The sequence below is a fragment of the Onychomys torridus genome, chromosome 17, assembly GCF_903995425.1.
Source record: "Onychomys torridus chromosome 17, mOncTor1.1, whole genome shotgun sequence".
NCBI classification, from domain to species: domain Eukaryota; kingdom Metazoa; phylum Chordata; class Mammalia; order Rodentia; family Cricetidae; genus Onychomys; species Onychomys torridus.
In genome coordinates, this window is record NC_050459.1 from 2103518 (window position 1) to 2247696 (window position 144179).

Genomic DNA, 144179 nt, shown 5'->3' on the forward strand with positions numbered 1-144179 from the left:
CTTAGTCATAACTGAAAGTTACGCTTGGTCTTCGGTGAGATTCATGATCACCCCTCTACCTTGCAAAATTCCAAAGTTCTTTCAGACCAATGAAAATGCTAGGGAACCAGGTTACTGAATGTCATTGGATAATCCAGACCAGTGTCTTCTGTCTAGTGCAATGGGACACTCTTCTCCCAATACCCAGCTAAAAGTTCATGTTCTAGAAGCTGTGTCAGGTGTGGTAGAAATCTCGTCATTATCCTGAATCCCACAAACAAACGATATATTTTATAATGCGCTAATAGGAACTCGATTGTTTGTGGTTGTAGGACACCAAGAAGAAACTGCCTTCCGTGGTGGTTCCCACTGTTAGCTTGCAAACTCCAGGAGGATGGCAGAGGTAGGCAGATATCAAGGAGTAGAATATCTTGGTCCACATAAATATGCTAAATACACACGAAGGAATATCTTTTCCCAAATACGATTTTCTGGTAATTGGAAACCAAGACGAACTTGCCATTGCAGATATACTGTGTGTCCCTTCTGCACACAGAGTGTAAGATCAAACTTTATCATGCCAAGAGAACATTCATGACAAACTCAGAAACCCGAGCAACCAGGCAGGTAAGAACAGAAGTGATTAAAACGTGAATTTAGAGTGTAGCCAGGTGCTGGGTGGTGTACTCGCTCTTCCTTCCTTCCTTCCTTCCTTCCTTCCTTCCTTCCTTCCTTCCTTCCTTCCTTCCTTTCTTTCTTTCTTTCCTTCTTTCTTTCTTACTTTCTCTCTAACTCTTTCCTTCCTTCTTTCCTTCCTTCCTTCCTTCCTTCCTTCTTTTTTTTTTTAATTTCCTGTAACTTCTTCTGATCATGGTTTGCTTTTCCATAACTCCTTCCAAGTCCTCTCTACCCACCCAGTCAAATACACCTGAGGTCTGAGGTGTGTGTGGTTCATATACTCAGTAGTGAGATTCTGTTGCAGAGAAAAACAATATTTCCTTCTCCAGTGGTTGTGAGTTTGAATTTAAAAAAAAAAAATGTTATATAGCTAAAATGAAACAAATCATCTTTATTTAGTCTAATTTTAGAGAGAGAGAGAGAAAGAGAGAGAGAGAGGGAGAGAGAGAGAGAGAAACACATGAATAAATTTGAGCCAGGCATATCTCTGTGTGTTCAAGGCCAGCCTGGTCTACTGGTCTACAGAGCGAGAGCCAGGAATATTTGCTTGTTTGTTTGTTTTTTGGTTTTTCAGAGTGCTGGGATTAAAGGCGCACACCACCTCCCACCACTATCAGGAGAGAAACCCTGTCTTGAAAAACATATATATATGAAAGTCTCATCTTCTCTCTCATGACTTTGCCTGCTCTGCCGTCACAGGCTCCTCCTGCCTCCTATCACAGACAGCCCTCTTCCATTGGTCTTGCCAAGGTTTAGGCAGCCGTCAGACACAGTGATCTAGAAAATTAGGCACCTAAATCTTAGTTGTTTTTTTTTTAAAGTGGGAAGTTAGAGCTATAAGTGTACTCATAGGACTGATTTTATTGTGTGCCAGGGGTTGTGTACTGCTGTTTTCATTTTCTTAAGGGATTCTCTCTCTCTCTCTCTCTCTCTCTCTCTCTCTCTCTCCTCCCTCTCTCTCTCATTCCAGATTTCTGTTTTCTCCCATTCATTCCTCATGCCGTGATAAATGAGGGGTTGGTTGGATCTCCAACACCATGGGCCCTGATGTCCACATCCATCCTCTGGGGGCATCTGGCAGGAGTGTGATACACAGAATTTCTTTTGTTTTGTTTTTCAAGACATGTTTTCTCCATGTAATTTTGGTGTAGACCAGGCTGGCCTAAAGATGTGCTGGAATTTTAAAGGCATGGGCCACCAATGCCCTGCCTTGATGCACAGCCTTTACAGGCTAGAAAAGTTCAAGGTCTAACCTCTTGACCTTGTGCCAGAAACTTTAGGGAAGAAAGATTCAAGGGTGAGGCCACAGCTCCACTTGTCTACTTAGATATGCATATCTGTTGCCTTCCAGTTAAGCAACTTGTTAGAGTTGGGGAAAACCTTCATTGCTGATTTGAATTCTGTCATTTTCAGGTTTCTGATGGGGGAAAAAACAAAACAACTTTTTTTATATCATATTTTAACTTTCTTTCTTTTTTTTTTGAGACAGGGCCTCTCTGTGCTCCTGACAAATTATCCCACTGCATAGCCCAGGGCTTTTTCTGAGCACTGCCATAAAAGTAGTGAGCTACCCCAAATTATTTTAAATATGCTGCAGCTGCTGTGATTACATAGCACAAACAGGGAGACAAACACAAACATGCTGCTTTCTCAAAGATCAAAGGGGACTTCTCTGGTGGGGAGTGGGGGTGGGGGCACTTTATGAGTCTCTTGTGTAAGGCATGTTGGGCTCATTGTGCATTTTTAAAAAATTGTAGTTGGTTGTGAGACACTGTGTGGTTGTTGGGAATTGAACTCAAGAAAGACCTCTGGGAAAGCAGCCAGTGCTCTCAAGCCACCTCTCCAACAACTTACTGGATCTCTGAGTTAAAAAAAAAAAAGTGGCCTGAATGGCATGGAGTTTCCTGGAGCCTGGGTCTTACCCTTCCACTGATAAATCAGTTCCCCAGCACAGCTGTCTGTTGTTTGTTTCATCCCAAGTGAATTATATTTGTGGCTATGACTGTGTGTGTGTGTTGTGTGCATCTGTCTGTGTGTATGTCCATCTGTCCGTCTGGATACAGGATTACAATAAGTTCCTAAGTTGAGTTCCATCATCATGAAAGAAAAAGACAGGGGGGGCTGGAGAGATGGCTCAGAGGTTAAGAGCACCAACTCTTCTTCCAGAGGTCCTGAGTTCAATTCCCAGCACCCACATGGTGGCTCACAACAATCTGTAGTGAGATCTGGTGCCCTCTTCAGTATACATAATAAATAAATAAATCTTTTTAAAAAAAAAAGAAAGAAAAGAAAAAGACAGGACACCGAGGGCACATGAAATGAGCAGAGAATCATAATTAGCCATGGTTTGCAAGAGTCTAATAAAGAAAAAGTCCCACCCTCAGTGGTGGGAGTGAGGCTGATACCCATATTTCTAGCTCTCTATGGTCTCTGGACCTTCTTTTTCTTTATATCTTTCTCTCTCACTCTGTCTTTCTTTCTCTCTCTCACTCTTTCTTTCTTGTTTTGGTGTGTGTGTGTGTGTGTGTGTGTGTGTGTGTGTGTGTGTGTGTGTTATTGCAGTTGTTGTTGTTCTTACCCTCTCTGTAAGTACACATTTCTTGCCTGCTGGTGAGGTGGAGGGGAATGACTTTAATTCCAGCATTCATGAGGCAGAGGGGCTTTGTGACCTTATGTTTTACTTTTTTTTTGTTAAGTTCTGGCACTCTCCAGTCTATGAAAACACAGAACAAAAAAGGACCTTGAAAAAATATGTCACATGGTGGGTTCCATGTTGGTGAGATCAACAGCCGCGATAAGGACAATTCTTGAAAAGTTTAGAACTGTGATCCCCACCCACCCACCCCAGACAGTCATACAGGCTGGCATGCATGTGCATGAGCGCTCACGCGCGGGGGCGCACACACACACACACACACACACACACACACACACACACATAAATACATACTTTAGATTAAGTTAAACAAACAACAAAAACAACAAAACAAAAACAAAAGGGCCCGAATGGCATGGTTGCCTGGAGCATAGGGCTTCCTTTATTCTTTGTTTGTCCATTGCCCAAGCCTATACTATTTTTATGCTAATACTAAGCTGCTTTTATTTCAGAGATGTTGATGGCTCTGGAAGTCCCTTTATTATACAGAACTGTTTTAGCTATCCTGGGTTTCTTGTTTTCCCATATTATGTCTCTTTTGAGGTCTATGAAGAATCGTGTTGGGGTTTTGATGGTGATTGTATTGAATATGTAGATTGCTTTTGGTAAGATTGCTGTTTTAGTATGTTAAACCTACCTGTCTGTGAACATGGCAGATCTTTCCATTTTCTCATATTTTTTCAAACTTCTTTCTTTAAAGATACAAAATTCGTGACACTGTAAGGCACTGTGAGGTTGTTGGGAATTGAACTCGAAAGACTTCTGGGAAAGCAGCCAGTGATCTCAAGCTACCTCCCCAGCAACTTGCAGGATCTCTGAGTTTTGTTGTTGTTTTTTTTAAAGTGGCCTGAATGGCATAGGGTTTCCTGAGGCTGGGGCTTACCCTTCCCCTCATAAATCAGTTCCCCAGCACTACTGTATGTTGTTTATTTGAACCCAAGCAAATTATATTTGTGTTTATGTCTATTTATTTAATTTTAACTTTTTTTCTTGTTGTTGCTGTTTTTTGAGAGACAGGATCTATCTGTGACATCTTGATTCTCCTGGACGTGTGTGTGTGTGTGTGTGTGTGTGTGTGTGTGTGTGTGTGTTTGTAAACACCGTTCCAGTGACAGGGTACAGTGGTGAGAGATATTTTTCTTAATTTATTTGAAGTGGGAAGACACAATTCTATTCTGGGCCACAGGAATTCTTGGTCTCACTATCTCCACTCAGAGTGACCACACAGAATTGAGTCACACTAAATTAGTCACACTAAAGGGCAACTGTAACTTCCAGCCAGAACTCTCAGTGTGAGCCAGAAGCTCCTTCGACCACCTCACTCTTCTATTGGCACTTGTTCCTAGCCTGTGTCAACCTCTTCCTCTAGCACAAACACTGCCCGGCCCTCTGCTGTTTCCATCCTAGTCTAAACACAATCTGTACACTTTCTTTCAAGAGCAGTAAGCACAAGTCTATTCCCAGCACCTTTGCTGGCCTTTTCTTTGGTGCATCATTTCCCCTTCTGTGCTTTTTCCTGTAGGGCACACACATGGAGACAGGCTCTGAAGGAGGTACGTTCCAGGCACAAACCATGGGCCGCCCAGGCACCCAGATGACAGCTGAGACCTTCCCAAGCAAGCCTCCAAGGATATCACCCTGGGTGTGCTTCTAGTCAAAGAGATTATTAGTGCTCCCAAGACTACCTGGTCATTGCTTTCTTATATGTATCTTTTGCTCGTGAATGCTTGTGATTTGTTAACAGCAGTGTCTAGTGACAAGAGGGAAAATTGGCTGTGTTGATCAGTGTTTTGGATTTTTAGAAAGTCTCTAAATTCAAAACTGGATATACTTGAAATGGCATCTGTGGTCTGTCTTTTCTAAACCAGTTTCATGAAAGGGAAATATGAAATGAGTTAGCAGTAGTGAACATTAACTGAGCAGACATTTCTTTCCTTGGATGTGATTACTCCATGCCCAAATAGCCCTGATGGTTGATGTTTTTCCTGCTTGGTTTGTGCCTATTCTCTGTAAACCTCTCTTGATTCAGTCATGTTTTCAAGAGACCTGAGAGTAGAAGAACTAGAGATACATCACATTGTTTTAGAGGTTAAAAAAATCATGTTACCTATTGTCTAAATCTTGTGAAACAAATATCATCAAATGAAAAACAGCTGCTCCTGATTGGAGATAAGCAACTGTAGACAACCAGGGGTTTGGAAGTATGCCTGCCTCCTCCAGTGTGGTTAGGTCAGTCCCAAGTGACTTTGCTAAGGGTATGCTGTCCCCTGTGAAGATAAAGGGTGATAGTGTTGGTCAGAGGAGCAAGGGTATTGCTGGAGAGAAGCAGCAGGAGGAAAAATGCACAAGGAGTCAGTTCCCTGGAGAGAAAATGTCAAGAACTGCTTCTTAGGTTCAGAGAGGAAGAGGTAGGTCTCCCTCTGTTGGGAAAATTGCTTTTAAGTCTTGTCTTGGCCAGCATGGGTTCTCTTTAAAGCTAGTAAGCCTCAGTGAGAGGTCTGTGAAGTCTTTTGTTTCACTGAGTTCCAGTAAAATACTCATGCCTAGCAGTAGCACTTAGATTTAATGAAGCATTGGGATGTATACAGTCCTGCACCCTCCTCTGTATCCTTCTTGCAGCCCTCCAGGTAGCCAATTCATCTAGACATGGCTGATGATGTACAGTAAACCAGTGTTGGCAAAGGCAGAATTGAGAAAAGGCTCTCTTAGGGGAGGGAAGGGAATCTTTTGGATGACAGGAAATGAATTTCCTCTCATGGGGTTGAGGCAGTGGCATAGCAGCTGCTGTGGATGTATCCAACAGCAGGCTGCTTGTGCCCTGTTGGAGAGTGTGCCTTTGCAGGTCTGCGATTCTAGAGGGGACACAAGAATGGAGGATAAAGCTCTCTTCTGCCATGCAGATTTCAGAGCATATTGTGGACATGTTTCTTCCCAGTGATCGGTTTATTCTTATCAAGCTGTCCGTGGAATAGATCTGACTTCTGAGACTCTAGGTGAGTCAGACAGTCAATATGTGGAGGATGTGACCCTGTATGTCCTTAGATGGGTGAGAAACCAGACCTTGTTAAACTTGGCAGCTAAAGCAGTAGAGTCGTTTTGGCTAGTCTTTGCATCTCTCTGACTTGTTGTTTCTGCATGCTGGGGGTTAAACCTAGGCTTTGTGTTTGTTAGATAAGCCCCCCCTCAGACGCCACCCCCCTGCTAAGCTATTCCCTGGCCTCCACAGGAATTCTATAAACCTATTTTCAACTAAGACTATCTGAATTCTTGGTCTCTACAGGTGTGGTGGTTTGAGAATGGTCCAGGTAGGCTCATATATGTCAATGCTTGGTCCCTAGTTGTGCAACTCTTTGGGAAGGTATGACCTGTGGGAGAAGGTGTGTCATTGGGAGCAGGCTCTGAGGTGTCAAATGCCCATGTCATTCTCAGTCAGTTCTCTTTGCCTCCTGCTGTGAACCCAGTTGATACAAGATGTCAGCTGCTTCTCCAGCACATGGCTACCTGCAGCTTTGCTCATCACCATGATGGTCATGAAACCATGAGCCCAGAATTAAATGGTTTATGTTATAGCTCGTGTTGGTGCAGCAACAGAAAAATATTCCTGCCCCTGCTGATGAGTTTAATGTTGTGTCTTCCAGGTGAGGAAATGGGAAGGGAGTAGGATTCTTTTTTTCTTTTAAATGATTTATTTATTTATTATGTATACAGTGTTCTGTGTGCATGTACACCCACAGACCAGAAGAGGGCACCAGATCTCATTACAGATGGTTGTGAGCCACCATGTGGTTGCTGGGAATTGAACTCAGGACCTCTGGAAGAACAAAGGAGTGCTCTTAATCCCTGAGCCATCTCTCCAGCCCCCAAGGGGAGTAGGATTCTTGATGTAATTCCTTAAGCTTAGTGGATTATTTTGTCTACTAAGTGGATTATTTTGTCTACTAATGCCTGTGTGATCTGTTTTCCTTATCAAGTCCTGGAGGTGTACAGCAAACTGAGGGACCAGATGAAAAGCAAAAGGTGAGACTTCTTAACTGAACAGTTTTTACTATCTAAAATTTCTTTAATTTACAATAGTTAAAAAATATTTATTTACAGGCCTGTGTGTGTGTGTATGTGTGTCTGTGTCTGTGTGTCTGTGTGCGCGTGTGTTCGTGTCTGTGTGTGTATGTGTGTGTGTCTGTGTGTGTGTCTGTGTGTGTCTGTGTGTGTGTGTGTGTGTGTGTGTATCTGTGTGTGCATGTCTGTGTATGTGTATGTATGTCTATCTGCATACAGGAGTATAAGTCCCTAAGTTGAGTTCTGTCATCATGAAAGAAGGAGACAGGACACCGAGGGTTCATAAAATGAGCAGAGAATCATATTTAGCCACGGTTTGCAATAGTCTAATAAAGAAAAATTCCAACCATTAGTGGTGAGAGTGAGGCTGATCTCCATCTTTCCTTATGGAAATGGTTCTAAATTCTTTTAGAATCACTTGCTTTTTAAAAAATGGAACAGTTTTTCTCAAAAGCAGTTGTGTTTATTTTTAAACAGCGAAGTAACACTGTGACCTATTTTATTGTGTTCAGATTCTTTTATCCCCTGTTTTGTAGTGTTCCTCAAATTTTATGGCCGTGTAATAATTTTTTTCTAATTTCTCTTTTTCCCTTTTATTCAAAACAGGTTTTCCTCACATAATATGTTCTGTTTATGTTTTTCCCTTGCTCTACTACTCTCAATTCCTTCCTACCTCTCCTCCCTTCCTAATATACTCCCTCTGTTGGTCAGTAGAAAACAGTCTTTGGAGCGCCTCCGCCCTAGCGGGGAAATGGAGACGAGGAGATGATGACTCCTCCCTGGACTCCCGCGCCCCGGCCCTGTGTCTGCAGCATGCGGGCTGCGGAGCCTAGTGCTGCCCTCCTCCTGCTGTTAGCGGAGGCCACGGGTGGGCCAATGGGCCTCCTGGCAGGCGCTGGGCAGGTAGCCGGGCTTGACTGGGCTACCCAGGCATCGTGAGAAGGATGGAGCTGGAAGAGGAGCATTTATCCCTAGAATGCGAGCCCCTTGCCCGGCCGCAGCCCAGCTCCGCGCTCCTTGCCCGGAGCCCCTCAGAGTTGCCTGCATCAACGCAGCCCCCCAGCTGCGGGCGCCCTGCCACCGGCTGCACAGGGGTGGTGGTGGCCTGGGAGTAGCGGGAGCGAGAGGAGAGTCCGGCTGCGGTGCGGCGCGGCTTGTCACAGCAGGCTCCGCTGCCCGCGTTCCACCATGGCTGGCAAGGACAGTGGCCACCTGAAGAAGGTGAGACTGTGGCGGGATGCCGCCCTGTGCGCCAGGGAGCTGCGGTGCAACCTGCGCCAGCTCACGCTCGGCTGCCCCGGGGCCAGAGGAGGAGATTCACTCGAGTGCCCCACGCCCCCCTGCTGGTGCTGTGACCAACATCAGGGACATTGAGGTGCTGAACCTGGGGAACAATGGCCTGGAAGATGTGCCTGAAGGTCTGGGGACCTGGGGCGCGAGGGCGGGAGGGAGTGGTGGGTAGGGAAGCTGGTGAGCTTGCAGAGCTCAATGGCAGCTGCACAGAGGACTTGGGTGAGGTGGCAGCTGGGGGAGTCAGTCTCGAGAAACCACGGAGGCCAGGAGTGGAACTTGTAAAAGTTCCTGGTAGGACCTTTCTGTACTGTCTTTCTCTTTTGGGCCAATATCCAGCTCCCCAATTATGACCCAGAGACGACTTATTAGTTTAGAATGCTCTGCCCAGCCATAAACATATATAAGGTAATAATGATCCACGGCATGCATAATTAGTACATGCTAACAAAACATTTGAAAAACAAAGGTCAGTGGCTCATGATGAACAGCACCCAAATTTGACCTCTGGTCTACATACACATGAATAGGAACCTACAAAATTATGTACCCACATGTGCATACAACAAACACATGGAAATAAAACCTGTATGGTAAATGCCATGGCATATGCAAATAAGATTCAACAACCCAGGGCAGTGGAGCACAAACTTGCAGAGGTCCTGTCCTTCGGGGCAGCCACTGTCACACATGGTCTACTTTATTTTTGGCGCTGTCTCTGAGCCTAGGGCCTCAGCGACCTTGACCGATCTCTATACCCAGGATGTCTGACCCAGCAAAAGTTGTATGTTCACAGCTACACACTGAAAGGATACTAGCACAGTTGATTATGTGGCTGTGGCAGGTTTTGTCTTTCTTCTAAGTCCCACTGTTCATAGCCCTTGTTTATCTCAGATACTCCCTGCCTTATAAAAATAATTAGATTATATTATTGAATCTAGCCCCCAACTTCCATTCTCATATTTGGCCATTTTCTCTGTTCTAGGCTGTCTGTTAAGTACAGTAATCTAATTATTGAAATCCAGCAATCAAAAGTCTCCTTTTGCTCACCTAATTAATATTCCCAATTAAAATGAAATACCTCAATCCAAGGCAAGATTTAGGTTCAGGGTTAGGAATAGGGTGTTTGTTAGGATTAGGGTTCCTAAGGAGGTTAGGGTTAGTTTTAGGGTTAGGGTTGGGATTAGGGTTAGAGGGGGGGTTATACTAGGGTTATGGTTAGTGTTTTGTTTAGGTTTAGTGTTCTTCAGTGTTAGGGTTAGGGTTTCTTATGGTTATGGTTAGGTTTAGGGTTCGGGTGGATCCTCAGATTAAGGTTAGGGTAATGGTTAGGGTTAAGGTTAGTGTTAGGGTTGTGTTTATATGATTTTGGTTACTGCTTTAGGGTAGGGTTAGTGTTAGTGTTAGGGCTAGGCCGTCTTGCTAAATAAGAAACAGAGCCAGTTGCAGAGTTAAAAACCACGAGGTCAGAGCAAGAGCGGAAAACCTTACCCTTCATCACTTCTGCTGTCCTTGCTCTCCACAAGAGGCTTACTTCTGTGTGTCCTATCTTTTTTATAGACTTTCTGTTCTGTTTTCTCATTGGTTCTCAAACCAGACACATGACCTCCTCCTCACTGCCTGCTTATACAGACCTCCAGATCTTCTATGGTTGGTATTGAGATTAAAGGTGTGTGTCTGCCATGCTGGCTGTGTCCTTGAACACACAGAGATCTGCCTAGCTCTGCCTCCCAAGTGCTGGGATTAAAGGCATGCACCACTACCACCCAGCTTCTGCTCTGGCTTGCTCTGACCTCAAGGCAACTTTATTAACATACAAATAAAATCACATTTCAATACAAATAAAACATCACTATATTTCCCCTTTTCTATTTTAATAAAAAGAAAAAAAAGGAAAAAGTTCTAACTAATATCAGAAAAACTATATATAAAAGTAGAATAACTATATGTACCATATATACAAACAATAAATACCTAAGCAACATCTAATCAATCCATTTGCATTTGATAAATTCAGAGAAAATAATTCCATTATCTATCCTATTTTGGTAAGTCCAAAATGTACCTGACTCACTTTCTATCCTAACTTATTTTGCTAACGGAACTGTCTTATAACGTCTTTCAAATTTATACACTTACAGCTCTTAGTGAGTTTTTCTGAAATCCTTAACAAAGATAATTATAACTATAACTAACTGATCTTCAACTCCCTCAGAGACCCAAGAAGGAAATAATACTACCCAATAAAAAATAAAAACAGGAAGTGCGCATGGAAGCAGCTTCTAAAAAGAAAATGTGAGTTGACAGAAACAACCAGCTGCCTAGACAGTCACCCGAGGTTTCTCCGCAGTGTTGGAGCATCATCTTCAGCCTATAGGCTTAGCGTATCTGACAGACTCATTCATGAACTAGGATGTATACAAGGTCAACAGTTTGACCTCACATTTGGTGAGAGCAGTCCATGTACCAGTAACACCTGAATTCCACTAGTGTCATGTCATGATTCAGGATTTTAAATTCTGGAAATTATTGATTTTTTTTTTAATTCAGCTGTCCATTTTTCTTGGCTGTGTATATGTGGCTTCATCTCAGCATCCCGTTCTTCTCCACATCCCTCTATTAAATGCCAGTCTACTATTGAGAGGGGTGAGCTTAGTTATTCTTCAAGAATAACTGTTTCACCTGCTGTTCCATTGCATATCAGAAGCCATTGGCCCACTCCCTGTTCAGCTGCCTTTGAAGAAAATGGCACGGTACCTTTTACAGATTGCAAAGGCCACTCACTTCAGGGATGGTGCCTTATTGTCCTGGCTTCAGAAGATGCCTTTTGTTAAAGCCAGAAACACACTTGTTTGGGCAAGAATCGGTAGTCCTTGGTTTCATGTCCTGTCTGTCCTGTTTGTCAGCAGTTGATTTGAGGATACTTTGTTGTCCAGTGGCTAACTTTTGCCACAATGAAAGTTAACTCCACATGCAGTTTCTTCAATGCCCATATTTTCTCTGAAGAAGATTGGTACTGCCAGGAGCCGTCATGTCTCCTAGTCATAGCAAAAAAGAAAAATTCCTAAGTTATTAAAACATTTTAAATGCCATATTCTATAGATCTCTGAAGGATTTGAAGATGACCTGTCTATCTAAAATATATCTGTTTGATCTTGAAAACACACCTAATATGACTACTAGTTCAATTGTAATGTCTAACCACTAACTTTCATTTCTATATATCCTAATATTGGTAATACTTACATTCAAGGATTAGCAAATTGCATTACATTGTTAAATGAATGCTATAAATACAATATCTGGAGCAAGATTAGAAATATGTATATGGCATATCATTACAATCTCAGTCTCAATAGTAATAATAATTTGTATACATTATTAAACAATCCTATCCAATGTAAAGTATTTAAAACTAGTAATTGTCGTTTTCTTTTTTCTTTTCTTTTTTTTTTTAAGTAAGCACCTTTTGCCTATCCCTTTTCCTAACCCTTAACAACAACTTGTAACCAATCCTCATCAACAATGAGAACTATCCCAGACCCAATACCCATAAAAAGACCAAAAAACCACCCACACCACACCACCCCTTTGGGAATGTGGGCGTCGTATTCTTAAAATTGCTTCCTGCTGGGTATGGGCAAAGTTGTCTTTATTCTGAAAAGAAAAATTTTGGGTTAATTGAGAAATAGAGGAAAGGTAACTATATTGCTTGTTTTCCATAATGCCAAAGTTCAGGGTTTATCTCAAGTTGTCTTTGAAACTGAATCATGTCAGCTAGCCATCTCAGAATTGCTCTAAGCACTTTGTAGTCCAAAGCTGATCTGTAAATGATGTTTGTCAGCTTAGTGATATTATTTTCCACGTGGAATTGTCGTTGTGGGGCCCCATCATCTTCCTGGAGATTTCAGTTGATGTTAGACCTGGCCGTGATTTCCTGCAGAAAACTGAAAAGAGACTCGAACACAAAGACGTGTATAGGCAGCTAATCGAAGCCTTTTCTCTAGAATTAATTAGTACTCTATATGACCATTATTATCTTAACAAAGTTTAAAATTATATATATATAGTAAATTTTGATATAAAATTCATACTTTAAGAAAAGTTTAAAGAATCAGAATAGAATCAAAGAATTGAGATTAGTAATAGAATAGTCCCTCCATTAATTTGGTTTTTCTCCTGTCCCATGTCAGAAGATGGCTCTTTCTTCTGGTATGATACAAGGAGTTTTCATTTTCCTTTTAACAACATGCTTGAGTTTAAAGGAGGAGAGAGCCATTCTCCAACTCCAAAATCAGCTTGAAGCTTTAACTACAAGAAGACTAAGCGTATTAATTTTTTAGAGAAGAGCAGAAACAAACATTTAGAAAGATTTATGAAATTTTGTAGATGATATACCAATAGGCCATTTTACTCTTTTTCCTGGGACAGATGATTTGTCCTTTTTCTTCACTTGTCTCATTTGTTCCAGTGTTCTTCAGATTCCTTAGCCTTCATTCTCCTAAAAGACAAAAACAAAACTCTTCCCCAAGACTAATTTTGGGGAGTTCCCTTTTGGCAAATTATATCTGATTAAATGAAAAGGCATGTATTAATGGTACAAGTGAGTTTAAACTGGATGGTCATGTTGGTTAATGAACTATCACCTCCTCTAATTAAGAGGTCTCTCTTGTTCGAATCGAACCTTTATCAATTTTGATAGTACCCACAGCTTATCTTCTCCTGCAGAAACAAAATCAAAACCTTGTCCCCAACCTAACACATACCCTGGTTTCCATTCTGAGGTCAGCACATCCTTGAAGTATATAGGCTGATTTAATTCTGTAGTTTTTTTCTATTATCCAATGTCTTTCTGCAGCTGTTGGTCCTTTTTCGTTAGCAATGAGAAAATTCAAAGTTAATAGAGCATTGTGCAGTCTATTTCTGGGTTTTTTTGTTACCCCTGTCTGTTTATTTATCATGTCCTTTAGAGTTCTGTTGGATCTTTCTATAACTGCTTGGCCTTTAGGATTATGTGGTATACCTGTAATATGTTTTATATTATAATAAGCAAAAAACTGTTTCATTTTAATAGAGATATATGCTGGAGCATTGTCTGTTTTAATTTGTGCAGGTATACCCATGATGGCCATAACTTCTAGCAAATGAGGGGATTACAGAATTAGCTTTTTCAGAACTCAAAGCAGTCTCCCATTGAAATCCTGAATAAGTATCAATGGTATGGTGTACATATTTCAATTTTTCCAAATTCTGCAAAGTGAAACACATCCATCTGCCAGATTTCATTCCTCTGAGTACCCTTTGGGTTACATCCTTCTGGTAATGGCGTCTGATTGTAGAAGGAACATTTCTTTACAATTTCCTTGGCTTTTTGCCAGGTTATGGAAAAATCCTTTTTTAAACCTTTACTATTTGACATGGTGTTTTTTTTTTTTTAATGAAATTCTGAGGCCTCCAGCACATTTCCTATCAATAATTTATCAATCTCATCATTACCTTGTGCTAGAGGGCCTGACAGACCAGTAGTGGCGGTGCCTGCCTTTAATCCCAGCACTTGGGAGGCAGAGCTAGGTGGATCTCTGTGTGTTCAAGGATACAGCCAGCATGGCGACACATGCCTTTAATCTCAATACCAACCATAGAAGATCTGGAGGTCTGTACAGACAGGCAGTGACAAAGAGGTCATGTGGCTGGTTTACAACCAATGAGAAGGCAGAACAGAAAGTCTATAAAAAAGAAAAAACACACAGAAGTAGCGCTCGGGTGGAGAGGAAAGACAGCAGCAGTGAAGGGTAAGGTTTTCAGTTCTCAGCTATTGCTCTGACCCCCAAGGCAACTTTATTGACATACAAATAAAATCACATTTCAATACAAATAAAATATCACTATAGTTGTTTTATTAATAAGACCATTTAGCAATTCATGTTACAGCTGGATAGTTTATGCCTCCCAGGGCCAGTGGGACTGCAGTAGGGGCTGAGCCATACATCTAGCCACAGTGATTGGAGACAAAGATCTGGCTTATGGGCCCCAATATAAAGATAGCTGCTCTGACCATTGGGGGCTTCACTGGGTTTCATGCATTTCCTCTTCCTTGTGCCTCTTCTTGGGATTCCACATAATCTCTCTTGGCCCTATACCATTCTGTAGTGGATAGCCAACCCAGCATTGGCCTGGAAGTTCCAACCCCCATTGAGGCTTCAGTAATGATCTCGCCCTCAAGGCGGGGCAGAGGAGGGAGCCAAAGACTGAGGATCAGGAGGAGGTCGCTCTCTTGGTTCGGGGACGCTGGACACTGGAGGTAGATCGAGCAGAGTTCTCCAGAGAACACCGCCGGACTGTGCTATACCTTTGCCAGACCCTGCAACCTACCCCTTCATTTGTAAGTACCCTACAAAATAAACCTCCCTTTTAACTACGTGGAGTGGCCTTAATAATTTCACCAATACCATTCGGCTGTACAAATGCACTTGTGTTTGTCTACCTATAGGGACTACTGGGAAGGCTTCATCCACACCCTTCTTCCTCACTGAGCAGGAAGCAGCAGCTGAACAAGGTGGAAAAACTGATCCTTCAGCTAAAGATGATGATATATGAGAGGGATGAACTGTGTGTAATCCTGGCCAGTTATACCAACAATGATTTGAAAAATAGGTACTCATCATGCCCCATTTTCTGCCCAATACAATGAGGCAGGGAAGAGTTCCTCTTTCTTTGTGAGGCTAGCTATTTAAAGGCAAAAAACCGCAAGCCCTTCAGGGTGGTTGGGGGGGTTGGCTTGGGTGCTACTGGGATTGGTTTATTTTTATTTTTTTAAGGTCTCTGTTCTCTTTTAATTGGGTGAAGGTATGTAACCTTTGAATTTACTAGTTGGGAGTTACAATTATCATTTTGGGGGCAGTCCAGGACAAGTCCTAGGCTTTGTCCTTGAGATGCCATGGGTGCTGGCTGGCCTAGCATGTACTGACTGTCAGGGCTGGCTCAGTGGTCCAGGCTCTGTCCTTGAGCTGCCATTTACATAGTGAGGGGTCCCAGACAGTAAACACCTGGCTGAACTTTGAGCAGTCAGAGTACGTGCAGAAAGGGAGCTACTGCAGGGACTATGTCTTTTGTTCACGGCCCTCCCAGAGACTGCCTGCTCAAGTCTCAGGAAGCTGAAATTGAGGCCTGATCTCTGAGAGAAGACTGAGCAGCCTGTTATGGCATCTGCTTGGTCCTTTCATCCCCACAGAGCATGATCTCCAGCATCATTGATGCCTTGGTGGCTGTGGCTCACAGGGGCCATGCCTAGCCACCTATCAGAAGAAGCTGTGCTTCAAGGAGCAGAGTAATGACAGGGATGGCGGGGTGTGTGAGGCAGGGGGATGATAGTGATGGCAGGGATGACAGGATGTGAGGCAAGGGGATGATGGGGATGACTGGGTGTAAGGCAGGGGGATGACGACGATGACCATAAAGTGGTAACTTAAGGACTCCTGACCCCAGCCCCATGACACCATTCCTTGGAGGGGGAGGAGCTTTGGAGATGTCACTTTGGAAACATCACTGACAATGGAATTATGGGATGGAGCCACAATGGGTGGGACATTTCAGTTCCCAGCAGGAGGGGCTGTCAATCATGCCATTGTGGAGGGCCGGACTTCTTCTCTCTCGCATTTCCTGTCTTTCTCCTGTCCATTTCCTCTGGCCCTGCCCCTGACTTTTGCTGATGTCACGTCCGGGCTTCCCTCTCTCCTCTTCTAGGTCTTGCCACAGTGTAGGGACTCTGGCACTGTGATGTCCTGGGGCTGATCCCATCATGTTCAGAGATCCCCATGTGCCAGCCTCAGTTCTCACTGCCCTGAACTCCTATTCAGTCAGCAGAACCCTTTTCTATTACGTTTTTGTCTAGTAACCAGACTAACTTAGCCCAGACTAGCCTCAAACTTGCCGCAATGCCCCGCAGCAGCTCAGGCTAGCCTCATACACCAATCTCTCTATGCTAGTTTGGGCTACCCTAGTCGTTACAGCAATCTCCCTGCCTCAGCTCAGAATAGCGTCACACTAAAAGCAATCCCCTGCCTCACATCCCACTAGCCTCACACTGCAATCCCCCTTCCCTGCCACAGCTCTCCTCATCCATGCTGGGATGTCAGACATCACAATGACATTTTGTGTCCAATTACCTTATACCTTTCCACTCCCCATTTCCTCTGCCTCTGGGTGTCAATCATATGTAGGTGTCAATCATTGTCAGATGTCAGTCTCCACAACTGTCAATCATCATAGTCGTCAAAAATCCAAAAACCTTTAAACGTTGATTTGCCACTAAACTGAATTTTTTTATTTCAAACTTTTTGCTATTTTTAGAGAAGGGGGGTGTCTCTCCAGGTAATCTGCAGTTTGATGGCGGGTCAGTGCAGGGAGGAGCAAACTTGCTAGTTTAAACTAGGGTGTGAGGATTAAGTTGAAATGTGCCAAGTGCCTGAGGTCTCAGCTGCTGAGGCCCCACCCCTGACCCCCTGTGACCCCAGCATGACCCCACGTGGCCTTGTAACCTCTCCTGGCCTGTTTACCACTCCCTGCATCTGCACTGAAGTATTTATTCTAAAGTTTTGTTGAGGGGAGCACCAGAGTGCAGTGTATTCTGGGCTGCCAATGGACTCGCCCCCCAGAGTGGGGGAGGGGAGGGGCCAATGTCTTGTATCATAAACAAAACAGGAAGTTAAACAAAATTGATTCATGACACAGGGGGTGTCTGACCTGTCACTCATGGGTGGGCTGGATCAGATGTATGACTGACCCGAAAGGGCTGTGGGTGTTTCCTGAGGGATGACTGACACAGGAGGGTTGTGGCCCTGTCTATGGGGTGATTGACACAGGAAGGCTATGGGCATGTCCTGAGTGAGGAATGTTTGACCAGGGAGGGTATGTAGATGTGTCCTGAGGGATAATTGATGTTTATGTGAGTTGATTGACTGGTGGACAGGTTGGTTGTCAGGTAGATGACTGACATGTGCTTGGGTGATTGACAGGATTGCAGGTTGATTGGCAGGTGGGTGGATTGATGAAGGTTCCGCAGGTCTTTGGTGATCCTAAAGCTACTATCCACTGTGATGACGTCACGGGTCACGCTCCCTCCCAACCAACCGACCAGACCAGAAGGCGTGGAGGCTGGTGATGAGGGCAGCAGGGCTCAGGGTGCACAGTGGGGCCACAGCGATTTGCTTGGTGACCCGACACCCTCCGCAGCCAGACAATCCACGTTCGGGATCCTTGGACCAGTCACCCACGGGACTGGAGGAAAAAGGCTCCAGCCCTCGGGGAATCATGGGAGTTAACTGGTGACCTCATCCCAGTGATCCTCAGTCTAAGAATGCAAATGGAGCGGGGAACATGCCAAGAATACCTGTCACCCTGGAACTGGAACCTGAAGTGGTGGGAGGAGAGTGAGGGATCATCATAGGGACAACCATACCTCACTCAGTCTATGTTGCCAAAGCAACCGAGGTTTCCTAAGCCTACTATGATGAGGAGAATGCTTGGATGCCTGGGGATCACCAAGGTAGACCTAGAAGCTTCAAGAGGCAGCATCAGGACTGGAGCCAACATGGAGCCTGTGCAGATGGGAGAGATCACCAGGTCACCTGGCACTGATTTATGTCAAATTCCTTAATTTTAAATAATTTTAATTCAATTAATTTATTTACAATTGATGTATTTCAAATTAACTTATTTCAAATTGGTTTCTTTTAAATTGATTTACTTCCAATTAGTACCCTCCTTCCAAGAAATTTACAGTAAATTAATCTTTCTCGAATTAATTTATTATAAAATAATTTATCTCTAATTAATTTACTGCAAATTAGTGTCATTAATTTATTGTAAATATATTTGATTTCTAATTAATATTTTGTAAACTAGTTTACATTAAATACATTTATTTTAAATTAATTTTTGACTTTCAGCTAATTCATTTCAAATTTATTTCTTTAAAGTGAACTTAAAAAAAACTCGTTCATTTTATATCAACTTGTTTACCAGTCTTTTATTTTTATTTGCTCATTTTGGCTTTTAGAGACAGATTTTCTGTGTGTAGTCCTGGCTGTTATGAAATTTAATTTAAACGAGTTTATTTAAATTCTAATTAATTTATTTTAATGTATTTGTATTTTTTTATTAGCGGGGCTGTTAGTACCCACGGCGGCCGACAGAGGGCGTGGCGTCACGGGCTGCCCAGGCGAATTATACACTTCCTATGAGCGGCTTCAGGAACCGGAACAAACCGGAAATGGCCAGTCGGAGTTGATTTGGGTGGGAACAGAATCCGATCATAGTGGCCCTGGCGCAGGGGAAGATAGCGACCGCGGAGGTCGCCGGGAGCAGGGGGCAAGGTCTGCAGGGCGATGGGCAGGACCGGCAGGCGTGATTGACAGGACTAAGAGGGAAATTTAGACGGAGTAAGGAAGGGGCGGGACTCGGAGACATGATTGACGGGACCGGGAGGGGGTGGATCGGAAGGGAAGAGGAGGGGCGGGATAGGGAGGCGCGATTGACGGGGCCTGGAGGAAAACGGAAAGCTCCAAGACAGGGGAGGGGCGGGACCGGGAGACGTGATCGACAGGACAAGGAGGGGAAAGGAAAAGGAGTAAGGGAGGGGCGGGAACGGGAGACATAATTGACAGGACGAGGAGGGGAACGGAAAAGGAGTAAGGGAGGGGCGGGAACGGGAGACCTAATTGACAGGACTGGGCGCGGGGAGACCGAAGGCGACCGGACATGGAGGGGCTGGACCTGGAGACGTGATTGAAGGAGTCCCAGAGTTCCAGCGGAACCCGGGAGCATATTATGGGATGCGGTCAAACCATTAATGACAGGGTCACGGGCCAAGTGGAGGTTAAGGGGTGACCTGGTGGGGTTGCAGTGGCCCCAGACACTTTTTAGCTACAGGTTTGGCGGAGTGTGCGGATGCCTATTCCCCCCGCCCCCCCCCTGCCTCCCCTCTTCTCCCCCACCCGGGACCCACCTCCTCACTGCGACCCCGTGGGAAGTTATCTGGTTTAATACGGTTTATTCCGGTTAATCTGCCACCCCCACAGCCTCACCTCTAGGGTCTACTCAGTCGCAAACTGGTTCGACTTGGTTGGCAGAAAAATCTGTGAGAATCCGGATTAAGCCCCGCCAGGAGAACCCCAATATCTGCTCCTGTAATGGACTGTGGGGGTGGACAGTGTTATGATGGTGTATGCGTCAGGTCCTGGAGGGTAGAGCCAAGGTGTCCTGTGGCGGGTGAGAGACAGAGATGCCATGCAGACAGAGCTCAGTGAAGTTTTATCTGTTGGGGATTGGGGGAGAGAAAGAGGGAGAGAGAAAGCAGAAGAGAGAGAAGGATCGAGATTAGAATATTAACAGACATAGATCCATGGCACCCAGGCTTGGATCCTGTCTAAGGCAGGGGCATGATAACGAGAGAGAGGAAGAGAGGGGAGAAAGAAGGGCGGGGGGGATAATGGACATCAGGTTCTCCAATAGTTCTTTTTGTTATTCTATTGGTCAATTTAGTAACAGTTGGCCCATATGCAATACATTGTGGGCCGGAGCTTAGTCCCTGCACTGCTAAATTTCGGGTTTGGTACGTAGAGCTAAGTCCCACCACCAACACCAAAATAAAAGACTCCCTCTTATGGTCACCTCAAGCACTTCACCTGAGGTGGAGTCAAGTGGTTTCAATGAAGGTCAAGTGGGTATGACATCACACACAAGTTCCAAATATAGTTCAGCATGTTTGGTCTTGATCCAAAACATTCCAACTCTCTTTGGACTTGGAATCTGTCTGGGAATTTTTAATTTTATTTCTGTATTTTTTGGGGAAACTTGGATTTATATTTTGGGGTGAAAATTCCAGTTTTCCAACCCACCTCACCCCCAGTGTTTGTGTCCCATGAGGGAAGTCAGGCATGAATGTCACTCACAGTCACACCTGCACCCTGGGACTGCCCTGCACGAGCACCCCAATCTACAATGTGTTGTAGATCTGATGTGGGCTCATGTGGGTCCTTGGAAGGAAGACCCAGAGGCACCTTAAAGATGATTTTAACCTTCCCAGCTGCAGAGGGGCTTAGCCTCTCACAGACTGAGACCTTTCCCTTAGTCAGGGGCTTTTTTATTGTTATCCAATTTACACCTTTAGCAAGTTGATTTGCACATCCCAAAATATCTTATCTAAGTGTCTCAAATTCTCCATCAAGGAATGCCCCAGTTTGCCAGGTTTTCCCACCAAGTCTTGCACAGGCTTTGCATTCCTAGTAACCTGTGAGATAAGACTTCAAACAGAAGGCATGGGAGACAGGGAGCAATCGCAAAGGCAGATCAAAGCTGGCTGTTAACACTCAAACCTGGAGGAAGCCCAACAGCAATGCGTTGTTGCTATGGACATAATTCTGACAGTGATGGACAGGCAAAGCCCCACACCTCAGCCCTGCCTGGTGTCACATGAGCATCATTCCTATCAGTCACACCCCACCCCTGACCCTGGGGACCCAGTGGGTGTCATGTGGGTATCACTCTTCAAGGTCGCACCCACAAGTGGAACATCCTGCAACAGCACCCACAATGCATTGTGATGGCCTTAATATCCAATTCTGAAGGTAATGGACATGAGGGTGGAGCCTTGTGAGGGTGTCACATGGGTCACTCCTCAAGGTCACACCTGCACCAGTGGAACACACCCTGCATTAGCACCCACAATGCACCTCACCACAGGAACTCCCCAAACCCGGACCTACAATGCATTGCAATGGCTACAACTTCCAATTCTGAGGTTGCTGGAAGTGCGAAGCCCCGCCCCTTGGCTTCACGTGGGTGTCACATGGGTGTCAGTCCTCAAGGTCACACCCGCAGTGTGGGAACTCCCCGCAACACGGCTGCAGCCATGGGCGCCAGATGTTGTAGATGGAGCCCAGCTGCTGGTAGACCTGGCTCAGTGAGTGCCTTGCTGCCTCCTGCTGCAGTCTCCCCACCACTTCCTGGAACTCGGGCTCCGAGTCGGGCGACATCGGGTGGGTCTCTCCGGGGTCTGTAGAGAGGTCGAAGAGCAGAGGCGGGTCGTGCTCCGTCACGTCCCCGATGCACGGGCACACCTTGCTGCCGTAGCAGGCACCTGCCCCTTCTGGGTGGAAGTTCGGGGTCATGAAGTGAACCTTCCAGACTCTTCCTCCTGTCGGTTAAATGGATGATTGACAGCTGCCAATCACAGGGATGAATGGCAGTATGTCTACTCAGGGGGAGGGAAATAGTACACAGCCCCGATGAGTGACTTCATTGACTGATGGATGCCAAAAGGGGAGGAGCCTAACCCATGGCTATTCATAACCAGAAGTACTCCCTTCCTATGGGGAGGGTCTATGTGTGTACTCACGGTCACGCTGCACCCAGCGCGCGGCATGCAGGAACACCTCACAGTAGTGCAGCAGGAACTCATGGTCTGAGTGTGGGGTCTCCCCTTGCAGTAGGGGCATCAGATTCTTCCCATCAATCACCCTGGGGGGGGGTTGGTGACATATTGGCTGTCAATCAAACAGGTGCTCCACAATGCTAGGATGGAGGCCCTTAGTACCACCTATCATTCAAGTCCTTTGCTATTCCCCTCCCCTGTAACCCTTATTGTACCACGTGACATTACACCTGTCACTCAAGTCCTCTGCAGCCCTGCCGCTCCCATTGTACTATGTGACAGCCCCACCTGACATTCAAGCATATTTCCGGTGTGACGTCATTGCTCATCCACCCTTCTGCTCCACACCCACCATGTACCCACATAACAGCAGCAGTCACTGACATCTGGTGTGATGTCATTGCTCACTGGTTCCATGGTTTCCTTCTCCCACAGCCCATGTAACAGCAGCTGTCACTCAGGTTAACTTCCAGTGTGACATCATTGCTCACCTGTCCTTTGGCTCCGCCCCGCCCCCCAGGAGGACCACGGTGGGGAACACATCCATCATGCTCGTGGGCTCATCCACAACCCGCCCTGCAGGCAGCACACCGGGCCAGCGGAAGATGCCGGGAACGCGGATGCCGCCCTCCCAGCCGCCCATGCCTTTGCCACCTGCGAGGAGGGACCAGAATTCAGGCTGGGAACGGAAAGTCAGGCCGGTGCTGGACGTTGGTGGGAACCGGAAGTAGCAATGAATGGAGGAGGGGCAGGGCACAGGGAGGAATCATGGGAGAGACAAGGGCACAACCTCAGAATACCTGTCACCCCAGGAACTCAGAAGGATCATGGGAAGCAGGAGTGGGGCCAGCAGCCAAGGACACTGGTCACCCCAGGAACTGAAAGTGTGGGGAGAAAGTGAAGGGAGATCAGAGGGAAGGAGGTACGGAGCCACCAGCCCAGGACAGCCGTCACTCCAGGAACAGGAAGTGGAGGGAAGAGAATGAAGGATCATGGGATGGAGGGACAGGACCACCAGCCAATAAACCTGTCACCCTGGGGTACTTGGAGTAGAGGAGAGTGAAGGGGAGGGGTGACAGGGACAACATACAAGGGCACCTGTCACTCAGGGAACTGGAAGTGATGAGAGTGAAGGATCATGGGCAGATGGGCCGGGCCACCAGCCCAGCACACTTGTCACCCTGGGAACCAGAAGTAGGGAAGTGAAGAATCATGGGAGGGAGAGACGGGGCCACCAGCCAAGGAATGCATGGCCGAAAGAGGCCGTAGAGAGTGCTCCTGTTAAGTACCTGGGCGGAGTACCGAGCTCACCTCTGTACACCCCATTCCAGCCTCCAAGCTGCACGTGACCCACACGAGACTCGAGGGAGCCGCCATGGTCAGACGCAAAGTACACAAGCGTGTTGTCCGTCAGTCCTTCCTGGTCCAGCATGTCCAGGACCCGCCCTGTGAGGTCTGGTATGTGTGTCGGGGCCACGAGGGACCCTAGGAGGGCTCGAACCAGGCACTGCCACCCACGCCTCCCATCGCCCGTCACTCACCCACCATCCAGTCCAGCTCCTCCACATTGTCCCCATATGGGCCGTGCTTGCTTCGCCCCTGGAAGTCCGCAGTGGTCACGAGGGGTACATGCACGTGCAGAAAAGACATGAACAGCAGGAAGGGGTGGTGCTTGTGGCTGGGGGTGTGACGTCAGCGGCCGAAGAGAGGAGTACATGGTAAAACAGAAACTCCCTGCCAGTCCCTCCTATTTTCAGTGCTATCATTGCCTCTGACCAACTTCCTCCCTGATTTCCTGTAGTCCTGCCTCCTGGCCTCAGTCATTTCCGCCTGGAGCCTGACGACATTTGTACTGGTGTTTCCATCCCATCTTTCTATCAACTGTCTATCATCTACCAATCATCTGTCAATCAGTCTGTGCCAATATCTGTCAACCATGTATCTGTCAATCAATCTATACTTCTGTTAATTATGTTTCTTTCAATCTGTACCTATCATCTGTCAATCAATCTTTACCTATATGTGTGTCCATCAGTCTGTACCTATAACTGTTAATCATGTTTCTGTCAATCATTCTATACTTATATCTATCAATCTGTATCTATATTTGTCAATCAATCATATACCTGTAAAACAAAATCAATCTGTATCTGTCATCTATCAACCATCCTTTACAGACCTGTCAATTACGAATTTCTGTCTTGTGTGTGTATTGATCTATCATCTATTAGTCACTCTCTGATCAGGCCTGCAGCTACCTATCAGCTGTCAATCAATCCCTCAACGTCCATTATCTGTTACCCATCAATGACTTATCTGTCACTCATCCACTTACCTATCTCTGCTCCTAGTCTCCATCCATCAGTCAATCAACCAACCACTCAGTACCCATCACCCACCTCCTCATTTACTGATCACATAGACGTTGTTCTATGTCCAAGTTGTCGTCAATCCCGCCACCCCTCTGCCTCCACTTATTTTCTGGCAGTTGAGGGTTGGAGACACCTCACCAAAGGGGTTAGTGATTTTTTTTTCCTCACCCTGTTCCCATAAGTCTATTTCAGACTCGCGTGTACAGGGCAACTGGGCCCATGCCATGTGAATGACTCCTGTCCTGCCACCAGATGTCGACTGACAGCCAACTCCCCACAGGGCACCATGGGAGGGGGTGGGGAGATGGTCAGGAATTTCCTACCATGCACTGCGTTTTGACAGACACCTCGCAGGGCACCAAGGGAGGGAGGGAAGGGGATGGGGGTGGTCAGGGATTTCCCAACATGTCCTGCGCTACTCACCTGTGCAGGAAGGTCTCTGCCTCCCGGAGCATGAGGCCTGTAACCCGCTCGAGGCGCAAAGGCTGCTGGGTCACACTGTGGTTCCTCATGAGGAAGCAATCTGCGTAGATGATGAGGTCACCTATGTGACGCGATGCAGCAAAGAACATGGTGGCCACAGCGGCCAGGCCGAGGACCAGCATCCACCACCGTGTCCGGAGGAGCCCGGTGAGTCTCCCAGCAGCCAGGGTGAGCGCAGCCAGGACGAATACTTGGCAGCAAAGGTGCAGGCGGTGCTGTAGAGTCACGCGCTTCTCCGAAGGCTCTGCCCCTGTGCAGTCCCCCATCATGCCCAGCGGCATCCCCAGGAAGTGCTGGAACCCGTGACTCAGTGGGTGGTGGCAGTGGTCGGAGGAGGAGTGACAGTTCAGACCCAGGTGCCACTTTCCTGGAGGGGGGAGAAACCTCGTGGGCGGGTGCACGCTGGTGGCCCAGTGACATCACCACCAGATCCATGTGTGATGAGGACACAGCCAGCTCCAAGGCTGGTGACATCACTACCCATCCAGGTCAGGTGATGTCACCACCCCTACATCCCAAGGACATCAGAGAACTCACCAATGAGGCCTGTGGCGTAGCCTTGCTCCTTCAAGATTTTTGCGAACGTGATCTCCTCTGCAGGAAGGCCACCGGCGCCTGCGGCCCACTGGAGGACACGGTGGCCATTACCGGAAGTCATGCCTGCAGCGGAAGGAAGATGAATCTGGAGAGTGTACACACGGTAGGAGGTGGGCACATGGAAGATGCAGATACACAGTAGGACGTGGAGCACACAGTAGAATTAGGTCCTGCTTCCCACAGCTCCCAGAATAGAGAGAGGAAGTTACATCATCAGTGGTATATAGTGGGAGGGAGTGATGTCAGCAGTGGGGTCATACATGGATGGAATCATAGGTCGGTGGGAGGGACGTAGGAATGGGGCTTAATGAGAGGAAGTGACATCAGCAGTGGGGCCAGTAGAAGGAAGTGACATCAGCAGTAGGATTATCCATGGCTGGAGTCATAGGTCAGTGGGAGGGACTTAGGAATGGAGCCTAGTGGAAAGAACATGCCTATCTGGAGGAAGTTGTGTCATCATTGAGTTCTAGTGGAAGAAGTGACATCATCAGTCGTCCATGGAATCATTGCTCAGTGGGCCATTGTGGGGGACTTACAGGTGGGACTGAGCGGAGGAAGTGACTTCACCAGCGGTGGGGAAGTGATCTCAGGGGCATGTGGGCCTACCTACCTGTGCGGATGGGGTACCTCCCGGTGAGGAAGGCTGCCCGACTGGGCGTGCACACAGCTTCAGCCGCCAGGTGCTGTGTGAGTCTCACACCACCTTCTGCAAGTCGGTCGATGTTCGGGGTCCTGGTGGGGAGGGGCAGGGTTCATGGTGAAAGACCCCCCGGCACCCCTATAGTAATGCTATGTTTGCAAGGCTTATAAGGGAACAAAAGACAGTTCCAGGAAATAGAATGGCCCCACCGCAGCCCAGATAGCCGATAGATAAGCAGGATGTCAGGGGCAGACTGCCTGGCGTCAGTGTGGGAGGGCCAGAGCAGCTGGAATTCTAGATAGGGGTTGAGTCAACACACATATCTGGTTACCAAGGGAAAAACCCACAAACCGCCCTGAGCCTGAGTTCACGCCCCATTTGATTTATGCTCATATATTCGCGCCTCACTTTGACAGAGCTTTGTCCAATTAGAACCCTTTGACTATTCGCGCCTCACTTTGAATTGTCCAATCAGAGCTTTGTCCAATTAGAACCCTTTGACTATTCGCGCCTCACTTTGACAGAGCTTTGTCCAATTAGAACCCTTTGACTATTTGCGCCTCACTTTGAATTGTCCAATCAGAGCTTTGTCCAATTAGAACCCTTTGACTATTCGCGCCTCACTTTGACAGAGCTTTGTCCAATTAGAACCCTTTGACTATTCGCGCCTCACTTGAATTGTCCAATCAGAGCTTTGTAACCATTCGCGCCTTGTTTAAATTATCCAATCAGAACCCTTTGACTAATGCTTTCCCGCGCTTCTTGCTATAAAAACCCATCTTACCAACCCAGAGGCGCGCAAGTTTTCCGAGAGACTTGGTTGCCCCAGATACCTGTGTTTAAATAAACCTCGTGCTGTTGCATCTGATCCGTGGTCGCTGCGTGCTCCTTTGAGCCGGGGGTCTCTCCTGAGGGGAGACCTCTCCGGGGGTCTTTCAATGGCATGGGGGGGGCAACACACCCTCGTGACACTGGCACCCCCACGTGACCCCAATGTCAGCCTCTCTGGGCAAGGTTGGCCTGATGAGGCTCACTTCACTATCTGGCCCTAGGCATCATGGGAAATCTGAACTGACACCTTGGGTGAAACAGTGTCCAGCACTAGGCATCATGGGAAGGGCAGTTCCTGATATATTATGGGTCTCCTGGAGAGGAGCATTATGGGTACCCAGGGCCTTCCCCTGTGGTGATATTTTGTTTGTGCTTTAACAAATAAAGCTTGTCTGAAGATCAGAGGGTGGAGCTAGCCATTAGCTAATTGTAGAGGTCTGGAGGTCTTTACAGACAACAGACAGGAAGTGGTAAGGCGGGGCAGAGACTCACCCCTTCCAGTCTGCGGATTCAGCAGAGGTGGAAAGTCTGGTGTCTGGCTGCTCTTTTACCTCTCTGAACTTTTGGCGCTTACCCCTATCTGACTCCAGGTTTTAATTATTAAGACCAATTAGAATTCATGCTACACTCTCCTTCCTCACCTGATGGTGCTGTTGCCATAGCAGCCAACATCCCCGATGCCCAGGTCATCTGCCAGGAGCAGGAGGAAGTTGGGTCGAGACTGTGATGTGTCCAGGCACGTGACTGGCTCTAGGCTGAGGAAGACACCCAGTAGGGCAGCAAGGCAATTCCTGAAACACATGTGACATGTCATCCATCGATCCTGCTTCTTCTGTCCCTGTCTCTGAGGCAGGGAGCATGGACGTCATCACTGCAGTGCATGCTGGGTAGCTACATATGGGTCCAGGGATCCAGTGGAGACTTCCGGCCACCACGGGTGTGTACAGGATTAATTTACAAATAATTATAAACTGTCAATTAAGTTTCCACAACAAGGACTTCTGAGAGATTCTCTTACCAGTAATGTGGATGATGTGGCATGATGCTTCTGGCCTGAGGATTCCTATGAGAAGTAAACACGTGACAAGTGAGCATGTCACAAAAAGGACACCTGCATGGTCCCTGCCCCTCCATCTGCCTGGATGATGGTGCCGCCCACAGTGGAAATGCCCCCACTCTGTCAATCATACCTCAGGACACGCCCACAGCTCTCCCTTGTCAATCATGCCTTAGGACACGCCCACAGTCCTCACATGTCAATCATCCCTCAGGACACGCCTATAGTCCTCCCCTACCAATCATCATCCTTTAGGACACTTACAGTCCTCTTATGTCAATCATCCTAAAGGACACACCTACAGGCCAAACCCCTTACTGAGACACTTCCCAGGGAATTGTGGTTAAGGACAGTTGACAGGGCTGTCAATGACCTCTCTGCTGCCCACTTGCCCACGCCCCCCACATGGCCCTTAAAGGATCAAGTGTGGCTGGTCAGGAAACTCTTGTGGAGAGGACACTGCTGGAGACCTGGTAGCACAGGAAGCAGGAAATGGAGGGGCCTGGTGCTTGTGGGGAGAGACCCACCCTCGCGTCCATGTTTAACTTGGGCTGAAATTGAATTTAAAAATAAATTTCATCTTTTAGTTACCGACCCCTGAACACTCCATGTGTAAATATTTTGATTCCTGAGGATTTTCCCATCCTGGGCAAGGCTGGGATTCTGCCAGGGCCTGCGGGATGGGACGTGAGCTTGGTAGAGTCGTGATAAATTAAATACTTTTAAAAACCATTTTAAAAATCTTCAGTGTTCTAAAACTTCAAAAAACTTTCCATATCTGTCATAGGCTAAAAACTCAAGGAAATGAGGGTTTTGACAAGTCTCCCACTTTGTCTATTTACTTACTTATTTTTCATATGGGCCACGGTGGGACAGGCGCCACACAGCAGCACAAGTGTTTGTTTGTTTTATTTTAAATTTAATTTTTAAATTTTCTTTATAGTTTTACTTTAATTCAACTTAATTTTTACTTTTATTAAATTTCGACTAATTTTCAATTTTATTCCTAGTTTAATTTTCGCCTCAGTGTGCTTTCAAATTTCATTTCTATTTGGATTTCTTTTATTTTAAATCCCATTTCCATTTTTCTTATTCAACTTAATTTCTTAATTTAGCTTTTGATTCTCATCCATCTTAATTCAGTTTAGTTTTCCCACCTCTTCCTCGTCTTTCCTGCCTCCCTCCAAGCTCTTTTTCTGCAAAAATAACTTTTGTTTCGTTTTGTCAACCAACTTTTTTTCACCCAAGGTTTCCCAGACCTATACCAAGCCGCGGTGACGGACCCTCCCACGTGCACAGAAAGGAGCCTTTGATGGAGTTTGGTTTTCTCCCCAGGTGGGGGAGGGTGGGCGTCCTCTCCTGTCCTCCCTAGGCTGCTCCCCGCTCCTTTTCCCGCCGAATTCTCCGGCCGTGGATTCCCCTCGGAGACAAGGATCTGTCCTGGGATCCCGCGCAGCCCCCTCCCCTTGCCCTTCCCGCTCCTGCCCAGACTCACTGTCAATGCCGCCGAGCATCGGATCTGGTCGGTTACAGATGGTTCTGACCTAGCTCGCCACTGTCTCCTCGGTGTCCCCCAACCCCCACCCGGCAGGAACTGGTCTGTCTGGTTGGGCGGGGTCGACAGGGATCCCGCTGGAACCAGTTTTGAGCCTACATGGGCCTGGGCAGCCAAGATTCATGTTTAATCTGATTTAATTTTATTTGGGGAATTCCCGTCCCACCTCAGCCACCCCGATGTCAGATGCTGTAAGTTTCTGTAGAAATTGCTACAGGGGGAGGCTAGGCCAGCAGGAGCTGCAGGGACTACCTGACTCCCTTAGAGTGATCTGTACAAGCTAGCTTGCTGCCACTGGGACAGTAGCTGCAAATGTAGGAGCCTGAATGTGCATGGCCAGTGTGGAGAGTGCCCAGCAATGACCAAGGCTCTCCCAGCATGCACCAGGCTCCTCCCAAAATACAAAGACCCCTTCCAGCATGTTCCAGGCCACTACCATAATACACAGGCCCCTCCCATAAGACACAGGTCCCTTCTGTAATAACCTGCCCCTCCCAGCATGCACCAGGTTCCCCCCTTACCCCCCTGTAATACACAGGCCCATGATACACAGACCCTTCCCTTAACACACAGGTCTATACCATAATACACAGGCACATCCCATCATAAACAAGCCCCTCTCCATTTTTTCTTCATTAATTCCCACCCTAAATTCCCCATGGTGGTGATTGAAATGTGGGCAGCTGAAGTCCTGTGAGACCTGTTGCTTGACCTCTTCGTGACCGATGCTTCGTTTCTTCCAGGTTATCATTCAAACTCTGTATAAAGAGCTCGGATTTGGGGTGGTGGTGGTTGTAGTCCAGACTCCCTAATTAATATGTAATTATGGTAATGAGGACAGTGGGATACTTAATTATGCTAATGAGGCGGGGATACCAGGATATGCTAACGAAGCCTGACCATTGTACCAGCCTGACAGGAATGACTCTCCGCATGTAGGAGCCTCAGCAGGAGCTCAGGGTGAGTGTGATAGATTATTCAGTTTATTATCACAATACTGTGGGGGTCGATTGCTCTTCATGACCCCTGACCTTGGCAGGGGGAACCCCAGGGTTGATGGGAGCACTTGACAGGTGTTGAGGGAGTTTCTGGAGTGTTGTCTGCTTGGGGACAGGAACTGTCTGTCCCTCCATTTTTCTGTCATGATGAGAAATGGCTTGTGTTTGATTGACAGCTGTGACTGAGACAGGGTCATGGTGGGAAATGATATGTGTTTGATTGACAAGGGTGACTGGGTCAGGGTCATGGTGAGAAATGATATGTGTTTGAAGGCTGTGATTGGGGTACTGATAATAGGAAATGGTATGTGTTTGATTGACAGCTGAGACTGGGTCAGGGTCATGGTGGGAAATGTGTTTGATTGACAGGGGTGACTAGGTCTGGGTCATGGTGGGAAATATGTATTTGATTGACAGCTGAGACTAGGTCCGGGTCATGGTGGGAAATGATATGTGTTTGAAGGCTGTGATTGGGGTATCATGATCATGATAGGAAATGATATGTGTTTGTTGGGGTCAGGGACACGGTGAGAAATGAGCATTTGATTGACAGCAGTGACAGGAGTCTGGGTCATGATGGGTAATGGCGTACGTTTGATTGACAGAAGTACATGTTTGTCTGTACATTATCCCATGATGACTTGGGGGGAAAAAATCACAGAAGGTCACGTGGTTGTCCTGTGACGTCAGGCCATTCCAGCACACCCCCTGTTTTCTGTGATACCCTGTCTGACCCTGCCTGTCTGGCTAAGTAATTAAGGGTGCAGACAGTGATGAGAAAATTTAACAACTGCCCAAGTCCCCTTTGAACTTCACCCTTGACCCTGAGCGACTCCAGGTTCCCGCCCACATCACAGTTAGGATGTAATAGCTGGTTCTAGGGGATTGGGGTCACCCAAGGGTGACCCCGTGACATCAAAGACCCCGGAAGTATGATTACTGTTCACGACTCTGCCTCTCCCAAACCTGGAAGCGTTTGTAATGAAGCCATGGAGACTCTCCATCAGAGCTGCAGGAATTGAAGGGAGGGTGCTTGCACTCACCTGGGCCTTCAGGTGCATGGCATTCTGGGAGTTAATAAGGAATCAGTGGTTATAATGGTTTTTGCTCAGGATATCTCATATCCTTTGCCTGTGTGCACAGGGTCTTCTTCCCATCTCCCCACAGGCTCATGCTTTAGTGAGCATCTATGACCTGGGGTCAGGGATCGGGGCTGCTGCATAGGAGTCCGGGGGAGGGGTCAGAGTGGATGACATCAGGGATGTGTGCACATTTTTTCTCCACCATATAATTCCCTGCCATCCCAGCATGCCTTGCAACAGACTGGCCTGTGCTACTTACTCCCCATCCACTTGTATTTTTTGTTATAAATGTGAGCCATTTCTTTCTAAATGTCCCATGATGCTTACTGAAAGGAGGGAGGTATAAGTTGAGTTGGTGACCCAGAGCATCGTGGGAGCCTGTGAGACAGCAGGACATCATGGGAGCAGGGGGTGGAGCAGGGCATCATGGGAGCAGGGGGTGGAGCAGGGCATCATGGGAGCAGAGGGTGGAGCCGGGCATCATGAGAGCAGAGGGTGGAGCAGGGCATCATGGGAGCATGGGGTAGAGCAGAGCATCATGGGAGCTGCTGACATCACTGGACCAGAAGACGGCTTCCTGAGTCCCTTTGAAGGAAAAGCCCACAGTTACATAACTCCCTCCCTCTAGGCTCTGCCCCTTACAGGTGGCCCTGCCTCCGACTAGTCACTCAGTGATCTCAATAGAAAGCCATGTCATTTCCTGTAAACCTGAGAAATATTTCCCACCTGACGTTGAAATAAGGCCCGCCGTGCAGCCATGTTGTCCCAGTTGATCTAATCGTCTAGCAGAATGACATCAGCATGACGACATGGCCAGGTCACATGCAGGTGACATGTGATCAAAATTACATTTTTAAAATTTATTTTTGTGCTTTGCTTCCCCAAACAGAAGAAGATGCCACTGCAAGGAGCATGGTGAGAAGATACATCATTTCCTGTGGGGGGGCGTGTCTGAGGGATGATTGACATGGGAGGGCTGTGAGCATGTCTGAGGGATGATTGACACGGGAGGGCTGTGGGTACGTGGCCACCTCTCTCCAGGACCCTCCCTCTGTGGCTGTCCGTCTGCTTCACCTTTGTGGACACAGATGGCGAGTTTGTGACCTGGAACTCCCGCCCCAACATCGTGCTGCTCATGGCAGACGACCTCGGTGTGGGGGACCTAGGCTGCTATGGAAACACTTCTGTCAGGTAAAAGGAGTCACGCCCTCAGACAGCTTCCTTCCCGTGACATCACCCCCACAGCGGCCATCTTTCAGAAGCCCAAGTCTGCCCACAGAAATCACAGTAGCTCATGCTACTCTGATGTGGGCAGTGATACCGGCACGCCATCCTCTCCCCATCTCCCACTGCGGTCAAGTTTTGATTGACAACTGGGGGGAGTAACATGTTGACCCATGAAGCCACCACATGACCTCTCTGTGACCCCGCAGCACCCCAAACATTGACCGTCTTGCAAGCGAGGGTGTGATGCTCACACAGCACCTAGCAGCTGCGTCCATGTGCACACCAAGTCGTGCAGCCTTCCTCACCGGGCGCTACCCCGTGTGCTCAGGTAGGTGTTATGCATCAGCTGACATTGCGGGCAACTCCATAACCAGCATGCACTGCTATGTGAACTCAGTGTCCCTGATGTCACTGTGGGCAGCGTGCTACCCAGCATGCACTACCCAGAGTGCTCAGATATCATCACTGGCAGCTCCCTCCCAGCATGCACAGTGTGTCTCAGCAGAGACAATGTTGGTTGGCTTATTTCTCAGTAGTATATGCTAATTGGCATGCAAATAAATTTGCATATATGTACATATACTTCCATGTCACTCTTCCTTGTAGTGGGAAATCCTGGGGTGCTGACATCATGATGTCGTCCATTGTCCATGGGGCACAGACATCATGACAGAGTCCCAAGGGTGTTGAAGTCAGGATACTATACTGTGTGGTGACATCATGATATCTTCCTGAGAGTGCTGATCTTGTCCTATGGTGCTGATGTCATGATAGCATCCCAAGGGTGCTGAGGTCAGGTGGACGGGTTCAGATGGCAGCTCCCATGACCCCCTGACCTCCGCTACCCTAGGCATGGCATCGCCCAACAACATGTACCGTGATGTCATATGGCTGGGCGGGTCAGGTGGACTCCCAAGCAACGAGACGACATTCGCCAAGATGCTGCAGCACCGCGGATACCGAACAGGGATCATAGGTGAGGAGTGTGTGTGGGGGGGTCAGGGGTCAGAGAGAGGAGGGGGAGGGGAAGGAGGTCATAGGTGAGGGGTCAGGGATCACAGAGGGGAGGAGTGAGAAGTCATAGGTCAGAAAGGAGAAAGGTGAGGGAGCGGGGTGTAAGCATTGCAGCTGGGATGGAAAAGTATTCTGACAGTGGGGACCCAAGGAACACAAGTTACAGTAAGTGTGGCAGCTTGGAGCCCTGCTCCAGGGAAAGCTTCCGCAGTGGACCAGCTCCACTCGGCTGTGGAGGTTCCCTAGCACAGTTGTTCTGATTCCCGGAGTGGACCAGCTCCGCTCCGCTGTGGAGGTTCCCCAGCACAGTTGTTCTGTTGTGATTCCCCAGTGGACCAGCTCCACTTGGCTGTGGAGGTTCCCCAGCACAGTTGTTCTGTTGTGATTCACACCTGTTAGTTATCAACACCCACATGTCCCAACAGAAGCCTCCTCTTAGAGGGAAAGGTTCATTAGTGCTCAATCCTGGAGTCACAGCCCAGCACCGAGGGGAAGTTAAGGCAGGATCGGAAGTTTGCTGGTCATATGACATGTGCAGTCAGCTGCAGTGATGGGTTCCATGCTGGAGGTCTGGTATGGAGGAAGGTGCTGCCCAGAGTGGGTGAGGCTTTGGCTGTCCCTCACCCATTGGGACACTCACACAAGGCCCTTAGGCTGTGTTTTCCATTGAAGATGGTGCAGGCTGGGAATATCATACACTTGTGAAAAGGGGGCGTTTCCTGCCTAGGATGACACAAGGGCGTGACATCACTAACATGATGACACGTGCCAATGACCTCACCTCACTCCTCCCCATCCCTGATGCAGGGAAGTGGCACCTGGGCATGAGCTGTGCATCCCGTGGCGACCACTGTGCACACCCGCTCAACCATGGCTTCAACTTCTTCTATGGGATGCCGCTAGGGCTGCTGGGGGACTGCGGTGCCAGCTCCTGGCCAGAAGTGCACCGCAGGCTGCGCATCCAACTGTGGGTGACATCAGCAGCGCTGGCCACACTCCCCTTCTTGCTACTGGTACCCCGCCTGGCAGGCTGGTTTTCCGTCCCCTGGACACTTGTGGCCGCTTCCAGCTTCCTGGCTGCGCTCTTCTTCCTGTCCTGGTTCAGCAGCTATGGCTTCATGCGCAGGTGGAACTGCATCATCATGCGTGATCATGACATTATTCAGCAGCCAGCTGAGGAGGCCCGGGCATCTGGGCTGATGCTGAGGGAGGCACTGGCCTTTATCGACAGGTGATATCATGTCCTGTGCAGGGGCCTAGGGGCAGGTCCTGAGGGGTAATTGACTGGGCATGTCCTGAGGGGTCATGTGATCCCCCTGAATTCCCACCACAGGCATAAGAGAGGCCCATTCCTGCTGTTCCTGTCCTTTCTGCATGTGCACACACCCCTGCCTACACGCAGGAGTTTCATGGGTCGCAGCAAGTTTGGGGCATATGGGGACAATGTGGAGGAGCTGGACTGGATGGTGGGTGAGTGTCATGTGACTGAGTGTGGGAACTGCATATGTAAAGAGCACAGGAAGTAAATTAGGCAAATGTTTTCATGGTCGTTGGGTGACATTGTGGCATGTGTGATTTAGTAAGGAAGCATCTTGCGATCTGAGTGATGGCATCATATTGTCATTTAACATCATCAGAAATAACATATGAGCCCTAGGATGCTATTGTTAAATCATCACATATGACATCCCCCATGTGACCCCAGGACTCACCTGGCAGAGGGCACTCTTACCCCAAGCAGGCACTGAGGGTGCTCACCATTGTAGGCCTCACTCCCACCTGCCTTCTCATTGTGGGACCCACCCCTTACCTACATGCACAAGGTCTGCCAGGCTCTTGCCTCACGTGCTCACCTATGCCCTACCTTCATCACATGTGCTCATCTGAGTCCCCCACACCTGACCCACAAACTCCCTGCAAGCCCCCCCATCAGGTGTTATCATATGTCCTGCCCCTGACATGTTCACCCTAGGCCCCACCCCTACAAGCCCACCTTAGGCCGCACAACTGACCTCATGCTCTCTCTGGCTCTGCCACTAGGCACTCACCTTAAGCCTTGCCCACTGTCCATGTGCTCAACCTTGGCCCCTCCTGGGTGATGTCATTCTGTATGCTGTGAATATGTGTCGCTCTGATTGGTTGATAAATAAAGAGTTTGGCCAATGGTGAGGCAGAATAGGGTTAGGTGGGACATCTCAACTAGAGAGGAGGAAGGAGAAAGGCAGAACAGAGGAGAAACTGCCAGCTGCCACCATGAGAAGCAAGATGTAAAGATACTGGTATGAGCCATGTGGCAAAGTATAGATTCATAGAAATGGGTTAAGATGTAAGATCTAGCTAGTGAGAAGCCTGAGCCAGTAGGCCATACAGTTCGTAAATATATAAGCCTCAGACACAAGCCAGCACTGAAGGAACAACATGCCAGCTGACAAGCAAGCTGTGTGGCAATTTATAGATTAATAGAAATGGGTTAATTTAAGATGTAAGAGCTAGTCAATAAAAAGCCTGAGCTAATGGCCATACAATTCATAATTAATATTAAGCCTCTGTGTGTTGATTTGGGTCTGAGCAGCTGCAGGCCAGGTAGGACACAGAAAAACTTTCAGCTACACCCTCCCACTCTCCCCCCTCCCCTTCCAGGGAAGGTCCTCGCTGCCCTGGACCGGGAGCGCCTGACCAATCAGACCCTGGTTTACTTCACTTCAGACAATGGCGGCCGCCTGGAGGCCAAAGAGGGCAATGCTCATGCGGGAGGCTGGAATGGGGTCTACCGGGGTGAGTGAGGGCTCCCAGCATGTACTGCTTCTCGCCCCAGGCTCTGTGTGGAAGTCAAAAGTCACCTATACTGTGTTCCCCACTAGTCCCCAAAGGGGGACATGGTGCAGGATTCGAACCTTGGGACCTGGGGCTGGGCTGCAGTTGCCCACCCGTGCTCAGCCCTCTCACTGCCCCTGCTCTGCGATGGTCACATGACAGGAGGCAGTGGCACCGGTGGCTGGGAGGGCGGAGTGCGTGTGCCTGGCATCTTCCGGTGGCCCACGGTGCTGGAGGCAGGACGAGTAGTCGAGGAGCCCACCAGCCTCATGGACCTGCTCCCCACGCTGAGTCACGTGGGTGGGGGGATCCTTCCCCAGGACAGGTGCTGAGGGGGTGGGGCGGGGGGCGGGGCCTGAGGGATGACTGATATGCAGGGCTGGGGGCATGTCCTTAGGAATGATTGACACATTGTAGGTGGATTTTTAATGAAATTCCGCCTCCCTCCCTATGTACCCTTCCCACCCCGACCCCACCCCGTGCTTCCGGTTCTGTTTCTCTGCATGAAGAGTGATTGATGGCCGGAACCTGATGCCGCTGTTGGAGGGTCGCATGCAGCGCTCGGACCACGAGTTCCTGTTCCACTACTGCGGCGTTTTCCTGCACAGTGTCCGGTGGCACCAGAGGGACTGTGAGTGGGTACAGGGTTGGGCAGAAGCAAAAGGAAAACAGAGATGGGAAGAGGAAGTGGGAGGCAGAGGGGATGAGGAAACAGAGGGGAAGTAAAAAGAGGAAGGGAAGTGGAAGAAGAAGAGGGAGCAGGAGAAGAGGAAGCGGGGAATGAAAAGGAAATGGGAAGAGGAATAGGAAGTGGAAATGTAAGGGGAAGTAGGTGGGGAAGGGGAAGAGGAAGAAGGAGGAGTACCAGAAGTAGTGAGGACAGGAAGGAGAAGAGGAAGTTGGGAGGAAGAGGGAGGGTAAATAGAAGAGGAAGGGATGGGGAAACTGAATTGTGGGGAAGAGGGCGGGGAAATGAAGAGGACAGGATGAAGTGAGGGAGAGGAAGAGGAAGTGTGTGAAGAAGAAGCCTCTGAAAGTATCTCGAGATAACTGTCCTGTGACCTTTGCACGACCCCTTTCCATCAAGCATCCCTCATGCAGTTATGCTCAGCTCCTCACAATGAGGTCACCTGGTCTCGCCCCCTCCCCCACTGTGGGGCATGTTCCTGGGGTCCCACTCCATGAGGTCTTGGATTAACATGGAAGGAAGTCCATGGGGCCATGTTGTCATGGTTCTTCCCCTGTGCAGGCAACACGGTGTGGAAGGCCCATTACATCACCCCCAACGGCTCCCCAGAGGGCGCCTGCCATGGCAGTGGCGTGTGTGCGTGCTCCGGTGATGTCACCCACCATGATCCGCCACTGCTCTTTGACATCTCACGAGACCCCGCCGAGTCACGGCCACTGAACTCAGAGAATGAGGCGCTGTTTGACGCTGTGCTCAGCAAGATGACAGTGGCCGTGAGGGAGCATCGAGCCACCATCACCTCTGTGCCCCAGCAGCTCTCTGCCTTTAATGCACTCTGGAAGCCCTGGCTGCAGCCCTGCTGTGGTGGTGTTGCCTTCCCGTTCTGTGGCTGCTCAAGGGAAGACGCTTGAGCGTGGTGCTTCCCAAGGGCCAGATGCTCCCCAGGAGGTGCTCCATGATAGCAGGATGCTCCCCACGTGGTGCTCCCTAAGAATCTGCCCTCTCAACACAGTGCTCACTGACAACTAGATGCTCCCCACACAGTGCTTGCCAAGAGGCATTGTCCTCACCCAGTGCTCACTGAGAGTGTTGTGCTCCCCACATGATGCTCACTGACTGCAGGGGTGCTTGCCAGGCAATGCTCCCTGTTTGTTGCACCAATGATGACCTGGCTTTTCATACAGTGCTCCCTCAGTGGTAGTGCTCCTTAAAGAGTGCTCTGTGGTGATATATTGTGTACGCTAATATATTATGTACCCTAATAAACTTATCTGAAAATCAGAGAAAAGAACAAGTCATTAGTTTAGACACAGAGGCCAGACAGAGGTGGCACACACCCTTAATCCTATCACTGAGAGGCAGAGATCCATCCGGATCTCTATGAGTTCAAGGCCACAGTGGGAACAGAATCAGGTATGGTGGCACACACCTTCAATTCCAGCACTTGAGACCTCATGCCTTTGCTTGGAAGCACACAGGCCTTTAATCCCAGGACATGACATGGCTGGGTAGAGAATGGTATAAGGTGTGAGGAGACAGGAACTAAGCAGCAGTTCAGCTGAGACCCTCAGGGTGAGCATTTAGAGGCTTTTGGTCTGAGGATTCATGGAAACAGGATTGGCTGAGGAGTTGGTGAGGTGAGGAAGCTGTGGCTTGTTCTGTTTCTCTGATCTTTCAGCATTCACCCCAATACCTGGCTCTGGGTTGTTTATTAATAAGAGCATTTAAGATTCTTGTTACCATACTCACTGACTTGTGTTGAAAGGGAAAAATCAGTAGCCCTCTTGAGAGATGCTATCCCTCACCCCAAAGGTATTTGCTGACCCTACCCCTAACCCTGATTGAACTCATGAGAAAATAAGACTGGAACAATAAATCTGAATTTATATGTCCTGGGTTCAGCAAAAACAGGCTATAGGGAGTAAAAAAATTATGTCTCTGTAGATACCCTGCATCCTGTTAGCAATTAGTAACCTCATGCTTATAGTTCAGCCAGTAACTTCAAAGAACTACCTCACCCCTAGCCCCCTCATCCAATCACAAGAAGTAAGTGCTCAGGGCTGTCCTCCAGCACCTGCTGTGTTGAGTGTTGGACACGGACTAAGCCCGGGCTTGCTTTGTTATTAATAAATCCCTGTGTGCTTGAATAGGATATCAGCTCTGTGGTGGTCTTGCTGTGGGGAAGTGGGGCTTTTGACACTGGTACAACAGCACCAACCTCCTGGGTGCTCCTTCTGTGGTGCTCACTGACAGCAGGGTGCTCACACAGTCTTCCCTGAAAGTGGGATGCTCATCACATAGTACTTCCTGTCCATCATCCATCCCTCAAAAGGTGTGGGTTACATGTGACGTCCCAGGAGACCGGAGCCTCAGTTTCCCCAGTAGGTTCTCCCTGTTTTCCTAAAAATAGAGAGGACCCCAAAGATAGTTCTGTGTGTCAAGTATCATATTATAAAAAAATTAACATACATTGTCATAGATTAAAATAAATTATCATACATTGGGCTGGAGAGATGGCTCAGAGGTTAAGAGCACACTGGCTGCTCTTCCAGAGGTCCTGAGTTCAATTCCCAGCACCCATATGGTGGCTCACAACCATCTGTAATGAGATCTGGTGCCCTCTTCTGGCCTGAAGGGACACATGCAAGCAGAACACTATATATAATAAATTAATAAATCTTAAAAAATAAGTTATATATTATAAATGCTACCTGTGCTTCTGTTCTGACCCAAGCAGGGGAATTATGGATAGAGACGCAGATGATGGTAGACACACCTACAAACATGTCATGATGTCATCACGCCTCCAACACTGAGCAAAAGAACAGGGTCATGACGGCATCTACTCTCAGGCACTAATAACATTGTGATGTCACGCATCTGACAGGAAGCCAACAGACGTAATGACGTCATCAAGTGGCAGACAATAACACACTATCACCTGCCTTGTCCCTCCATCATCTGTCTGCAGGGGCCGGCGGTTCCGATTCCAAGCTCAGCACAATGAGTCCACATGCAGGATGCCCACATCCGTGGACACGCACCACAGCATTCGCCTAGTGGATAAAACGCTCCTTGCTCAGTCTGCCTCGCAGCTCTGGTTGGGCAGAACCCAGAACAGCGGCATGGGTGGCGGTGACCTCTGGGACCCTCACCCCTCAGCACTGCGGCCTGATGCTTTGTCCTGCTGTGTCTGGATGGCTTTGTGGGTGGCGGGACGGTCACACGGAATGGACGTGGACAGGTCCGTCACTGTCACTAGAACCCACAGCCCGGCCTCTCTGCCCTAGTTTCTGCGTGATGCACTCTGGACGTCCTGCGGATCTCCAGCGTTCAGTCCCAGTGGACAGACGTGCACGGCGGTGCAGGGAAGACCACGCACCCCAGGAACTCCCACAGCACACATGGCATCGGGATCACTTCAGCCTGGCATGGGATCAGCTTCTGGTCGCCTGATGTCACCCACAGAGGAGGAAGTTGTGGCAGTGGTTTTGGGGTTCCTGTGGATTCTGAGTTCATAGATGTTTAGGCTCAGCAGTGCTGTGGACCGGAAGTCATGTGCATTTGACAGCTGTGACTAGGTCCTGGTCATGGTGGGAAATGACCCTTGTTTGATTGACAGGGGTGACTGGGGTCCAGGTCATGATGAACTCTAACCTGTCCCTGACCCTTTAACCATGGCTCACCTCCACCACGACCCTGACCCTGTTCCTAAATTGCTCTTATCTTCCCTCCTCCACTTCCTACCACTTGTGCCTGCTTTCATTTGGCTTACTACTCTCAAAGTCAACATTCCATTTGCCTTGCCTCGCCTACTTGGCATCTCTTCTCCCCTTCAAGGCTGAGATCTTTGAGGTCTCTGAGGAGGAAGGGTTTGGGGCACTGTGCTTGTCCAGCATCCATCTGCTGCTGACTTGGTCTTCTGGTTACACACTCACAAGTCAGATATTTTCCTCCCTCACTGTCTCGGCAAGTGTTTTACGAACAAAAATAAAATGAGACAATGAAAGTGAAATGCACAGGCAGAAGTGTGAGCCTTTGTGCTTGTGGTTGAGATGAGCTCTCAACTTCATGTTCCTACTACCATGCCTGCAGATTGCTGACTTCTGCCAGCCACGATTGACTATCCATCTGGAACAGTAAACCCAAATAAACCTTTTCTATAAGTTGTATTGGCCGTATTTTATCATAGCAACCTTAATCCTGAACCCCTGACCCCAACTCTAACTCATAACTAAAACTACATTGAGATAATCTTACCCTAGTCAGAAAGGCTATAATTTTTTAAAAAAAAATTACATATATATATATACATACATATATACATATATACGTATGTGTATATATATATATATACACACACACACACACACACACATATATATATATATATATATATATATATATAATAAATGCTGGATTTAAGGCCCATTTGACAGGGACTAACATATTTGGTAGTGGGGAAAGACTATGGTATGAAGCAACTACTATTAATACACGTTATGTGTCTATGTAACTGCCATCTAAGTATTTGTTATTAAGCATACTTATTACTGCTGCTATCAATTTTGGTTATGGAGAAAAACTACTTACCTCAAAACTCATAACCAGTTAAATGCCAATATGTGATTGTTAATATGACAAGGGGCCCAATGCTCAAAACAGCATCATAAGCATATCACCCTGTCCAACACTGAAGGAGGACCAGGAAAAATGCTGACATGATGATCAGTAATCGGAGAGCAGAATGCAGAGATGACTAGTGCCATAGTTATGGCAATGTTAAGTCTAGGGTAATGGTAATGGTGCTATTAACACTCTTTAATACAAGAGGTGGAGTCAACCGACTCTTACCTAGGATTTTACAAACCTTTTCCTTCTGTCTCAGAGATCTTTGGGAAAGTGGTATTGCTAAAATATATAGGAGGTAGATGATTACCTGAAGGTGGAACTCCATGAAATAGCTTCCATTCACAATGGGGTGGGACTGTGCAGTGGTGTAGCTCTTTTGGATCACCTACACAACTCCAACTCCTTACCAACCTAGACTTGTGTGGAATCATTACTTTGGTCAATTGACAGTGCCCTATCTGGGGGTAGTAGAGATCTGTTCACATCTCCCCATGAAATATAAGCAAAAATTAACGACACACACAATCTTTTATATTAAATACAAAAACGACCAGAAGGCTGAGGATTTTGCTTGGTAGACTGCTTGCCCAGTACACACAAAGCCCTCAGTTTAATCTCCAGAATCACATGAAACAAGGAATAGTGCTCCAACTCAGTGGTCTTAGTGTCTGGGAGGCTGAGGACATTAATGACTACACAGTTTTAAACCAGCAGAGGTATAGAAGACAGTGATTTAAAAAGAAAAGGTTGGAGGGCGGAAGGAATCATAAAGAGGGGAAGAGAATGATTGGAATACTATAGCAAAAGAAAGATGCTTTCTTATTAATCATTTATATTCAATACTGGCTCTGAACACATTTCTGTTTCATACCCATAACCTGATATTTAGTTGTTTTGATGACAACACATTTCAATATAAAAATGTATCCCATCCAAGCTAGTTATGGTGGCATGTGTTTTTAATCCTAGCACTCAGGAGGCAGATGTAGGCAGATCAATATGAGTTGGAGGCCAGCATGGTCTACACATTGAGTTCCTGGACAGAAATGGCTACGTAGGGACCCTATCTCAAACAGACAAAGGAACACTGTACACATGACAGCTACTGCATGCTTGTTCTCACATCTTGCATCTCTTTCATTTTCAATGCTAAAGTGTATTTTCAGGATTAACATGGGAGGGTTGTGCATTTAAGACAGCATACTTTTCTAGATAAGAAATCTCCAGTAGTTTCATTTCTTTTGTGAGAAAGTTGATGAGTAATGCTGGGTATTGAACCTGGGGCCTGGGCACTGTGCATGTTAGACAAATACTCTACTAATGAGCTACATATAAAGTCATATTTTATGTTTTTGTGGTTTTCTTACAAAGGAGTGCCTTCTATCTAATACATGTAGATGGAAGTAAATACACATTTTACACAAGTTCAATCAAGTACATACTATATAATATACAGACATGAAGCAAACCACATAAGCAGCATGATTGTGAGGATATGTTCAAAGTACAATATTTTGTGAGCTACTGATATCATTGTAGCTAGTAAAGAAATGTGCCAAAACTCCCTTTGCCATTCCACTTAAACTGGTTTCCCATAATTTCAATAAACATCTCCTGTGACATTATGTTGTCATCAGCTTGTATGATCCCAAGTTTGCTCAATCGTTTCTTCATCTGGCCTTTTTGCATGGAAGTAGCAAGCAGTTCATTCACAATTTCACAGTTTCCCTTAGCTTGTTCAGAAAAGTCAGCTGTGGCATAAAGCTCCATTTTGCTAGCCACACACTGAAACATTTCTTCCAGATCTAATCCTTCAGTGGCACTCGCCTCTCTATTTTTCTGAATTGTATTGTCTGAGGAAACAAATTACAACGAAGTTAAATGTACAGTCTAAACCAACAAGGAGGTATTTCTAACAGTCTGTTATACTCAAGTATTTTCTGCCAAGAGTTTACAACAGGATTTTACTAATTCTTTACTATAAGAATCTCAATGAATCTTCTTGAAAAGTTTCATGACACTAATAGGGTCACCAATTTTAAATTTTGTTTATCTTCTTCACCCTAGAATCTTAGTCACTGGACAGACATTTTTCTGGACATTTACTATCTGCTAAGCTCTGCATTGGGAGATAGGATGCAAAGAATAATATAACAGTGCTACTTTTCTTAAATGAACTCTCTAATTGACTGCCGTCATGATTTTCATCCTCATGATTTTCATCCTCAAGAGGGTACTCACATGATTACTAAATGACAAAAAGATTTTGTATCATCAGCGAGCAATGCAATTAAGGCTATTTAGAAGTCCCCCCCCCCCCCCCCCAGCTGGTTGCTGAAGAGAACACAGAAATAGGAAGTAGATTCTTCCACCAGAGCTTTCAAGGTAAGATTCTATTCAACATATATCTCAATTTTATCCTGCTAAGTCCTGAGCAGGATGGAGCCTGAACTATGACAAGGCATATTCTTTAAACTGCCTCAAAATCTCCATTGGCACACCAATACTTTATACTTCTTTATATCTGATATTTAAAAGTGGCTGACATCAATGACTTGAAATTCACACATTTCCACTGTGTGCACTCATCTTTACTGACAGGAAAGCTGGTGACAGGGAGGCAGTTACTTTTAACCAAGAAAAAGCAAAGGTAAACTCCAATAAACTTCAGGCAAAAGCAACTTTCAACCTGGAAAATTCTTTTCCAGCTTTCATCCTTCACAAACACCTACAGAAGCTACTATATTTCACACACTGACAAGAAGCCAAAAAGGGACTTTCACTGAACCACACCAAAGCTCTGAATGAACAGATCAACAAGTCAAATTTTAAAGTTTCTTTCATGCTTAGATTCTACCAAGCTTCTCTCTATGACCAAGCATATTTAATGTTTGTTTGCTTGTTTTTTTGAAAAGTGTTCTCTGATTCTCTGTAGCTTCAATTCTCACTCCCAAGTGTTGGGACTGAACCTACAGTTTTGTGCATGTTAGGCAAACACTCTACAAGTTGAACTCTATCAACAGACCTCCAGCAACATTTTTGAGGAAGAAAAACTAAAGTTGTCACCAGAATTTACTACTGAAATACAGTAAATTAGATCTAGTTTTATATTCAATTAATAAGTACATTTACATATTTTAATTAAAATACTAAATATAGCATACCGCCAGTTTCATCTTGGACATTTTCCTGTAGATCACAGAAAATCGTAGGCTTCACCAAAACAACACCATAACCTTCATTGTTATGTATGATGTTATTTATCATAGAAATTTTAGGAATATCATAATGTTCATCAAGGAAGTCCTGTGACATTGAAAACAAGTATGTTAAGGAATTGTCATATTAAACAAGTTTCATAAATTTTCTGTCTTTCCCCACACTATTTCTAAAAATGAAAGTACAAAAGCTATGCTTATTAGTAAGTTGTAGCACTGAGTTCAAAGTAAGTGTTGCTGTTATTTCTGAGGATCTAAAGATAATGAAAGATTATTGGAAGACCTTTTTTTTTTCCCCCTTGGGTTTTCAAGACAGTTTCTCTGTGTAGCCCTGGCTATCCTGGAACTCACTTTGTAGAACAGGTTGACCTCAAACTCAGAGATCTGGCTGCCTCTGCCTCCCAAATGCTGGGGTTAAAGGTATGTGTCACCACCACTATCACAAGACTTTAATTACTATTAGTGTCCTTAAAGTTTATGTACTGTTTATACTTTACAAAACAAAATAACAAAACACAACATGAGAAATATACATAACTTTTTAGGTGAAATCATTCTAACTTTTAGAAAAAAATGTTTCAGTTAATACTCACCTTAATGAGGATCCCTTCCTTGCAGTGATGGATCCCATTGTCAGTCAGGGTACACTTACTCCCAGGATATATTTCTATACCAGCACCCTATAAAATATGAGGAACCAGCTTTAAAAAGTTAAGAATAGGGGCTACAGAGATGGCTCAGCAGTTAAGAGCACTAGCTGCTCTTCCAGAGGACCCAGGGTTTAATTCCTAGCACCCATATGGTGGCTCACAACCCTCTTTAAGTCCAGTTCCAGGGGAACTTACACCCTCTTTCTGGCCTCCTTCCATGAACACCAGGAACACATGTGGTTCACAGACATACAAGCAGGCAAAACAGTCACATACATGCAAATAAAATATTTAAAAAGACACGATTATAAAGGTTTATTACTATAACTTCTAGGCCTTTCAGATGGGATAAATGCAAAATACATTGTTTTAAAGATAACTTTTACTAGGTCTTTCTTTTACATTTATTTATTTTGTGGACGAGTGTGTGTGTGTGTGTGTGTGTGTGTGTGTGTGTGTGTGTGTACATGCCATGGTGTACCTATGGAAATCATAAGACCATTTGTAGGAGATGATTCTCCCCTTCTCCCATTTCGGTTCTCAGGGACCAAACTCAGGTTTTCAGGTTTAGTAGCAAGCATCTAACCCACTGAGCCATTTTGCTGGCCTTTATTAGGCAGTTCCAACCATATTGCCACCAAGCAATACTTCAGTGATGAGCAACTTTTGATAACTAAGCACTTTCAAAAATCACATTCATGGAGTTGAAAAAAATAGTTCATTTACTAAAATGCTTGCAACATAAGCATGAAATGTTTGGATCCCAAACACATACATAAAAATCCAGGCATAACATCAGTTAAGACCATTATGTCTCTATTAAGTTTCAATTTGGCAGATCTGTCCAGAGGTGAAAGTGAGGTGTTGAAGTCTCCCACTATTAATGTGTGGAGTTTTATATGTGATTTAAGCTTTAGTAATGTTTCTTTTACATATGTGGGTGCCCTTGTGTTTGGGGCATAAAAGTTCAGAATTGAGACTTCATCTTGGTGGATCCTTCCTGCGATGAGTATGTAATGTGCTTCATCATCTCTTTTGATTGATTTTAGTTTGAAGTCTATTTTGCTGGATATTAGGATGATTACACCAGCTTGCTTCTTAAGACCATTTGATTGGAAAGTCTTTTCCCAGCCTTTTATTTAGGTCATACTTCAAAAACCTCTACTCCACAAAAGTGGAAAATCTAAAAGAAATGGATAATTTTCTGGATAGGTACCACATTCCTAAGTTAAATCAAGACCAGATAAACCATTTAAATAGTCCAATAACCCCTAAGGAAATAGAATCAGTCATTTAAAGTCTCCCAATCAAAAGAATCCCAGGACCAGATGGTTTCAGTGCAGAATTCTACCAGGTCTTCAAAGAACACTTAATACCAATACTCTTTAAATTGTTCCACACAATAGAAGCAGAAGGAATATTACCAAATTCCTTCTATGAGGCTACAATTACCCTGATTCCTAAACAAAACAAAGATGCAACAAAGAAAGAGAACTACAGACTGATCTCCCTCATGAACATTGATGCAAAAATACTCAATAAAATTTTGTCAAACAGACTCCGAGAACACATCAAAACAATTATCCACCATGATCAAGTAGGCTTCATCCCAGGGATGCAAGGGTGGTTCAACATATGAAAGTTCGTCAATGTAATACACCATATAAACATACTCAAAGAAAAAAAGCCACATGATCATCTCACTAGATGCAGAAAAGGCATCTGACAAAATCCAACACCCCTTCATGATAAAGGTCTTGGAGTGATCAGGAATACTGGGAACATATCTAAACATAATAAAGACAATCTACAGCAAGCCAACATCAAATTAAATGGAGAGAAACTCAAAGCAATACCACTAAAATCAGGAACAAGGCAAGGATGTCCCCTCGCCCCATATTTATTCAATATAGTACTTGAAGTTCTAGCCTGACAACATAAGGAGATTAAGGGGATACAGATTGGAAAGGAAGAAGTCAAGCTCTTCCTATTTGCAGATGACATGATAGTATACATGAGTGACCCCAAAAATTCAACCAAGGAACTGATACAGCTTACAAACACCTTCAGCAACATAGCAGGATACAAGATCAACTCAAAAAATCAGTAGCCCCTCCTATATGCAATAGATAAACAGACTGAGAAGGAAATCAGAGATATATCACCCTTTACAATAGCCACAAATGATATAAAATACCTAGGGGTTACTCTAACTAAGCATGTGAAGGACATATATGACAAGAACTTTAAGTCCCTGAAAAAAAAAATTGAAGAAGATGTCAGAAAATGGAAAGATCTCCCATGCTCATGGATAGGCAGGATTAACATAGTAAAAATGGCAATCTTACCAAAAGCAATCTACAGATTCAACGCAATCCCCATCAAATTACCAACATAATTCTTCACAGACCTGGAAAGAATACTCAACTTCATATGGAAAAACAAAAAACTCAGGATAGCCAAAAGAATCCTGCACAATAAAACAACCTCTGGTGGCATCACAATCCCTGACCTCAAGCTCTACTATAGAGATACAGTAAACAGCTTGGCTTAAAAACCGACATGTGGACCAATGGAATCGAACTAAAGACCCTGACATTAACCCGCACACCTATGAACATATAATTATTGACAAAGAAGCCAAAAATGTACAATGGAAAAAAGAAAGCATCTTCAACAAATGGTGCTGGCATAACTGGATGTCAAGGTGTAGAAGGATGCAAATAGGTCCATATCTATCACTGTGCACAAAACTTAAGTCCAAGTGGATCAAAGACCTCAACATAAATCCAGTTACTCTGAACCTGATAGAAGAGAAAGTAGGAAGTAGTCTTGAACGAAGTGGCACCGGAGATCACGTTCTAAATATAACACCAGTAGCACAGACACTGAGAGAAAATAGGTCCATATCTATCACTGTGCACAAAACTTAAGTCCAAGTGGATCAAAGACCTCAACATAAATCCAGTTACTCTGAACCTGATAGAAGAGAAAGTAGGAAGTAGTCTTGAACGAAGTGGCACCGGAGATCACGTTCTAAATATAACACCAGTAGCACAGACACTGAGAGAAACAATCAATCAACGGGATCTGTTGAAACTGAGAAGTTTTTGTAGAGCAAAGGACATGGTCAACAAGACCAAGCGACAGCCTACAGAATGGGAAAAGGTCTTCACCAACCCCACATCTGACAGAGGGCTGATATCCAGAATATATAAAGAACTCAAGAAATTAGACATCAAAATGCCCAACAGTCCAATTAAGAAATGGGCTATAGAACTAATCAGAGAATTCTCCACAGAGGAAGTTCAAATGGCTGAAAGACATTTAAGGAATTGCTCAACATCCCTAATTATCCAGGAAATGCAAATCAAAACGACTATGAGATACTACCTTACACCTGTCAGAATAGCTAAGATCAAAACCACAGAAGACAGCTTATGCTGGAGAGGATATGGAGCAAGGGGAACTCTCCTCCACTGATGGTGGGAATGCAAGCTTGTACAGTCACTTTGGAAATCAATATGGCACTTCCTTAGAAAATTGGGAATCCATCTCCACCAAGATCCAGCTGTAGCACTCTTGGTCATATACCCAAGGAATGCTCAATCATACCACAAGGGCATTTGCTCAGCTATGTTCATATCAGCATTATTTGTAATAGTCAGAACCTGGAAACAACCTAGATGCCCTTCAACTGAAGAACGGATAAAGAAAATATGGCACATATACACAATGGAGTACTACTCAGCAGACAAAACCAATGACATCATGAGGTTTGCAGGCAAATGGATGGATCTAGAAAAAGTCATCCTGAGTGAGGTAATTCAGACTCAGAAGGACGAACATGGTATGTACTCACTCATAATAGGATACTAGATGTAAAACAAAGATGAATAGACTGCTACACAACTCCAGGGAGGCTACCTAGAAAACAGGACCCCTAGTAAAGACACAGAGATCGCCCAATGACAGAGAAATAAATGAGATTTTAATGAACAACCTGGACGACAGTGGGAGTAATGAAAGGCAAGTTTCGAGGGAAAGAAAGCTTAGGGGGAGCAGGAGATCCCAGCTGGATCAAGAACAGAAAGTGAGAACAAGGAATAACAGACAACAGACCATGATAAATGATGACCACATGAGAACAGGAAGAAGCATAGTGCTGGAGAGGTCCCCAGAAATCCACAATGATACATCCTCTGTAGTCTGCTGGCAATGGTCGAGAGAAAGCCTGATCTGACCTAGTCTGGTGAGCAGATGGCCAAACACCCTAATGGTCATGCTGGAACTCTCATCCAATAACTGATGGAAGTGGATGCAGAGATCCTTGGCTGGGCCCCAGGTGGAGCTCCAGGAATCCAATTGTTGAGAAAGAGGAGGGACTGTAAGAGTGTGAATTGTTGAGACCAAGATTGGAAAAGGACAGGGACAAATAGCCAAACGAATGGAAGCACATGAATTATGAACCAAAGGCTGTGGAGCCCCCAACTGGATCAGGCCCTCTGGATAAGTGAGACAACTGAATAGCTTGAACTGTTTGGGAGGCACCGAGGCAGTGGGACCCGGACCTGTCCTTAGTACATGAGGTGGCTGTTTGGAACCTTGGGCTTACACAGGGACACTTTGCTCAGCCTGGAAGGAGGGGCCTGGACCTGCCTGTACTGAATCCACCAGGTTTAAATGAATCCCCAGGGGAGTCTTGGCCCTGGAGGAGATGGGAATGGAGTAGAGGGGCTGTGGGGAAGGTGGGGGCGGGGGCGGGAGGGGGGAGGGCAGGGGAACCCATGGCTGATGTGTAAAATTGAAACACAAATATAATAAATAAAAAAAGATCCAGGCACAACCGTGTGAACCTGTAACTCCAGTGCTGTGAGGACAGAGCCAGGAGGATTACTGTCCAGCCAGATTAACCGAGTTCCAGATTCACTGAGAGACATTACCTCAGAAATCATATAGAAGTGACCGAGGAAGAGATTCAACATCAACCTGTCTTATATATGCAGGAGTACATGAGCACACATACCCTGTACATACATACCCACACATCACACCAGAGACAAACAGTAGCACATATAACAACCACACACACACACACACACACACACACACACACACACACACACACACACACACAAAGATGTACATTACAAGGAGTAAAGAGTGCCACACTTAGTGCTTATTATACACTTTCATTATAGACAAGTCAGTTTTCTGATCACGTCAATGAAATTAACCACTTTGTTGCAAGATGCTGTTGTTTGCAGTGACCCTCAGGAAAGCCTACGGTGGCGCATCTCAGTCAGGCCGCCATATGGACCTCAATTCATGCACGTCTGGGCAGCAAAAAACGGACAAAGGTTCTTCAAAAAGAGCACAGGAGGTTGGGAGAGGAAAGTGATAAAGAGGTAGGGAGGGGAGGAACTGGAGAAGAAGGAAAAGGAGGTGTATATGTGCATGCATGAAACTCTCAAGCACTTAAAGTAACAGCTTCAATTGTTAGAAAACTATAAAGTTATGATCTTTTAAAAACATTAAGAAAAGTATTTATGTATATATATATATATATACGTATATATATATATATATATATATATATACGTATATATATATATATATATATATATATCAGTGTAGGATGTGCACATGTGAGTACACAGATGCCAGAGTCCACAAAAAGGGTGTCAGATCCTTTGGAGTAGGAGTTCCAACTAGTTTTTAGTCTACTGACATGAGTGTTGGGAACTAAACCTGGTTCCTCTCCAAGAGAGTATATTAGCTCTTAGCCATTGGGCCACCTCTCCAGTCCCACCAGGGTATAATCTTAAGGGTCTATACTTCTTAAGGTCATCATAGGGAAAGTCAGACAATCATTTTCTCTTCCAGTGCCTTGTTTATAAAATGCTATAGAGGTCTTACGTTTAATGACTTCCTAAATTTTAGGTGACTAGGAAATTGTTAATGTCTGAATTTCCTTGAAGAAATAATAGATTTACAACTATTGGTATCTAACTTGTTTTATTTATTTTGAACTTAAACCCCCTAACTACTTCTTTCCAAAGACAAAGCAATACCTTGGCTCCATATACATCTGAGTTCTTCATGAAAAGTTCTGCTGATGTTCGTACTGTGACTCCTGTAGTTTCACATTGCAGTACACAGTTTTCCAGTGTGGTCTTGCCATGGTGAATGACTGTAACAAAAATATTCAGTCAACTACTCTAAGTGATATATCAACATCAGAAACAGCTTACAGCTAACATTAGATGTTGTGATAACTCTTTACAAAAATATCTCTTGACACCCCCCCAAAAAAAACAACTAAAGTTTTGATGAACTTTGCAGCCAAGTTAATAATAGGTGTTGAGATCATTTAAGAATATGTACTTAACCCATCCTGTTGTGTACTCAGCATATTTAAATTTAATCTGCTGTCTTGGTCACTGTTCTATTGATGGATCATGACCAAGGCAACTCTTACAAGAGAAATAAGAAAAAACATTTAATTAGGGGCTTGTTTAACAGTTTTAGAGGGTTAGTACATTATCATCACAGTGGGAAGCATGGTGACAGATAGGGAGGCATGGTGCTGGAGAAGTAGCTGAGAATTTTAGATCCTGATCAACAGGTAGAAAGGCAGAGAGTGAGACTCAGCCTGATGTGGGCTTTTGAAACCTTGAAGTCCACCACCAATAACACACTTCTCCAAAAAGATCACACCCCCTAAGCCTTCCCAATAGTCCACCAACTGGGAACCAAGCATTTAAATAGCCAATGGGGCCCATTCTCATTCAAACTACCACACTGGCCTTGATATATCAATAAACAGCTTTGCTGGGTACCTTGGAAAAAGAAAAAGGATCTTGAAAACAGGTGGATACATATCCTATAAAACAAATACTAGAACAATGTTTTGATCTTTTTGGTGTGTCTATAACAAAATTCCTCACACACGACTGTAGTATACGTAAACTCCAACAGCATGGTATCTGGTAAGACCTCCCTAGACATGTTACAATGTAGAGAGGAATTGCATATAGAAGGGGTACATGTACTAGAAAGGAAGAATTCAGAGTTATCATGTTTATTCTGATAAGAACATACTCTCAGGGGAACTAATCTGCTCCTACAAGACCTCTATTAATCTATTCCTGAGGATAGAGACTCAGTAATCCAATCACCTATTACTAGGAAACATGTCCAAAGAAGGGTCTACCACTTTAAAACTATTATACTAGCATTAGGTGTAGTGAAACATGCCTATAAACCCAGGGTTCAGGAGGCTGAAGCAGGACTGCTATTTGCCATGATGGCTAGGTTCAGAGTGATGGTCTGTCTCAATAACCAAACCAAACCACAAGAAGAAAACACTAATAGAAAAGAAATGAATACGTTTTCAAGAATAAACTGAGTTATTTTTTACTATGAGGATTCCTAAATCTTCATGATATGCACATAAAGTATTAACCAGCCCTCCATATATCCAAGTAGTATTAAATTTTATCTTCCATGAAAAGCCAATTTTTCTCTCAAAGCTCAAAAAAAATACATCAAATATCCAGATACTTACTTAAGATTCCTTCTATAGAATCATGCTGGATAAACTTTATGCTTGAAATTTTAACATCCATACCCGTGCAATCCACAAAAGTATCTCCTTTGCCCCTCTTTTCTATGACAATATCATCTGGTAGACCATATCCTAAGGAAGAGAGTAAAACACTTAAGTGAAGAGAAATGTCTGTAGCATGAATTCTAATTGGTCTTAATAATAAACACCTGGAGTCAGATATTGCGGTGAAAGCTGAAAGTTCAGAGAGGCAGAGCAGCAGTCATGAGAAAGAATTCGTACCTCTAGGAATCCTCAGAGTGAAAAGGGGCCTGAGCTCCTGTCTCCACCCCGCCTTTTCACTTCCTGCTCCTCCTCCCAAATGCTGGGATTAAAGGTGTGTGCCACCACTGCCTGGCCTCTAATGGCTAGCTCCACACTTTGATCTCCAGGCAGGCTGTATTTCCTTAAGCCTCCAAGTAGATCTCGGATTTTTCTGTTGTAGACTATCTGCAGCAAACTCCATAGGCTTTTGGGTCCGTGCCTCTGTGCAGATGGCTGGCTCTTTTGGCTTCTCCTCTCTTGGTGGTTGTGGGCTCTCCTCAGGTTCCCTTCCTCGGGCTGTTACCACACTAGGTAGCTGCCTTGAAACCTGTTCTGGCTTCTACTGTTCTATGCAGAAGCAGTCAGCCTCACAACCAAATCATCATCATCATCATCATCATCATCATCATCATCATCATCAGTAGATTTGGTGAGAAAACTGGGGATTATTAAAGGGAGGAATTAGTTAAAAGAGAGTTTTTTCCCACATTAAAAAAATGGGGTGGGGTGGGGTGGCTGGAGAGATGGCTCAGAGGTTAAGAGCACCGACTGCTCTTCCAGAGGTCTTGAGTTCAATTCCCAGCAACCACATGGTGGTTCACAACCATCTGTAATGAGATCTGGTGCCCTCTTCTGTACATAATAAATAAATAAATCTTTAAAAAAAAAAGGGAAACACTATTACAATGGAGTTAGGTCTCTATATGATAATACACAGGATAGTTTGAAAATGGAACAATTAAATGAGAGGATAATTAATTTAGATGGGATTTACATAATGTCAATTATAAAAATTACCTGTTTGATCATTTTTATCTTATCATTAAAAAAGTTGGTTAATGAGTGCAGAGATAAAAGTTTTAGAAAAACTTATTAAAACAGACATTCAGACCCAGACAGAAGAATTTAAAGGAGAACTAATCTCAGCATTGTATTATAAGGTTAGGGAGGAACAGCCTAAGATTTTCAAATAGCCAACTTTAATTTATCCAGTAACCTTACAGGAACTGCCAAATGATAGATATCCTCAAGACTATAAGACTATCTGAATGGACTCCTGTGCAAATGTTAGATTTGAAGAGACTCAAAGGAAGCAATAGTCTCATATGGCATACATTCACCTTTTGTTAGAAAGTGAATAAGGTACAACATTCTGGACTCACCAAGACAGGATAGATATGGAGTATTTTTCTGTGAATTTGTCAATTGTTTATAGACTAGATAGTGTTGCTGTATCTACTGACTGTATATACTGTATACAGTCATTATACTTATTGTATATAATTTGTCTTATATTAGTTATCACCTTCTTTTTTTATTTTAGACAAAAAAGGGGAAATGTGGTGATATTTTGTGTATACACAAATAATGCTTGCCTGGAGATCAGAGTGCAGAGCTAGCCACTAAAGGACAGGCAGTGGTGGCACACACCTTTAATCCCAGCACTTGAGAGGAGGAAACAGGAAGTGATATGGGTGGGCAGAGAGAGGAATGTAAGGCGGGAGGAGACAGGAGCTCAGCCTTTTCAGGCTGAGGATTAGGTAGAGATAAGAAGTCTAGTGGTTGGTTCCTTTACTGGTCTTTCAGTGTTTACCCTGACATCTGGGATATGTGCTCAGAACTGGAAAGTATTACACTGAGTAACCGAGGCCCAGAAAGGAAAACCCATATTTTCTTTCTTCTTGTATACATAGCTTCAAAATTTAGATTTTTTTTAAATTAAAATTTAATTCTTATAGTGCCAAGAAAGATGCCATGGGCAGACCAGCACTGAGGGAAGAGGTAGTAAAACACAGGGACATGAAAGTGGGGGGGGGGGCAAGGTTTGGGCAGGGATATGGGGTGCTGGGAAGATAGGAAAAGCTATATAGAAACAGTACTTTATAAAGTAAAAAAAACAAAAACAAATACAAAAAAACAGCCAACCAACCAAAAACATTAAAGAATTTAAACTAAAAAAAAAAAAAAAAAAAAAGCCTGAAATGGAAGTACTCTTCATGTGTAAATGGTGCTCACAGAAGTCATAAGCTTTTAAACAAGAGCCCAGTAGATGTGACTTGTTGACCAGAAACATCTCAGAAGTCCCCCCCAAAACACAGGCTATTGCCATTGCTCTTGGTCACCCACCAGAACGTGAGGGTAACATACTTTTGCTATAGGACGCAGAGAAAATGATATACAACTATGCAGAACTCCCTCTCTGCTGGCTAGGTTCACAGTACCAGGAGATACCAGGCTGCTAAGGGAAAAATCTTAATAGTCTCACCCAACTGTGGAACATACATGCGATAACACACACCTGCCAGACAGAATATACTCACTGATACAATGGTAGCATGAATATCTTAGTAATAGCTAACTGCTGTGTGAATGGATGTGGGGCCTTGTCCTCTAGATAGATTACATAGCTGGCTATAAACCTAGTCAAATTCCTATGCCTGGGAAGCTCATGGGCTCAAAGGAAGAGAATACTAGGTCTGTCTCCATAAATGAACATGCTGTCAAACTGCTTTCCAAACATGATGTCCCCCTTTGCAGAGAGGAAGATATATATCTGGTCAAAGTGCTGAGAATATGTGACTGCTAAGTGACATTCATGTCATCCTCTGCTCCAACAACCACTATCCAAGGATCAGGAACCATCTCAGAAGTCAGGGCACCAAATAATGTAACAGAAGATTGGAAAGAGTATCATGAACTGCTGCCATCCACATATGACATGGCCACTGCAACCATAAACAAAGAGCATGCCTATATAAGACTGAGCTCTTCAGCTTTCCATCTTGGATAGACGAGGTATCCATGAAACCTCATTCCTTCCTGAGAGCCAATAACTGGTAATGATGATAGCTGCGAGCGCGCACAGGGGTGGGGGTGGTGGGGGTGAGTGGGTGTGGGTGGGTGTGTATCTTGTCATTTTGTTTTTGTAATGGTGTAACCATTAGGGTGCTACATAGGAAGAAGTGGTTCAGATGGAAAAGAAGGGAGATGATAGTAGGTAATGAGAGAGGGTGAATAAAATCATAACGCAGAGTGTATGTATATGAAATTGTCAAACGAAGGAAAATAAATAAGCAACTTTTTTTTAAAAGAGTCTTAATAAAGCCAAAGCAATAATGAGTTTTTTTAAAAAAAGGTATCACCATTTACCAAAAACAGCATGGTAGCTAAGATCCAGATATAAACCCATGCAGCTACAGCCACTTGATTTTTGGCAAAGATGACAAAAATATTCATTGTAGAAAAGACAGTTTCTTTAGCAAGAATTATTGGAAAAAGACACATGCATGTAGAAGACTGAAACTAAATGCTTACTCCTCACCCTGGATGGGGATTAAAGATCAAAGCATAAAGGCCTAAAACTCTGAAAGTGTTAGAGAAACAAACAGGGAAGACACCAAGGACTATGCATAGGCAAGGATTCCATGTATGTAAGGAGATAGACTAATAAACAAGAACTGCCCTCATGAAATTAAGAAGCTTCCATACAGCAAAGGTTTTGTTAATGGAGGGAAAATGTACTCTTCAGAATGGGAGAAAATATTTTCCAGCTATATATTCAAAAGATGATAATATATAGGATATTAAAAAAATACCTCAAAATACTAAAATAAAACAAGCAAACCAATGAAAAAGCAAGCCATGGAACTGAATAGAGAATGTCCAAAGAAGAGGTGCGAGTGGCCAATAAATAATCTTTAAGTATTTAACATTTTAGCCATTAGGGAAATGCAAATTAAAGCAACCCTGAGATTTTATCTCACTATAGGCAGAACAACCATCATTAAGACAATGAATGGTGCACATCTTTAATGGTGCTGGGCAGTGGTGGTGCACATCTTTAATCCCAGCACTTAGGAGGCAGAGGCAGGTGGATCTCAGCCTGGTCTGCTGAGTGAGTTCCTGGACAGCCAGGACTGTCACTCAGAGAAACCCTGTATTGAAAAACAAAACCAAAACAAGACACCCCCCCCCCCACTCCAAAAAAACAAACAAACAAACAAACCAGAAAATAAATGCCAACAAATGTTGGTGAAGATGTGGAGAAAGATAAATTCTTACTCACTATTAGTGGGAATGTAATATGGACTATGGAAATCAGTGTGGAAATTTCTCAAGATACTAAAAATAGAACTAAAAATATGACCCTGCTATACCACTCCTGGACATACACTCAGAGAACTCTTCAAACCTACTAAAGAAATACTTGTTTATCCATATTTATTGCTGTTCCATTCATAATGAAAAAAAAAATAGAGACTAGATAACCCTCAACTGATAATATTGTGGCATATATACACAACACTCATATTGTGGTACATATATACAATTCAGTTCTAAAAAAGAAGATAAGAAATTATAAAGTTCACAGGTAAATGGAAGCAGAAAATATTAAGTGAAGTAATCCAGATTCAGAAAGACAAACACCTCATTTTCTCTCTTGTATGTACATCTTAGCTTCTAATTTTTAATGTATTTGTATTTAGATGAGAAGGGATATATGAATATGTCATGAAGGGAGGAGTGCATGAAATAATAGAACACGTGGAATGAAAGTAGAAAGGGGGTACTGGGAATCAAAGGGTTAAAGCAGGGATAGGGAAGCAAGGAGGCAGTGACAAGCAGAGGTTGTGGCCAGGTTAAACTAAAACTAAACATATGAAAATGTCACAAGGAAACCTGCTACTTTGAAAGATAATTAACAAACTCACTCTCTCTCTCTGTCTCTCTCTGTCTCTCTCTCTCTCTCTCACACACACACACACACACACACACACACACACACACACACACAAAACTTCTATTCTAGAAATAGATTTCCTTTCTATAAACTACCAATCTTCTAGAACCTATACTTGTTACTAATAGTTTGTTTTTAATGTGCATCTATAAAAATCTTACCAATATACTGCTACAAAACCTACGATTCAAACTGTCAAATACTGGGTCAATTTCTTATATGATTTAAATAAACTTAATGTGAGCCAGGTGGTGGTGGCATAGACCTTTAATCTCAGCACTCGGGAGGCAGAGCCAGGTGGATCTCTGTGAGTTCGAGGCCAGGCTGGTCTACATAGCGAGATTCAGGACAGACACCAAAACTACACAGAGAAACCCTGTCTGGGGGGAAAAAAATCGTTAATGTGTCAAAGCACCTCACTTGAAATCAGATGGATTGAATCATGGAGTTAATCAAGATCACTAATTGACTGCTTACTTATTATGAATGAAAGTTTGGTTATGGTCTTCCATACTCACCTTCCAACTCAATGGAGTCAGCTATGGAGCAGGTACCATGAACCACATAATGGCCAGGACAAATAATGACAGTGTCACCCTCATGGCAGGCATTTATAGCAGACAACAGGTCACTATGGAACTAGAAAACAACATATTGTAAATATACATCCCCAAAGCCACTTAGCTATCATCACTCCAAAGGCCTTCATGTCCCATTTGAAAATGAATCCAAACTGTTTTTAATCTATCTAATAGTGCACTTAGCCCAGTGTGTGCTTTTGCATTGCTATCACTGAAAAAGAACAGTGTTCTTACTATGTGGATCTCACAGAAAACCAACTCCAGAAACTTTCTGTAAACACCTTGTAAAATTGGTGAAATTTGGAGTTAATCAAAAGTAGTCACTTAGAGCAAAAATTTCTTTTACCTGAATTTCTGTTTCTTCTTTGCAAGACTCCTCACAGAACCTGTCCCTGAATAGAGACCGCAGCAGACCTGTCTTCATGGTGGAGGAAACCACATGGGTGACCTTCTGGCCATTTTGACGAGTGCCCTTTGCTTGGATATTAGAGTTCTTCTGATAACCAAAAACATATCTTTAAAATAAACAAACAAAAACAAAACAAGAAAACAAGAACCATCACTTCTCACTAAGATAGCTAGTAAGATATGCTAAATAATTAAGAACAACAAGACACATACCTCAACAAAGGATTCTCAATGAGTTTTAGCTTCTGTTTCAACTGTTCAATCTCTGAATACAAATTTAACCCTTCCACCATGGAGATATTTTCCTGCTCAGAATCAGAATTACAATTTGACAAACTGCTTCTCAGATTTAAAAATTTCCTGTAACTCTCTTCACATTGAGACAACAGATTGTGGTAGTCAACAATAAGTCCTGAGGGAACTCGATCTTCAAGTATATCATAATACCTGAAAGTTTAAAAGCAAATTAAAATTTATTCCCTTTTCTAGGACATCTTCCTATCATTAAGATTTGATTTAGTCCTCAAAGACTCAGCTTATTTTGCCATTATTTTTAGCCCTTTCTTTGTCTGCAAGCCACCATTCCTGGGTCACTTCTTACTTTTCCATTCTTCCTCCTACCCATCAGCTACCTGCACTTACAAGCTTTGTTCTTGATCTGTTGGCTTGTGAGTGAGCCACCTTTCCTGAGTAAATCTCATTACCTTTCCCTGGCCTTAAATTACCCTTTACCCCACCCCACCCTGGCCTAAAAAGAAAAAAAAAAAAATAGACTAGATAACCCTCAACTGATAATGATATTGTGGCATATATACACAACACTCATATTGTGGTACATATATACAATTCAGTTCTAAAAAAGAAGATAAGAAATTATAAAGTTCACAGGTAAATGGAAGCAGAAAATATTAAGTGAAGTAATCCAGATTCAGAAAGACAAACACCTCATTTTCTCTCTTGTATGTACATCTTAGCTTCTAATTTTTAATGTATTTGTATTTAGATGAGAAGGGATATATGAATATGTCATGAAGGGAGGAGTGCATGAAATAATAGAACACGTGGAATGAAAGTAGAAAGGGGGTACTGGGAATCAAAGGGTTAAAGCAGGGATAGGGAAGCAAGGAGGCAGTGACAAGCAGAGGTTGTGGCCAGGTTAAACTAAAACTAAACATATGAAAATGTCACAAGGAAACCTGCTACTTTGAAAGATAATTAACTAATTCTCTCTCTCTCTGTCTCTCTCTCTCTCTCTGTCTCTCTCTCTCTCTGTCTCTCTCTCTCTCTCTCTCACACACACACACACACACACACATTCTATTCTAGAAATAGATTTCCTTTCTATAAACTACCAATCTTCTAGAACCTATACTTGTTACTAATAGTCTTTGTTTTTAATGTGCATCTATAAAAGTCTTATCAAAAAACTCAGTATTCCAATTAGAGAACCCATAGGAAAGCCTTACAAGTAAAATGAATCAAGCAGAAAATAGAATAGCAAGATACAGCAGAGGTTCTAGGAAAAAAATAAGCTAAGAACTTATTATTTTAGTCAAAGAATAGGAAAAAAACAGAAATGTGGGATACCATTAAATCTTGAAATTAGAGGCAAAGAAGACAGAGAATTAGGAGGCAATGTCATGGACCAGATCTTTACCATTATCATAGAAGAAAACTTTCCCAAGCTAAGGAAAGACATACTCAAAGAACACCAACTACTCAAAACCGGAAAATTAAACACTCGACATCATCTCATAGTCAAAACACTATACAAGACAAAGAAAAAATATTAAAAGCTAGAAAAAAGAGGATACAAGTTAAATATAAAGGAAAATCCACTAGAATAACACCTGATTTATCAATGGAATCTCTGAAAGCCATAAGAGCCAAGAGCAATACACTCTAAGTTATAAAAGACTACAACTGCCAACTCAAGACTACTGTACCCACAAAAGAATATCTGACATTGCTGAATGATTTAAACAAAACAAAAACATTCCATGAGTCCAAATGGCCTGAAAGAATTCATACACAGCAATAACAAACCTTAACAAATACAGAAAAATTAAAAAAGAAAATCCCTTTTAGCCTATCTGAATATTTAAATATAAAATTGACACAAGAGTCTAGAAAACTAGTGTATAAATTCATAGAAGCTAAACTACTTATTACTGAATGGCAAGTGGGCCAAATACATCAACATATTTCTGAAACTAAATAAAAACAAAAGAGAAACATAACAAAACCTCTGAGACACATTATAAGCAGTTCTATGAGTAAAGTTCATAGCCCCAAGGACCTACATTAAAAAACAAACAAACAAACAAACAAAAAACCAGGAACAGTACAAATAAATGACTTAACAATGCAATTCAAGAAATTAGAAAAAGAAATAACAAAAATTAGAGCAACAATTAATGATACAGAAAAAAAGAAAACACTACAAAGAATAAATGAATCAAGAACTGGTTCTTTGAGAAGGTAAACAAGATAAACAGACCTCTGGCTCAACTAACCAAAGGAAAGAGTTAGATGAAAAAGGCATGCAGGGGCTAGAGAGATGGCTCAGAGAGGTGGTTCTTCCTGAGTTCAATTCCCAACAACTACATAGTGGCTTACAACCATCTATAATGAAATCTGATGCTCTCTTCTGGAGTGCATATATGCATACAGACAGAACACTGTATACATAATAAATAATCTTTAAAAAAATGCATGCAGTAAAATGACATGACCAAGCTAATGGGTAAAAATTAATGAAAAAAAAAAAAAAGGAGGAACAATATGGAACTTAAGTACAATATTACTCTCATTACATATAATTTTTAAATAACCATTTTATTTCTCAATTAAAAGTATACTAACTAGTTATGTCTCAGACAAGAGCTTTTTAATATTATACTCACCTGGGTAGCATCTAAAAATGTAAATGTCCAGACTCCCAATCAGACCAATTAAATAGATCTCTTAAACACAGATGTACTTTCTAAAGTTCTCTACAGAAACTAATACATAGTGAATGTTGAGAAATAATGCCTTAAATGTTTTGTAGAAGTTTTGCTATTTTAAATTAGTAATGTTCTGAATAAGATGGGAGAAGAAAAACATACCATAAGCAAACATATCAAACTATAGCGAATTCTTAACATTTTAAAGAAAATAAATTTTCAGGCTTTTCAAATATTAGGAGAACTAGAAAGTGTGGATTTGGTGCTTTAGTTAACCAAATCTGCATCTAAAGATAATCTGCAAGTCCACTTTCCAAACAAGAAACCAGGGACCATCACTGACAGATGCATCAGGTCAAGCTGTTAAGACAGGCTCAATTTTATAAGTAGTCTCTTAACATTTCTGCAACCATGTTAATTAACACATTTTTTATACTGATACTTCAAAGTTTGAAATAATACACCATCAGTCATATTTCTGCCTCCTACATTTTGTTATAGTGTGTTTTGAATTAGAAAGGAAAAATACACATAATATAAAATCAAAACAATATGGTTTGATTACTTTTAATGTTGCCTGTTGACAGTACTTCTATCAGCACAGGGAACTTTTCCCATCTGCCAACATTTCTATCATAGCATTTTCCTTTCTTCTCTATAACAACAACAAATCTCCCTTAGGTTCTTATATTTGCCAGTGAAATGTATGCTAGCATATTAATTAATCATTCCTAGCATATGCAAGACTGTCAAATCAGAACATATTTTTTCTCCAGGTAAAGTTCAAATATACCAGCTACATATGATATTCACCTACAATTAAATTTCACACCTATAAAAATTAACTATTGCTGTTTAAGAGTAACCAAAACAAACTTAAAAAATATTCAGACTCTTAACAATATCCAAGATTCTTTTTTATTTTATTTTATTTTATTTTTTTGGTTTTTTGAGACAGGGTTTCTCTGTGTAGCTTTGGAGCCTGTCCTGGCACTCACTCTGAAGCCCAGGCTAGCCTCGAACTCACAAAATCCGCTTGGCTCTGCCTCCCGAGTGCTGGGATTAGAACCCAGCCAAGATTCTTAAAGGACTAGCTCAGTTGAATATTATTCAGTGAACTGAACAGAGAGAAATAAGAGTCCCCAATGGCTAGGTGTCTAGGAGGAGGGGGAAGAATGAGAACTACAGAAGACAGATTGTTGGGGTCAGGAGGTCTTTCATAAGTTGATGACTTATCTCAAGCAAGTTTATTAAAAAGTAGAGCATCTTATATACTGTTTGCGAGGAACAAAATGGCCAAAGGTCAGCAGAGAGCTAAATCAGATGATGCTGACAAAGAAAACAGAGGATTCTTCAGACACAGCTACCCTAGGGCTGACAACCACCACCATCCAGGAGAAAGGCGGTTCCCAGGGGCCAAAACCATAACTCCTTCAAGGTCCTGGCATCAGCCCTACACTGGGATCTTGCCAAGTTTATACCCTGGGTAAGGACACAGAACTAGAAATCTCTGTTCCCATTTTCTTTTCATTGGGGACTCTGAGGAAACCTTGGATTGGCCTGGCTCCCAATAATTCAGATTTACAAGCTTTTAATCTAGATATTCTTAAAACTCTGCTTTTAAATTTAGCTCATAAATAGAACCAGGCATGACGGCACAGGCCTATTATCACAATACTAGTGAGCCTGGGGCGGGGGTGGGGGAGCTATAGAGATTCTATCTCCAAACAAAACAAAATACAAGTATACATGTACGTACACACACACACACACACACACACACACACACAAATTCAGGTGTCTGTTTTTTCCCTCACAAGGTTTATTCAATAACTTGTCATGATTGCATTATTTGTATATCAGAAGCTCCTATGTGTGTGTCTACCACATCAGTAAGTAATAAATACTTACAATCTCAATCGAGGTTCAACACATCTGATAAAATAATCATACTCATCTTCTTCTTCTTCATCCCAACTCCTCCAAATGTTTTTATAGAAAAACCTGAAAAGAGGCTTAATATCAATCAAATTGAACTGTTTGTTCAAAAGGCAGGCGTTGTGGTTTGAATATGGGATGTCTACCGTAGGCTCATGTGGGTGAACACTTGGTCTCCAGCAGGTGGCAATGTTTGGAAATGTTTAGGGGATGGAGTCTTGCTGAAAGAAATACTAGGCACGAGGCTTAAAGGTTTTAGCATGGCTGAACCTGCAGTTATTTCTCTGATTCCATCCTGCCTATACAAGGTTTGAGGATGGTATTACACTGCCACTACCTTCCTAACTATGATGGTCTATGTCCCTCTTTAGAGCACTAAGCTAAAAGAAACCCTTTCTTCACTAAATTGCTTTTGTTGGGATATTGTGTCACAATAATAGGATATAAAACCTTAGTTTTAAATGTCTTAAATGTTTTTAAGTCTTAACAGCTGGAATTCTGGAGGGGTGAGAGATAAAGAGGAAATCAAAGCAATCATACGCATCAACAAATCAAATACATGTTATTTTCTAAGAGAGTCAATGTTGGGTATTTGCTACAGTTGATACTCATGAGTCATATAAAATAAAGATCCTCAAATAAGTAAATTTCTCTACAATATTCTAATATTGTTGTTAGGGTGATCTAGTTTTTTTTTTTTTTTTTGGTTTGTTTGTTTTTAAGTGGGGCTAGTTTTTGTCTGTTTAGTTATTTGAGACAGAATTGTGTACCGTAGTCCAAGCTGGCTTTGAACCTTTAATCTTCCTGCCTCATGAGCACTGAGATTATAAGTGTGTGTCACGAGTAGCCCTGGCAAGATTTCCATTGTATCACAACTATCTATTGACCAGATGGTGTGTCATTTGTTTAGGTAGTAAAGAAAGAAATTGGGGTTTAAATAAAAGTTGTTTTAAATGTATTCTAGGTGAGATACTGATTTGGCCACCAAATGAATGATGTCCAGTGGGCAGATCAATGTAGCCTTTCCCTCTTCCAGAGACAAGATATAAATCTAGGACTTACTGGTAAGATTTATTGCTTTTATTAAAGGCATTAGATCCCAACTACGGCTACACATTAGAGTACTCTGGTATACTTTCAAGACTTACATTTCTTAGTTGGGTGGGGGTGTATACCTTTAGTCTCATTATTTGGGAGGCAGAAGCAAGTAGAGCTCTGTGAATTGAGGCCAGCTTGGTCTACACAATAAGTTCCAGGTCAGCAAGGGTTACATAGTGAGTCCATCTCAGAAACAAAACAAACCAACAACAAAAAACTTAATCTAAATCAGTAAATCAGAATCTCAGAGGGGAGAGAAACATCCATATCTTCTTTAAAACTCCCCAGATGCTTTAACATTTTATGAAAAAAATTCAAACATATATGATAAAAGAAAACAGACAATATGAATAGCAGCTTCAAAAATTATCAATTCACAGGTAATTTTTACCCAAAAACGCTGCCTAGGGGGCCAGCCTCCAGGTAGCACCAGAGCTTGCAAAAAAAAAAAAAAAAAGAAATCCATGAATGCAGCAAGGGCTAGACTTTTTCTATCTGAGGGGTAACAAAGAAACACATGCTTCATGATGGTAACTTTTCTCTTTTACTTCATCTTAAAAAATATTTCTGAAAATCTGTCTCCACACAATTCCATTTTCCATACACCTTTTCTACACAGCTATACATTTCATCCACATAGCTCTCTCTTCTACTCATACATCTTTCCTCAACAGCTACATCTCTTCTCTCCATATACCTCTCTTCCACATATCTCTTCTTATACTTTTTTAAATTTTTTATTTTTCGAGACAGGGTTTCTCTGTGTAGTTTTGGTGCCTGTCCTGGATCTCGCTCTGTAGACTAGGCAGGCTTCAAACTCACAGAGATCCATCTGGCCCTGCCTCCGCCTCCCAAGTGCTGGGATTAAAAGCGTGCGCCACCACTGCTCAGTACACACATCTTTACATAGCTACTGCTCCATCTCTCTACACAGCTACTCATCTTCTATACATAGTTCTACACAGCTCTTTACAAAGCAGCTCTCTACATAGCTACACAGCTGTTTACACATCTCTAATCAGCTCTTTACATAGCTCTTTCTACACACACCTCCTTCAACTGCCAAACTCTGGATGGACAATTATGAGTTACATATACGGGGATCCAACCTATTCTAAGAACACTAAGCACATAGTTTCTCTCAGGCTAGGGAGGTCATGCTGACAGGATTCCCAGACAGAGAGTAACATTGAAATTCAGGACTTAATAAACACTTAGTTGGCTGGACCTTGAGTCTTGCATCACAAATCGAGGCCAGGAGTACATGCAGAAAGTCAACTGCTGCAGGGAGTTATGTCTTAATGTTATCAGCTTGACTTTGGTTCAACAGACACCTGGGAATTTGCCCTTGTGAATTATTTTGCAGGGGCAACTAGTCTATTTTGAATCTGCTCTGAAGTCTGAAATCAGTTAAATGTGTAAAAAGCTGTCTTTATAACTGAGAATATTGTAATTTTACTATGTCAGTCTGAGCTTTGAAAAATATCCTAATATTATTTCTATTCTATTCATCAAAATTATATAGCTTAAGCAGAAATCATCTTTCTGGCCATCCAGATGTATGTGTGCCCAGTAGATGAAATATATTCACGAGATAAGCACACAAGCAGTGGAGAAAATACCCACAGCTGTTTGTAGGGAAGAAATGCAGTGACACATGAGAAAATTACAGACAGAAGCAACCAGTCCAGAGTCTGTGGTCCTACAAGCCTTGTTTAACAAAATTCCTCCATCAGAGAACTATTCATCTGGTGATTTGACACCTTAACTATCAACTGCCATCTGCTGTATGTTCTTGTGGCCTCTGGCAAAGCCATTGTTACCAGCAGCTCTCAGCAACCCAATTCACTTATCCCTCTTATCGCCTATATCATGTTCATACTGGATTTCTAAACAAATCTCAGACATAGTATTCGATCACTTTTTTTAAAAAAATTTTTCGAGGCAGGGTTTCTCAGTGTAGTTTTGTGCCTTTCCTGGTACTCACTTGGTAGTCCAGGCTGGCCTTGAACTCACAAAGATCTGCCTGCCTCTGCCTCCTGAGTGCTGGGATTAAAGGCGTGTGCCACCACCGCCCAGCCTTGATCACTTTTATCATGTATCTTTAAAGCACTTCTTCTTTTAAAGCATGCAAACTTTAAATCCCTCACACATAAACTCCCAATTTCACATACTCTTTCAAATTCCCTTGTAGTATGTTGGTCAAATGCCTTACCACCTGGTAAATATATTTAAATTCCATATCTAGCTCAAGTATTATCCATACCAATACAGTACAGATACTTATGCATCATTCACTATGCATCTCTTCAAGAGTTTACTCTTTCAAAGCAGAACCTAGAATGGGGTTCAGCCTCTCACAGGGCTCACACATCACCCTTCCTGGATGCTCACATCCCAACTGCTCCACTTCTCAGTTTCTATCCTGTCCTATCAAGTTCCCACTCTAGTGTATGCACTCATAACTGACTGACAAAGCTCTGCACCTTCTGACCTACAAAAACACCCAGTCTGAGCCGGGCAGTGGCGGCGCACATCTTTAATCCCAGTACTCAGGAGGCAGAGGCAGGCGGATCTCTGTGAGTTCAAGGCCAGCCTGGGCTACCATGTGAGTTTCAGGAAAGGCGCAAAGCTGCACAGAGAAACCCTGTCTCGAAAAACCAAAAAACAAAAACAAAACAAAAAACAAAAACAAACAAACAAACAAAAAACCCAAAACAAAACAACCAAAAAACAAAAACAAAACAAAAAAACCCACCCAGTCTGGTATCTCCTAGGACTGTGTTCTGATGTTCTGAATGTGCTGGCCTTTCAACATCTTAATCTCACTGACATCCTGCACCTGTCCTCCTTGCCTAGCTAGCCTTCCAGACTTAAGTTTATATGCCACTTCTCCAAGAAACAACCATGGAACAGCCATCTTAACACAGTAATTCTAATTTAGCACTCACTGCCATTTCCAGTTATGTATATATAAGTCTGGGTGCTTATCCCTTTTTTTTTTGGTCTTGTTTTGATAAAGACAATCTGAGCATAGTGAGTCTGGGTGTTAGGGAAGTCTCAATAAAATCAGTTTAAACCATATAGAAAGTACAAAGTACCTTTTAGACTACAAAACACCAAACAATATGATTGACATCACATTACCTAATCTTCCAGTTCCTAGAAGAATATGCATCTAATTTTAACATTCTTAGTATCTTTTCAAATGTATGTTTCTTTGGAATTTTATTTGTGAAAGACAATTTGATTAGACAAATAAGGCTTACTAATAAAGAATGAGTATATACACCAGGGCCTATTATATTGACATAGGAGAGTCGTATTTTTATCCCCACCTTAAAGATACAAATACAAAACAAAGAACAAATCGACTACCAAGTTTGACTGCATAGATTATACAGAATTTGAAAACAAATGTATTTCTAATACAATTTTGTCTTTACTCAGCAATTCAAATACAGATTTTAATGTCCAATTTAAGATATTCATGATATATATTCACTTTAAGCAGCTAAAAGCAAAATTTATTTAGTAAATATTCACATATCAAAATATACCACATCTATTTACTTATCTTTCACCTTATTTTCTGTTCTATTACATTCAAAATGTACAGGATTGTGGAATATTCCTTTACACTGTGTGAAGATATGTCACTGTGATTGGTTTAATAAAAAGTTAAAAGGCCAATAGTTAGACAGGATTTTTGGGGCAGAGAGAATGCCGGGAAGGAAAAGGTAGAGTTGTCAGCTACACATAGAGAAAGTAAGACATGTAGGAGATGAGGTAACAAGCCATGAGCCATGTGACAGCACGTAAATGAATAGAAATAAATAAATTTAAGTTATAAGAGCTAATTACAAAAAAGGTTAAGCTATCAGCTGAGCCTTAATAATTAATAAGAAGTCTCCATGTCATTTACTTGGGAGCTGGCTGGTGGGACAGAAAAATGCTCCCTACAAAAGACAGTTTCTAAATCCATAAAAACCAAATTAAGAATCCTTTATTTTTATCAACATTTGAAGAATTTGAATGATAAAAAGTAATTCCATGTACTATGTTTTTCAACTTTTCAATAGTTTGCAAGTGATAAGGTGAATATTTAAGATATTAAGATTTTTGTTTTTAATTTTTAAAAGATTTTCCTAGGGTGTGGATGTGTGGTTCAATGGTAAAGACATTTCCTAGGATTTGTAAGGACTTAGGTTTAAGCATCATGACAGAAAAGAAAAGGACTAGGATTATTCCACTTAATTTATAGTTTTGATCACAAGGTTACTTCTATCAACAACCCTTCCTACCTGACATGCTCAATGGCAAGTGCCATCTCGTGAAATTCGCCTGAGTCATCTGACACCACCCACAACTCCTGCAGAGGCAGCTGAAACTCCTTCAGGTCCAAAAGCTCCTTCACATTTGCCAAGGTAAAAGTGCTCAATTTAGATTCATAGATACATGGCTCTGCAAGTCTCACTACTGCCTTCAAGGCTGAAAAGTCCACGTTTGTAACCTGAAATTCAAAATAATGTTACTCATTTTAATACCCAGAAATTAAAACTGAAACACATACATAAAACACTATTTATAAACTAATTTTTAAAAGTTAGAAATAGGTCAGAATGCCTTTTAAGAATAAACAAAACAGAACCGGCTCTTGTCCTCAGCCTACAGTCATAGTGAAAAATAAACCAGAGGACTTCTGGGTAAGATGGCAGAAAATAAACTTTCTGTGAGACACAGTAAAGAAAGTCTCAGAATTTTAAAAACCAGAATATCTCAGAGAGAAAGAGGAACAGATCTATAAATTAAAAAAGCAGTGATAGGAAAGCCAAAAAGTGCTGAGAAAAAGAGAGGAATTCAAGTTCCTTAGCAGCAGTAGGGGAAACAGAAGCCTCCTCCAAAAGGTAAGCAAGGTGGGTGCCAGTAAGAGAATGAGAGTCCTACCTCAAAACAAGCCAACAACTTCAAAACCAGCTGTGAGTTCTGGTGAGGCAGTTCTTCTTCTGGAATTTTACTCTATATGACTTGCAGGGCAGAGGCCAGGCGCCATGTTACTTACTTGAAACTGAGCTAAAATTGGGGGCCTCCATATGAGGAACAACAGAGGAAGCCTGAATGTAACCTGCCACAAGGCCAGGTGATAGACAGCTCTGGGTGCCAGTTGTAGAGAGCAGAAACAGCAGATGCTGAAAAACAGAAAAGTGCTGGCAGCAGCTGGAGGCTTTGACCAGCAGTGAAGTTCCCAGAGAAAAGCAGTCCCACTCAGCTGCCAAGAGCAGAAGTCATCAACTGGGAATAACCCGGGAGTTCCACTGCCTTAAGCCTGAACTCGACAGGGCAATCAATTTCTAGAGTCACACTTCTGTCATTCACTGCGGTAAGCTACAGAACTGGTATGTTCCAGAAGTCTACTTAAAACTGAAGTTCCATCCCTTCAGCAAAGTGACTCATATTTTTATTGATTTACTTCTTTTTCCAAGACAGGGTTTCTCTGTGTTACTGCCCTGGCTGTTCTGGAACTCTCTTTGTAGATCAGGCTGGCTGCCTAAGTGCTCGGATTAAAGGTGTATGTCATCATGGCCTGGTTGTGATTCATATTTAAACGATTTTTAATGTACAGACAGACTAGAGTAGAATACTATTTTAAGGTATATTACATTTGTTTATGTTGCATTTGTTTAACTCTGTGAAGCTGTATTATTTTGCCTATCTGAAATGCCTGATGGTATAATGAAGAACTGAACGGCCAATAGCAAGTAAGGAGAAAGGATAAGCAGGGCTGGCAGGCAGAGAGAATATATGGAAGAAGAAATCTGAGAGGAAGTAGAACTTGGAGTGAGTGAAGGAGGAGGACTCTAGGGGCTAGCCACCCAGCTACATAGCCAGGCATATAATAAGAATAAAAGTAAGATATATGGAAGTAAGAAAAGGAAAAAGCCCAGAGGCAAAAGATAGATGGGATAATTTAAGTTAAGGAAAGATGGCAGAAACAAGCCAAGCTAAGGCCAGGCATTTATAATTAAGAATAAGCCTCTGTGTGTGATTATTTGAAAGCTGGGTGGCAGGTCCCCAAAGAGACAAAGAATAAAAAAAAAACAAAAAACACCAACGGACTAGACCTACACAAGAGTTAAGTGCAGCAACTGTTTCTTAGACTCTCAACGCATTTGAGAGAGAACTCTGACTAGAACATGAGCCATGCATGGGTACAGACTGGGAAACATCGGGAGGAGTGACAGACTCTGCACAGCCCACTGGGAACACAAAGGTAAACTCATAAAACAAAGACCGCTCTGGTGGACATCAGACGCTTGTCAAATACAAGTTCAACATCAGCATAAGCCACAGGAAAGATAAAGGTGCACAATCCAGTGACCTTCTACCTCTCCCACCCTAGGTATATGACAGTTTCCATTTTCAAAGACCTAGAAGGAAGTTGCTCCAACATTTTAACATTACTATTATTATTGCCCTTTATATTTTGCTGTCCCTCAGCTTTTTGTCTTTAGTACAATATCAGCTGCATTTTTATTTCAATGTTTCTTCTTCTTCTTCTTCTTTTTTTTTTTTTTTTTTGGTTTTTCGAGACAGGTTTCTCTGTGTAGCTTTGTGCCTTTCCTGGAACTCACTTTGGAGACCAGGATGGCCTCGAACTCACAAAGATCCGCCTGGCTCTGCCTCCTGAGTGCTGGGATTAAAAGCGTGCGCCACCACCGCCCAGCTTCAGTGTATTTTTAAAAATGGTTTTATTACTTCCTTTCTGACATTCGGCTTATTCTGTTTGTGAACTTTTTTATTAGTGGGTAATCTTTTCACCCCTTTTTTGGGTCTTATTCCCCCTCCACCCATTTTTTTCTGTACTATAGTTTTAGTAATATTTATTGTTTTTGTTTTAAAAAAATAAATTTTTATTTTTACTCTTCTTCATGTATTTAGATAATTTTGAACTTTCTCATTCATTTCTTTTACCTCATTAACTTACTATCGGCACATTTATCCTAAATAATTTTTAACTTCAAAGCACATTCTTCATGAGTTTTCCCATTTTCTGCTTATGGTCATCACTGATGTACTAGTGGGTTTTAATCACTTTTAAGTGTATTTCTGTATCTTCTAGAGTTCAATGTTGAGCTATCTTAACTGTGTTCTCCTCACTGAGTGACATTGGAAACTAAAACCTCAAGAGGAAGCGGTCCATGTAAGATCTTCAAGTAAAACCAGAATACTTATCTAAACCAACAGATATGTAAATTTCATCACAAAATATACAAACAATTGGGAAAAAAGTAACAGGATGCCTTCAAAATAACACAACTTTTCAACTACTAAACTGAGACACTGAAATATGTAAAATGTCAGATGAAGATGTCAAAAGTGTGTATTACATTTGTGGTCAAGAATCTAGAGAGTCTGGCAAAGCTCAGCAGATAACGGTGCTTGTTGCCAAGCTTGACTACCTGAGTTTGATACCCTGAATCTACAAGGAGAGAATTGATTACCACAAGCTATCTTCTGACTACCACATGTATACATGTGCGAGTGCGCACGCGCGCGCACACACACACAAAACACAACACACACATACAATGAATAAATGAATGTAAAAATATATGAATTTTAAAGAAATAAACAAGAAAAGAGATCATGGAAAGTGGGGAAAAGATCTTAACAGGGTATAAAATGGGATGGGTAAAGGAATACATGTGATAAGAAAGCAGAAGCTGGAACTAACCTGGGGGAGGGAGGGGGTTTGTGTGGGGGGAAACAAATAAGAACAAAGTACATCACACATGTATGAGGATGCCATGTATTATGAAAACCATCACATAAAAATGATCAATGATTCCAAAGAGGATTAAAAACAAACACATTAATTCAATTCAGGACCTGGAGAACACAATCAGAAACACAGAGGAAAGGTTGGCAAAATATCTTCATAAGAGAACTCAACTTACCTCAACGAGCACCTCAAACACGTTAGTGTGCCAGACTGCCCACCATCCAGATGGTTTAAGGACCTTTTCCAAGAAGCTGACTGTGAATTCCTTTACCTCAGAGGCCTTACAGTCAGCTACAAATAAAATAAGAATTGGAAATGTATAAATGAGAAATTCACCTGAATCCATTTTCTCAGAACAACTGGCAATCTGAGGACAATCTACTTATAAAATAAATCTATAAAAAGACAAGAACTTACTCACCTAAAATGTAATCTTGATAGGCTCTGAATCTCTCATAAAACAAAAGTTCATTTGTTGGGATAATTTGTGGAAAAAGAATTTTTCCTTCTGGCACAAGAGTGTTTACAGTAGCACCTGGCTTAACATGACAGCTATGGTCACTGCATGGATCTGCATCCTGGAATAAACCTGAAACAATATATCAAAGAAACTCAACTATCTAGTTATTAGACAGTGTTCCTAATTGCAAGTCTATTTAGATAATCCAAATAAAATAAAAATAAGGATTCTGAGGATGAATGCCTACTTTAAGCTCTCATGATCAGTAATATCACCAGTTAAAGCTTAAACATCTCAAAATCTAAATTATACTTCAAACAACAACCAGTTAGAAAATTTCACAGATATTTTTGTGACTATCTGTGATGACTTTAGAAGCCACTCAAGTTCTCTTTCAAAGCTAATATGACTTCAAAGATTTTTACTTTTAATTCTTTGTATGTATGTAAGCCTGTGTGTGTGTGTGTGTGTGTGTGTGTGTGTGTGTGTGTGTGCGGGGGGGGGGGGGGGGGGGGGGGGGGGGGGGGGGGATGGGGATGATGATTGCACAAGGCCAGAGGTATTGGAACTCCCTGCACCTGGAAATTACAGACAATTGTAAGCACCCAATGTGGGTGCTGGGAATCAAACTTTGGGCAACCACTATAAAAGCAGCACTTTTTCTCACCAGCTCCCGTGATTTTTATTTTTACTACAATTAGACCAAGTATCTTATAATTATTTTTTTCTCTGAAACAATTCCACCAATATATATTTTAAAAAGGAACTGCAAGAGGCTGGAAGAACTGGCTCAGCAGTAAAAAACATGTACTGCTCCTGCAGAAGACCAGAGTTCAATTCCCAGTACCCATGTGGCAGCTCAGGAAATCCAATGCCCTCTTCTAGCCTATGCAAGCTATTGCATGTATGTGGTATACATGAACCCACAAGCACCCATACATTCACATGAAAATTTTACATTAATTTCTAAGAACTAGTAATAAAAAAAAGGAATTGCATTCCTATACTCCTTCTCAAAAGGAGTGTTGAGGCCTCTCGACTTTCTACACTACAAGCTTGTCAGTGGCCCCTCCAAAAAAAAAAAAAAAATAGAATGAGATTCTTTTTTGGGGGGTGTGGGTGGGTGGGTTTCAAGACAGGGTTTCTCTATGTTGTTTTGGTGCCTGTCCTATCTTACTCTGTAGACCAGGCTGGCCTCAAACTCAGACTAGGCTGCCCTCAAACTCACAAAGATCCACCTGGCTCTGCCTCCTGAGTGCTGAGATTAAAGGTGTGCACCTCTGCCTCCCGACTTAGAATGAGATTCTTAAGGCTACATAAGGGTTATTTGATTAAGACAACCAGGGAGATTTCAATACAAACCACCTTAGACATGAGCTACGTGTAATAGGTTTCAAAAGCTATGATTGGATTCTAGCATATCTAATTCTATGTAATAATTTTTTTTGGTAGACAAGGTGATTAATAAATAAATAATGCTCTTAAGACTGGCAGAGTGCTTTCCTGAGGTCTCTGGGAAGGTATGTGACACTTTTACTAGACTTTCTTCCCTTGCCTTCCTTTAATTGTTCCTTCTGTTTTCTCCTCCTTTCCATTTCCTTATCTGTAAGGCCACCAGAATTACTGACCAAAATATACCCAAAGGTCATTGCTTCCTGTGACGGTCTGAATGAGAACACCCCCAGACTCATATATCTGAATGTTTGGTTCAGTTGGAGGTCCATTTAGGAAGGATTAGGAGGCATGTTGGATGAGGTGTGTCACTTGGGGTAGGCTTTGAGGTCTGTGCTTACACTCTGAAGATCAGGAAGCAAGCTCCCAGTGTCATGCCTGCCTGCTGCCATGCTTCCTGCCATGCCGACCATTGACTAACCATCTGAAACTGTATACTTTCTAAAAGCTGCCTTGTTCATGGTGACTCTTCACAGCAACAATGACAAAGATACTTAAAAACAATACATAAGCCTTAGAGTGTATCAGTTTCCTTCCCCATAAAGGGAAGATAGAAATAATATGCTAATATCAATTGGGATTAAATAAGGCATTTCTTAATAATTTACAATAGTGTCACTAATGGAATATTACACACACACACACACACACACACACACACATACACACACACTCACACACACACACACACACACTCACACACACTTGCTTAAAAATAGCTTACTTACATTACCGGTGGCTCAAGCATTTATCCCAGCACTTGGGAGGTAGAGCCAGGCAGATCTCTGTGATTTCAAGGCCAGCCTGGTCTACACAGCAAGTTCTAAGACAGGTTCTAAAGCTACCCAGAGAAAACCTGTCTTGTAAAACCAAAACAACAACAATAACAAAATCAAAAACCAAACCAAAAAAAAACCAACCAACCAAAAAACCAACCAAAACACCTCCCCAAAACAAAATAAATAAACAAAAACCCAACCAAAAAAGCTTACTTCAGTACTTATTCTTTACAGTTACTTTGTTTTTGTTTTGATTTTCAGCTTTGCTGAGGTAGAAATCAAACATTGTAGCACAAAACCAGGAGCATAACAGCAAACTGTTGTAGGATTAGGGATTTACTATAAAGACAGTAAGGATATATTCTGGAGCTACTTTTTTTCCCCTCTTTCCTTTTTTTTTGGGGGGGGGGCACTTCTGAGACAAGGTTCATGAGGTTCAGGCTGGGCTCAGACTCACTTTATAACTGAAGATGATTTAGAACTTCTGATCCTTTTATTTCTACCTCCCAAGTGCCAAGACTGTGTACACTCTGCTCAGTTGTATATGGTACTGGGAACAGAAAGCAGGGCCTTACGAATGCTATGCAAGCACTATACCAAACTGAGATACATCTCCAGTCTTGGATACACCTTTTCTGCAAGAAAGTCTAGATGTCACTTCTACTTTTGATCTCCATTTGCAGATTTTATTTTCTGTGGAGAGTATTTTCCCATGGCTGAAAAAGATAAATTTATCTCTCTTTTTCTCCTGTTTCTATTCTCTCATATAATATATCTCGACCTTAGTTTCTCCTCCCTCCATTCCTACTAGTACTACCCACCCCCCCAACCTTCCCTCGATCCACTCCATCTCTGAACACAGCACAAGTTGCAATAAGACTAGGCACAAACCCTCATATCAGGGCTGAGCAAGGCAACCCAATGGGAGGAAAAGGGTCCCAGGAGTAGGCTAAAGAGAGAGACAATCTTGAAAGACCCCCGGAGAGATCTCCCTTCAGGAGAGACCCCCGGCTCAATGAGCACGCAGCGACCACCGATCAGATGCAACAGCATGAGGTTTATTAAAACACAGGTACCTGGGGCAACCAAGCCTCTCGGAAGACCAGCGCGCCTCTGGGTTGGTGGGATGGGTTTTTATAGCAAGAAGCGCGGGAAAGCATTAGTCAAAGGGTTCTGATTGGATAGTTTAAACAAGGCGCGAATGGTTACAAAGCTCTGATTGGACAATTCAAGTGAGGCGCGAATAGTCAAAGGGTTCTGATTGGATAGTTTAAACAAGGCGCGAATGGTTCTGATTGGACAATTCAAGTGAGGCGCGAATATATAAGCATAAATCAAATGGGGCGTGGATTCAGGCTCAGGGCGGTTTGTGGGTTTCCTTGGTAACCAGATATGTGTGTCGACTCAACCCCTATCTAGAATTCCAGCTGCTCTGGTTGCCTTCTAGCTGAATTCCTTTGTTCCCCTACGTGCCTCACAAGCTAGGGGGTTTGCACAACAGGGCAATGCTTATCGGCTATCTGGGCTGCGGTGGGGCCATTCTATTTCCTGGAACTGTCTTTTGTTCCCTTATAAGCCTTGCAAACATAGCATTCCTATAGGGGTGCTGGGGGGTCTTTCAATCTCACTGTGAGGAGTCCCACCAAAAACATCAAGCTAACAACCATGTTTGCAAAGGATGTACTGCAGACCCATGCAGGCTCCATGATTGCTTCTTCAGTCTCTGAGAGGACCCATGAGCCCTGCTTAGTTGATTTTGTGGGCCTGTTCTCCCAGTGTCCTTGACCCTTCTGGCTCCTACAATTCTTCCTCTCCCTCTTCCATGGGCTTGCCCTAGCTCCAAGGGATTTGACCAGAGAAATCTCCAATCTAGGCTCTCTCAGCCTAATGTTTGGCTGTGGGTCTCTCCATCTGCTCCCATCAGCTACTGGAGGAAATTTCTCTGCTGATGACTGGGCTAGGCACCAAAATATGTATATAGCAGAATATCATTAGGAATCATTTTATTGGTTTTCCCCACTATTCTAGGTCACTAGGTTGCCCAGCTTCCAGTTCCTGGTTATCCAGGCAGTGCTTCCTTTTGTGGGCCTGTAATTAGATCAGTCATTGGTTGGCTGTTCCCACAAGTTCTGTATCTCCTTGCCACTGTACATCTTGCAAGCTGGACTGGTTTCTACTGCACTAGGTTTCCATACCTGCCCCCCTCAAATGCCCTCCAATTCTAGTACTCTCTTCTCCTATTCTCTCCCTCTATCCCTCCCGCAACCACTTGATCCTTCCTGTTCCCATTCCTACCTGTTCCCAGTCCACCTGCAAAATTTTTCTATTTCCCCTTCCTAGGGAGATCCATGTGCACCCCTTAGAGCCCTCCTTGTTACTTAGCCATTCTGAGTCTGTGGGTTGTATCATAATTATGATTTATTTAACAGTTACTATCTACTTATAAATGAGTACATGTGGGGGCCCACAAAGATTCCAACTTGTGGTTTGTTTCTATTTTGACTCAAGGTCAGAGAGTCAAAGTTTATATTGCTCTCCAAGGCTGCATAATAGGATGTTTTGGCCAAAAGCATGGTTACCAGGTGTCTTATCCTTCAAGGCCTAATTACAAGATGCTTTGCCATAAGGTGTTTAGAGAATTAAGAAAGGGTCTACACTTGTTTGTATTCTCTACCTTGATATTGAAAGGGGGAAATCTTTCGCCACTCCCTTTGCTGGTGTATAAAAAGTCCATTAGGAATAAACTTGAGGTGACTGGGTATTGACCCAGCCCCTCCCCTCCAGCTATCCTGTGTCTCTTTCTTTTTCTTCATCTATGTCTGTATTTTTTCCTACCTAGCATCTCTCAGTTCCTCACTACCCCCCTTCAAGGACCCTTTGACAGGCTAGGGCTGGACCCTGACAAGTACATATCATGTTTGTCTTCCTGGGTCTGAGTTACCTCACTCAGGATGATTTTTTTCTAGTTCCATCCATTTTCCTGCAAATTTCATGATGTCATTCTTTTTAAACAAGTGAGTCATACTCCATTGTGTAAATGTACCACATTTTCCTCATCCATTCTTCGGTCGAGGGACATCTAGGTTGTTTCCAGTTTCTAGCTATTATGAAAACCACTACAAACACAGTTGAACAAGTGTTTTTATAGGATGGATGGAGTGTCCTTTGGGTATATGCTCAAGAATGGTATACCTGGATCTTAAAGTAGATTGATTCCCCACTTCTGAGGAAAAGCCATATTGATTTCCACAGTGGTTGTACAAGTGTGCACTCCTACCAGCACAGGACTGTTCCCCTTGCTCCACATCCTAATCCTCATCCTGAGTCATTCTGACCTGTATAAGATGTAATCTAAAAGCAGTTTTGATTAGCATTTCTCTGATGGCTAAGGATGTTGAACATTTGCCTGTTAGCCATTTGAAATTACTCTATTGAGAATTGTTTCAATCTGCATCCTATTTTTTTTTTTTATTGGATTGATGTAGTTGATGTCTACTTTCTTTAGCTCTTTATACATTTTGGATATTAGCCCTCTATCAGATGTGGAGTTGGTGAAATCTTTTCTCATTATGCAGGCTGCCATTTTGTTCTACTTTTGTGTTCTTCGCCTTACAGAAGCTTTTCAGTTTCATGAGGTCCCATTTATTGTTGATTTTACTACCTACACTATTGATGTTCTGTTCTGGAAGCGATCTGCTGTGCTGAAGTGTTCAAGTCTATTCCCCACTTTTCTTTTCTATCAGGTTCACTGTATATGGTATTATATTGAGATCTTTGAGCCACTTGGACTTGAGTTTTCTATAGGTTAATATGGATCTATTTGTATTCTTCTACATGTAGATATTTTGTTAGATCAGCACCATTTGTTTAAGATGCTTTCTCTTTTTCATTGTGTCTTTCTGTCTTCTTTATAAAAAAAAAACAATCAGGTGACCATAGGTGTGTGAATTTATACATGGATTTCCAATTTGATTCCATTGATCGACATGCCTGTTTTTATGCCAATACCATGTGGTTTTTATTACTATAGCTCTGTAGTACAGCTTGAAATCAAGGATGATGATCCCTCTAGAAGTTCTTTTATTATTCAAGATTGTTTTAGCTATGTAGGGTTTTTTGTCTTTCCATTTGAAGTTGAATATTGTCTTTCCAAAGTCTGTTAAGAATTCTGTTGGAATTTTGATGGAGACTGCATTGAATCTGTAGACTGCTTTTGGTAAGATGGCCATTTTTACTATATTGACCCTACCATTCTATGAGCAAAAGAGATCTTTCCATCTTCTGATGTCTTCTTCAATTTATTTCTTCAAAGATTTGAAGTTTTTATCATACAAGTCTTTCATTTACTTGGTTAGAGTTATCTCAAGATATTTTATATTTGTGGCTATTGTGAAGAGTGTTGTTTCCATGATTTCTTTGAGTTAATCTTGTATCCAGCTACTTTGCTAAAGGTGTTTATCACCTGCAGGAGTTCTCTGGTAAGATTTTTTTGGGGCTGCTTATGTATACTATCATATCATCTGTGTATAGCAATACTTAGGCTTCTTCCTTTCCAATTTGATTCTCCTTGGTCTCCTTCAGTTCCCTTATTGTTCTAGCTAGAACTTCAAGTACTATATTGAATAGATATGGAAAGAGTGAGCAGCCATGTCTTGTTCCTGATTTTCCACTTTAGATGGTTCTCCATTCACAGTCTGTATGTTCTAAAGAGAGCATTTTCCAAGAGCTAAACAAGACAAATTTCTAAAGCATGTGATTATTGAGTTGAAGATTGCAAAGTCAACACTGTTGGTTGCAGATTTCCAAAGGTACATTTCATATTGAAGAAAAAAAAAAAAAAACCCTACTCATCACAAATTTTTGTTAAGAATCAATGCCATAGCTCCATTTTAAGAACAAGGTAAGTACTTTGTGTTATATGATGTTTTCACAAAAAGATGTAATTATTAGAGAAGAGCTTTAGAAACACACTGAAAGAAATTCTGGAACAATTTGATACCAACATCCACAGTATTTGCATATTTTAAGCAGTGAAGAATTGTCCAGAAACATTTTTATCTTTTGAAACATGACTGTGCTTTCAACATTTGTTTTCTAGAAACTGTAAACAACAGTGAATTCCCACATATATTACAAAAAAAAAAAACAAAACAAAAAAACTTAATAATTTACAGTGTTTGTACTGTCAGAAGACAAAAAACACACTTAAAAACCACCTGGGTTAAAACAGCATCACTAAATCAATCCCAAAGCAGAGAATTTGACTAATTCTCTGTCATTAACTAGTTCAAATTTGGAAAGTCATGGGAATAAGTTCAAAGACTATCAGGGTCTGCTAGACTATCACTACCATGACTGATCTTAATGGGAAGAACATCTGATTTCTAATATGTACTTTATGAAAACCAAATGGAAAGTATGAATTATTGGGAAAGTTTATGTGCACATGATGTACACACATGAACTAGATCTCCTCAAAATAAAGTCAGAACTTGAATTAAATTTCTATTAGCAAGTGAAATTGGTCAATTTCATTCAAAGACAAGTTCTCCAGTGCAGGTATTATGGCTGCCATGTTGAGTTCAACTCCAAAAGCAAATTTAAAAGCTCACAAAGAAGCTAAACACTGTTTCCTGAAAGAAAGACATGAGATCAAAGAGAGCATTATTTTCCTACCTGTGAAAATGACACTATTCTGTGTACACTATCCAATAGTTAAGAGTGAGCTGAAGAAAAAAAATGAAAATGGTCCTATCAACACAATTATCATTTGAGAAGGGATGAAAGAGTTCATTCTGGAGTCAAATGTGAGTACTATCTTAGTTAGGGGTTATTATTGCTGTGATGAAACTGCATGACCAAAAGCAACTTAGAGAGGAAAGGGTTTATTTCACTCACTGTTCCTCATAAGAGTTCATCATCAAAACCAGTGAGGGTAGGAACTCAAACAGGGCAGAAATGTGGAGGGAGGAGTTGATGCAGAGGCCATAGAGGGGTACTGCTTACTGGCTTGCTCGGTCTGTTTACTTAGAAAACCAAAGACCACTAGCCCAGGGATAGCACCATACATAATGAGTTGGGTTTTCCCCCATCAATCATCAATTAAGAAAATGCCCTACAGATAGATCTTGTGGAGGCATTTTCTCAACTGAGGTTCAGTCATTTCAGATATTGCTTGTGTAAAGGTGATATAAAATTAGCCAGCATAGTGACCATGACCCAGGACCACAGTTTTAAGTTACCCAAAATTCTATGTTCCAATGTGGAAGCAGTTTCATTAAGTTTTTTATAGTAACAGAATTTTTAAAAAAGTCATAAATCAAGACATTTTTTCAAATACATTGGTGGAAACCAGAGGCAAGTTATAGGCAAGCAGAGAAATCTCAGTTATAAACGTCAGATTCTGATAGCATTCTTAGCCCTTTGACTGGTAGAAACTAGAGTGTGTTAAGTTAATGTATTCAAAACACTGTTTAGCTGCACTTACTAGTCAAAGGGTGTTAGTCTGACTTTAGCTGTTAATCATGGGATATTAGATCTGACACAAAGGTAGGCAAGGAGTGATTACTTAAAATAGCCCAAGATAAACTATAATTAGAGCAAAAAACTTCTTGACATCACTGAAGTCAATCAGACACTGTACACATGCCTTAAATAAACTTTTACACATACAGGTCAAATATGCCTTTGCACACACAGCTTCTTTCCAGGAATTCTTATTACATGTCCATCATCACTGTACACACATCTAAACTGCTTGCTTTGAAAGCAAAGCAGTGATTTGAACTCATCTAACTGCTCCTACAGGAGTGCCTGAGTAATTACTGAAGAAACTGCTACAGAAACTATTCTTCATGTTTTTCTCCTATGAGACAGACACGAAAGAACAGTTTTAATGCAAACACCAGCCAAGTATTTGTCCTTAATGTAATAATTTTAGATTTTTCCAAGAAATTTTATAAACTCATCTGCTGGAGATATTCATGTTTAACTAAGAAATAGTGGTGCTGGAGAGATGGCTCAGAGGTTAAGAGAACTGTTTGTTCTTCCAAAGGTCCTGAGTTCAATTCCCAGCAACCACATGGTGGCTCACAACCATCTGTAATGAGATCTGGTGCCCTATTCTTGCCTGCAGAGAGATACGTGCAGACAGAACACAGTATACATAATACATAAATAAATCTTTAAAAAAAAAAAAAGGACTGGAGAGATGGCTCAGAGGTTAAGATCACTGCTTGCTCTTCCAAAGGTCCTGAGTTCAATTCCCAGTTCACAAACATCTGTAATGAGACCTGGTGCCCTCTTCTGGCCTGCAGAGATATGTGCAGACAGAACACTGCACACATAATAAATAAATTAATTAATTAAAAAAAAAAAGAGAGAGAGAGAACAGCCCCAGCTCCCATCCGCCCAGGAACTCCCATCTGGACCAAAGAGACCCTCCGGAGGACACTACAACCTCAATGCCTTGCCCCCACACCCATCTGCCGGAGATCCCAGCCACTTTCAGAGACTTAGAGACCAGCGTCCAGCATTCCATCCTGCCCCGGAACTCCCATCTGGACAAGAGGAGCTCCCATCTGGACAAGATAAGGAGACCCCAGGGACTTCCTGAGACTCAGAGTCCAGCCACCCAGCTCCTATCTGGCTAGCACTCTCATCTGGACCACAGCTCCCATCTGGCCCAGAGCTTCCATCTGGCCCAGAGAGAGGCTCCCTAAATCTGTCAGCTCTGTCTGGACCAAGTACGCTGATAAGACCAAGAATGAATCCATGAGGAGATAGGCAGACGTCAAGGCAGAAGTACATACAACAAAATAAAGAGCAATACAGCATCACCAGAACCTAGCCCTTCTCCAACAGCTAGACCTGAACATCACAGAATAGAAGAAGAAGAAGAAGAAAACTACCTTATAAGTAACATCATGAAGAGGCTAGAGCCTTATATAGAAGAAATAAAAAATAAAGTAGAGGAACAGACAAACAAAAAATGGGAAGAACACTATAAAAAACTAGAGGAAAGGACAATTAAAGCAGAAGAAAACAATAAGTCCCTGAAAGAAAATCATAAAAAAGCAATGAAACAGACGAGGGAAACAGTCCAAGACCTGAAGAGGGAAATAGAAAAAATGAAGAAGACACTAGCAGAAGGAATGCTGGAAATAGAAAATCTGAGTAAACCAACAGGAACTTCAGAGGCAAGTATAACCAACAGAATGCAAGAGATGGAAGGCTCTCTGGTGTTGAAGATACGGTAGAAGAAATAGATTCATCAGTCAAAGAAAACACTAAAACCAACAAAGTCATGACCCAAAATGTCCAAGAAATTTGGGACACCATGAAAAGACCAAACCTACAAATAATAGGGATAGGGGAAGGAAAAGAACACCAACTCAAAGGCACAGAAAATATATTTAACAAGATCATAGAAGAAAACTTTCCCAACTTAAAGAAGGAAATGCCTATGAAGATACAAGAAGCCTATAGAACACCAAAGAGACTAGACCCCTCCAAAAAGTCCCCTTGCCACATGATAACTAAACAACTAAACGTACAGAATAAAGAAAGAATATTAAGGGCAGCAAAGGAAAAAGTCCAAGTGACTTATAAAGGCAAATCCATCAGAATAACACCTGATTTCTCAATGGAGACTTGGAAAGCCAGAAGGACCTGGACAGATATAATGCAGACACTAAGAGACCATGGATGCCAGCCTAGACTAATAAACCCAGCAAAACTATCAATCATCATAGATGATGAACAAGAGTGAACAAGACCTTCCAAGACAAAACCAGATTTAAACAATACTTATCCATAAACCCAGCCTTACAGAAAACACTAGAAGGAAAATGCCAACCTAAGGAAGTCAGATACAGCCTTGAAAACACAGGCAATAGATAATACCACAGCAGTAAACCCCAAAGAAGAGAAGTAAACATACACTAACAGCAAAAAATAAAAATAATAACAGGAATGTACAATCACTGGTCATTAACATCCTTTAATATCACTGGACTTATTTCACCTATAAAAAGACACAGACTAACAGAAAGGATACGAAAACAGAACCCATCTTTATGATGCATACAAGAAACATAACTCAAATTCAAAGATAGACGCCACCTAAGAAGAAAAGGCTGGGAAAAGACTTTCCAATCAAATGGTCTTAAGAAGCAAGCTGGTGTAGCCATCCTAATATCCAGCAATATAGACTTCAAACTAAAATCAATCAAAAGAGATGATGAAGGACATTACATACTCATCGCAGGAAAGATCCACCAAGATGAAGTCTCAATTCTGAACACTTATGTCCCAAACACAAGGGCACCCACATATGTAAAAGAAACATTACTAAAGCTTAAATCACATATAAAACCCCACACATTAATAGTGGGAGACTTCAACATCCCACTTTCACCTCTGGACAGATCTGCCAAATTGAAACTTAACAGAGAAATAATGGACTTACCTCATGTTATGACTCAAATGGACTTAATCGCTATCTACAGAAATTTCCACCCAAACAAAAAAGAATATACCTTCTTCTCAGCACCCCATGGAACCTTCTCTAAAATCAACCACATACTTGGCCACAAAGCAAATATCAACAGATACAAAACAATTGGAATAACCTCCTGTGTTCTATCGGACCACCATGGATTAAAATTAGATTTAAACAACAACAACAACAAAAAAAACTACAGAAAACCTACAATCTCATGGAAACTGAATAATGCTCAACTGAATCACCAATGGGTTAAGGAAGAAACACAGAAGGAAATTAAAGACTTCCTAGAGATCAATGAAAATGAATCCACACATACCCAAACTTATGGGACACTATGAAAGCAATGCTAAGAGGGAAATTCATAGCACTAAATGCCCACATAAAGAAGCTGGAAAAGTCTCATGCTAGTGACTTGACAGCACACCTGAAAGCTCTTGAACAGGAAGAAGCAAAGCCTCCCAGGAGGAACAGACACCAGGAAATTATCAAATTGAGAGCTGAAATCAATAAAATAGAAATAAAGAGAACAATACAAAGGATTAATGAAACAAAGAGTTGGTTCTTTGAGAAGATCAACAAGATAGACAAACCCTTGTCCAAACTAACCAAAAGACAGAGAGAGAGAGCATCCAAGTTAACAAAATCAGAAATGAAAAGGGGGACATAACAACAGACAATGAGGAAATCCAGAGAACCATCAGGTCATACTTCAAAAACCTCTACCCCACAAACCTGGAAAATCTAAAAGAAATGGATAATTTTCTGGATAGGTACCACATACCTAAGTGAAATCAAGACCAGATAAACCATTTAAATAGTCCAATAACCCCTAAGGAAATAGAATCAGTCATTAAAAGTCTCCCAACCAAAAAAAGCCCAGGACCAGATGGTTTCAGTGCAGAATTCTACCAGATCTTCAAAGAAGACTTAATACCAATACTCTTTAAATTGTTCCACACAATGGAAGCAGAAGGAATATTACCAAAGTCCTTCTATGAGGCTACAATTACCCTGATTCCTAAACCAAACAAAGATGCAACAAAGAAAGAGAACTACAGACCGATCTCCCTCATGAACATTGATGCAAAAATACTCAATAAAATTTTGGCAAACAGACTCCAAGAACACATCAAAACAATTATCCACCATGATCAAGTAGGCTTCATCCCAGGGATGCAAAGGTGGTTCAACATACGAAAGTCCGTCAATGTAATACACCACATAAACAAACTCAAAGAAAAAAGCCACATGATCATCTCACTAGACGCAGAAAAGGTATCTGACAAAATCCAACACCACTTCATGATAAAGGTCTTGGAGTGATCAGGAATACTGAGAACATATCTAAAGATAATAAAGACAATCTACAGCAAGCCAACATCAAATTAAATGGAGAGAAACTCAAAGCAATACCACTAAACTCAGGAACAAGGCAAGGCTGTCCCCTCTCCCCATAATTATTCAGTATAGTACTTGAAGTTCTAGCCAGAGCAATAAGACAACATAAGGAGATTAAGGGGATACAAATTGGAAAGGAAGAAGTCAAGCTTTCCCTATTTGCAGATGACATGGTAGTATACATGAATAACCCCAAAAATTCAACCAAGGAACTGATACAGCTTATAAAAACCTTCAGCAACATAGCAGGATACAAGATCAACTCAAAAAATCAGTAGCCCTGCTATATAATAGACAAACAGGTTGAGAAGGATATCAGAGATACATCACCATTTACATTAGCCACAAATGATATATGAACAACCTGGATGACAGTGGGAGTAATGAAGGGCAAGGTTTGAGGGAAAGAGAGCTTAGGGGAGCAGGAGATCCTAGCTGGATCAAGAACAGAAAGGGAGAATAAGGAATATCAAACCATGATAAATGATGACCACATGAGAACAGGAGGAGGCAGAGTGCTAGATAGGTCCCCAGCAATCCACAATGATACATCCTCTGTAGATTGTTGGCAAAGGTCGAGAGAAAGCCTGATCTGACCTAGTCTGGTGATCAGATGGCCAAACACCCTAATGGTCGTGCTGGAACTCTCATCCAATAACTGATGGAAGTGAATGCAGAGATCCTCGGCCAGGCCCCAGGTGGAGCTCCAGGAGTCCAATTGTCGAGAAAGAGGAGGGACTGTAAGAGCGTGAATTGTTGAGACCAAGATTGGAGAGGCACAGGGACAAATAGCCAAACGAATGGAAGCACATGAATTATGAACCAAAGGCTGTGGAGCCCCCAGCTGGATCAGGCCCTCTGGATAATTGAGACTATTCAATAGCTTGAACTGTTTGGGAGGCATCCTGGCTGTGGGACCGGGACCTGTCCTTAGTGCATGAGCTGGCTGTTTGGAACCTTGGGCTTACACAGGGATACTTTGCTCAGCCTGGAAGGAGGGGACTGGAGCTGCCTGTACTGAATCCACCAGGTTTAAATGAGTCCCCAGGGGAGTCTTGGCCCTGGACGAGATGGGAATGGAGGGGAGGGGCTGGGGGGATGGTGGAGGTGGGGGCAGGAGTGAGGAGGACAGGGGAACCCATGGCTGATGTGTAAAATTAAAACACAAATATAATAAAAAAATAAAATAAAATAGAAAAGAAATAGTGACCACAGAAGGCTGATTTCCATTACCTCCCACAGGTTCATAGAATGGTGAGAGTACACCACCTACTCTAGTTTTCACGTTGTTCATCAAGTCTCCTTTGGTAAACATCTCTCAAGGATGACCTTTTCCCCATCACTACTGTTCCTACCACCCAAGTGCTGGGACCACAGGCTTGTAAGTTCAACCTTTTTACATTCCATATATGCCAGCATTAAAGTGTAGCTCCTTACAGTGCCTTAAAGCCAACTTTTCATATTATTGCATTTTCCTATCAAACTACTGGTTGTTTTCTAGGGGGTTAGATATAAACAAGACATAAACAGTTTGGCTTTTTCATAAAGCGGGTTAGTAGTAGAATTAAATCACACCTGTGATTTCTCAGTTTAACAGAACTGATTCCACTGTACATTATAGCTGAGTGTGTTAATATAAACTAGCTTTAGCAAATTATCAGAGGGAAGGGGAAAAAAAGAAATGACAGGGCCTGGAATGGTGTTGCAGGCCTTTAAACCCCGCCAGTACTTGGGAAGCAGAGGCAGGTGGAGTTCCTGGCTCGCCTGATCTACATAGTCAGTTTCAGGTCACCCAGGGCTATGTAGAGACCCTGCCTAAAAAAAAAAAAAAAAAAAGCACAGGAACTGAGGATTTGCTCTGTGGTAGAGTGCTTCCTTAGCATATGCAAGGACCTAAATTGGCAAATAAAAATTAAATTGGAAATAGAATCTCCATGGCCAGATCCAAGTCCCTCTACACTCCGGAAGCTGAGTCAAGAGGATGGAGAGCCTAGGGTGGCCACAGTACCTCCCGGCTCCGGGGTCCGAGTGGATGCCGGCTCGGGACAGCCCTCCCACACAGGTGGCCGGCCGCCCGCAGCCGTGGAAGCAGCCCTCTGAAATGCTCACCTTCCTTCCGGGACGGCGGATGCTCCTCGGCCGCCAAGTCGGGGCCCGCTGGAACCACAGCTCCAGGCTCCAGACGTACACTCAGGTCCTCAGCCATTTCAAATTTACGCGGGCGACGGCCGCGTACCAGAACGCGGTGACGAAATCGCTAGCGCGGGTTCGTCCGACAGAGGAGCCTCTCCGGCTGCCAGCAACTCCCCTGCCTGTGCTTCAGCGCCACCTATGGGATTGGCAGACCATTCTGGACCAAGTTCTTGGACTGGTCTCTATCAAAACAAACAAAAGGAAGTTGAATGTTGACATAATTTGGAATGATTTCTCAAAAAACAACAAGCCGAGCTTGGATGTTGGGCATAGTAGAAAAGAAAATGAAAATGAAATGATTAAGATAATGCCATCTTGTTTTGACTACATTTTTTTGTTTGCTTAGAGAGTTCTCAGCCCAGCCTTGGCAATACATTTAAGATTTCCATGACCTTGACCATCGTCCAAATGTATTAACCGAAGTAATTGGCAAGTCATGTCTAAAATAACTACTATTTGTTGTCAAGGTTACTCTAACCGTCATCTAACTTTCATGTGTCTTAGTGGGCTTTGCCTTGAAAATCTATGTATCCCTGAGCTTGGGCACCAAGAGACTTTTCAGAGGCTCCAGCCTGCTCTTTGTCTGGCCTTTAATAAAAAGGACATAAACATTTTAATTGACTTAGTCAGTGTGGTTGTCAATTACTATCTTCAGTAAATCATTTACAAAAAGTAAAAAAAAAAGTGGTATTTACACATGTTTCAGCTATTAGTGCTATTACCGTGGGAAAGTCCCTTCAGGACTCAGGAGCTGGCTACAGGATGGGACTGTTGGCCTAAATGGTTCTTTCACTTCATCAGCAAGAACTATCAGACTCTGGGTAATTTCAAGTAATGTTAAATTATATTTAGATGGGTTGTGGTAGCATATGCCTTTAATCCCAGCCCTCTGAAGAAGCAGAGGCATGAGGCAGGTCTGTGGGAGTTCCAGATCAGACTGGTCTAACATAGCAAGTACCAGGCCAGTCAGGGTAAGTTACATTTAGTATGCAAGTTTATTAACTTTTAATAATTTAAACTGTAACCAACAATAACAGCAAATATTTACTATGCAAATTATTGTGAGCAACTTTTAACTGCAATATCTTATTTAAACTTCAAAAAGTATTCTATGGAGCTGGAAAGATGGTAAAACTGATAAGATACTTTCTAGGCAAGCATGAGGACCTATGTTTGGTACCCGTGCCCACATAAAAAGCTAGGTGTGGTGGTGCACATTTGTAACTCCAGTGCTGGAAGAGAGAGGTGGTTTGGAGACAGGAGAACCCTGGATCTTACTGGCCAGCAAGTCTATCCAAATTTGCGAAATTCAGGGTCAGTGAGAGACCTTATCTCAAAAAATAAGATGGGAAGCAATAGAAGAAGACACCAGACCTCAATCTCTGGCACCCACTTGTATGTCCACACACCTACATGAACATACATGTACCATTGACACATACATATATAAAAATTAATACATAAGTATTTTCTAAGTCTTAGGTAATTAATTAGTCTTGCTACTGTCCACTAAGCTCCCCTTGCCATGTACTCAATGAATCTGTTTTATTAAAAAAAAATCTCTGTGAGTTAAGAAATAGCAGTCTACTCAGTTCACAATGAGGTGCAGAAGTCACCAAGAAATTGAATTACTTCTCCAAGCTAATTCAATAGAACCATCATTGGTGTTTCTTGCAATCCACTACTCCCAGGCTTATCTCTACTTGGGATAGCACAGCCTTTCGGGACATTGGATTAGATGAGTCTACAGAAGACTAAAAGCTGTATCCTGGCAATTCTTTTATTTTTTCTTATTGAAAATAGATTCTCATCTGGATCCACTCCCTTTCTATCTCTTGTTAGAAAAAAGCCAGACATCTTAAGGATAATAATAAAATAAGACAAAACAAAAGCAAACAAATCAGAATAGGACAAAACAAACAAACAGAATGAAAAAAAAAACAAGAAAAGTTGCAAGAAACGGATAGAGATGCAGAGACACACTCATTTGCACATTCAGGAATCTCATAAAAAATACAAAACCAAAATACATAGGTAAATTTCTTTTTTTATTAAGAAATTTTTTATTCATTTTACATACCAATCACAGATCCTCCTCTTCCCTCCTCCTACCCCTCCAGCCTCCCCCACCCCAACTCATCTTCATTACTTCCTACAAGAATGTAAGGCCTCCCTTGGGAGTCAGCAGAGCCTGGTACATTCAGTTGAGGCAGGTCCAAGCTCATCCCCCTACCTCAAGGCTGTGCGAGGTGTCCCACCATGGGTAGTGGGCTCCAAAAAGCTCCCTCATGCAGCAGGGATGGATCCTGATCCTACTGCCAGGGGGTCCCAGGGTAAATTTCTTAAAAACAAACACACAAACAAACAAATAAAATTATAATAAGAGTCATGTTTCCTTGTTTTTTTCCACCCCCACTGGCTATTACAAGTTTTCTTCCTCCTCTTACACAGGGTTCCCTTAGCCCTGAGGGGAGGGATTTAATGGAAAATCCTGTTTAGGGATCAGTGTTCTGAGATCTTTCCCTCTCTGAATGTTGTCTGGCTATGGGCCTCTGTATTTGTTCCCATCTGTGGCAGAAAGAAGCTTCTCTGATGATGACTGAGCATGAATATAGCAGAATGCCACTAGGAGTCATTTTATTTCTATTTTCCTTTAGTAGACAGTAGTATTTGGTTTTATCCTAGGTCCCTGGGCTATCTGGTCCTATCTTTTTGGTCACCCAAGCAGTGTTGAGTATGGGTTTAATTTCATGTAGTGTGCCTTAACTCAGATTAGATATTGGTTGTTTACTCCCACAGGCTTTGTGCTGCCATTGCACTAGCATATTTTGCAGACAGGGCACTACTGTAGATCAAAGTGTTTATAGTTAGGTTGGTGTTTACATTTTTCTTTTGGTAGCATCCATGGTTAAACCTTTAACTGTCAGTATTCCTCACACTTCATTTCATATGTGCTTACACTTTTTTGTTTTGTTTTGTTTTTGTTTTTTTCAAGACAGAGTTTCTTTGTGTAGCTTTGCGCCTTTCCTGGATCTCGCTCTGTAGACCAGGCTGGCCTCGAACTCACAAAGATCTGCCTGGCTCTGCCTCCCGAGTGCTGGGATTAAAGGCCTGCGCCACCACTGCCCAGCTAAATGTGTAGCCCAGGCTGGCCTCGAACTGGTGATCCTCCTGCCTCCGCCTCCTTCAGCAAATCCTACTGGCGTGCACCACCACAACCAATACTTACACTTTTAGTACTCTTGCTGAATGCCTGAATTTTAGCTTCCTATCATCTTTCACTACCAGGCTAAATTACTACACATGGCATCCTTGTTGCTAGAAACAAGGATACTTGATGCTTCTCCGTGTGCTTGACTTCTAAACCCATGTGCCTACCAAGCTCTGTTTCATGTGTGTGTGTGTGTGTGTGTGTGTGTGTGTGTGTGTGTGTGTGTATGTGTGTGTGTGTGTGTGTGTGTGTGTATGTGTGTATGTGTGTGTGTGTGTGTGTGTGTGTACCAGAGTCTAGATAGTTTTTCTTTGATCCTAGTCTCCCAGCCCCTTCCCAGGGGTTCTCAGGATGCAAAGTATCTTTTGTATCAGCTCATTTTTCTTTCTACATTGCCTTCTTCATCATCTTGTCTCAGGTATCACAATAGCACCCAAACTCATTTCTTTTTCATTCTTGATATCACTCCTTTGCCTCAATGTTCTACCTCTCAACACAGTCTGCTCTGTACAGTAAATCTATTTGAATCCCAATTCTGACATTATAATTTTATTTATTATAAAACTTCAGAGTATTTTTTTCTGCATTTTTAAAATGACAAATTCTCACTAGGTATCCTAGATTGGCTTGGAATTTGCTGTCGGTTCTAGGAACTCAGTCTTCCAGCTGTTATTACCATGACTAGCCAGCCTACCTTGTCTTGCTGTCAGAATAAACTTATAGCTCTTTAATCACTCTTCTCCAATCCCATCTCTTGATTTCTTCACACTATCCATGGTCCTTTCCTTGTTTCTAGATGACTAGAGAAGTCTCAGTTCGTGTGCTTCAAACACTTGCTTCCTATACCTTGCTTATATCCTACATTTGGGTCCCTGTGTTTATTTTTTTATAGCAAATTTACCAGTTTAGTTGTAGACAACTTTAGAAAGCTTCCATGACTATCTGTGTTAGTTACTTTTTTCTTGCTGTGATAAAACACCATGACTAAGGCAACTGATAAAAGAAAGTGAGTGACTGGACATATTGGTCAAGAGGGCTGGAGTCTATTATGGATGAGTGAAGGCTTGGCGACAAGAACAGCTGAGAGCTCACTTTTGGAACTTTATGTGTAAGGCAGAGAATGCTCTGGGGATGGTGGAAGGCCTTTGAAGTCTCTAAGCCAGACCCCCATGACATGCATTCTCTGCCACATCACCTAATCCTTCCCAAATACTTCCACTAATTAGGGGCCAAGTATTTAAACATATGAGATTATGCCGGTTAATCTCATCCAAACCACCATACTGTCCAAAGCTGTTTAGATGATGCACTAGTCACTTTTCTATTGCTGTAAAGAAACACCATAGCCACGGAAACTCTTTTTTTGTTGCTGTTATTTTTGTTTGTTTTTTGAAACAAGGTTTTTCTATGTGGCTTTGATGCCTTTCCTGGAACTCACTCTGTAGCCCAGGCTGGCATTGAACTCATAGAGATCCTCCTGCCTCTGCCTCCCAAGTGCTGGGATTAAAGGTGTGCACCATCACCACCAGGCCTACAACTCTTATAAAAGAGAGTATTTAATTGGGGCTTGCTTACAATTTCTTAGGTTAAGGCCATTAATATCATAGTAGGGAACATGGCAGTATGCAGACAGACATGATGCTGGAGAAGTAGCTGAGAATTCTTCATCCATATCCCCGGAAGCAGGAAGAGCAAGATGCTGGACCTGGCTTGGGCTTTTGAAACAGTAACACACATCCTCCAAAAGGCCGCACCTACTTCAACAAGGTCACACCTTCTATTCCTTCTCAAGTAGTGTTACTCCTTGATGACTAAGCATTCAAATATATGAGCCTTTTGGGGTCATTCTTGTTTAAACCACCACATTCCACTCCCTGACCCCCATAGGCTTGTAGCAACATTATGTTGAAAAATTGCATTTAGTCCAACTTCAAAATTCTCCATAGTTTATCATAGTCTTAATACTATGTAAAACTCCAAAGTTCAAATTTTCTTTTGAGACTCATGGCAATCTCTTAACTATAAACCCCTGTAAAATCAAAATAAGAAAGCAGATCACATATACAGTGATATACAGTCCAATATACAGTGACACAAATTATACACAGACCAAAGCAAGACTAAAACCCAGAGGGGAAGGTTCCAGATTCTGCATTTCCATATGTAATGTCAAAGCATTTTGCTCTTCAGAAAAGAAGATAACTCCTTTCATCTTTGTTGACTGCTACAGATTTATCTCTCTTGAGCTGGTTCCACACCCAGTCTATAGCTCTTCTTGGCAGGCACCCCACACCTCTGGAATCTCCAATATCTTGGGGTTGCCAATAAAACCCTGGGTTCACTTTCGTAGTGTCACATAATGGCCTCACTGAGCCTCCATGCAGGGACACCCCTGACACATGCCTGGACTCAGTGGCTTTCCTTAGCCTTGAAAGATTCTACAACCCCTTTCTTGTATCCTTGACTCTAAAGCCAGAGCCAGGTGTTGAAGCTACAAGTTCTGCTGCTTACTGGGGCTGGAACATGCCCCTCTCATTCAATTATATCTGCCTCGGTTTTCTTTTGTTGATGGCTTCCTTCACTTCTTAAGTGGGGTCTTACCCTAATGTCACCACTCCCTTTATTCCATTAAGCACCATGCTTTTCTTTCTTTTTTCCATTTTTTCTTTTTCCTGAGACAGTATTTCTCTGTGTAACAGCCCTAGCTGTTCTGGAACGGACTCTGTAGACCAGGACCAGGCTAGCCTCAAACTCACTGAGATCCTCTGTCTCTGCCTCCCAAGTGTTGGGATTAAAGGTGCGTGCCACCATCACCCATCCATCACTTGCTGTCTTTAGTTTCTGATATGAGTTCCATTTACTTTCCTACCACCTGCTATTTCCAGCAGTTCTCCTCAAACACTTTGGCAAAAATAAATTTACAGCATCCTTTTATGAATTAATGTAATGGTTTTTTAAACTTTCTATAGACTTCTGAATACATCATACATTGGCAACAGAAAGACAAAAAAAGCCAGATATATCACTACTTTTTTGATTTTCTGTGTGGTTAGTGAAGGTAAGAAAATAAGTTGTGGATCTCTGTGCGTTTGAGTCTACAGGGCAAGATCCAGGACAGGCACCAAAACTACACAGAGAAATCTTGTGTTGAAAATCCATAAAAAAGAAAGAAAATAAGTAGTAGTGATATTCTTAGGTTTTTCAGTTCAAGAAGTAGATTTGTTTTTATTCCAGGGGAAAACAATCAGGCTCCATCTATTTTTCAAGCAAGTTATTTTGGGGATGTAAGCACCTCTGAGTATGACTGGTAGAAATACAATTTTAATGGAGAGAGAAATGGGGGAGAAAGGTAGCCCCTAGTACTTTTCTCTTTTTCTCTTTGCAAGCATGCTTTTGCTAGAGACAGAAGGCTATGATGGTTCCATGAAAAGAGAAATCCTGAGTAGTCCAGGATGAACGTTGGTATGACTTATCCACTGTGCAATGTGATGTTGATAAAAGAAGATTCAAGTCCTAGAAACAAATATTTTTCTAGAGATAATACAAAAAGAAGGCCCCAGTCTTCTTGAGTATACAGGAAGTGTGGCAAAGACTGGCATTGGAATAATGAATACATATCAACAAGAGTCAGGCAAGGTAACCCTTTGCCATCTGGAAATGCTCTGAATGGCCTCCTGTTAGCCCCGATATCAAATTTGATTCACTCATTCCCTGTCAGTGTCCAAGAAACTCATCCACAGAGCAATTAACAAGGACACAGTTGCCATGTTTTCATGAAATGAAAAATGGGTTTTCTTAAACCATGTGTCTCAATTCCATGTTAGAATGTTAGACTGTAGATTGCCATGTGGCCCAAGCTATCTGGGACATCATCTTTTGAGTTCTCTTCTTAAATAAAAAGAATATTTTTGTTGTTTGGTATTAAACACTCACTTAAAAGATTTAGAATGTTTTAAGTAAGTTCAAAGGGTTACTATAGTCTAAAGTTGTTTTCTAAATCTCTAAGAGTTGGAGTGATTTGAATAAAATATTTGAGCAGGGTGGTGGTAGCCCACACCTTTAATCCCAGCTGAGACAGACAGATGTCTATAAATTAGCTGTTGTCTAAATTCTAGAGTTACAGTGAAAAATGTGGTTGTAGTGTATGTATGCCTTTAATCCTACCACCGAGGGACAAAACTCAGATACAGCTTCTAACTGGTATGTTTGCACACTAGAGAAATCACATACCATATTTACAGATCTCTACAGGATTACTAGAAAGTCAGCTAATTTTCAATGCTGACAGGAACAAAGAGCAGCTTTTTCAACTACTGGGGTAAGCTCTTATCCACGCATACAACCATGACCAATATTGATCCAGATGATAACCCTAATTGTGGATATTATATTTATTGGTGAATCGGAAACTGGGGACTCTTCATAAAGCAAAGAGGAGTCCACCAACATTTGTCTGTTGGCTTCTATTGAAAACACTTTCCATATACAAAGAATAAATAGTCTCTCTTTGAGAAACAAATCTGTACATTTTATGAGGCATGGAGAACCTTATACTCAGTAATTGCCAACCACCCTATAGTTGTAAGAGCACCCCATAAAATGATGATTGGATCTGTTCTAAGGCAGAGTCCTTTGCAGGCTTAGTCATGGAAGGAAAGGTATTACTGTGGAACTGGTAACTATCTAAATTCCATTATGACCAGGATATGGTAGCAAAGGGGTCTGTGCCTTCCCTCACTGAGGAAATAGCTCAGTTGCCTATAATCCCCATCCTAAAACTGCTCACCCTTCTCCCAAAAGAGGCACCTGTTGGACTGTGGGGACCAAGGGAATGGTCATAGCATTTGGCTAATGCATGGTTTACTCATGGCTCATCAACCACTGATGACACTAAAGCTAAATGGAAAGTGGCAGCCTGTAGATCAAGGGATAGAGTGGTTATTACTGAGGAAGAAACCACCAAATTAGTACAATATGCTGAAGCACTATTGGCTATAAGAAACATAAGGAAGGCAAAAGGAGGATCTATACCTTCTTCAGGTCATGGTGCTTGTGTAATTGCATAGCCATATAGTCATCAAAATGGAAAACCACTAACTGGCAGATAAATGGCAAATATCTCTGGTCATGGGAGACCTGAATAGAAATGGTAAAAGCTAACAAACCAAAGACATCAAATTTTGTGTAGCTCATACAGTCAAGACAGACAAAACATCCAGAAATAGTAGACAAATTGGCATCATGTTTAATTAAGACTAGATTATTAAAATTTCCAGAAAACAAACTAAAAACAAATCAGCAAGAATCATAGATTGCACATTCAAAAAACTTGGAAGTTTATACCTAACACTAAAAAATAAGGGGAAATGGAGAACCAAATTAAACCAGGACAACCCTGTGAGAATAGCTATTATAAGGGATCCATAGCCAGGTGGTGGTTTACATTTTTAATTTCAGCACTTAGGAGACATACACCTTTAATCTCAACACTTGGGAGACAGAGCAGGCACATGAGAATTACAGTGATTTAAATTTAAGAGCCACTTGCAAAAGGCAGGCTGAAATTCAAAGTGAATATTTTTTTGATCTAAAAATAAATACACTTAAACCTTGAATTTATATATAAAGAGAAAGGAGAATATAATTATATTTACCTACACATACTAAGGTATATTTAGTTTCAAAATTTCAAAAGAATTTTTAAAATTGAAAAATAATTCTTTTTTGTTGCCAAAACCCCATTTTTTTTTCCATAGGAAAGATATAATCTGCCAAAACCAGAAGCCCCTAGAGTTAGGGTTTGGGGAGGGTTTTGCTTTTATCTTTCCAGAGGAGTAAAAGCATCCAACTAAGAAATCCAGAGGCCACTGGACAAGTGAAACATCTGAAGAAAAGGGATGGGTCATCAAGAGAAAATGTGCAAAGACAAAGAATAAGTTGGCCAAGTGGTATGCCCACCTCCAGCTGACTGGCTTGAAATCCTGACTCAGAGCTCTAGACTAGCACCAGCACCCATGCCACCAATCTCATAATCTTTCAGTTTTCATTTGACTCTCTAATACTTTTCTTTCTTTCTTTCTTTTTTTCTCTTGAAACATAGTGATATTATTTTATTTTGGAAACCTGTACCAGCAAAACTTCATAGGAGCATAGCATATTTTCAACACAAGGAAAGTGGAGTCTTCATTAGTGTTAGCAGAACAATTAGTGACCTGTACTGTTATACTTACAGGGGCCATGGAGGGTACCTTCAGTTACTTGACTAAATGCCTAAAATAGAGCAGAAGGGTTGTATAGTTGCTTAGCTTTGTTAGAGTAGATGTAATATTTGGGATGGGGGTTTATCTAGAGCTAAAATGCCTACATCTGAAATTCAAATTAGCTATTGGCTAGCTTTGAGACTTTGGAGAACTTATCAAAAATGATTTGCTTCTCATATGGTTATTTGAGTATTAAATCAGTAAATTCATGTAGGTTGTGCAAATTAAGTGCTTGGCGTGTGGAACACTAAATGTTAGTACCCTATCCAATCACAGGATCCTTGTGTAGTGGGTATTGTGTTTCCTGAAATATTGTGTGTTCCCCGAAATAAACATATCTGGGGCCAGAGAACAGACAGCCACTAGAACAAAGCCAAAAATGGTGGCTAGAAAATGGGAAGAGTGAGCCATAACAGAAGTTGGGCAGTGGTGGTGCACGCCTTTAATCCCAGCACTTGGGAGGCAGAGCTAGCGGGATCTCTGAGTTCAAGGCCACTTTAGAAACAGCTAAGCATGGTGACCACGCCTTTAATCCCAGAAACCCAACCTTTAATCCCAGAGAGTGGGGGCAGAAAGAGAAAGGTATATAAGGTGTGAGGACCAGGAACTAAAGGAGTAAAGCATGTAGTTAGTTAAGCATTTGGTTGGTTAAGCATTCAGGCTTTGGAGCAGCACAGTTCAGCTGAGAGCCATTGGGATGAGGACTCAGAAGCTTCCAGCCTGAGGAAACAGGATCACCTGAGGAACTAGCAAGGTGAGATAGCCATGGCTTTTTCTGCTTCTCTGATCTTCTAGCATTCACCCCAATAACTGGCCTCATGTTTGTTCTTATTAATAAGACCTGTTAAGATTCATGGTACATCCTTGAGGATTATTAGATATTTAAGACTGATTTGTATTTTTTTAATGTTTGTCTTAAAGGGGACAATTCATCTCTTTTGAAAGCAGCAGAGATCCCTTTTTGGAAAGTTACTACAGGAATTTAGACTTGTAGCAGCCGACTGCAGGGTAAGTCCTTCTTCAACTGGTTTGAGTTATTGCATAGCCACATTATATCACTGGATTGAGAATGGGTTTTGAGGGGTTGGAGATGTGACTTAGAGGACCCACATTCAGTTCCCAGCACTCACAACTGCCCATAACTCAGTCCCAGGGCATCTGATGCCCTTTCTGGCCTCCCTAAGCACCAGGTACACCAGGTGCAGGCAAAGTAAAAAATAAATCACCATCTTCCATCTTTAAGTCCATTGTGCCCCGTCCCTCTGGACAGTGCTTAACCTTCAGTAAGTTCTCATTCACCCTACTCTGCACCTGACCCTAAGCTCCTGAGTCCAACCAAGAAACTCAAACCCCGCTGACATGTCTCCCTGTGAACTGATGATCAGTCAAGCCATGGATGCAACTCTGGTTGAGGCTCTATAGTCCATTCAGTTTCCCCAGTATCTGACAGTTTCTAAACCAGTATTGTCTGTTAATCTGCATTATCAAAATCACTACTCATCTTCATTCCTCATCTTTCTTGACCTTTTTACCATGGTTGACAAGCATCAGTCACCTCACCTTAAAATGTGGCATCATACAGATTCTGAAACAGTCTGTGGCTTTCTATCTGCTGACTTGTCCACGCTCTTCCAGTGCTTCTCATCACTTTTCTTACTTCTGCTCTTTGGAGTGAGAGCTCCAACCTCTATGATTTTGCACTTCTAGAAATGCTGTCTGTTTTTGTGATTTTCATTACTGCCTATGTTCAGATGATGCCATATCTATCTATCTATCTATCTATCTATCTATCTATCTATCTATCTATCTATCTATCTACTTATTTATTTATTTTGTGGTGGCACACACCTCTTTTCATATTTATTTATTTATTTATTTATTTATTTATTTATTTATTTTTCTATTATCAGCTTGATACAGTATAAATTCTTATCTGAATAGTGAAATGTTTCATTGAGGCTTGCCCAGTGATTGAGTAAAACCAAAACTTAATATAAGCCACAGTCATCCTAGGGTGCCCCCCTGCTATATAGCCTCCCTGGTTCTGTGGGTTGCAGTCTGATTGTTCTTTGCTTTATATCTAGTATCCACTTATAAGTGAGTAATACCATATTTGTCCTTCTGCTTCTGGATTACCTCACTCAGGATGATATTTTCTTGTTCCATTTATTTGCCTGCAAATTTCATGATGTCATTGTTTTTCTCTGCTGAATAGTACTCCATTGTGTATATGTACCACATTTTCTTAATCCATTCTTCAGTTGAGGGGCATCTAGGTTGTTTCCAGGTTCTGGCTATTACAAATAGTGCAGCTATGAACATAGTTGAGCATGTATCTTTGTGGTATGATTGAGCATTCCTTGGGTATATGCCCAAGAGTGGTATAGCTGGGTCTTCAGGTAGATCAATTTCCAATTTTCTGAGAAACCGCCACACTGATTTCCACAGTGGTTATACAAGTTTGCATTCCCACCACCAGTGGAAGAGTGTTCCCTTTGCTCCGAATCCTCTCCAACATAGGCTGTCATTAGTGTTTTTGATCATAGCTATTCTGACAGGTGTAAGGTGGTATCTCAGAGTCGTTTTGATTTGCATTTCTCTGATGATTAAGGTTGTTGAGCATTTCTTTAAATGTCTTTCAGCCATTTGTGATTCTTCTTTTGAGAATTCTCTGTTAAGCTCTTTAGCCCATTTTTTCTCCTTTTTTATTTATTATATTTGTGTTTTAATTTTACACATCAGCCATGATTTCCCCTGTCCTCCCCCTCCTGCCCTCACCCCCACCTTCCCCCCAGCCCCTCCCCTCCATTCCCATCTCCTCCAGGGCCGAGACTCCCCTGGAGATTCAATTCAACCTGGTGGATTCAGTACAGGCAGGTCCTGTAACCTCCTTCCAGGCTGAGCCAAACACGGGGATCACCCAATGACAGAGAAATGGATGAGATCTACATGAACAACCTGGACAACAGTGGGAGTAATGAAGGGCAAGTTTTGAGGGAAAGAGAGCTTCGGGGAGCAGGAGATCCCAGCTGGATCAAGAACAGAAAGGGAGAACAAGGAATAACAGACCATGATAAATGAAGACCACATGAGAACAGGGATAAGCAAAGTGCTAGAGAGGTCCCCAGAAACCTTTAGCCCATTTTTAAATTGGATTGTTCAGTATTTTGATGTCTAGTTTCTTGAGTTCTTTATATACTTTGGAGATCAGCCCTCTGTCAGATGTGGGGTTGGTGAAGGTCTTTTCCCATTCTGTAGGCTGTCTTTTTGTCTTATTGACCGTGTCTTTTGCCCTACAAAAGCTTCTCAGTTTCAAGAGGTCCCATTTATTAATTGTTGTGCTCAGTGTCTGTGCTGCTGGTGTTATATTTAGGAAGTGGTCTCTTGTGCCAATGCATTCAAGACTACTTCCTACTTTCTTTTCTGTCAGGTTCAGAGTAACTGAGTAATGTTGAGGTCATTGATCCACTTGGACTTGAGTTTTGTTCATGGTGACAGATATGGATCTCTTTGTAATCTTTTCCATATTGACATCCAGTTATGCCAGCACCATTTGTTGAAGATACTTTCTTTTTTCCATTGTATATTTTGGCTTTTTGTCAAAAACCAGGTGTTCATATATCCATGGATTAATGTCAGGGTCTTCAATTTGATTCTATTGGTCTGTATGTAGGTTTTTATGCCAGTACCAAGCTGTTTTTATTACTATAGCTCTATAGTAGAGCTTGAGGATGGGGATACCTCCAGAGGTTGCTTTATTATACAGGATTCTTTTGGCTATCCTGGGTCTTTTGTTTTTCCATATGAAGTTGAGCATTTTTCTTTCCAAGTCTGTGAAGAATTGTGTTGGGATTTTGATGGGGATTGCATTTAATCTGCAGATTGCTTTTGGTAAGATTGCCATTTTTACTATGTTAATACTACCTATCTATGAGCATGAACGATCCTTCCATTTTCTGATATCTTCTTCAATTTCTTTCTTTAGAAATTTAAAGTTCTTATCAAAAAGGTCCTTCACTTGTTTAGTTAGTGTTATCCTAAGATATTTTATATTATTTGTGGCTATTGTAAAGGGTGATGTTTCTCTGACTTCTTTCTCAGCCCTTTTATCATTTGTATATAGGAGGGCTACTAATTCTTTTGAGTTAATCTTGTATCCTGACACATTACTGAAGGTGTTTATCAGCTGTAGGAGTTCCCTGGTAGAATTTTTGGGGTCACTTATGTATACTATCATATCATCTGCAAATAGTGAAAGTTTGACTTCTTTCTTTCCAATTTGTATCCCTTTGATCTCCTTTTGTTGTCTTATTGCTCTAGCTAGAACTTCAAATACTATATTGAATAAATATGGGGAGAGTGGACAGGCTTGTCTTGTTCCTGATTTTAGTGGAATCGCTTTGAGTTTCTCTCTGTTTAATTTGATGTTGGCTGTTGGCTTGCTGTAAATTGACTTTATTATGTTTAGGAATGTTCCTTGTATTCCTGATCTCTCTAAGACCTTTATCATGAAAGGATGTTAGATTTTGTCAAAGGCTTTTTTAGCATCTAATGAAATGATCATGTGCTTTTTTTTCTTTCAGTTTGTTTATATGGTGTATTACATTGACAGATTTTCATATGTTGAACCATCCTTGCATCCCTGGGATGAAACCTACTTGGTCATCATGGATAATTTTTTTGATGTGTTCTTGGATTCGGTTTGCCAATATTTTGTTGGGTATTTTTGCATCAAAATATCTGAGGTAGTGTCTGTCTTTGAAGTCAAGGTGTGTTTCTTGTATGCAGCAGAAGGATGGATCCTGTTTTCTTATCCATTCTGTTAGTCTGTGTCTTTTTATAAGTGAGTTGAGACCATTGATATTGATGGATATTAATGGCCAGTGATTGTTAATTCCTGTTATTTTTTTGTGATATTGGTGCATTTTCCTTCTTTGGTATTTGTTGGTGTGGGATTATCTATTGCCTGAGTTTTCATGGGTGTGTTTAGCTTCTTTAGGTTGGATTTTTTCTTCTAGTGCTTTCTATAGGGCTGGATTTGTGGACAGGTATTGTTGAAACCTGGTTTTATCATGGAATATTTTGTTTACTCTGTCTATGGTGATTGAGAGTTTTGCTGGGCATAATAGGCTGGGTTGGCATCCATGGTCTCTTAGTGTCTGCATAATATTTATCCAGGACGTTCTAGCTTTCATAGTCTCTATTGAGAAGTCTTGTGTTATTCTGATGGGTCTGTCTTGATATCTTTCCTTTGTGGCTCTTAATATTTTTTCTTTGTTCTGTATGTTTAGTGTTTTGATTATTATGTGGTGAGGGGACTTTTTTTGGATCCAGCCTACTCAGTGTTCTGTAAGTTCTTGTATCTTCATAGGTATTTCTTTCTTTAGATTAGGAAAGTTTTCTTCTATGATTTTGTTGAATATATTCTCTGTGACTTTGAGCTGGTATTCTTATTCTTCTATTCCTATTATTCTTAGGTTTGGTCTTTTCATGGTGTCCCAAATTTTTTGGATGTTTTGTGTTATGACTTTTTTTTTTGTTTTCTTTGACTGATGAATCTATTTTCTCTATTGTGTCTTCAATGTCAGAGATTCTCTGTTCCATCTCTTGCATTCGGTTGGTTATGCTTGCTTCTGTAGTTCCTGTTCGTTTAGTCAGGATTTCTTTTGAAATTCTAAGAATGTTTTATATATACTATTTATTCCCCACATACATACCATGTGCCTTTTATAATATTGTTTTATAAACAAGGAAAACTAAGACATGTAGTAAGTAGATGGCTCCAAGTCATAGGCAGTTATTGACATGAATAATGAAAACTTGTACTTGGTGACTCCTAGGCCTGTCTAATTTATGAAGTGACCTCAGTTCAGCTCTGGGTATATGATGGTATAAAAGTATTTTTTAGAAGTTGTACTCAAAATCCTGAGTGTGCAGTGTTGCTTGGCTTTGATTCTTCCTGCAACTTTAAGGCTGGTATTATCAGTGAAACGGAATTGATGTGTAGTCTGAGATACATACCTATATGCCTTATGTGGAGATGCTTGGAGAATCTTACTTATTCCACTTTGCTTGTTCAGACCCAGTGAGAAGAAATCATGGTCATTCACTTCTTGGATATAAAATAATGCTATACATATGCCAGTGTAGTTGTGGATTCTAAGAACAGTATTTACATCCAGAGAGGTAACATGAAAGCTACATGGTCTCTATTTCATAGGACATCATAGCCACAGAGTCTTAGAATAACTCTTGACCTCAGAATTAAAAGCTTAGTTTGCTTCCTCCACATAGCCTATGTTCCCACTGCAGAAGTGGTGTGTACCCACAGCTCTAGCTGTGTTCCCAGGCAGTTCTGGAGTATTCCTACTGTTCTTCAGCCTTTGTTTTCTGGGCCTTGCAACATGACTGCTGTACAAACAGAGGCATAGAAGTAGCAGCCATTGGATCTCTTCTGCTTGAACTCGTTGCCAGGATGTACAGCAGTGAACTATGTGCTCTGAGGATAGCCTGGTAGGCACTACCAGAGGTTTCACCACAAATCACAAGTTGCAGGTGGTACTGTTTCACTTCTGTGAACTCATCTAATACTTTTAGATATGGATAGCTTTAACATTGACCAAATATTCACCTTCAGCAGACAGACAAAATGAAAACTGCTTCATTTAAAGAGAGATGGAAAACTCAGAGGAAAATGTCTTGCTACTCTTTTGGCTGTGTGATCTTGATGATTGTATTTAACTTTGTTTTCTATTGTATATGAACTATAGGGAAATAATTTAGCTTCTAACTAATAGAGACATGCTGAAAAGAAAACTGTGATAGCTGGGAAAAGTGCATGGGATCTTTGGAAGGAAAAATATTTTATCCGTTTATATGAATACTGGGATTATTTGTCTTGTCAAGTCAAATTAAGAAGTAGAAACATCTGATAGTTGTTTTCAGAGACTAATCATTTAAGCTGATTTCAATTACCCGCACTGAGTGGCATTCAACACTTGATCTTGTTTGAAACCTTTACAAGGGTGATGTAGACACATAAAGGGAGAGGCTATCTAAAGCACCATCTAGTGGTTAAGTTAGTTGACATTCTAATTTGCTAATGTCACATTGGTGAATAGGTCAACTATGGACCCATTGATAGAAAGATTTACTTTTGAATTAATATAATGGTTTACACTGTACTGAACCAACCTATTTCTTTCCAAAGTTTAAAACACTTATCATTTAGAACTGATGTCTTCCTAATTAAAATGGGAATTATGCTTTTTCTTGTGATGGCTGAGTTTATCTCTGCTGAGAATAATGTTCTCTTTCTCAAACAGTTTTTAGTTTTTGACCATGAAGCCATTACTCTGATTCTGATGCTTACTAAGTAGTGTTTCCATGACCTTTCTTAAGTTATGCTTGTTAATATATATTTTATTATACCTTTCTCAGATACACAAGAAGTTAAAATATAAGGTAACAATTTTGACTTTATTATTGGCATTTGATATATTAGTGAATTATATGCTATTGTTCAACAAATGGTCAAGAAAACATCAACATATCACTATTCATTAATTCAGCAATTGGTAGACCCAGAAACTCAAAATGGTAAATAATTTTGTTTATTCTTTTAATTTGACCAATTCTGTGTAAAAAAAATTAATGGAATATAAAACCTTACTTTTTCAGTTTTCATTAATACCTTAAAGGGAACTAGTGTTTATTAATTGCATATTATATCTTGACTTGTGTTTGCTAACCTGAAAATATCTCTAATATTGTCCCATGAATACTGTTAAACATCCATGGTCCTAATGATATATTAAAGATACATTTGACTGAAAATAATAAATTAATTTACAAAAGACAAAAATATTTTAGTTTTTTTTAATCAGCAAAAATGGACATTTTAAAACTAATGCTATACAGAAGACACACACTATGATTCCCAAATAATTTTAGATAATCTTGAAAGATTGAAATAGTTCTATATAAAAACTAAATATTTTAATAATGTTTGGATGAAAGATGAATTTAGGCTACAAAATATTATCATCTCTTTGACTGTTGAGTCAAGACAAAAATATATAATGTATTTGGCTTCTAGATGTAAGAATTTAAACCTGAGTATTTGAAACTGGCCCATCACATTTACAGTTTTGAATATAAAGTACTACTTTACATAGGTTATGAAATATAATGATCTTCATTGAGAAAAATGCGAGTTCTTTTTTTAATTAAGAAAAATTTTCCATTTATTTTACACACCAAAGATCCCCCTCTTCCCTCCTCCTGCCCCCCCCCAGCCTTGCCATTCTAAGCCATCCCCAATCCACCCCCTCCCCTGCACAAGAAGGCAAGACCTCCCATGGGGAGGCACATCTAGTAGAGGTAAGTCCAAGTCCCTCCCCCATCCCAAGGTGTCCCATCAGAGGTAGTGGGCTCCAAAGAGCTGGCTCATGCACCAGGGATGGATTCTAATCCCACTGCCAGGGGGCCCCCCAAGCAGATCAAGCTACACAACTGTCTCACCATGCTGAGGGCCCAGCCCAGTCCCATGCAGGCTCCACAGCTGTTGATCCAACTTTCATGAGTTCCCACTAGTGTGGTTGTCTCTGCAGGTTTCCCCATTATGATGTTGATGCACTTGCTCATAGAATCCCTCTTCTCTCTCCCTCTGACTAGACTCCTGGAGCTCTGCCTGGTGTTTGGCTGTTGGTCTCTGCATCTGCTTCCATCAGTCATTGGTGAAAAGCTCTGTGATGACAGTTAGGGTATTCACCACTCTGATCTCTGGGGCACACCAGTTCAGTTCAGGCACCCTCTCCACTATTTCCAGTAGTTCAATCTGGGGTCATCCTTGGGGATTCCTGGCAACTTCCCTAGCACCAGGTTTCTCCCTATCCCCATGATGTCTCCCTCTATCATGGTATCTATTTCACTGCTTTCCTACTCCATCCCCATTCCAGCTCAACCATTCCATTCCCTTATGTTCTCATCCTCCATCCTCTATCCTCCATTGCCCACCATTCACCCCCAGTTTACTCATGGAGATCTCATCTATTTCTCCTTCCCAGGGTGATCCATGAATTCCGCTTTGGGTCTTCCCTGTTAGTTAGCTTCTCTGGAGTTGTAGGTTGTAGTCTGGTTATCCTTTGCTTTATATCTAGTATCCACTTATACGTGAGTACATACCATGTTTGTCCTTCTGCTTCTGGATTACCTCACTCAGGATGACATTTTCTAGTACCATCCATTTGCCTGCAAATTTCATGACTCATTGTTTTTCTCTGCTGAGGAGTACTCCATTGTGTATATATACCACATTTCCTTAATCCATTCTTCAGTTGAGGGGCATCTAAGTTGTTTCCAGGTTCTGGCTATTACAAATAATGCTGCTATGAACATAGTTCACCATATGTACTTGTGGTATGATTGAGTATTCTTTGGGTATATGCCCAAGAGTGATATAATGCTAATTCTTATGTAGACTAGAAGAATTGTTATATTTTTGTGGAGCAGTTTTGACACAGATCAAATTTGCTTCCATTTTCTTTCTTTCTCTTATCTATGCACACTATAGATTAATGCAAACAATAATAGGTCCAGCATATATTGTTTGTTCCCAGGGTCCATGGAAGAGTCTACCAACCATCTGAGGATTCTAATCTGAGGGATGTTCAATGAATCTAAGCATACTGAGTTCTTTAGTCCATTCACTTTATTTTTCTATGGCCATTCTATCTACACAGTTTCTTTTCTGCTCTCTTACTTGGCTCCTCTCCATCCCTCCTGCTCAGTCCCTTCTGCATTCAGTCCCTTCTGTTGTTCTCTCTTCTTTCTACCTAGTTCTTTCCATCTCCATCCTCATCTTTGTTCTTTTCCATCAATCCTATTCTCCCAGTTCTCTCAGAGAACCAGTATATATACCCACACAGTAATTCTTTGGTAAAGCAATTCAAGGCTTGAAGTTTTCAGAGTCTCTGAGAGAGGTGATAAGGACCCATACATAAAGCAATTAATTGTCAGCTTTCAATTACAGCCCCAAAGGGGAGTGACTAAAGGGGAGTTCTCTGGTAGGGTCAACTAAAGGCTAAGATCAGTTAGGGAATTTATGTGCTCAAACTATAATCTAGAAATGGCTAGGTAGAACGTTAGAGGGCAATAAGTCACAAGAAAGTAAACTGTCTTTGGCACCAATTTTCCCTGCTAGTCCCAGCTGCAGCTGCTTTCTGATAGAGAGAGGGACACAAGCTAGGTGGCTAAGCAACCTATGTCAGGGCATGTAGTATTTGGTTAGTAAACGTACTTTCACTCAGAGTAATTGCTGAGAAGAAAATCTAGGAATATCACCTGGTGAGGAGGAATAAAAGCTTAATTTGCACAAGAAAGAAGCTTGGCACCTATTGCCTGCCTGGCCTGGAGGCAATCTTCTTAGGTCAGTGGGAAGTAACTGCCTTAACTCAGTATCTAGCAAAAGGCTAAAATCTCATCCCAGGCATGTGGGCAGTAAATCTCTTAAGTTAGGGTCTTGTGTCAATAACCCAGGGTGAAGGTAAGGTGTTGAGGATTTAATTGTTTGTGGTTCTTCTCTGTGAGTGAGATGAGCTAATGTTTATCTATGTGCAGTTTTGTTCTGGGAAAAAAAGGTATCTTTGCTGAAATACTTTTGTCCAGAGAATGGCCCTGACCAGATATATGTTAATGAAAGATAAACACAGCTGGGGACAGTTGTCCAATTACCCCAAATGTATAGGGAAAGTTGTGCCCAAGATTGAGATGCAATTGTGAGATTACATGTACATATAACATGGAGATGCACGGTAAATGGGGAGAATCATAGCTGTTATTGCACAAGAAGTTTACAAGAGACAGCCAGTTCACTCAAAAGGCAATAATTTCATAACGCCTCGAGTGATGGTTTCCTCTAACAGAACCCTTAGTTCTGATAGGTTGACCCTCTGAACTCTAGTTGTCACTGCTGTATATTCTCATGAACTTTCACTACTAGCAGCTCTCAATAATAGATGTTTTCAAAGAACCATGGATCTGTTTTTTCTTTTCTTTTCTTTTTTTTTTTTTTTCTTTTTTTTTTTTTTTGGTTTTTTGAGACAGGGTTTCTCTGTGTAGCTTTGTGCCTTTCCTGGAACTCACTTTGTAGATCAGGCTGGCCTCAAACTCAGAGAGATCTGCCTGGCTCTGCCTCCCGAGTGCTGGGATTAGAGGCGTGTGCCACCACTGCCTGACTGGTTCTGTTTTCTCTTTGGGCAATACCAGGTAGCTTCTACCCAGATAAGCCTATGTACTGTCAGGCAGAGTTGGGGTGAGTCCAGAGTTGGCAGCCTACTTGACTCAAATGCTAGTGCTTTGACTGTATCAATTCTTGCAAGCCTAAAGATATAAGTTGTAATGTCATAGAAAACTCAGCCCTTCAGATAATTTGAATTCAGATGCAATTTCTGTGTGGTACATGAATAGAATTATGTTACTGTATCCTTATCATTACTAACAATTCTTGGTTTTAACTGTGCACTGGATGATTTGGCAAGCTTCAAAGGAAGTGGAAGAAGTTCAAGATGAGGTAGAAACAGAGTAAGTGTTAAAATATTTTACACAAACAAACTCACCCCATAATCATCTATATGGCCAATTACAAATTTAAAAATATGTTCAGATGCAGAGTACTAAGGGGATTAAGTGTGTGTTACTGGAGCCAAGCCAGATGACATTTTGTTGGTAAGACTTCCACCAAGTAGAGGAACATTGGGTTCTCAAGTACATAGTATATTGGGATTGGAAATGATGGAGTAAAACCATAGCTCAGCTCTCAGATTTCAATACTAGTAGGAAGATTTGAGAACTGTAAGATGCCACTTACACAGATGGAAACTAGGACTAGGTAAGAGCTAAAAATTGCCATTTGTGTATGCCTAATGCTACAATGTAATCAAACTTTTCTAGAGCCTCATTTACCTAAATGGGTAATATCTCATTATTCTAAATACATAATGTTGCCTGCCTTGTGCCACGTTCCCTCTAGCTGCTAGTACATGCAGCAAAGTGTTATAAAATGGCAGCTCCTTGGACTCTTCAGCTGTGGAGCAGACTCATTTCTATCCAAGTTTCAGTGATCCCAGTGCCTAGCTATTCCCAAACCTGTTGTTTCAGCTGCTTTCTTCACATTGTATGTATTGCCAATGTAAGTTTGGGTCCTTCTGGAAGTAATGCCAAAATGAGATTAGTTACACAAGGGATTTATTTGGAATAAATGTTTGTGGTAGAGGACAAAGAAAGGAACAGAAATAGTCAAAGTCTTTGGGTTACACTATAAGTGCTAACATGTGAGAGGACAGGGAGATGGACATATTGAGTAGGAAGACCTGTTAGCTGCAATATAGGTCTAAGGAAGTCTCAGGTGGGTTGATATGAGATTCCTTGAGCAAAAGCTGAGTTATAGAGGTGCACAGATGGTGGTTTAGTAAGAAAATTCAGTTTTCTAGGAGCTGAGGCTACATTAGTTTCTGCTTTTGGGCAGCTACCTTCCTTGCAGTGGGTCCCTTTATCTGAGTGGAACATCTTCTTGGTAACTATTCCACATTGTAGATGGTCATATGTGTAATGACAGCAGATTTCCTTTGCAAACCTGATCTCCCTCCTGGATTTCTCACTCAGAGTATTGTGACACTCTTTCCATGGCTGATTGAAAATGGGATCATAGCAATCTTTTCCTTACCACCCTTGATCATTGCATTCTTTTGGTTCTACCTCCTTTGTAAGCTTCTCCTCATTTCTAACAGAAATTGCCTAGAATCTGGTTCTTTTTCTTCTCTTGGGTGGTGTTAGCTACTTGGCTTCCTTTTGTAGGCTTCCTTTCTTATGATCTCTGGTTCTTTTTTCTATGCATTAACTTGCATGCCTTAAAAACAAACAAACAAACAAACCATGTCACATTTATCTTATGCTTAAAATTCTTTAGTGCCTTACTATTTCCTGTATAAAAAGATCAAAACTTCTTATTGTGATTATAGTCATCTAAATAAGCTTCTGTAACAGTACTTATAAGTTGATATATCTTCATCGTCACAGTATACAATAAATGCTCAATAATTGAGACAATGAATACATTGGCTAGATATAGCTTAGGCTCAGTGGCTGCTCTTCAGTGACACATTTGCATTTCTGGACACAATGTTTTTGAATTCCTTCAGGACCTAGAATAATGTTCTGTATGGAATATCACACGAGAATCCCCCAGGAAGTTTCATAAATCTTTAATGAGTTGCATTAATAGGTAATATAGATTTTATTGATATAAAAATGTTTGATTAATTCTAGCTTTGTTTGAGAAACCTATCAAACTGTAGTCTGAGAAGACATATTTGTATACTAACTGTGGTCCTATGGAATATATAAGGATAAAATGAGACTGATTAACACTAAAGGTTTAAAAAGTAACCTGGCTAGATGTATGCTAAATAAGACTCATTTCCCACATGTCAAATAAGAAGAACTTAAATTTACCAATTTGCCTCAGGTGTCTCCAAAACTCAGGGTGGAATCTGATTCAGTGCCAATTACTGTCTCCAAGGGGATGTACAACCCTGCTTCAAAAGCACATGCTTCATAGCTGACTTTGTGGCTATGGCCGATGTCCTCATGCAGACATTTGTCACCTTCTCTGTCAATCATTCCAACAATCCACTAATTAGCTTCTGGTCTTGCCCTTTATCCACCGCTGGCAGAGCCAGTTATTAAACATCACACCTTATCACTTAGTGCCCACTTCAATCTTTATCAGCTCTTTTTCACTTATAGATGAAGTGGGTACTGCACTGAGGCCTCATCTCAATGTTCATCCCCAGGCCAGTCTTCTACAATGATTCCTGGAGTGCAAATGTCCTTTATGATGCTTCTCTTGACTAAACCAACCCACTTCAGAGACATCTCTTTTATAATAATTAGCAAGCTTCTTTGGTGTTTATTTAGTGTCTTTCCATTTTTGATCCAAGTATCTATTTTTCAGTGCAACCATTTCCATTTGTTTTGTTTTCCACTTGCTTCTTAGACAATCTCAATAGGAATTTTCTCTCTTCTGTAAAGATATAAAATATAGTATTGTTTTGTCTATTTGATTAGTTACAGACCCTGTACTTTTTTTTAAAGTAAGCAGTCCAGCCAACAGAAAATATTGTGGAATATTCTCAGGAGTCAATTTCAGTAAAAGACCCCAAGTATTTGGAATTCTATCTTTTTTTTTTTCCAGAGCTGAGGACCAAACCCAGGGCCTTGCGCTTGCTAGGCAAGCACTCTACCACTAAGCTAAATCCCCAACCCTGGAATTGTATCTTTTATATTGGCCTTTGATTATTTACTAATCAGAAAATTCTTTAACATTTATTCAAAACGTCTGCAGGTATTTCTCAAAAGCGTATGGCACTATTCTTTGAATAGAAAACTCAGTTGAATGACAGTCTCTTGCATTTAGTGGAGTGTTTTTACTTTAAATTTTGCTGGCAGGTTTTCATGACAGCCCTCAAATGTAAGCTTAAACTCAGTTGTCGTAGGTCTTAGATAACTGGTGATCCTTTCCCATGTGTTTTTGTGCTCTGCCTCCTTCACTTTTTATTTTTCCCACTGACTTTAAAGGTAGAAAAGAGAATACAGACAGCAGCTCTGCTTCTGAAGGCCACAGTCTAGCAGCAGAAATAATTCACTCAGGAAAACCACCATCAAAATGTGGCAGAATCTTGCTAATTTTCACTTCACACTTGAAATCCCTTTCACTCTCAGGAGAACAAGAACACCTGGTAGATTTTGAATCACTATCAGTAAAGATCAATAGCTGCAAAATAGCACTGACATTTTTATATAAAAAAGTTCTAAAGTAGCTAAACCCAAAGTGTTGGAAGACAATGTCTTAATTATGCATTATTTATGAAGTTTTAATATTTATGTTTCAGTATCAAGTTCAACAAGATAATAATATTTCAAGATTATAATAGACAACTTTCTTCTAAAGGTACAGATGTTGGGAATTTTCTGCTTTTCACTCCTGGAAATCAAGATGCACTATTTTGTGTGGTGTCCAGTGTTGGTTGTTTACTATGGCTCTCAAACGCTAGAAAACAAGGAAAGAACAAGTGAATAAAGTTATTGTTTGAAACTGTGTACTACAATTTCATTGTATTGTTGGGACCCACCTCCTGCCCTAGCCTCAGAGCTGCCTGAGGTGAAGAATGAAACTCTGGTCCACACCGTTTCAGCAGGGGCTAGTTCAAAATGTCCAGAGTTTGACCTCATGGTTTATTTCTCTTACACATGAAAGCATGTTTCCACATGACAATCATCACTTTAGGCATAGTGACACCTTAGCAAAGTAACAAAGTATCTGTGACCTTTACAATGAATTCTATGGGCTGATAGTAATCAGGGTAAGGACATAAGGAGGAAGGATTTGTAATAAGCAGAAGGGTAGATTCTATTGATGGAGGCGGCAGCCCTCGCAGTGACCGACTACAGTCATATTTCTTCCTTTGAAGAAAATAGGCCTGCATTTTTAACAAGTCTGGTTTCTCTAATGAATTCTTTAATCTGTGACTCCTACAATTGTATGATAATGTTAAAAATTTTGAAGGAACTTCAGCTGGATCAAGAACAGAAAGGGAGAATGAGGAATAACAGACCACGATAAATGAAGACCACATGAGAACAGGAATAGGCAGAGTGCTCGAGAGGTCCCCAGAAATCCACAATGATACATCCTCTGTAGTCTGCTGGCAATGGTCGAGAGAAAGCCTGATCTGACCTAGTCTGGTGATCAGATGGCCAAACACCCTAACAGTCCTCTTGGAACTCTCATCCAATAACTGATGGAAGTGGATGCAGAGATCCTCAGCCAGGCCCCAGGTGGAGCTCCAGGTGTCCAACTGTCGAGAAAGAGGAGGGTCTGCAAGAGCGTGAATTGTTGAATCCAAGATTGCTAAAAGCAGAGGGACAAATATTCAAACGAATGGAAGCACATGAATTATGAACCAAAGGCTGTGGAGCCCCCAGCTGGATCAGGCCCTCTGGATAAGTGAGACAATTGAATAGCTTGATCTGTTTGGGAGGCACCCAGTCTGTGGGACCAGGATCTGTCCTTAGTGCATGAGCTGGCTGTTTGAAACCTTAGGCTTACACAGGGACACTTTGCTCAGTCTGGAAGGAGGTGAAAGGACCTGCCTGTACTGTATCCACCAGGTTTAAATGAATCCCCAGGGGTGCCTTGGTCCTGGAGGACATGGGAATGGAGGGGAGGGGCTGGGGGGAAGATGAGGGTGGGAGCGGGAGGGGGGGAGGACAGGGGAACCCATGGCTGATGTATAAAATTTAAAACACATAATAATAAAGAAAAAAATATTAAAAAAATTTTGAAGGAACTTGATTTTCAAATCTTAACTACAAACTGAACATTATTTGCTAATTCACCAATCTTTTCAATGTTCAATCTCATTTTCAACAATGAGTCATGGCCTCTGAGGAATGCAATCTTTGTAAATTATGTAAATTATGTTTGGAGCACAGTGTCCTCCTTTATAGTATACAGTGAGACTCTAGGCTCTAGAGTACTAGGGAATCCCTAGGACTTAGGGATTCCCACAAGATGCTATGGCTGTTTCTATCACAGTACAGTTAAAAGATTCTTGTGATCAATCTTGTGGTGCTATTATCTTCTGGTTTAAGTAAGTAACCACTACTTTTTAAAAATTATTTTATGTGTATGGGTGTTTTGTCTGCATATATGTCTGTGCACCACCTACATGCTTGGTGCCTATGGAGGTCAGAAGAGGGCGGTGGATACCAGAAAACTGGAGTTTCAAATGGCTGTGAGCTGTTATGGGGGTTCTGAGAATTTAACTCAGGTTCTCTGGAAGAACAGCCAGTGCTCTTAACTGCTAAGCCTTCTCTCCAGCCCCAGTGACTACTGTTTTAAAGTGATTACCTCAAAATTTTGCATAGAAGTTCATACTGGAAAAGAGAGCCACATTTTGAGATAAAACAATTGTATTTTTGTTCCTTTTAAAAATCCCACCTGTTACATTCAGACAAATTATTGTTTCTCCTTATAAAGATTTTTATAAGATACTTCAAAGGAAACTTGAATATTTAATCTATTTTGTCCTTTAAGATCATACTCTTGTTGACAGTTGGGCTAAGCACCAATTTATGAGTATAGCAGATATTAGTTATCATTACATTGACATTTTTTCCCTCTCCAGTTGTGTTTGGTTCTATCCTAGGTCTTTGGGTCATCCAGGATACATGTTACAGTTGTGTAGCTTGGTCCTCTTGTGGGACTCCTAACAGTGGAAGCAGGGGCTGTGGGTCCTAGTGCTCTAGGCAGTGTCAGAGGTGGGCGTATTCTCCTGGCATGGGTACTTTCTCATTGGGACTGTCAGCCCCCAAATAATGACAGACTTATTAATTATGAAAGCTTGGCCTTAGCTTAGGTTTTTCCCCAACTAGCTCTTATAACACACAATAACCTGTCTATAAATTTATTTTCTGCTGCCTGGCTCAGTTATCTCTCCTCTGTACTGTATGTGCAGTTTCTTCAAAGTCTCCCTGGTATCTCTCATAAACCTAGACTCTTCTCCCTCAGTTCCTTTCTTTCCCCAGTAAGTCCTGCCTATTCTCTTCCTCCTAGCTATTGGTCATTCAGCTCTTTATTAAACCAATCACAGTGACACATCTTCACATAGTGTAAACAAATATTCTGCAACAGCTTTAGGATAGACCAGTCATTGGTTGGCCACTCCCTCAATCTCTAGGCCACCCTTACCCCAGCACAACCCATAGGCAGGACAGACTGTCAGTTGAAGGTTATGTGGTTGGGTTGGTTTCCCATTCTTTCCACTTGAATCCTTGCCTGGTCACAGGAGATGACCAGTTCAGGCTATATATCTTCTCTTTCTGGGAGTCTTAGCTGGTGTTGTCCTTATAGATTCCTGGGAGATTCCCTTGTGCCAGGTTTTTACCTGACCCTGAGATGCACCCACCTTCCAGTGGTCTCTTTCAGTACTCTCCCCCTTCACACCTCTTCCCAAACCTGATCTTTCATATTCCCATTCCCACCTGCCCACAGCCCACTCATGAAATCTCTATTTCCCATTCCCAGAGAGATCTGGGTGTCCCCCTCTTGAACTGTCCTTATTACCTAGTTTCTCTGAGTCTGTGGATTGTAGCATAGTTATCATTTTTTTATACCTGTTGTCCACTTATGAGTGAGTAAATGCCATGTTTGTCTTTTTGGATCTGGTTACCTCACTCAGGATGATTTTTTTTCCATCCATTTGCCTTCAAATGTCATAACATTATTGTTTCTAACAGCTGAGTAATACTCCAGCAACTGATGTAGCTAAATGTAGATCCACAGCCAAACATGAGGCAGAGCTTGGGGAATCCTGCAGAAGAAGGGGAGAAAAGACTGATGGAGCAGAGTAGTTGCGAAAACCTACAGAATCACACAGAGACTGAACTGACAACCAGGGAGCCTGCATGGGACTGATCTGGGCACTCTCTCTCTATATATATATGTTACAGTTGTGTAGCTTGGTCTTCTTGTGAAATTCCTAATAGTGGTAGCAGGGGCTGTTTCTGACTCTTACTTTCTTTTGGGACCCTACTTCTCATACTGGGTCACCTTGCTCAGCCTTAGTACATGGAGAGGTGCTTTGTCTTATAGTAACTTAATATGTGATGTTTTGTGGATACTCATGGGAGATCTGCCTTTTCCTGAACAGAAATGGAGGAGGAGTGAATTGGGGCAGGGGTGGGAACAGAGGGGTAGAGTCCGGGGAGGGACTGGAAGGAGAGGAGGGAGGGAAAACTGTGGCTGGGGATATTAAAAATGATCATATTCTTTAGACAAATAATTTCAAGAGTCAAGTTTAGTATATTCTGTTCACATCATATAAATTGTAATTTTATGAGGCTGTTACTTCTGGAATACTCATGTGGTATTTAAATACAAAATAACAGCTGGGCATTGTGGCACATGCCTTAAATCCCCAGCACTCAAAAGGCAGAGGAAGGTGGATGTCTGTGAGCTTCTACAGAACAAGTTTCAGGAAAGCCAGGGCTCACCCTCCCAAAAGGCGAGGGACAAGGTGGTTTGCAGCAAAAGAATATCTTGTTGATCAGGGCCAAGGAATGCCACAAAAATCACACAATGCAACAGATCTCACACAAGTGATTTACAGGGGTTGGGGGTGGGCACAAAATTGCTGCTTTTGAGTTGGGATGGAAAACAGAGACTAGGCTGCAATTTGGCAGACTTTATAGTGGGTATGGAGCATGTGTGTAGGGAAAACACAGCAATGGTGGCTATAGTGATGGTGGTGGAATTGTTTAACATTGGCCTTTAATAATGATGGGGCTGTTGGCCCTGAGTTATTGAAGGCTTTGAGGAGAAACCTGGTTCCAGAATGTGGACAGTTATTAGTTGACTAGCAATATCAACATCAAATATTATAAATAAAATTTTAATCATCCTTATAATGTTTTCTACAGGTCGCAAATCACCCTAGATTATATACTTTTACTTTTACATGTATACATGTGTTGTATGCATGCCTTTATATATGTAAGAATGTATGTATGTTTATGTGAATGTGTGTGTGTGTGTGTGTGTGTGTGTGTGTGTGTGTGTGTGTGTGTAGGCCAAAGATTCAAGGTTGGTATCAAATATCTTCCTGGATTACTGTCTACTTTATTTACTGAGGAAAGTTGTCATGCTGAACCTGGAGTTTGCTGACTGTAGTGGTATTGTGTTCCTCAAAATATTGTGCACTCTAATAAACTTATCTGGGGTCAGAGACAGAACAGCCACAATATTAAACATAGAGGTCAGGCAGTGGTAGCCCATGCCTTTAATCCTAGCATTCCAGAGGCAGAAATCCATCTGTTCAAGGATACCCCCAAGCATGGTGACTCACGCCTTTAATCCCAGAAAGCGAGCCTTTAATCTTAAGGAGTGATGGTAGAAGACAGAAAGATATATAAGGCACGAAGACCAGAAAGTAGAAGTGTTTGGCTGGTTAAGCTTTTAGGCTTTTGAGCTGAGATCCATTCAGATGAGGACTCAGAGGCTTTCAGTCTGAGGAAACAGGATCAGCTGAGGAATTGGCAAGGTGAGGTAGCTGTGGCTTGTTGTTTCTCTGATCTTCCAGCATTCACCCCAATAACTAGCTTCAGGTTTGATATTATTAATCAGACCATTTAAGATTCATGCTACAGCTGACTGGTAATCTGGATAGCCAGTTTGCCCTGGGAATCCTCTATCTCTGCTTATTGAGCACTGGAATTGCAGGTGCAACACCATGCCCATGTTTACATAGCTGCTAGGGAACCAAACTCTGGTCCTCATGCTCATATAGCGAATTGTGCTCTTTTAGAGTCTGCAAGCTATCAGTAATGACTATAGTTGTTTATCAAACTATCTTTGAAGGTCTTTTTCTTAGGAGTTTAATTTTCTATTATATTTTCTATTTATTCAGATAGACAGAGTGACAAGTCAAAGAGACATTTGCTGTCACCCACTTGTTGACAAAAGTACTAATATGATCAACTATCCTTTAAAATAATGTGCAAAGTCAGATATATCCGACTCTACCGGCAAATATTCACCAGTAAATATTTTATATTCACCAGCTTTTATATCAAAGACCAGAGCTCTTAGAGACTCTTCTGGGGTTTGATGTGCTCTACCATTTACTGATCTCTGGTGCCTTAGGTGCCTTGTCAAAGGAGTGCTACCTTTATGAGGAGTAGGCAAGGAGGCCCAAGAGGAGCATTTAAGCTAAATGTCAAGGAAGCAATTAATGTCTCTGCTTTTCCCCCAAAGAATTCCCACAGCAAATGTTGCCACTGTCACCCCATCAGTCTCAGCAAATCAAGTGCATATAGTGAGATGAAAGTTAAAATTCAAATAAAACTTATTTTTTTTGTTTCAAATAAAACCAGCATTATTTGGTTCTTGACTGTAAATGATTATGGTTGCTTAAGGAGAGTTTCAGTGAAATGTATTGGAAGACACTGCTCTTGATGAAGAATACCCATTGTTCATCTTTCTGCTTTCTCTGCATCTTTGAGGGCCAATGTTTATGGGGGAAGGAGAGTGGGGTGGTAGATATTAAGATGTTATACATGGTCCCCAAATAACAACAAAAAGATACACAATTATAAACAGCACAGGGGTATATTATTGGATGAAATTTAATATATTTTTTTCCTAAATAACAGGAATATAAAGTACATCCTACTATACATTACCAATTCTTAGAGTTGCACTGTGAACTTACTGTAGAAGTCAAGATATTATAGTCCATCACCAATCTTCCTTTTTATCTAGTTGAACCAAGTGATGTCCTTCAAGACATGTTTTTAAAGGTATTTAAGTTATGTGCTTCATTTAATGTTGTAAAAATAGATTGTGATGATATCAACTTCAGTAAAATTCAAAGAGATGGTGAGACCCTGATGTATGAAATGTTGGGTTAAATTATGAAGTATTTCTATTTATATATTGTTTTTAAGAGACAGTGTTTCTCTCTGTAGCTTTGGCTGTTCTCAACTCATTCTGCAGTCTAGGCTGGCCTCGAACTCACAGAGATCTGCCTGCCTCTGCCTCCTAAGAGCTGGGATTAAAGACAAGTGCCACTATTGCCTGGCTATTCTTATATTTTTTAATTGAGGGTAGAGGTGGTGTTGGCATACCACAGTGTTAAATATGGAATGTGTGAAGGCCAGAGGACAACTTAGGGGGCTCAGTTCTCTCCTTCTACCATGTGGGTTCTAAAGATTGCATTCATGTCTGCAGCAGGCACCCTCACACACTAAGCCATCTTGCTGTCCCCATGAAGCAGTTTTAAAGAGTTTACTGGTTTACTTCATCTAAAGTCAATGAGTATTCAACAGTACCTTGAACTGAGAAGGGCTGCATTTCCACTAGGTTTCTTTTTTTGTGGGACTTAAAAATATTTTTTTATTATTTTCTGTAATCATGTAACATAATGGCTTTCTTTATGATGTTTCCATGCATGCATAGTACTCTGCTCACATTCACCTTTTCTTGTCTCCCACTTTGTCCCCTTCTTTCCTTACATCCACATGATCTTATGCCCATATTTTAAAATCTAGATTCCATATATAAAATAGAACTTACAACATTTGCCTTTCTTTCCATTTTCTCTTCTTTCCCATTCCCACCAATCCCTTCCTCTTTCCACACAGTCCCCCTTCTAATTTTGTATCTAAAAAAAAAAATAAAATAAAATCTAGGTAAATCTTGATTAAATCTTAAATCTAGATTCCTCATTTGAGGAATATAATACACTTACCTGTGGGCTTGGCTAATTTCACTTAGCACCTTTTTCTTTTCTTCTTTTTCCTTTCAGAGACTAGAGAAGATAATGAAGTGGGTGAAAAGATCATGAAAAGATGCTTTATTCTGACGTTGATAACAACAGTTTCTTGGAAAGACTTACACCTTGTTGGTCATGAAATTTGGATTACTGGAGCCAAAGATAGTTATGGTGCTGCTCTTTGGCCATTGGTATAATTTCTTATAAATTTGCAATACTCAGTTACTTCCCAGTTTTATTCATTGCAATATACAACTTGGGAGAAGAAAACAGGTTGCAAGATTCTACTTTGTGACCTCAGATAACACTAAAGTTTAGGTATGTTACTTATGCTTTTCAGTGTATCATAACCTGGGCTTATATAATCCCTTAATGGTTTAAAACAGATTTTACCAAGAAACTACCAATGTTAACATCTCTTTACTAGTTTCTTTCCAGAATTTTCTGTGTAAGTAGTTCTAAATCTTCATGTGGAATGTAAACTTACACTCCTAAGTAGGGGGTGAACTTAATCATCCTGCTAAAGGTATGTGTGAAATGCCAGGCACCAGCAGTCTGTTATTGTTGATTTTGATGTACTGAAATTTTAGCACTACTTCAATGTGCCAAGTAGCTCTAGATCCCTTTAGGGTTTTGTAGTCCTAAACTTTTATGAACATGCACCTGTTAGAATAAAGAAGGGGCATTAGAAATCATATGAGACTCACACCTCTGCATTGATTTTTAGGGGTTGTCCTTGGATTTCTTTTCCCTTCTTCTTTTATGACCCCCATTCTCTCACCAGCATCTTTTCCAACAGAATAGAAAACTCTCTTTCTCTTTGTTTGGCTGCCATGGTTCAGCACAGTCATTGGCATTCTCATCTATTTCATTGTTTTCATTTGGCTGCCTTCTCTGAAGTGAACTACCTCAACCCATCTTAATTTCCTTCATCTTCAGAAGTACACACCTGTGGCTTCAGAATCTTGAGAGGAATTTAAGATTTAGTAATTTACAGATTTATTTATTTTATTTATTTTATTTTTGTGTTTCAATTTTACACATCAGCCATGGGTTCCCCTGCCCTCCCCCCTCCCGCCTCCGCCCCCACCTCCCCCCCATCCCCTCCTCTCCATTCCCATCTCCTCCAGGACCAAGACTCCCCTGGGGATTCATTTAAACCTGGTGGATTCAGTACAGGCAGGTCCAGTCCCCTCCTTCCAGGCTGAGCAAAGTGTCCCTGTGTAAGCCCAAGGTTCCAAACAGCCAGCTCATGCACTAAGGACAGGTCCCGGTCCCACGGCCTGTTTGGTACCTCCCAAACAGGTCAAGCTATTCAATTGTCTCACTTATCCAGAGGGCCTGATCCAGCTGGGGGCTCCACAGCCTTTGGTTCATAATTCATGTGCTTCCATTCGTTTGGCTATTTGTCCCTGTGCTTTTCCAATCTTGGTCTCAACAATTCACACTCTTACAGTCCCTCCTCTGTCTTGACAATTGGACTCCTGGAGCTCCACCTGGGGCCTGGCTGAGGATCTCTGCATCCACTTCCATCAGTTATTGGATGAGAGTTCCAAGAGGACTGTTAGGGTGTTTGGCCATCTGATCACCAGACTAGGTCATATCAGGCTTTCTCTCGACCATTGCCAGCAGTCTACAGAGGATGTATCATTGTGGATTTCTGGGGACCTCTCCAGCACTCTGACTATTCCTGTTCTCATGTGGTCTTCATTTATCATGGTCTGTTATTCCTTGTTATCCCTTTCTGTTCTTGATCCAGCTAGGATCTCCTGCTCTCCTAAGCTTTCTTTTCCTTGCCCTTCATTACTCCCACTCTTGTCCAGGTTGTTCATGTACATCTCAGAAAACAATGACATCATGAGGTTTGCAGGCAAATGGATGGATCTAGAAAAAGTCATCCTGAGTGAGGTAACCCGGACTCAGAAGGACAAACATGGTATGTACTCACTCATAGTAGGATACTAGATGTAAAACAAAGATGGCTAGACTGCTACACAACTCCAGGGAGGCTACCTAGAAAATGGGACCCTAGGAAAGACACAGGGATCACCCAATGACAGAGAAATGGATGAGAGCTACATGAATTTACAGATTTCTAAACACTGGAGAGAGACAGGACTCTTATAGTTCCTTCCAGTACTAAATTAAAATTTACTCTATCTGGTTGGTATTCCACCTAGTGTGCTTAGAGTTGGAGACTTTACTCATATCCACTGAAGGCCTTGTCTAGAAAGAGAGACTGTATTTTGGGAAGTCATTGATTTTACTAAGAATAATTGATCTCTTTGGCGTATTTGTCTAACTTGAGACAGCCATTAAAAAATAAGCTTCATTTGGTCAGTATTCTGAAAGTGGTAGTGTTTGTGTCTCTAGACAGAAAGATATTAAATGCAGCAACTGGATGCTTTCCACACAATACAGGCAGCATGTATTCCCTGGGATTTAAAAAGATTTGTTAAAAATTAGACTTACCTACATCAAGATATGAAGGCTAACATTTCTAGGATTCTAGCGATGACATGCATATTTTCCTCCCGTTTTAATTTTAAGAATGTTTTTCCAATAGATATTAAGAAATATCTGGTTGGTAAAAATTCTAGTTTGTCCTAAGCACAGTGAGACTTCTATGTACTTGTAGCTTCCAGTTCCTCACATGAGTTTGTGTTGTTTAATGCTGTTACTTTAGCCAAATCTAGCTTCATTTGCAGGTTATTTTCTGGTTCTGTCATTGTTAAAGCTCACTTTAAGAACCAAATTTCTAGAAATTAAGTGCTGCCTAAGTCCTCTCTGAAAGGGGCATAGATCTTCACTCATAACTCAAAAAACTACTTCTGTCTTTTTTCTGTAAGCATTCTGTTCTGCATCTAGACCTTTGGCTTTAGGACCATATACATGTAGGCTATGTTTTAAATGTTTACTGGTGGGAAGGTTTACACTTACAACAGGGGCAAGGTAAAACTGAGCCATAAATATCCATGTCCTCATCCTTTCCATGGGATGACTTGAAAGAGTATTCTTTCCTTTCTCTACTCACAGGAGCACTTCCTGTTCAACCACAAAATGCCTAACATTACATAAATACATTAGGTCCTACATGAAGGGTTCAGAATGTTTTTCTTTTTGACCCTTGGTGGTTATGTTTATTAGAGAGTTGGAGAGAAATAAAAATGCAAATCAACTTTTTTCAAGGTTGGAAAAATTAGGTCATTTCTTAATATCAACATGATGTTGGCCCCTCCCTTCAGATATCTTACACATTTAAAGAGATGATTGTGCAAAGTCTTCTACTTTCTGCACATGATAAATCCTGTGCTTCAGCCAAATCTTGGAAGGATGACTAATAGGATGCCACATCTCCAGACACAGAGTATTGGAATACTCCACTTTGTTCACTTATGCATCTCTTCATATGTCTTTGTATTGACTTCTATAGTAGCCACAGTTCTTTATGTGTCATCCTGTGGTGACATTTTGTTTGTGCTCTAACAAATAAGGCTTGCCTGAAGATCAGAGGGCAGAACTAGCCACTAATTAACCATAGAGGCCAGGCAGTGGTAGCATACACCTTTAATTGCAGCACTTGGGAGGAGGAAGCAGGAAAATCAAGAGTTCAAGGCAATCCTGGGCTATACAAGATTGATCCTGTCTGAAAGAGAAACAGACCCAGGCAGTGGCGGCTCACATCTTTAATCCCAGCACTTGGAAGATGGAGACAGGAAGTGATATGGCTGGGCAGAGAGAAGAATATAAAGCAGGAGACAGGACCTAGGGCCCTTTCAGGCTGAGGAGTTAGTGAGGTAAGAAGTGACTGTGGCTTGCTCCTTTGTCTTTCAGCATTTATCCTTATATCTGACTCCAGGTTTTTATTGTTAAGACCAATCAGAATTTGCACTACATCATCCAGTATCATATTCCATGTTGGTGGCCATGTCAGAGGAGCAGCAGTTGGCAGTTGACTTCAGGGTGTCAGCACACCAGGAAGAGAATCCATGATGGGTGAATCTTGGATAAGAAAGACTTGAGACTGTAGTGGATAGCCATCCCAGCATTGGCCTGGAAGTTCCAACCCCCATTGAGGCTTCGGTAATGGTCATGCCCACAAGGCAGGGCAGAGGAGGAAGTGGAAGACCAAGGTTCCCGGACTCTGGACGCTGGAGGTAGACCGAGCAGAGTTCTCCACAGAACACCGCCGGACTGTGCTTTACCTTTCCCAGACCCTGCAACCTACCCCTTCATTTGTAAGTTATCTCACAAAATATACCTCCCTTTTAACTACGTGGAGTGGCCTTAATAATTTCACCAATATGAGACCACAGATTCCAGAATGTCTTTTGCTTCTACTGTGCCTTCACATGCTTGCAGCTGCCATCTTTCTCTGGTATCTGGTATGGTGTGGATGGGTGTAGGAAGATCCCCACTGCCTGTAATGTAGTGAGTTTATCTCATGGACACATCCTGTTCTACTGGGCATTTTTACCTGTGGATTATTATGAAGATGATTTCTTCTTCTTCTTCTTCTACTTCTTCTTCTTCTTGGTTTTTCAAGACAGGGTTTCTCTGTGTAGCTTTGTACCTTTCCTGGATCTCACTCTGTAGACTAGGCTGGCCTTGAACTCACAGAGATCTGCCTGCCTCTGCCTCCCAAGTGCTAGGATTAAAGGCATGCACCACCACCACCCAGTAGATGATTTCTTCTTAAGCTATACTGTCTAATTGATAATTATAATGTTAGTTTAAGTAGAATTTTGATGATAAAAAATGAAACAAGGAAGTATCACACAGCTAGAATGCATGGATTTCTATTGAGGAGTCATACAGACTATGGCTTAGGTTAATGATTAAGAAAAACAACTGAGTCCCAGTAGCTCTGCTAGCTTAAATTCTTTTAATCTTAATGTTGAGAGATGTGTTCATAGGTTTTGGAGTACATAATAGCTGAAAAAAAGCTTTGAAAATAACTTGAAGTTAGACTAAGATTGTTTTGTCAAATAACTTTGATGTGAAAAACCCAAGAAGACTATCTAAAGTTTTAGAATTTCACATAATTGAATGAGGAACTTGTTCAGGTTAGGGAACAAACACAAAGCATCCCAATTGTACTAGCTAATGTACTTTCCTTGCTAGGGTTGGTTGGTGATCAATTGATTCCTTATACCCATTTCTGCCCTCAGTCTTCTGATGTAAAAAAAAACCCCAAACCAAAAAAACTATTGACAAGTGGGTTTGCATCCTGAAGATTTTAAGTAGAGCTAATTGATTGTTTTTAATGCATATAAGTTTAGGTTTGTGATTCCAAGACTCCTTATAAGATCACTTTTCAAGATAAGTAACAAAGTGATTGTTTCTTTCTTTGTAACTGCAAAACACAGACTGCCAATAAAAGAACTGACTGACAATAATGCCTTATTCACTTACGCTCTGTTAATCTATAATAAGTTGCTTGGGTATGAATGTATGTGGATTCCTGGGAATTATCTGTTTTTTATCTGTAATACATATAATGTTTAATCATATAAGGAATATGGAAAACATGCTGTTTTTATTTGTATTCATTGTAATCACTCACTTGAAAAACAGAATGTAACCATATTGTAATTTCTATATTCCCTGAAAGATTTTGTTGGGCTATACAAGCTGTAGGGGAAAAATAAAGGAGAAGATGGAATAATGAGAGAATAAGGAGGAATAAAGATAGAAGGGAAACATCAAGAATAATGATAGAAGGAAAACATCAATAATAAAAATAGAAAGAAAACATCAAGAATGAGAGAATAAGGAAGAATAAAGATAGAAGGAGAAGGAAAACATCAAGAATGTGAGAATTGGGAGGAAAACACTGAATTAAGGAGTAGGAAAACATCAAGAGAGATAGAATGGACATTTCTTGTAGATGTAACCATCTTGTTAAATAAGAAACACAGAGCCAATTGCAGAGTTAAAAGGCAAGAGGTCAGAGCAATAGTTAAGAGCTCAAAACCTTTTCTTACCCCTCACTGCTACTGCTGTCCTTCCTCTCTGCAAAGAGATCTACTTCCTGTGTGTCTGTCTTTTTTATAGACTTTCTGTTCTGCCTTCTCATTGGTTGTAAACCCAACCACATGACCTCCTCGTCACTGCCTGTCTGTATAGACCTCCAGGTCTTCTATGGTTGGTATTGAGATTAAAGGCATGTGTCTCCATGCTGGCTGTATCCTTGAAAGCACAGAGATCTGCCTGTCATGTGATCTGGATTAAAGGTGTATGCCACCACTGCCTGGCTTCTGCTATGGCTTGCTGTTAGCTCTGACCCCCACGCTACTTTATTTATTAACATACAAATAAAATCACATTTCAGTACAAATAAAATATCACCATAATTTCTGGACATAGATAAGAAAAGAAAATATAGAACACAGAATCAGAATACAAAAGAAGAATAAAAGAAGGGTCTGAAGGAAACCATCGAGAGAGTGTGAATGTCTTTCCCCTAACCCTCTCAGATAAAAAAATCATAATATGCCCACTCTGTGGATTCACTTTGAGCCCTGTGCTGCTGGAGGCTGGCCCCATAAGCAGTGATAATTCCAATGGTATCTATTAGTAGGTGATCTGCCCATAACTCCCGGGTCATTTCTCCACCTAGATTTGCTTATCCAGACTCTGCACTGATGAAATCGAGGAGTTTTTTTTTTTGTTTTGTTTTTGTTTTTTGTTTTTTTTTTTTTTTTGTAGTATTTGTCCTAGTTAGGTTTCTGTTGTTATGTTAAACACCATGGCCAAAAACAACTTGGAGAGGAAAGGGTTTATTTCATCTACAACTCTCAGGACACATTTCATCACTGAGGGAAATAAAGGCAGGAACTCAAGGCAGGAAACTGTAGTCAGGAGCTGATAAAGAGGCCATGGAGGTATGCTGCTTATTTGCTTGTTCCTCACAGGTTGCTCAGCCTGATTCTTACACCTAAAACTATTGCCCAGGGGTGGCACCAGTTTCAGTAGGCTGAACTCTCCCATGGTATTGTTAATCAGGAAATGCTCCCACAGACTTTCCAATAGGACAATTTGACGGAAACACAGCATCAAGTTGATGGAAAATTAGCTAGCACAATATTATTAGTTTGTTGCTGATCTATGTCATTCACTATGTTTCAAAGCATGCAGAGGCTTAGGATTCTTTCTAAGTATTTGTTTAGCTTTGGATTATTGCAGTGAGGTGCCAAGTATTTTGAATTTGTCTTTTTTGTGGTCCTATTTCTCCTAGCTTTTAAATAGATGGTTGGAGAACACCACTGATGAACTAGACAAAACAAACAACAAACAAAAAACTCAGAGGGTCAGAAGGATACAGAAGTACCTTGAGATTCAGCTTCTTCTTCTTCTTCTTTTTTTTTTTTTTGGTGTTGTTTACCTCACATTAAAGAACTATCCTGGAGAGTAACAGTAGATGGAAACTCCCTCAGGTTTTCCAATAATTTCCACTTCATCCTGGTAGCAGATGTTGTCTATGCACATTCATTTCTGGAGGAGCTCCTCATGAACTTTGACCTTCTCTGCAGGGAAACTACCAACATCCTCTGGGAAATGAGATTTAGCCTGGAGAAAGAAAATAAATTTGAAGATAGGTTTAAATGACTGTTTAACCCAGAGAAAATTTCTAGTTTCCCTGTTCTGAATATTAAGTTGCACAAAGCTATGAAGAAAAACCAGAGAACTGTATAGCATAATGTATAATGTCTGTGAATGAAGACATGGGAATACCAGGTAGTTTATGGTATACCGTTACTTTAACACACACACACACACACACACACACACACACACACACACACACCTTACTGTGAGAATAAAAGATAACTTTTCTAAACTTGCCTTATCATAGGCAAGGATTTTTACACACACACACACACACACACACACACACACACACACACACACACACACGATGCAGCTGTAGGATTAGGGTAACTTGCCACTAAACTTGTTACACAAACTCAACAATACCATCATCAAAAAAAGATAAATTTCAATAATACTACCTGTAGCTCAATGTTACTAATTTTTGTTTCTTTTAAAAGTGTAGCCTACATTGGCTTTGAACTTAAAATCTTCTTACCTCAGCCTTGTGAATGTTAGCATCACAGGTGTGTACCACCACACCCATCCATGTTGTTAATTCTTTTAAATATAGACATAAATGATTAAATCTTTAGAAATAATAAACAAACTATAGTAGGATTTGCAGATAAATCTGAAAAGGTAAATATATGGTGTATTGGTCAGTGTTAGATGTCTGTGGTTCCCACCAGCACCATCTTAGAGGTGAGGTATCATTTCTGCTTGGCAGTTTGGACCTTCAGCATAACTATTGAATCAACCAAGCATGGAGATCTGAAGTTATGGGCAAGACCATTTCCCTCTAACAGATTAAAAAAAGTGTGAAAACAACAGAAGAATAACTGAGACTTGGACCCATTATTGTTTTATTATTATTAATTTTTATTATTGTTTTTTAAGCCAAGAAAATTCATTTGTCTCACAGAAATGGTAACAATTATAATAACTTTGGATTGGAAGAACATGAAAAGATTTAAGTTTCTAATCTCAAATAAGCAGACATATGGCTCATTTTAAAGTTTAAGTATCTTCTAATAAACATAAATAGACCTAGATATTTGAAATCCTTTTGTATTTATTCATGTGGCCTTTAGTAATTAGAATAAGGTTTAAGGTAATTAAAATCAGTGCAGTAAGAGTAAAAAATTAGGCCTTTGTGCTTTGTGACTTTCTGGACTGTGTTGGTTGGCAACATACTACAGTGTCCTCAGCTAGGCTTTCATGTACCCTTGGTAACACGGCTTTCCCAGGGTCAGCTCTGGCATCTTGGCTGAACATTGTCATGGACAAACACATCTGCAATTTGTCTCCTGTGCCCTGACCTGTAAATTAGGATGCAGATATACTGCAGTATAACTCCCAGCTTCATAGGATTTCTTATGCTTGCTTCTCAACAGTTTTCTGTTTGCACAGATATTTGTCCTTTTCATGTTTATTTAATATTTAGCCTACACAGGAAAGTAACATCATTATTACCACTTCACAGATAAGAATAAAGACTCATGTTGCACAGCTTGGGGGTGAAATATAGAGACAGTTAAACCCATGTCTGTTTGAGCACAGAATCTATACTTATAATTCTAGTACTGTCTTTATCCACTGAGAAAAGTAACTTTCAAACACTATTTTATACAACTAAAGTCAGTTCTTCAAAAGGAAATAGATACTCAGAAAGAATAGCAAATATATTAGAAAAAAATAAGACCTGTTCCTTTTAACACTCTCCCTAGATTTGCTATCCATGGAAGGAGACTTCAGGGAAGGCTAGGGTGAGATATGTACCTGAGCACCACTGGAAGAGGTGAGGGTTGTGCCTTAGGCAGGAAGAGCAGTAATGCAAAGACTTGTAGGTATAGAGGCATGCCAAACCACTTGAAGAAACATCAAAGTGGTATGCCAGAGGGGCAGGCAGCAAGACTGGCAAGGTTTGAAGTAGGAGAAGTACTGGGGAAGTGGATTGTAAAGGTCTTGTGCTATGGGTTAGCATCCCCAGAGATGAGTTCTTAGAGAGACTGTGTGGTCACTGGTTAGGGTATACTGTCGTTATGGAGAAGTGAAGAAAAGAATAAAGGCCAGAAGCAAAGTGGATCTGCACTGCAGGGCCAGCATTAGCTGACCTACTCAGATATTTTGCATGATCTGCTTTAGGATGGTTCTGAATGGAGTAAGGCATTTAGGTTTCCATACATTTCTGTAGCTACCCTGGGAAAACTGGATTGAAGATGGTGAGGGTTATGAGCTGTCTGCCTGTAGCACTCACAGATATCTGGTGATAAAGTCATTTTGAACTTATCTGAGCAGTTTATCACTTTGTCTACCATAGCATTTCAGGCTCCTGAAAGAATTCTGGCTTTTTTCTCTGCTGAAATGGAGAATCACTAGATGGTTCTACATAGAGGAGTGGAATAATGCTATTGCTTACAAGGACTGCTTGGCTTTGTGTTCTGAGAATAGGATGTTAGAATCAAGAGACAAGCTGGGAGCTGTGGCGGTCATGCACGCAGAGGACAGCCAGAAATCTACATGGGGAAGGTGAGATTGGCCTGCTCTACTGTTCTCTGAAACCAGAGGTGCAGAGAATCCTGCCAGGTAGCATGTGAAACATGAGCAAGAAAGTCAGGGCTGACTCTGAAATATTCCTGTGAGCTGTGGGACATGAACTTATTCACATTTCTGAGATGGTTTGTGAAGTGCCCTCACAGAGCAAGGGAAAGTAAAAGGACACTGGCATTAGGGGTCAAACATGGACACATTTTCAGAATTTTTCTTTTTGAGGTTGTGCTTCCCCCTCAGTCGTTGTAATATATGTGTATTCTAAAAAATATGAGTTTAATGCCACAGGCTTCTAGAATCTGTCTCTGGAGTGGCAAATTCCTGAAAGTTATCACAGAGCAATATAGAGGTCTGCATATCACAGGCCAGGCAGTAATGCTCTTGGTGTAATATGTGGAAGGAAAAAAAAAAAACCCAAACAAAACCAAAGCCAGAACTCACCCCAACTGTTTTTAAAACAGTGTTTGAATATCACTGTGAAGTTATTTTTAAGTAGAGCAGATAAAGTGTCCTTTCAAAGACTGTTGGGACCAAACCAACCATATGGTTCTTTAAAGTTCCTTGTTCTCTTGTGTCACCCTGTCAAACACAACTGTTCCATATCCATTGTCTTATTCTGTTTATAGCTTTCACTTGAGAATTCTAACACCCACCCCCGCACATCATGTTTCTCTCTTTCCACTTCACTCTGTGTCTTGTCTGTTCTTTCTTTTTTTTCTTTTGTATTTTTTTGTGCTGCAGCTTCTCCTGCTTTTCTAGGTTTAATTTTAAAGTAATTCAACTTCAAAACATGCAATTTGAGGAGGCCTTTCTATCACACAGTTCCCCTTTTAAAAATGGGTAGGAATCAATTTGTTGGCGTCAATCTAACTGACTCATATTGTGAAGTTTTGCCCCTTTGCATTTGGCTTTTGGACAAGTGAGACTATGTTTTAAAAAACCTTGATCCAATTTTTGCAGAACCTCTGAATTTCCAATTGGATGGAGTACTAGCTATCAAGGTTTCCATACAGGGATTGAAGAATAATTATTGCCACAGAGATGACAAATCAATCAGTAATGTTCTTCTACAGCTTAAAATTACACACCAATAACCATGAAAATGGCTTCCCAGACACTAACAGCCAACAACTTTAAGTACTACATGAAAATCTGGTCTTAGAATTTTCTAGAATATGGGGAAGGTTTTCACTTGATACTCAGGTTATGCTTTCTCTCTTTTTGGGGGATTACAAATGTGTGACACTGAACAACCTCCTATCATTTTCAGCAAATAGGGTAAACTCATTATTTTGGAAGAAAAATGATAAGGAAATATCAAAGATTGGAACACCCTTTTTTTTTCTTTAAAAGCTCAAATTATAGGAAGATGGCATTCTATGAGAATTTCCTGGTGTCAGAGACCATGTCTAACTGGCTTTAAGCAGTTACATTTACATACAAGCAGGTCATTTCCAAATATTCTTTGGAAGTGAAACATACCAACTGAGTGGGATTTTGATATAAGAAGAGATTTGCATGTACTAGCTTTGAAAATAAACCAGGAAGAAGCCATGGGTTCTAAGTAGAAAAGAATGAGAGACAGGCTACTTTAAACAAATCGGACAAATGATCATATTGGTAAGACTAAGAAAGCTCATACAACAGGAGATGAACATTGTCTAATATGTACATTTTTAGCCAAATTATGTTGTGGGGTATTTATACATTGTGTATTGCTGTGATTGCTGTAATAAAAAGCTGAATGGCCACTAACTAGGCAGGAGGTATAGGTGGGATTTCCAGGGAGAGAAAGGAAAAGGAGGAATCTAGGTGTGTGAGAGACTCCAGTGAGACCCAGAGGGAGTCAGACATACATAATGAAAGACAGGTAGAAAGCCACATGGCAAAACATAATTTAATAAAAGCAGGTTAGTTTAAGTTATAAGAGCTAGTGGGACAAGCCTAAGCTAAGGCCAAGCTTTCATAATTAATAACATAATTAATAATAAGTCTTGTGTCATTATTTATGGGCTGGTGGTCCAAAGGTAGTCTGATAAGAAAGCTTGCTACAAAATTATAAGGCAATCATAGTGAATAAAGTCACAATGAGAGCAGGTAAATATATCTGAAGAAATGTGCAGGGGATGCAGGCAACAGAAATTTAAAAACCGAAGGCGTGTGTGTGTGTGTGTGTGTGTGTGTGTGTGTGTGTGTGTATGTGTGTGTGTGTCCCCAGTTTTTTTTTCCATTTTCTTTTCAAATCTTGGAAGTGGTTTATACATGAGCTCCACACCCAAAGTTTAGTATCTGAGTTTGTATTGCAAAACTAAGTCTAAGGTATTACCTGTAAGCCTAATGTCAACATTTGCTCTGTTTCTAAGTCTCACACAAAGAGTGTTCTGTGAAATAGTATAGTAGTATTGATGGGACAGGGTATATTAGGTAACCTTAGGATTGGTTCATTCATGAATCATATTAACTCCATTGTTAAGATCTACACTTCAGGATTTACTTGGATGGTGTATAGGCAATGTAGTATTCAGATTGACAAGCATTTGCAACTGACTGTTCTATTGAACTCAGCCATGACCTCTGTCATAAACATGGTTTTTATTTGGTATATTCAAAGGCAAGTTTCTGCCCCCTCAACCCCCATCTCATTGTGGTTCTTCTTCCTCAGGGATCTTTGGCCACCAAAAAAAGGTAAGGTCAGATGGTTTGTGGGTTGACCAATGCTCTCTGAAAGACAGAGTCAACTCAGCTTTATTCCAGAGTACAGGGAATATATAGGATTGGGGATGGTATCTTGGGAATCATGTAATTTGCATTAAACAGCAAGCTGCTATCATAAAGCTCCTCATACAAGTCTTAGTTATCATATGTGGAAGCAGAGGCCTATTGTAAAACTACTAGAACAATGTCTACTTACCATATGGGAATCAGGGAGGACAGCTCTAGCAGGGAACTATGCCAAGGGTCACATTAGGAATAATTCAGGCCTCCAGGCTTAGGGACAGATTTCAGATAGGTCAGGCCTCTGGGCTTAGAGACCTCCAAATAGAGGCAGTTAGAGACCAGGAAGCTTTGCTAGGGAGGGAGTCCTCCATGTTGCTGAGCTTGGAGAGAGCTGCCAGGCCATGGAAGACTGTAACTTCTGACCAACAAGGCCTCCCAACACCCCACTCTCAATATTCTTAATTTCTTTGTTTATAAGGTAATTATCTCTCTATGAATCCAATGAAGCTTCAGAATTGGCACTGATCATCAAGAATTTTAAGGGTTCATCATTTATGCCCCAAACACAAGGGCACTCACATATGTAAAAGAAACATTACTAAAGCTTAAATCACATATAAAACCCCACATATTAATAGTGGGAGACTTCACACCCCACTTACACCTCTGGACAAATCTGCCAAATTGAAACTTAACAGAGAAATAATGGACTTAACTGATGTTATGACTCAAATGGACTTAATTGATATCTACAGAACATTCTACCCAAACAAAAAAGAATATACCTTCTTCTCAGCACCCCAAGGAACCTTCTCTAAAATTGACCACATAATTGGCCACAAAGCAAATCTCAACAGATACAAAACAATTGGAATAACCTCCTGTGTTCTATCAGACCACCATGGTTGAAAGTTAGATTTCAACAACAACAACAACAACAAAAACTACAGAAAACCTACAATCTCATGGAAACTGAATAATGCTCAACTGAATCACCAATGGGTTAAGGAAGAAATACAGAAAGAAATTAAAGACTTCCTAGAGATCAATGAAAATGAATACACCACATACCCAAACTTATGGGACACTATGAAAGCAGTGTTAAGAGGGAAATTCATAGCACTGAATGCCCACATTAAGAAGCTGGAGAATCTTACGCTAGTGACTTGACAGCACACCTGAAAACCCTTGAACAGGAAGAAGCAAAGTCTCCCAGGAGGAACAGATGCCAGGAAATTATCAAATTGAGAGCTGAAATCAATAAAATAGAAATAAAGAGACCAATACAAAGGATTAATGAAACAAAGAGTTGGTTCTTTGAGAAGATCAACAAGATAGACAAACCCTTGTCCAAACTAACCAAAAGACAGAGAGAGAGAGCATCCAAATTAACAAAATCAGAAATGAAAAGGAGGACATAACAACAGACAATGAGGAAATCTAGAGAATCATCAGGTCATACTTCAAAAACCTCTACTCCACAAACCTGGAAAATCTAAAAGAAATGGATAATTTTCTGGATAGGTACCACATACCATAAGCCATTTAAATAGTCCAATAACCCCTAAGGAAATAGAATCAGTCATTAAAAGTCTCCCAACCAAAAAAAGCCCTGGACCAGATGGTTTCAGTGCAGAATTCTACCAGATCTTCAAAGAAGAGTTAATACCAATACCCTTTAAAATGTTCCACACAATAGAAGCAGAAGGAATATTACCAAACTCCTTCTATGAGGCTACAATTACCCTGATTCCTAAACCAAACAAAGATGCAACAAAGAAAGAGAACTACAGACTGATCTCCCTCATGAACATTGATGAAAAAATACTCAATAAAATACTGGCAAACAGACTCCAAGAACACATCAAAACAATTATCCACCATGATCAAGTAGGCTTCATTCCAGGGATGCAAGGGTGATTCAACATATAAAGTCAATGTAATACACCATATAAATAAACTCAAAGAAAAAACCCACATGATCATCTCACCAGATGCAGAAAAGGCATTTGACAAAATCCAACAGCCCTTCATGATAAAGGTCTTGGAGTGATCAGGAATACAGGGAACATACCTAAACATAATAAAAGCAATCTACAGCAAGCCAACAGCCAACATCAAATTAAATGGAGAGAAACTCAAAGCAATACCACTAAACTCAGGAACAAGGCAAGGCTGTCTCCTCTCCCCCTACTTATTCAATATAGTACTTGAAGTTCTAGCCAGAGCTATAAGACAACAAAAGGAGTTTAAGGGGATACAAATTGGAAAGGAAGAAGTCAAGCTCTCCCTATTTGCAGATGACATGTTAGTATACATGAGTGACCCCAAAAATTCAACCAAGGAACTGATGTAGCTAATAAAAACCTTGAGCAACATAGCAGGATACAAGATCAACTAAAAAAAATCAGTAGCCCTCCTATATACATTTGACAAACCAGCTGAGAAGGAAATCAGAGATACATCACCCTTTATAATAGCCACAATTTATATAAAATACCTTGGGGTTACTCTAACTAAGCATGTGAAGGACCTATATAACAAGAACTTTAAGACCCTGAAGAAAGAAATTGAAGAAGATGTCAGAAAATGGAAAGATCTCCCACGACGCTCATGGATAGGCAGGATTAACATAGTAAAAATGGCGATCTTACTAAAAGCAATCTACAGATTCAGTGCAATCCCCATCAAATTACCAACACAATTCTTTACAGACCTGGAAATAATAATATTCAACTTCATATGAAAAAAAAAAAAACCCAGGATAGCCAAAAGAATCCTGTACAATAAAAGAACCTCTGGAGGCATCATGATCCCCAACCTCAAGCTCTACTATAGAGCTACTGTAATAAAAACAGCTTGGTACTGGCATAAAAACTGACATGCAGACCAATGGAATCGAATTGAAGACCCTGACATTAACCCACACACCTATGAACATACAATTTTTGACAAAGAAGCCAAAAATGTACAATGGAACAAAGAAAGCATCTTCAACAAATGGTGCTGGCATAACTGGATATCAAGGTGTAGAAGGCTGCAAATAGATCCATATCTGTCACCATTAGCAAAACTTAAGTCCAAGTGGATCAAAGACCTCAACATAAATCCAGTTACTCTGAACCTGATAGAAGAGAAAGTAGGAAGTACTCTTGAACACATTGACATCGGAGATCACTTTCTAAATATAACACCAGTAGCACAGACACTGAGAGAAACAATGAATCAATGGTACCTGTTGAAACTGAGAAGCTTTTGTAGAGCAAAGGACATGGTCAACAAGACAAAGCAACAGCCCAAAGAATGGGAAAAGGTCTTCACCAACCCCACATCTGACAGAGGGCTGATATCCAGAATATATAAAGAACTCAAGAAATTAGACATCAAAATGCCCAACAGTCCAATTAAGAAATGGGCTATAGAACTAAACAGAGAATTCTCAACAGAGGGAACTCAAATGGCTGAAAGACATTTAAGTAATTGCTCAACATCCCTAATTATCCAGGAAATGCAAATCCAAATGACTCTGAGATACCACCTTACAACTGTGAGAATGGCAAAGATCAAAAACACAGAAGACAGCTTATACTGGAGAGGATGGGGAGCAAGGGCAACTCTCCTCCACTGCTGGTGGGAATGCAAGTTTGTACAGCCACTATGGAAATCAATATGGTGCTTCCTTAGGAAATTGGGCATCCTTCTCCCCCAAGACCCAGCTGTAGCACTGTTGGGCATATATACAATGAATTCTCAATCATACCACCAGGGCATTTGTTCAGCTATATTCGTATCAGCATTGTTTGTAATAGCCAGAACCTGGAAACAACCTAGATGCCCTTCTACTGAAGAATAGATAAAGAAAATATGGTAATATGCACAATGGAGTACTACTCAGCAGACAGAAACAATGACATCATGAGGTTTGCAGGCAAATGGATGGATCTAGAAAAAATTATCCTGAGTGAGGACAAACATGGTATATACTCACTCATAGTAGGCTACTAGATATAAAACAAAGACTGCTACACAACTCCAGGGAGGCTACCTAGAAAATAGGACCCTAAGAAAGACACAGGGATCATCCAATGACAGAGAAATGGATGAGATCTACATGAACAACCTGGACAAGAGTGGGAGTAATGAAGGGCAAAGTTTGAGGGAATAAAAGCTTAGGGGAGCAGGAGATCCTAGCTGGATCAAGAACAGAAAGCAAGAACAAGGAATATCAGACCATGATAAATGATGACCACATGAGAACAGGAAAAGGCAGAGTGCTGGAGAGGTCCCCAGAAATCCACAATGATACATCCTCTGTAGACTGGTTGAGAGAAAGCCTGATCTGTCCTAGTCTGGTGATCAGATGGCCAAACACCCTACCCATCGAGCTGGAATCTCATCCAATAACTGATGGAAGTGGATGCAGAGATCCTTGGCCGGGCCCTAGTTAGAGCTCTAGGAGTCCAATTGTGGAGAATTAGGAGGGACTGTAAGAGTGTCAATTGTTGAGACCAAGATTGGAAAAGCACAGGGACAAATAGTCAAACAAATGGAAACACATGAATTATGAACCAAAGACTGTGGAGCCCCCAACTGGATCAGGCCCTCTGGATAAGTGAGACAATTGAATAGCTTGAACTGTTTGGGAGGCCCCCAGGCAGTCGGACCAGGACCTGTCCTTAGTGCATGACCTGGCTGTTTAGAACCTTGGGCTTACTCAGGGACACTTTGCTCAGCCTGGAAGGAGGGGACTGAACCTGCCTGTAATGAATCAACCAGGTTGAATTGAATCCCTGGAGGAGATGGGAATGGAGGGGAGAGGCTGGGGGGAAGGTTGGGTCGGGTGTGGGAGGAGGGAGGACAGGGGAACCCATGGCTGATGTGTAAAATTAAAGCACAAATATAATAAATTAAAAAAAGGAAGAAAAGAATTTTAAGGGTTCATTAAAAATGAAAACATATCCAGGGTGTGTTTATGATGACAGAAAATAATACAAACATATTGGACACTGGTTGCCCACCAATAACTATTAAAACTATTGGACCTTCAAACAAATGTATAAACAGAATAAGATTAAAATATGCCATTAAAACATTTATAGCAAGATGCTATTTCATGATATCACAAACAAAAGATGAAGGCTTTGGACAGTTATGCATTTGGTAGCTGTTAGACCCTGTGGTTTGAGCTTGACTTTTTCTTTGTTCTTTTTTTCCTTTCATTTAAATTATAAGTCAGCTTCTTTCCTTCACATTTTTTTTTGTGTTGTGTTTCAATTTGGTTTTCTTCATCTAATGTTATAATGTAATTTGTGTTCCTTATCTCTGTGTCTCCTTTTTTGGTAGAGTATAAATTATAAAAATAAAGGTTGTTTCTTTGCCATAAACCATAATAACTAAGTCCAAATGATAGGGTAAAAAAATTCAAAAAAATTCTTAGATTAAAAATCATGAATAGGGGCTGGAGAGATGGCTAAGAGCACTGGCTGTTCTTCCAGAGGACCTGGGTTCAATTCCCAGCACCCACATGGCAGCTCACAACTGTCTGTAACTCCAGTTCCAGGGGATCTGATACCCTCACACTAATGCACATAAAACTACAGAATTAAAAAAAAAATCATGAATAGAGGAAAACAGATAAATTAACTGTAGATCATTACTCCTCCCTCCTCTTTTCTGAACCCAATCTCCTAGTCTCACTCCCCCTACCACTCCCCCCAACCCCCTACCCCCGTTCTGTAGCAGACCACCAGCTGTGACTTCCCCCTTCTCTCTGAACCCACCTCCTGCTGATCACACAGTTCTCCTACAACCTTCTCCACTCATCATGTTATAACCAGACCCCACAACCAGCAGGAATTCCCTGGGAATTCTAGCCAAACCTACTAACTAACTCCTTTCTCCAAATCCAATCCCCAGTTTAATCTCCTGCTCTTTAATAGACTACCTGTTATGGCCTCTTTTTACTCTCTGTCCTATTTCCAGGGGACTAAGCAGATCCTAGTGGAACACCCTGCTTTCTTTCCTGTGGACTCACTCAGCCCCAGCTCTTAGCCCATCCCCCTGCCTATTTAGATCCTAATATCTAGAAGCACATTTTATCCAGAACCCCCAGTAGCCACACATAGCAGGATCTCAGATGAATTCTCTAACAAGTAGCACACAGACAACACATCCTCCAAAGAACCAAAGAGGGCAACAGAAAACAAGGAGCAAAACACCCACTCAATGAAGCCAAGACCAGATATTAGCACCTGCAATGAGTCATCTCAAACCCAGATGCCTAGATGCTAGTATAAAAACATAATAAATAACATCCCAAAATATGTCTTCACTAGAGCCAAGCAACCCCACTTGTAACATAACTGAAGCACAAGAAATAGTTCTTAAAATAGTCTTTATGACTATGATAGGGCTCCTTAAAGGGGAAATGAATGAATCCTTTAAAGAAATCTATAAAAACACAAATGAACAATGGAAAAAAATGAGGGAAGCAGTTCAAGACCCAAAAGTGGAAATAGAATCAATAAAGAAAACCCAAATTGAGGTAAATTCGGAAATGAAAAGTTTATGAACTTGATCAGGAACCCTAGAGGCAAGCCTCACCAACAGATACAACAGATGGAAGAAAGAATCTCAGGCACTGGAGACACATAGAATAAATGGATACTTTGGTCAAAGAAAAGGCTAAATCTAAATCTAAACAAACAAACAAACAAAAACAGTACAAAACATCCAGGAAATATGGGACACTATGAAAAGACTAAGCCTAAAAATAATAGGAATAGAAGAAAAAAAAATCTAGGTCAAACGCACAGAAAATATTTTCAACAAAACCATAAAAGAAAATTTCCCTAAAGAAGGAGATATTTATAAAAGTACATAAAAGAAGCACACAGAAGACCAAATAGGTTAGACCAAAAAAGAAAGTCCTTTCATCATATAATATCAAAACACAAAATGTACAGAACAAAGAAAAATATTAAAAGTGCAAGGGAAAAAGACCTAGTAACATATAAAGGCATACCTACTAGAATAACATGTGCCTTCTGAATGGAGACTTTAAAAGCCTGAAGGGCCTGGACAGATGTTCTACAAACTCTAAAAGACCACAGATGCCAGTCTAGAATGCTATACTCAGCAAAAGTTTCAATCACAATGGATGGAGAAAATAAGGCATTACACTATAAAACCATATTTAAAGAATATAAATCTATAAACCCATCCCTACAGAAGGCATTATAAACATTCAACATCCTTAGTCATCATGGAAATGCAAATCAAAACTCCTTTGAGATTTCATCTAACATCCCTTGGAATGGCTAAGATAAAAAACAATGACCCCTCACACTGGTGAGGATGTGAAATCACCCATTCCTGGTGGGACTTGCAAACTTGTATAGCTACTATGAAATCAGTGTGGCAGTTCATCAGGAAGATGGGGATTGATCTACCTCAAGATCCAGCTATATCCCTCTTTGGTGTATACCTCAAAGAAACTTCATTCTACCACAGAGACACTTGCTCAGCATGTTCATTGCTGCTCTATTAATAATAGCCAGAAATTGAAAACAACCTAGCTCTCAACAGATGAATACATACAGAAAATGTGGCACATTTACACAGTAGACTCTTACTCAGCTGTTAAAATAATTAAATCATGAAAATCAGGTAAATGAATGGAACTAGAAAAAATACTCTGAGCGAGATAACCCAGACTCAGAATGACAAATATGGTATATATTTACTTATATGTGGATATTAGCTGTTAAGTCAATGATTTAAAAAAAAAAAGCCACACTCCATAGAACCACAAAGGTTAGAGTAAGGGACTAGGGGACACAGATCTCCCTCGGAAGAGGTAAAAGAACAGATAGTTATGGATGGATGATGGGGGCTCTAGAACAGAAAGATCAAATAGGGGTGGGTAGAGGGGCACAAGGAAGGGAAAAATAGCTAATATTAAGGGACATTTGAAAGATAGTATGGGAAATGTGGTAGCTTGAATAAAAATAGTCCCATAGGCAAACAGGGAGTGGCAGTATTAGGAGGCGTGGCCTTGCTGGAGTAGATGTGGCTTTGTTGGATGAAGTGTGTCATGGGGGGCAGGCTTTGAGGTCTCAGAAGCTCATGCCAGGCCTAGTATGTCTCAATCTTTTCCTGCTGGCTGTGGATCAAGATGTAGAACTCTTAGCTCCTTCTCCAGCACCAAGTCTGCCTACAGGTTTCTATGCTTCCTGCCATGTTGATAATGGACTAAACATCTGAACTGTAAGCCAGCCCCAATTAAACATTTTCCTTTATAAGAGTTGCCATGGTCATGAAGTATTTTCACAACAATAAAACCCTAACTAAGACAGAAACTGAAAACAGTAGAAGCTTCATATATATATGTGTTTGAAGGAGATCTAAATGAAATTGCCAAATAATGCAGGAGACAAAGCCCTAGCTAGACATCTTGTCACCAAATGAAACTTCCAGTACTGGGAATGAGTTACATATAATTGAGTTGTTGGTCAAAGGGACCCTAAAGGAATCTCCAAACAACCCAGGCTGTTGCCAAGACTATCGGTTGCTTCTCCACAAACTGACAGCAAGGCTCTATTGCTGAACACAACACCTTCATAACTCATTGAAGATGGAGAAGTTGAAGTGGTGCCTACAAAAAGCTTTTATACCTACATGCTAGTGTCTTTGGTACAGGAAGGTACTCTGCATGCCATTAAAGGAGAAATGTAAACACTAACCCAGCCACAAACCCTTTGATCTACAATGGCATCTGCAATGGTGGCACAAAGCTTTTGGGAATAAACAATCAATATCTGATTTGAATTAAGGTCCACCCCATGAAATGGAACCCATACCTGACATTGCTTGGGTGACTAAGAACATAGTATCAGACAGCTCAGGGACTTAGGGTAAAATCAAATGCTACTCTTCTAGTAAAGGAATGTATCAATAAAATCATTCATAATAACACTGTGCTATACTTACAGATCAGTACCTTGCTCAGCTACCACCAGAGAAACTTCCTCCTGCAACAGATGGGAACAAATTCAGGGATCCACAGCCAGACAATATGCAGAAAGTAAGAGACCTTGGAACACTCAGCCGAAGTCTCCATCAGATCTCTCCCCTCAGGGCTCAGGAAACCCTGTGGAAGAGGAGGCAGAAAGAGTGTAAGAGCCTGAGGTGATGGAGGACACCAAGAAAACAAGGCCCTATAAATCAAGAGGATCACTGCACATATGAACTCACAGAGACTGCAGCAGCATGCACAGGATGTGTCTACACCAGATTGGGTCTAGAGCTGAAAGAAATGAACACATGCCTCCATCCCTAACCCAGAAGCTACCTCCAATTCATAACAACTTGTAAATGAATAATTAGTTTTCTCTAAGGGAGTCTCACTGGGCAAACAAACTTCTATTAAGGATAGGCCACATGCTCAGCAGTAGATATCCAACAGAAAAGGAGCTCAGTAGCATCTCTGGAGGTTCTTTGTCTTATAATGTAGTATCAGGGCTTTACAATTTTTTAAATGTTACTTCCATTTTTACTTAATCTATTTTTAATTTTAATTTTTTTCATTTTTTCCTCCCTTTTCACCCTATAGGTCCTTTGTGTCCAGTTTAGTGTTTTTGTGGGATTTCTGAGTGTGCAAACAAGAGGGTCTCTACATCTATATGTGTTTCTTGTACCTTTTCTAGGGCCCTTTTCCTTTGTTTGCCTGTTTTGTACTATTCCAATGTGTTAGTGTTTGTTCTCTATTATTGCTTTTTTTATTTTATTATTATCCCTTAGAAGTCTGCTTGTTTTCTAATGAGAGGCAGAAATGGAGTGGATCTGAAGGGGGGAGAGGTGGGGAGGAACTAGGGGGACTAGAGAGATATATTATGTAAAAAAAGAATCTATTTTCAATTAAAGGGGAAAAAGAAACAAAACAAAAAAAACATGAGTAATGCTTCTACCTGCTGCTGTTCAGGATAAAATTACAGTTTGCTACGAGTAAATGATTAACATGTTTTTCAATCAAAGATTCCCTTAGTATCTCTGTGACTAATAGGTAGTTTATTTAAGAACTAGAAGGATGTCAAACAGGATTTTACAGTTGTACATTGGAGAGAGGAGTTGAGAAAAGATTTCATGAGGCATCTCTGGGGTGAGAGAGCAAAGACTCAGAGCTTCTGAGAAGCTTCATTCCACATTTTTAAAATAAGTAATTCAAGGACACTTAGGTGATTATAATGCCAAGTAATAAATGTAACTATCTCTCACTTGGTGTTTGGTTTTTATTCTTTAGAAAGCTGTCTCATGGTTGCCATTCATTCATTCACTCATTCA

At 41.6% G+C, this 144179-nt stretch overlaps 3 protein-coding genes across 3 annotated transcripts; 1 reads left to right on the forward strand and 2 right to left on the reverse strand.

The window, feature by feature from the left end:
* Nucleotides 1-20726: 20726 nt before the first annotated feature.
* Nucleotides 20727-29757, reverse strand: Arsl (arylsulfatase L). The gene is made up of 11 exons (XM_036209195.1): nt 29567-29757; nt 28033-28077; nt 27656-27805; nt 26154-26275; nt 25484-25606; nt 24887-25313; nt 23633-23769; nt 23403-23537; nt 22583-22745; nt 22056-22177; nt 20727-21854 (listed from the first exon to the last, which is right to left on the reverse strand). Exons 2-11 carry the CDS (start codon nt 28053-28055, stop codon nt 21514-21516), a joined length of 1743 nt encoding a protein of 580 aa, XP_036065088.1. The 5' UTR covers nt 28056-28077; nt 29567-29757; the 3' UTR covers nt 20727-21513.
* A 1450-nt stretch (nt 29758-31207) lies between these two features.
* On the forward strand, nt 31208-38360 carry Arsh (arylsulfatase family member H). Its single transcript, XM_036166872.1, has 10 exons — nt 31208-31212; nt 32748-32897; nt 33140-33261; nt 33784-33909; nt 34755-35178; nt 35281-35417; nt 36588-36722; nt 36924-37086; nt 37271-37392; nt 38011-38360. The coding sequence occupies exons 1-10, from the start codon at nt 31208-31210 to the stop codon at nt 38358-38360; spliced, it is 1734 nt and encodes a 577-aa protein (XP_036022765.1).
* A 5149-nt stretch (nt 38361-43509) lies between these two features.
* On the reverse strand, nt 43510-89160 carry Shcbp1 (SHC binding and spindle associated 1). The gene is made up of 13 exons (XM_036166831.1): nt 89026-89160; nt 73741-73908; nt 73495-73610; nt 69841-70049; nt 64412-64504; nt 59766-59999; nt 59491-59659; nt 59082-59202; nt 53520-53651; nt 52024-52142; nt 45893-45979; nt 45246-45387; nt 43510-43934 (listed from the first exon to the last, which is right to left on the reverse strand). Exons 1-13 carry the CDS (start codon nt 89120-89122, stop codon nt 43621-43623), a joined length of 2001 nt encoding a protein of 666 aa, XP_036022724.1. The 5' UTR covers nt 89123-89160; the 3' UTR covers nt 43510-43620.
* Between the last annotated feature and the right edge of the window lie 55019 nt (nt 89161-144179).

Bases quoted from the DNA above. Each gene is read 5' to 3' on its own strand.
- Arsl (XM_036209195.1), bottom strand. From the start codon at position 28,055: ATGCCACATCATCCACATTACTG. The intron at 25,607-26,153 runs GTAGGTAGGCCC...CTTCCGCTGCAG, and splicing joins GAGGTACCCCATCCGCACAG to GCATGACTTCCGGTAATGGC. The intron at 22,746-23,402 runs GTGAGCTCGGTA...CCCTCCTCGCAG, and splicing joins CTGGAATGGGGTGTACAGAG to GTGGCAAAGGCATGGGCGGC.
- Arsh (XM_036166872.1), top strand. The intron at 35,418-36,587 runs GTGAGTGTCATG...CTCCCCTTCCAG, and splicing joins GGAGCTGGACTGGATGGTGG to GGAAGGTCCTCGCTGCCCTG. The intron at 36,723-36,923 runs GTGAGTGAGGGC...GTCACATGACAG, and splicing joins CTGGAATGGGGTCTACCGGG to GAGGCAGTGGCACCGGTGGC.
- Shcbp1 (XM_036166831.1), bottom strand. From the start codon at position 89,122: ATGGCTGAGGACCTGAGTGTACGTCTGGAGCCTGGAGCTGTGGTTCCA. The intron at 73,611-73,740 runs GTGAGTAAGTTC...TTTTATTTGTAG, and splicing joins CTATCAAGATTACATTTTAG to CTGACTGTAAGGCCTCTGAG. The intron at 45,980-52,023 runs GTATTGCTTTGT...CATATTTTATAG, and splicing joins CAGATGTATATGGAGCCAAG to GGTGCTGGTATAGAAATATA.